The sequence below is a fragment of the Scyliorhinus canicula genome, chromosome 26 (assembly GCF_902713615.1).
Source record: "Scyliorhinus canicula chromosome 26, sScyCan1.1, whole genome shotgun sequence".
NCBI classification, from domain to species: Eukaryota; Metazoa; Chordata; class Chondrichthyes; order Carcharhiniformes; family Scyliorhinidae; genus Scyliorhinus; species Scyliorhinus canicula.
Window position 1 is genome coordinate 20,272,161 of NC_052171.1, and position 131,163 is coordinate 20,403,323.

A 131,163-nucleotide genomic window follows, 5' to 3' on the forward strand; every position below is an offset into this window, starting at 1 on the left:
AGGCGTAACATAGAACAGTACAGCACAGAACAGGCCCTTCGGCCCTCGATGTTGTGCCGAGCAATGATCACCCTACTCAAACCCACGTATCCACCCTATACCCGTAACCCAACAACCCCTCCTTAACCTTACTTTTTAGGACACTACGGGCAATTTAGCATGGCCAATCCACCTAACCCGCACATCTTTGGACTGTGAGAGGAAACCGGAGCACCCGGAGGAAACCCACGCACACACGGGGAGGACGTGCAGACTCCGCACAGACAGTGACCCAGCCGGGAACCGAACCTGGGACCCTGGAGCTGTGAAGCATTTATGCTAACCACAATGCTACCATGTTGCCCTTAAATCTTTACCCAGAGAGTGGGTGGCATGTGCAATGGTGACAGAGCTGAACAGCAAAGATGCGTTTAGGGAAGAGGCCGATAATCCTGAGTGAGGAACACTGACAGGGCGGAAAAAGGCCAACATGGACCAGAAGACATGGCAGCAGAGGTTGGGCCACGGACTTTGTTGAGAAGCTGTTTGCATCCATCCCAGACGAGGATTCATATCAGCTGATAATTGGGGGCGGTTCTAATAGCGTGTTGGATCCTCGGAGGGATAGGTCCAGCCCCAAGCGAATGGCCAGGTCGGCTAACTCCCGTATTGATTTTATTGTGGCGGGGTAGTTGGGGGGGGGTCTGGGGGGGGAAGAATATGCAGGGATACTGATTTCAGACCATGCACCATGTCATGTGGACATGACGTTCGAATCGGTGCGGGCCCAGAGACACGGGTGGAGGTTTAATTCACCGCTCCTGGTGGGATTGGCGATAATGAACTCTGTGGAGCTCACTCAGAACAGGGAGGAATTGAATGTGGTGGTCCGGGGGGAGGCCCACAGGGACAACGTTGAGAGGGAGGAGAGGCAGAGGTTGGTGAATGTTATTGTAGAGGTGGATGGGGTGTACTCGCTGGCCCCAACTAGGGAGCTGTTGGCTGAAAGCAAGGTGCAGGGGCAGTTTCACTGAACGACAATAGGGAAAGCGGTGGGTCATCTTCGATGCTCCAGAGAGGGTTCAGCATTTTATTATTATTATCTTTGTTTCATGGGTGCAGTTGCTGTGTGCATCCCGCACGGTGAGTGTAAGGACGAACAAGATTGGGGTATTTTAGGTTGCATTGGGAAACAAGGCAGGGATGCTTGATGTCCCCGTTAGTGTTTGCGTTGGCTATTGAGCTCCTGATGATGGCATTGTGGGCTTCAAGTGAAAGGGCATTGTGAGGGGAGGGAGGGAGCACAGGGTGTCACTTATGCAGGTGATTTATTGCTATACATTTCTTTTTTTTATAAATTTAGATTACCCAATTAATGTTTTCCAATTAAGGGGCAAACCGCCTACGCTGCACAACCTTCCGGGTCGTGGGGGTGGGACCCACGTAGACTCGGGGAGAATGTGCAAACTCCACACGGGCAGTGACCCAGAGCCGGGATCGGACCCGGGTCCTCGGTGCCGTGAGGCAGCAGTGCTAACCACTGCGCCACCGTGCTGCCCCTTTGCTATACGTTTCTAACCCGCTGGATTGCATGGAGAAAATAATAGACCGACTGGGGAAGTTGGGGGCATTTGCTGGGTATCAACTGGACATGGCAAAATGTGAGGTGTTTCCGATGAATGCTGGGCCGCAATGGAACCTGGCCAGTCAGGTAGAGGGAGGGGGGGTCAGAGGGGATTTGACAAGGTGGGACATCCTGCTGCTGTCCCTGGTGGGGAAGGAGGGTATAAACCATGAAGCTGGACGTTTTGCCGAGGTTTCTATTTGTTTTTCAGTCCCTTCCAATATTCCTTCCAAAGGTGTTTTCCCGGAGGATGGATAAATTAATCCCGGAGTTTGTTTGGGCAGGCAAGGTGCCCAGGATTCAGAGGAGAGAGGGCGGCAGGGTGACGTTCCCTGACCTGTTATTGGGCGGTGGGAACCACAGGTTTATACCAGGAGGGGTGGATGCGATGGGAGTTGGCACACGGAAGGGATCGAGCAGGTTAGGGACCTGTTCATAGAGGGGAGGTTTGCGAGGCGAGATGAATTGCAGGGGAAGTTTGAGCTGCAGGGCGCGGGATTCTGAGCCTTAATCTCTCGGCACGCGCTGTTGGATAAGTTGGCAACTTCAGATGGGCGGGGGGGGTGGGGACTGTTTGGGGTAATTTAGGGAAGAGAAAGGGGAAGATTGACACACTGGTTGAGAAGTGTTTATATCTGGTGGCAGTTTGTGTATATTATCGATCGTGCTGGGAATAAAGTGGATATATGTTTAACCTGCAGCAAGCCAGCGCAGAGCCTTCCTTACCTTCCGATCGCCAGTTTCAATGTGTTTGTAATCACTCCGTTCAAAACCAGGCCCAGAGACGCGGCTGTAAGTGGAAACACAACAATCACATGAGCTTTCAAACCAGAACAGAAAATCTGCTGAAGAGAATCACTGATCCGGCACTGCCTGGAGTTGAGGGAGTCCGGTACGGATGACGGATGTGCCTTCCAAAGAGAACAGCCACGCGGATGGGAACAGCTTCATCCTGGCCATGGATGCTGCTCTCGGTAACAGTGACCACGGGAGTATCATCGATTATTGTCAAAACACCATCTGGTTCACTCATGTCCTTCAGGGAAGGAAATCTGCCGCCCTTACCTGGTCTGACCCACAGCGATATGGTTGACTCTTCACCACCCCCTCTCTGAAATGGCCAAGCGGGGCACTCAGTTGTATGAAAACAAGCGATCCAAGGTCACCCCTTCCTGGCGTTAGTGTTGTAATTCGCCAGGTAAATAAGTCAAGCAAGGCACCACAGGAACTATCTTGGACCCTGGATCAATCTAGATGAACTGAAACTCCACTGGAGGCTGGAACTGAACCCAGGTCACTGGCGCTATGAGGCAGCAACGCCAACCACTGTGCCGCCCAATTGAACAGTTGCTGCTGGGGTCTGTTTCTCTCATCGTGACAGAATGTTGTCATTCCTTACAGGCCTGCCTAAGCAATCAGAATCGGCAGGAGGAGCAATCTCAACAGAGTTTACATGTAAACAGAGGACACTGCCCAGTGAGATATCGAGCTGACTTCTTAACCCTTCACCAGGCCAGGAGAGTGGAGCTGACAACAGTAGCTCAACTGCTGACCCATTTGTGCCGGGTGCTGTCCACACGACACGCTGGCGTCACTGGATCAACGTCAGGAGCAGGATCAATATTGATTTGCTGCTTCCCCCCCCCAGACCAAGCAGCACACTTGCTCATGTGCCTCAAAGCAGGCCAAATTCAGGTCATCGAGGCCAACATTCCTGCGAAGCACTGAGGAAGGGCTGCACAGTCGGAGGTGCGGCCTTTCGCACGGGAATGTTAAACGCAAGCCAGATAATCCCCCCTCCCAGATAAATCCCCCCCATCCCATCGCACTAATTCCAACCGGAGTCAGGGAGTCTTCCCCCCCCAGTCGCCATCTCTCTACCGACGCCGCTGAAAGCAAAGGGACTATTGGTTGATTGATTGCCGGGATCCTGCTGTGCACGCGGTGGCTGCGGCGATTGCCGACATTACACCGGTGAGAATCGACCATTGCTGGGAAGCGATTTGGCATGTTCCGGGCACGAGCGGTTTTATTTTTTTGTCTGTCGATGCGGATTCATTTGAATCGGGATATTCACTGAGTTGAAATTGGCATCGCTCACCTAAACAACCTTCCTTCACATCGTCGTTTTCTGTGCGATTCAGCACCTTCATCAGAAGTATCACCATCAATGGCGTCAGGAAGGAAATGGCCTGTTGAAGGAAGAACGGTAATGGTTATTCCCCGAATTAGAAAACAGGCAAGCTGGCTCTGCACCTTGTATCGATGGAGAAGCGACAGAGAGGGGTTTTGATGACAAATAGCCCCGTTCCTCCGCCCGCTCACTGCGCTCGAGAACTGTACGAGTGAAGCTCAATCTCACACAATCCAGCATCAGCTCTGCTGAGCCAGGCTGCCAGCTGGAGGGAGGCACCACACTCAGTTTCAGAGTCACTGTGTCTACCAGAGAGAACAATCTGCCCGACCCAACTTCCTCACTCTGTCCAGGTGGCTTGTTTGACTGAACTGATCTTCCGAAAAGCAAGGACAACCCGTTTCTTTTTTTTTTTAAACACACATTTTTGAAGGCATTTAATGGTTTGACAACAACAAAAGGTACAAATACAAATGTAAACATTATTCAGTGCGTAACACCCCGCACCCAACCAACAACCATACCCCGCCAACTTGTCCTGCACACACACTCCATAAGTCCCTCCATCTCTTCTTGCTGTTCCCGCTTAAACAAAACTAAACTAACTCCCCCTACCCCCATTCCCTAACCCCCCCCCCCCTTACTATATCTGCTAACAGTTTAGTTTTCCCCAAAGAAGTCGCTAAACGGCTGCCACCTCCGAACGAACCCTGACGCTGATCCTCTCAGGGCGAACTGAATTTTCCCCAGCCTGAGAAACCCGGCCAAGTCACTGACCCATTACCCCCCATTGCAGGGGTTCCGACTCCCTCCACGCCAATAAGATCCGTCTCCGGGCTACCAAGGAGGCAAAGGCCAAAACGCCAGCCTCTCTTGTCCCCTGGACTCCCGGCTTTTCCGACACTCCACAAATCGCCACCTCCGGGCTCGGTGCCACCCTCGTTTTTAGGACAACCCCTTTCTTTGTTCACTGGGCAACACAACACCGCTTTACTCAGCATGGTGAAGTGTTCACACTTACAAACATGTGCCAAGTCGGGACAGTATCCCTCTCGCTACGAGGGTTCTTGTACAGCCACATCTCCTCCGGATGAATAATTCGATGGAACGGAGTTAATGTCTCAGTGATCCTGTACAATACAAACAGCAGACAATTACAACGCATGTTCATTCAATACCTCAACACCATTTTCATCCCTTACTCCATCAGGCAACCTGTTCTGAAGAATACTGCATTGCAATCAATCTGGACTTATAACTTCAAAAGATACAGGAGCACAATTAGGCCATTCGGCCTATCGAGTCTGCTCCGTCATTCTATCATGACCGATGTGTTCCTCATCTGCTCCCTACAATCCTGCAGGCCAAGAGCTGGAATGTGAAATCAGCCGGAGCATCTCCTCCCTGGAACACATGAGCTCGGAGCGGGAGGAGGCAATTTAGCTTCCCGAGCCTAACACCCTCAATGTGATCATGGCTGATCCCATCCTGGCCTCAACTCCACCATCCTCCCCGTTCTCCATAACCCTTCAACCCATTACCAATAAAAAATCTGTCGAGGGCAGCACGGTGGCGCAGTGGTTAGCACTGCAGCCTCACGGCGCCGAGGACCCGGGTTCGATCCCGGCTCTGGGTCAGTGTCCGTGTTTGCACATTCTCCCCGTGTTTGCGTGGGATTCGCCCCCATAACCCAAAGATGTGCAGAGTAGATGGATTGGTCGCGCTAAATTGCCCTTTTGGAAATAATTAATTGGGTACTCTAAATTTATATATTTTTTAATCTGTCTAACTCCTCCTTAAATTTACTCACCGTCCCAGCATCCACCGCACTCTGGGGGAGCGAATTCCACAAATTCACAACCCTTTGGGAGCAGTTTCCCCTCCTGTTTTAAATTTGCTGCCTCTTATCCTCAGCCTGTGACCTCTCATTCTTGACTGCCCCACAAGAGGAAGCATCCGCTCCACGTCTACTTTATCCATACCTTTTAGCTGGCGTTCCCGAACTTGATAAATTATTGTTGGACAGCGAATATTGCGATGGTGAGGAAGTGGGCTTTGGAGGAGGGGTCGGTCTGGGGAAGGGTGGAGGCAGCATCGTGTCAGGGCACGGTTTTTAAAAAATATTTTTATTCTCCTCCTGTTTCGCATTTTCATCCAAATTTACACCCACCAACAAACAATCCGCAGTAACAAATACAATGTCAATCCCCTGGCCAACAATCCCCTCCTCTCAACAACCCTCAACATTTTAAATACAAATGTCAAAGAAAAGGTTTGAGGACTCCGCCATCTACCCCATACATAGTCACCAACAACGTACACAGTCCAACACCCCCCCCCCACCCACCCCATACATAGTCACCAACAACATACACAGTCCAACACCCCCCCCCACCCACCCCATACATAGTCACCAACAACATAGACAGTCCAACACCCCCACCCACCCCATACATAGTCACCAACAACATACACAGTCCAACACCCCCCCATCCACCCCATACATAGTCACCAACAACATACACAGTCCAACACCCCCCCATCCACCCCATACATAGTCACCAACAACATACACAGTCCAACACCACCCCACCCACCCCATACATAGTCACCAACAACATACACAGTCCAACACCCCCCCCACCCACCCCATACATAGTCACCAACAACATACACAGTCCAACACCCCCCCCATCCACCCCATACATAGTCACCAACAACATACACAGTCCAACACCCCCCCACCCACCACATACATAGTCACCAACAACATACACAGTCCAACACTCCCCCATCCACCCCATGCATAGTCACCAACAACATACACAGTCCAACACTCCCCCATCCACCCCATACATAGTCACCAACAACATACATAGACCAACACCCCCCCACCCACCCCAACGCCCCTTCCCCCAATGTTCAATGTCATCCAAATCTTGAAAAGTGCATAATAAACAAAGCCCGTGAATTGTAGAACTCTTCCATCCTTCCCCTCAACTCAAACTTCACCTTCTCGAGTGTTAAAAACTCCAACAGATCCCCCCACCACCCCAGGGCACAGGGTGGAGCGACTGACCTCCACCCCAACAGGACCTGCCTTCAGCCGATCAGCAAAGCGAAGGCTAAAACATCTGCCTCCGCACTCGCTTCCAATCCCGGTCGATCCGATATCCCGAACATGGCCTCCAGAGGACCCGGCTCAAGGCTCACGTGTACCACCTTCGAGATTACCCTGAACACCTCCCTCCAATACCTACAGCTTTGGGCTGATGAGTCTGAGGGCACTGCTGCTGGCGCCTTTGCGTTCTTGCCGGCCAGGTACTCTGTAAGCCCAGTGGTGGTGTGGGCTTTAAGGGTGTGGGGGCTGTGTCGCCAGCACTTTGGGCTGGATGGCATGTCGTTGTGACAATCACAGGTTTGTGCCGGCTGGGCTGGACGCGAGGTTTCGGGATTGGCGGTGGGCGGGAATTGAGTCCTTGAGACGCAAATTGGCGGAGCTGGCAGAGTTGGAGGAATTGTATAACCTGCCCAAGGGGAATGCCTTTAGGTACCAGCAGTTTTGGGATTTCTGGGATGAAGTCTGATCTGGTAGCCCTGTTTTTTTTATAGATCAGAAGTAAAGGCAGTTTTCTGTCTCCGGAGAATAGTTAAAAAAAGAGTTATAACATTTGAAAGCAGAGCAATCTTGTTTGAAGATAAGCTGAAACAACCCAGTTTAAGCAGCTATATTAAGACATAGAATTATAGAATCCCTGCAGTGCCCATCCCGTCTGCACCGACCCTCTGAAAGAGCAGCCTTACCTCGGTCCTTTGCCCTGCACTATCTCCGTAACCCCTCCTTACCGGCATATCTTTGGGCAGTGGGAGGAAACTGAAGCACCTGGAGGAAACCCGTACAGACACGGGGAGAAAGCGCAAACTCCAAAGACACTCCCTTAAGGTGGGATTTGAACGAGGGGACCTGGAGCTGTGAGGCAGGAGTGCTAACCACTGTGCCACCGTGCTGCCCCATTCAGCCAGAGTCTGCAGGGGTTCTAACTGGGACCCAAATCTGTTGTGCAGAGCAAGTATTGCTCTGTGCCCTGCTAGATTGAGAGCTGTATGTTTCTTGTTGTTTCATGGGGAATTGAGTAACAGTGTTAAGGGATAATTGCAAGCTGTCCTTTTCAGATGTGAAGTTAAAGCATTTAGTATTGTATTTATAATAAAGTTTGGTTTTAAAAATACCAAATCCCTATTCCTTCGTGCAATCACTCCTGGAGTGAGGGCAGTACGGTAGCATTGTGGATAGCACAATTGCTTCACAGCTCCAGGGTCCCAGGTTCGATTCCCGGCTGGGTCACTGTCTGTGCGGAGTCTGCACGTTCTCCCCATGTCTGCGTGGGTTTCCTCCGGGTGCTCCGATTTCCTCTCACAGTCCAAAGATGTGCAGGTTAGGTGAATTGGCCGTGATAAATTGCCCTTAGAGTCCAAAATTGCCCTTAGTGTTGGGTGGGGTTACTGAGTTATGGGGATAGGGTGGAGGTGTTGACCTTGGGTAGGTTGCTCTTTCCAAGAGCCGGTGCAGACTCGATGGGCCGAATGGCCTCCTTCTGTACTGTAAATTCTATGATAATCTATGAATCATTCTTTCCACACAGTCTTCCAAATAAACTAAAATAATGGGGTTTCGGACCTGTATCCTCACCGCTGTTGGGGTCTGGTCTGTATAATTCCTTGTTTGGCTCGGGGTTATTGAACTTAAAAGACGGTGAGTGTGTGAAATGTAATCGCGGGTGACTGGAGGTGGCTCTTGCAGTTGCAAAAATGTGTTTGTGTGTTGGAGCGATTACTCGGGATGGTTTGCAGAGGGAGACTAAAGCAAAACGTTTGGGTTTGGCGTTGAAGCTCCAGTTAACCTTGACTAAAGGGGTGAGGACGGATTAATGTGGAGCAGAGATCCCCGTGTATAACCCAGGCTGGTACTCCCCGCACAGCGCTAATGGAATGCTACACCTCCGGACAAGCCCTCGCTCTGACCCAATGTTAAACGGGGGACCCCATCCACGCTTTGCTGTCTGTGACAACTTGCTGTTTGAAAATAAGTCACGACACGTCATAGCAGCTTTGGGACATCCTGGGGCCATGCAAGGCGCTATTCAAATGCAGGACTTTCTCTGGTCCTGTGGCCACCAATGGGGTTCCGACCACACAAAGTGAGTTCACGCAACCTCCTCGCGGCCACAGGACGCCGGACGTTCTGATAGTGAGCTGACTTTCACATCCGCCTGCACTCCAACCCGAACATCCATCACCGTCAAAAAACTCTCAGGCTGCAGCTGCTTCCTCGCTTCTTCAAACCACAGGCGGGGCATTGCTGCCTCACGGCGCCGAGGTCCCGGGTTCGAGTCCTGGCCCCGGGTCACTGTCCGTGTGGAGTTTGAACATTCTCCCCGTGTCTGCGTGGGTTTCACCTCCCCCCCCCACACCCCAAAGATGTGCAGAGTTTTCGACGGTGACGGACGTTGGGAGTTGGAGCGCAGGCGGAGTCGGAAAGCTGAAACACTTACAGGAATATGGCAAACAGGAGGAATCTCAGTGCCACTTCGCAGATCACATTGACGATGGCATTCCTCCGCATGGTGACCCGAGTTTGATTCCCTCGGACCTTTCAGTGCCAATCTGTTTGAAAAGACAAGGCCAACGAGTTAGGACATGCTGATACGCAAACAGATCAGTCATTGACAGTCACGTGGGAGTACATGCTCTGTATCAGCCAAGCCAGATTGGGAAAGTGCAGGTTAGTGATTTATTTTTTAAAATATTTTCATTCAGATTTCAAAATAGTACAAAACAGAATAACACGCTGGCACGCACATAAAACCTCAAAAAAACAGCCCAACCCTCCCACAACCTAACGCCTCATCCCGTCCCTTCTCCCCCCTCCCTTAACAACTGAGGGTGACCAACTCGTTAAACAATACACGGCTGCCACCTCTGGTGGAACCCCTCAACTGCCCGCCTGACGGTCTACTTGACTTTCTCGAGGTGTAGGAACTCTGCCAGATCTCCCAGCGACACTGGGGCGCTGGGTGGCGAAGCAGAACTCCTCCCCACCCCCCGCTCCCCCAGCAGTACTCCCCCTATCCCGGGGAATCAGTGAGGCGAAGGCCAGGACTTAGGCGCCCCCCTCATGCGAGGGTCGCAGCTCCGGCCAGTCTGAGACACCCCAAATATGGGTGAGGGGAAAACCGGAACGTCCGACCTCACTCAGGGGAGCTTTCAAATGGGGAAGGCAGTGTGTCCCTCTGTCTTTATGAGATTCAGAGGAATCTGCTTTTAAATTCCAGGCAGTATGCGCGTGAAGTTGGTGCACCAACTCCGTCTCACGCAAGCTCCTGTGTGTAACCCACTACAGACAGTTACATGGGCAGGGTGGGTAGAGGGAGATATGGGCCAAATGCAGACAAGTGGGACTAACTCAGTGACAGAAACTGGGTGGCATGGACCAGCTGGGCCGAAGGGCCTGTTTCCTTGCTTTAAACATCGAAGCTGCAACCCAACTGGGAGATATCAAACCTTGAGGTTGGTGTCGTTTAAAGGTTTAGTTGGAGCTTGTTCGCCCTTCTCCACCCTGCGATCGTCCGTGTGCTGACGACCACGGGTCACCTCGTCACCAAGCCAGGTGGAGCTCTGCCAACCCGATGAGGAGTTGAGGGCAAACACACAGCTCACAGGACTGCCAAAGCTCCCGTTTCAAAAAGGCTGAAACCACCTCCAACGACAGCCAAATTATATTTTACACACCCTCAGTTAGGTTTCACACCCACAGGAACTCAGCTTCAGAAGGCCATTCAGCCCCTTCAGTTTGCTGATTTGTAACACGGCAGCACGGTGGTTAGCATAAATGCTTCACAGCTCCAGGGTCCCAGGTTCGATTCCCGGCTGGGTCACTGTTTGTGCGGAGTCTGCACGTCCTCCCCGTGTGTGCGTGGGTTTCCTCCGGGTGCTCCGGTTTCCTCCCACAGTCCAAAGATGTGCGGGTTAGGTGGATTGGCCATGATAAATTGCCCTTAGTGTCCTAAAAAATAAGGTTAATGGGGGGGTTGTTGGGTTAAGGGTATGGGGTGGATACGTGGGTTTGAGTAGGGTGATCATCACAACATCGAGGGCCGAAGGGCCTGTTCTGTGCTGTACTGTTCTATGTTCTATGTAACGCAGTTCCATCTGTCTGCTCTTGCGCCACCCTCCTCAACAGGCTATTTAGCACAGGGCTAAATCGCTGGCTTTGAAAGCAGACCAAGGCAGGCCAGCAGCACGGTTCGATTCCCGTAACAGCCTCCCTGAACAGGCGCCAGAATGTGGCGACTAGAGGCTTTTCACTGCAACTTCGTTTGAAGCCTACTTGTTACAATAAGCGATTTTCATTTCATTTCAAATAAGAATTTACTGAGAAAGCTCCCCCAGCCTTTGGGAGGACAAAGCACTTTCCCCTCCAAATGGCAGCTCTGTCGTGTCCAGGTTATGCCCTTCTGCCCTGGATACACCGCTCGCCCCCACCTCCACTGGAGATAGTTTCTGCTCCCTCCCCTGATTCTTTGATCAATTTGAACAGTCCTCACTGTGAAAACTGCTCGGTCGTTCTTTTAAACAGACTCACCAGCTGGAGTGCTGGAACCGCAAAGGAAACCTTGCAGGGAGGTGATGGATTCTGACAGCCCGTGGGCACACACAAATTCTACACCCCTTAATCTTTTATACTCAAGGCAAAGTCAAGCTCATCCGACCAAACCGAACAATTTAACCCTCTGTTCCCCGTGCGGTAGACTCTGGGGAGCTGAAGCTTTCAGAGTGAAGGTGGATGGGGCCTGTGGTTATTGCAGCACAGTGGTTAGCATTTCTGCCTCACAATGCCAGAGACCCGGGTTCGATTCCGGCCTCGGGTGACGGTCTGTGCAGAGTCTGCACTTTCTCTCCGTGGCTGCGTGGGTTTCCTCCGGATGCTCCGGCTTCCTCCCACAGTCTGAAGATGTGCAGGTTAGATGCTTTGGCCGCGCTAAATTTCCCCCTTGTGCCCCAAGGTTAGGTGGATTTACGAGGGTAGGGTGAGGAGGCAGGCCACAGTGAGGTGCGTTTTCAGAGGGTGGGTGCAGACCCGATGGGCCAAAAGGCCTCCTTCTGCACTGGGGGGGATTCCACGATCACGACAGGCATGTCAAACTAATCCCCCTTGTACATTTACCCAAGTGCGTGTCTGCAATGTTGATGGCAGTCGGTAATTTGGATCGCTCGCTGTGTAACGACACACCACAATCTGATCGGCAGGGAAAGGCCGCACTGCTTCTTCAGTCCTCGCTGTCACACAGCATGTTGTTTGAACGCGCTCGTTCAACGAGTTCATCCCAACTCCCTGTTCTTTTCCCGACTAGGGACTTTTCACAGTAACTTCATTGGACGCCTACTTGTGACAATAAGCGTTTTCCATTCATTTTCAATTCAATATGTTAATTCCTTTTTGAAACTGTTTTGTTTCTAATAATTGCAAGGGATGTGGGCATCGCTGGGCTGGGCCAGCAGTTGCTGCCCATCCCTAATTGCCTTCCAACTGAGTGTGTCCCTCAGTCATTTCAGAAGGGGAGGCAGTTAACAGTCAACCATGGGTTTTTTCCCCGGGTGGAACACACCATTACAAGGGGACATAAATTTAAGATAAATGGTGGAAGATATAGAGGGGATGTCAGAGGTAGGTTCTTTACCCAGAGAGTCGTGGGGGCATGGAATGCACTACCTGTGGAAGTAGTTGAGTCGGAAACGATAGGGACCTTCAAGCGGCTATTGGATAGGTACATGGATTAGGGTAGAATAATGGAGTGTAGGTTAACTTCTTAAGGGCAGCACGGTAGCATTGTGGATAGCACAATTGCTTCACAGCTCCAGGGTCCTGTGCGTGGGTTTCCTCCAGGCACTCCGGTTTCCTCCCACAGTCCAAAGATGTGCAGGTTGGGTGGATTGGCCATGAAAAATTGTCCAAAATTCTATGATTAACCTAGGACAAAAGTTTGGCGCAACATTGTGGGCCGAAGGGCCTGTTCTGTGCTGTATTTCTCTCTCTAACCACACATTGCTGTGGGTATGGAGTCACGTGGAGGCCAGCTTGGGTAAGGCAGCAGATTTCTTTCCCAAACCAGCTGGGCTTTTACAGCAATCGATGACAGTTGCCGTTGTCACCACTGCTGAGACGAGCTTTATATTCCAGATTTTCTTTCAATTTATCAATTGATTTTGTTCGTCAACCGCATTCAAATTCCACCAGGTGGCACAGTGGGATTTGAACCCAAATTCGCCAGATATCATGTATCCCAACGTGATACACCAAGCGACGTTTCCAGTGCTTCCCAGATGACAACAGCCCACTGACTGCCAACATTTCCCATTGCCCCTCTGGTTCAGTCACAAGGGCACAGAAAGAGGCCATTTGGTCCATCGAGTCAATGCCAGCTCTCAGCGGAGCTACCTACAGTCCCACTCCAAACCGCAACCAGAATTTCCTTTTGAAATCATTCATTGTGACACAGTGATTGGCACCACTGCCTCACAGCGCCAAAGACCCGGGTTCAATTCCCCGCTGGGTCACTGTCTGTGCGGAGTCTGCACGTTCTCCCCGTGTGTGCGTGGGTTTCCCCCGGGTGCTCAGGTTTCCTCCCACGGTCCAAAGATGTGCAGGTTCGGTGGATTGGCCGTGATCAATGCGCAGGGTGACAGGAATAGGGCAGGTGGAGCGCTCCTGGGTCGGAACAACATCTCGGTCAACCTCTTCTCCTTTTTGTTTCATAAATTTAGTGTACCCAATTCATTTTTTCCCAATGAAGGGGCAATTTAGCGTGGCCAATCCACCTAGCCTTCTCATCTTTGGGTTGTGGGGGCGGAACCCACGCAGACACGGGGAGAATGTGCAAACTCCACACGGACAGTGACCCAGAGCCGGGATCGAACCTGGGACCTCGGCGCCGCGAGGCACTGTGCCACCCTGCCAACCTCCTCCCCAGATAACCCAATCCATCACACCTCTCCCGAGCCTCCACCGGCTGGAAGGGGAAAGACCCCAGCTTCCCCACCCAACCCAACCCACCCCTGGGCACCTTTCCTGGTGTGACGTCCGTGGGTTTGGGGGGGGGGGGGCGCGGCGAGAAAGGGGAAGAGGGCCCGAATGGCCTCGTTGGCGGGGTTTTACGGGAGGACCGGGTTTTGGGGGGGGGGGGGTGGTCACAGAGACGGGGTGGGGGGGTCAGGAGAGCGAGAATCTGCAGTTGGATCCCCAGTCTGTACAGCAGGAGAGTGGGGGAAGGGTATTCAGCCCATTGAGCCCATGCTAGCCCTCCCCCCAGCTGGGGGCAGCTTTGTACAGGAGTGATGGAGGGGGTGGGGATGGGGGATGGGGGTGGGGGGGTTTAGAGGAAGGGGGACGCTGGGCAGTGCTGGGTTGTTGTTTGGGGGTGGGGGGTACACAAGGTGACATCCCCCCCAAAATGGGGGTAGTCCCTCCTTCCCCCCCCCCACCCCGGGTCTCCCGCTCCATCCCCCCCCCCGTTAACCGGGACCCCCAGCCGGCGGCAGCGGCATCCCCCTCCTCCCGCCGCCCTCCGCCTGCACTCACCGGCTCGCTCCCCCGGCAACCGCGACGTGGCAGCAAGAGCAGACCCGGCGCTCGGTCCTCCCGCCACAGCGCCACCCGCAGCTCGGGAGCGCCACTGCAGCCCTCAACCTCCAGCCAGCCTGGTCCTCCCTGTCTGTCCATGCACTGTCACCAACTTACCCCCCCCCCCCCAATCATACACACTCTTTGACTTCAACCACTCCTTACCCCGCCCCCCCAAAAACAAAACTGGAATTTCCCCCCCCAACTTTTCAAACACCCTTAAAAACCTAGCCCCTTTCATCTGTCGATGGGCCGAGTGGCCTGTTCCCTTCCCAGGCTCCTGGTTTTCTTGTGTGCTCCTCTCTCCCCCCCCCCCCCCCCCCCGCACATCACGCGGCTCGTTCCAATGTCGGATCTTGTCTCGGGACCTGGGCACGTCATCCCAACATCGCTCCAGCTTTCATTCGGCCACCACCTTCACCATCAACCCCCCCCCCCCCCCCAGACACTTGGCAGGAGGGTGGTCAAACGCAATTTCACACCGGGCCGCGCAATGCTCGGGGTGGGGGCGAATCGAAGAGAACACCTCGTCAAACGGGCGGATTTTAAGGGACGTCTTACAGGCCGAAGGGAAGACTTGGAGAGATCGGCGAATCGCCACAGTGCGGAAGAAGATATTCGACCCATCGAGTCTGCACCGACCCTCCGAAAGAGCGCCCAACCTGGGACTACTCCCCCACCCTATAACCTGTAACCCCCATCTTAGCCTGCACATCTCTGAATTGTGGGAGGAAGCCGGAGCACCCGGGGAGACGTGCAAAACTCGACGCAGACAGTTGACCCAAGCCGGAATTGAACCCGGGTCCCTGGCTCTGGGAGGCAGCAGTGCTAACCACCATGCCAGAGGGAATTACAGAACTGAGGCTCCAGGCAGCTGAAGACACAGCCACTATAATCGTTGAAAGGTTCAACACGTGGCAATTAACGTCACAAGGTGTGAACCGGATACAGTTCAGCTGGTGGAGTGCCATGGGGGCCATTGTCCCTCCTTCACCTGAATGTGTATCTGCAAAGTGAACAGACCCATTGCTTTCACAACTGTTCACAATCTGCGTCAATTGTGATGCTCGCCCTTAACATTTATACAATCGAAAATTTCAACACCAAGTCCTTATTTTGCGTGATTCTGTGACAATGATAATGATAAAAGTCATCTGTTTCCCTGGGTGGCCAGACAGGCTGAATGAGTGTGTCCAGCACTTTGTGGTGTTTTTTCCGATCTCAGGTATCCATACAGGATTTTAATTTCCTTCCTTGGCGTTGCTTCCTCCAGTCCTCACCCTGCAGTCTCCATTTCACAGTCCACTTCCCTGACACAACACATTGCTCTGTCACATTGCAGACCAGGTGACTTACGGTGCCACAGGTTCAGTGGGAGAGAGGAAAGAACCGGCGAGTAAAATGTCAGGAAAGGCTGGGCCAGTTTTAATGGAAACAAGTTGGGCAATGCACGGATCCGTGCTCAATACTCTGAACGGGTTTGGCTGGAGTTACCAATTGGCAATGGAGCAGCAATATAACGATTGTCCGCAGACAGATAAAATGTCCTTGAAGCCCATTGTAAAGGAGTTGTATCATTTACTGACCTCGCCCATCCTTTCCTCCTGTACATTTACTTTGCTGTGTGGACCACGTTTATCAGAAGGGTGCCGTGGGTGGCTATTAGAAAGCAGAGGAAGATAAACCAGAATGGGGGATTGCTCTCATGAAGAAAAGGCCACGTTTCATAAGAACCAGGAGCAGGAGTAGGCCATTTGGCCCCTCGAGCCTGCTCCACCATTCAATAAGCTATTGGCCGGTCTTTTTGTGGACTCAGCTCCACTTACCCGCCCGCTCACCGTAACCCATGATTCCTTTACTGTTCAAAAATCTGTCTGCCTTTGCCTTAAAAACATTTAACCAGGTAGCCTCAACTGCTTCACTGGGCAGGGACTTCACAAGATTCACAACCCTTTGGGTGAAGAAGTTCCTCCTAAACTCAGTCCTAAATCTACTTCCCCTTATTTTGAGGCTATGCCCCCTAGTTCTGCTTTCACCCGCCAGTGGAAACCTCCCTGCTTCTATCCTATTTATTCCCTTCATAATTTTATTTATTTCTATAAGATCCCCCTCTCATTCTTCTAAATTCCAATGAGTATGGCCCCAGTCTACTCAGTCTCTCCTCATTAGCTAATCCTCTCAACTCCGGAATCAACCTGGTGAATCTCCTCTGTACCCCCTCCAGGGCCAGTGCATCCTTTCTGAAGGAAGGAGACCGAAACTGTGCACAGTGCTCCAGGTGTCCAGTGCTTTAGGCCTCACGGTAGCATGGTGGTTAGCATCAATGCTTCACAGCTCCAGGGTCCCAGGTTCGATTCCTGGCTGGGTCACTGTCTGTGTGGAGTCTGCACGTCCTCCCCGTGTGTGCGTGGGTTTCCTCCGGGTGCTCCGGTTTCCTCCCACAGTCCAAAGATGTGCGGGTTAGGTGGATTGGCCATGCTAAATTGCCCATAGTGTAAGGTTAATGGGGGGGGATTGTTGGGTTACGGGTATACGGGTTACGTGGGTTTAAGTAGGGTGATCATTGCTCGGCACAACATCGAGGGCCGAAGGGCCTGTTCTGTGCTGTACTGTTCTATGTTCTATGTGTGGCCTCACCAGCACCCTGTACAGCTGCAACATAACCTCTCTGCTTTTAAACTCTATCCCTCTAGCAATGGAGGACAAAGTTCCATTTACCTTCCGAATTACCTGCTGCACCTGCAAACCAACTTTTTGCGATACATTCACAAGGACACCCAGGTCCCTCTGCACAGCAGCATGCTAAATTTTTTTACCGTTTAATAATCGTCCATTTTGCTGTTTTTCCTCCCAAAATGGATGACCTCACTTTTACCAACATTGAACTCCATCTGCCAGACCCTTTCCCACTCACTTAAACTATCTATAATCCCTCTGCAGGGTTCATTTGACGCATCCTCTGTAACGTTACACAGAATACAGTAACATTGGAGTTGTTGACCCATCAACCTCGATCAATTGGTCCCTCACAGCCCAACGGGATAATTAAATCACAGAAACAAGGTGCTCTGATTCCAAACGTTAGGTGGATTGGATATGCTAAATTGGGTAGGGTTACAAGGATAGGGTGGGGACTGGTCCTCGGTTAGGGATGCTCTTTCGGAGGGTCGGTGCAGCCACGATGGGCCGAATGGCCTCCTTCTGCACTGTCGGTTTTGCCACTCTGCTGCATGCCCTTGCTTGCCTTGGGTTTCCTGGTGTTGGTCTCCACTACCCCTTTGCACTCCACCCATTTTCTCTACTCCTCCCTTCACTGGCCAGGACCCAAACAGATCTAATGAACAAATCAATTATTGTTTGTCAACAGTGTAGCAATCCTCCCAACCTGCTCGTGGCTTCTGAGGAACTCCCTGAACACTATTTTGGGGTTTAACGTCAACCTTTCTTGAATCTCAACCCTGAATGCTTCTTTATGTTTCTCATCGAGAGACAGAGAGAGAGAGAGAAACAAATCAAAACTTCTGATCTTCCTTTCCATTTAATAAAAATAATAATCGCCTTTATCAGTGTCACAAGTAGGCTTACATTAACACTGCAATGAAGTTACTGGTCAGGTACACAGAGGGAGAATTCAGCATGTTTAAGTCACCCAACAAGCACGCCTTTCGGGACTTGTGGGAGGAAACCGGAGCACCCGGAAGAAACCCACGCAGACACGAGGAGAACGTGCAGACTCTGCACAGACAGTGACCCAAGCCGGGAATCGAACCCGAGACCCTAGCGCTGCAAAGCCACAGTGCTAACCACTGTGCTACCGTGCTGCACAAAGACATAAAGCGGCAGACTTGGTGCTGTCTGTTTCCTTATTGTGCCTTGGACACCAACGGCTGTGGCCGGTCGTGAGTCGCCACGCCATCAAGGTGGCTGATCTTAATTGGATCGATCAGGGTGATGGGGCCCTGACCGATGGATTGGGTATTCACCTGGGACCGCCTGGGACACCTGGGGATAAAAGGTGCTGCGCAGCCCACCACTCGCTCTCTCGACTGCCAACAACAACGGTGACCCTTCACCGGCCAAGAGGAAGACCATTCACGCCATCGACGGAAGGGCCAGTGCCAAGGAGACACGACCAGCAACAAACTTCCAACACTGCTGGACTGCAGACTCCAGATAAAGGCCCAGTACTTGCCTGTACACTGGAAGTTCATTTACGGTTTTTCTTGTATGTATCAGCTTACGGTTCAACTTGCATGTGTGTGATTGATTAACGTTAACGATTGTGTACTTGTGAATAAAGTATATTATTGTCCCGAACAACTTGTGGTCATTTGTCCATCGTATACGGGTTAAAGACACACTGTGGTTTCAGCAAGCTCCCTTGCACTTTCCACCTCTCTGGTCTTTGACTCTGAAGAGCCGGAATTAAATTCGCACCTCGAGGGTTTGACCATCAACAGGAAGAAGTCAGGATGAGGAAATTGATCAACCGCCGACCTTACCTGGCACTGACTCAAAGGCGTGCGAAAGCGAGTCAATCCCTGGCAAGAATTGAAGTGCTTGTTGAAGATGACAGAGGGGGGAAATCCTGGAGGGAGGCAGAAAGCTGTCACGGGGTGACTTGGCTTTGATGTTTCCAAAATGAAGGGAGTGAGAAACAAAGGGCAGGGCGGGGGGGGAAGCAAATGAGGAAGAAGCAAATTCTCCAGCTCAGGCCCTGCCCAGGGGCTGTCAGGTTTCCCCACGATGTCACAGAGGCAGGACACCATGATGTCAGTCCCAGCTCGTGTGTCTATCACAATGAGCAGGATCAGCAGGAAAGGGTTCGAGTAATGTGGGCTGGCTCTCTCTCTCACACACACAGCTAGGCTCTCTCTGTCACTCTCAGTGATCACAGAGTGCAACAACTAATCGTTCCTTTTTGAGAAGGGTGCATCTGGCTGCCAGCAGTGACACGCCAGCAGTCACTTTACTCCCCACCCCCCACACAACCCTCCCCACACACACCCACCCCACGTGCGACCCCACCCCCGTCACGATGCAGCTCATTCAGCCCACCCCCAGCCTGATAAGAGGGTGTAACATTCCACAGACCCCAGTCGACGTGCTCGCAGAATCCCCACCGTTCTGAAGGAGGCCATTCGGCCCATCGAGTCTGCACCGACCCTCCGAAAGAGGACCCTACCTCGGACCAATCACCTGTCCTCTCCCCGTAACCCCTCATGCCCGGGTCCATTTCGTGACCCTGAATACTTACGCCCAAAGCAAAAGTTTTTGGAATGAGCAAACAGGGTTAAATTCGGCTCTGAGCTCAGTCCACGGGCAAAACCAAATCCCTTTCAGTATCAGGGTTGAAGACGTTGTGAAACATGACGGCGGTACGAGCAGCACGGTGGCCAAGTGGTTAGCACTGCTGCCTCACGGCGCTGAGGACCCGGGTTCGATCTTGGCCCCAGGTCACCATCCGTGTACAGTTTGCACCTTCTCCCCGTTCCTGCGTGGGTCTCACCCCCACAACCCAAAGATGTGCAGGGTCGGTGACACTGGACAGATGGTAGATTACAGAAGCCACCCACATTATGTGCAATGGCGGTGAACAGGGCAGATGTGATTTCGGGCCATGTAGCCAAAGGGATGAACAAAATTGACGCACAGCAAAAGACCCAGTTGATCCATCAAGCTTTCCCCCACATCCTGATGATTGGACACCTCTCCTCTCGGGGGCACAGCTCCCCTGAACTCGGGGAGGGGGGGGGGACCCTCAGTTGAATATAAACCCCCCCCCCCCCCCCACCTGGAGCAGGTTGACCCCCTCGGGGAGTGGAAACTTATTGTGTATCGAATAACCGAAGTTATTGTTTACTCCCCGCAGGTTCAAGCGTGCAGATTGTACAATGTAGGACCTTCAATGAGGCAGAAGATCCCAATGATGCTTCACAGGAGTGACAGTATTGACGCTGGGCTGTGCGGAATGGAGCAATCTCAGATATATTGTATTGTAAGCACTTGATACAGTGAGATTTAAACGCCTGGAATAGCGTGTGTTTGACTGCTGCAGGAGTGTTTCCAAAAATGTTGAAAGTTCCCAGTTACGGGTTATTGTGTGACTGTTGATCAGCATTAATGGGGAATTAATAGTCATCTATGTTCTGATGTGATGTTTTTTTTATAAATTTAGAGTACCCAATTAAGGGCCCATTTAGCATGGCCAATCCCACCTGCCCTGCACATCTTTGGGTTGTGGGGGTGAGACCCACGCAGACACGGGGAGAATGTGCAAACTCCACACGGGCAATGACCCAGAGCCGGGATCGAACCTGGGACCTCGGCGCCATGAGGCAGCAGTGCTAACCCACTGTGCCACCGTGTTGCCCCTGGTGTGATGTTAAAGATCTTTTAACACTGTGTTAGTAGTAAAGTTTGTTTAAATATACCATATTTAGGGCTGGTTTAGCACAGGGCTAAATCGCTGGCTTTGAAAGCAGACCAAGGCAGGCCAGTAGCATGGGTTCAATTCCCCTACCAACCTCCCCGAACAGGCGCTGGAATGTGGCGACGAGGGGCTTTTCACAGTAACTTCATTTGAAGCCTACTTGTGACAATAAGTGATTTTTTTCTTTTTTTTTGAAGAATAAAGGGATTAAGGGTTATGGTGTTCGGGCCGGAAAGTGGAGCTGAGTCCACAAAAGATCAGCCATGATCTAATTGAATGGCGGAGCAGGCTCGAGGGGCCAGATGGCCTACTCCTGCTCCTAGTTCTTATGTTCTTATGTTCTTATATCCGTTAGTGAAATCACTCCCTGAGTGAGGAACGCTTTCCACACAGTCTGACAAAATTAAAATAAAATATCGGAGTTTCGGTCCAGTGTTCTCGACACTGCTGGGGCCTGGTCCAGTAACAGAACCACATAGAGAGATGATCAAATGTTTGGAACGGTGATAGGTTTCAAAGAGCGTCCTGCGGAAGGACAGCTGGAGGTGTTGTGTGTGTGTGTGTGTGCGGAGGGGAGGTGGGGGTGTGGATTTTTGGAGCTCAGGGTCAAGGCTGTCGGCAGGGCAGGGGGATTAAAATAAGAGGTGCCCAGGAGACCAAATCTGGAGCAGGGCAGAAGCCTTGGAGGCTCGTGGTGCAAGAGGGTGATGCAGAAACAGGGAAGAGTGAGGTCTCGGAGGGTTTGAACACAAAGAGGGCAGGGTTACAATTGATGGGATGCTGTGTCCCCGAGCGCAGAGGAGATGGGTGTACCTCCAGTCCAGGCAGGTTGGTCAATGGAAGGCTGGCCACGAGTGAATTAGAACAGTCACGCCGAGAAGGAGACGATGGCAGGGGTGTTGGGTTTAGGCAGCAGCAACTGAGCTGAAACAGGGGCAGAGAGAGGTAACATTACAGAGGACGCGTCAAACATGGGGCCTTTCATTGCTCAGGTCAGCTGGTGGTCTTGGACTGAGAGAGGATGTCACGGCCCTTTGTCACTGCCGTAAGCATAACCTTGTTCGGAATTCTCTCTGTGGGAACAATGTGGTTGTTGTTTCCAGAGCCTTCAGCCTGTCACCATTTGTCAATTGGGTACATCGAGTCCCATCTCCCAAGGGCAGCACCAACAGATAGTGAGGGGGAATGGACAGCAGGGTTAAACAGGCCGGCTTCAGTTAGTTGGCCACTGTGAAGGTCTCCTTTCTGTTTGCGTCAGTGTGCTGTTTCATCTGGCTTCTGACAGTGAACATCTGTTAGGTTGAGGAGGCAGACCGATCGGAAAGGTGGGCTCCAGCAGTTCTATTCAGGATTATACAGAGGCTAAAGATTTTTCAAAAGTGCGAAAGTGTCAGTCAGGGAAGAGAAATACTTGGTGGCGGCACGGTGGCGCAGTGGTTAGCGCTGCGACCTCACGGCGCCCAGGACCCGGGTTCGATCCCAGCTCTGGGTCACAGTCCGTGTGGAGTTTGCACATTCTCACCGTGTCTGCGTGGGTTTCACCCCCCCCCCCCCCACAACCCAAAGAGGTACAGGGTGGGTGGATTGGCCAGGCTAAATTGCCCCCCCCCGAATTGGTAAAAAAAAAGAATTGGAAACTCTAAATTTATTTTTTATAAAGAAGAGAAATAGTTGGCCTCTCAAACACTGGAAAAGAAACAAATGCTTGTGTCTCAAGACATCTCCGATTGCTTTCTGAAGTGTAGCCGCTGCCGGAATGTCGGGAACACCGAGGGTAACTGGTGCACAGGAAGCTCCCACGACAGCAACGCGAGCCTGAGCAAGTCTGTGTTCCGGTGATGTTGCTTGAGGGGGTACAATGTGGGCAGAACACCAAGGAGAAATCCCCTGCCACCTTGGAACTAACGCAGTGGAATGATTTACAATCTATCCGGGAGAGGGGATGTGGGGCAGGAATCTCTGGGCCCCCAGCTGTGTTTGCAATATTCTGTATGTTAACAGCAAGACTTTATTCACTATCAGTAGCTGCATACATACATAATAATAATCTTTATTATTGTCACAAGTGGGCTTACATTAACACTGCAATGAGGTTATAAAGAACAAGAAGAACAAAGAAAAATTACAGCACAGGAACAGGCCCTTCGGCCCTCCAAGCCTGCGCCGATCCAGATCCTCTATCTAAAACCGTCGCCTATTTTCTCAGGATCTGTATCCCTCTGCTCCCTGCCCATTCATGTATCTGTCTGGATACATCTTAAATGATGCTATCGTGCCCGCCTCTACCACCTCCGCCGGCAATGCGTTCCAGGCAGCCACCACCCTCTGCGTAAAGAACTTTCCACGTATATCTCACTGAAACGTTTCCCCTCTCACCTTGAACTCGTGACCCCCAGTAATTGAGCCCCCACTCTGGGAAAAAGCTTCTTGCTATCCACCCTGACTATTCTGTGCTGTATTTCTCTATGATATGATACCTCTCATGATTTTGTAGACCTCAATGAGGTCCCCCCTCAACCTCCGTCTTTCTAATGAAAATTATCCTGACCTACTCAACCTCTCTTCATAGCTAGCGCCCTCCATACCAGGCAATGTGGTTACTGTTACTGTGTCAATCCCCTAGTTGCCACATTTCGGCGCCTGTTCGGGTACACAGAGGGAGCATTCAGAATGTCCAATGTCCCCAACAGCACGTCTTTCGGGATTTGTGGGAGGAAACTGGAGCCCCCGGAGGAAACTCGGGTCATGTACCTTCTGACATTACTGTGTGGGCAGTACTCTGCACACATTAACCCTGTATACACCAGACCCCTCCGCCATCAACCCGGCGAGAAGATTCTGGTAACCACAGCGGCAGCTGCAAGGACGAGGGAGTTCCAAGACACGTGTTGAAGCTGAGCGGAGTCTCAGACCATCAGCTTACAGAAATGCCGCTGACCGTTTCTTCCGACAGCCCCCATGTTGTCCTGTGCAGGGCTGTACACCGGCCAGTTACTTCCCATTTGGCAACGGTCAAATTCAGATTGGTCAAAACGCATGCTGCGTGGAAACACCAAGGCTAAGAGGGGCGAATTAGTCTGAGGTCAGCTGCAGGAAAGCTCAGCAACAACACACCTGCGACCTCAATCCCACAGCGATTTGGGCTGAGCACCAACTACTGCGAGGCGGTAAACAATGTTTCTCGAGATGGTGTCTCACACATTGACGTTGCAATAGCAGAGCGCAGGGGCAGCACGGTGGCCTAGTGGTTAGCACAACCGCCTCACGGCGCTGAGGTCCCAGGTTCGATCCCGGCTCTGGGTCACTGTCCGTGTGGAGTTTGCACGTTCTCCCCGTGTCTGCGTGGGTTTCGCCCCCACAACCCAAAAATGTGCAGAGTAGGTGAATTGGCCACGCTAAATTGCCCCTTAATTGGAAAAAATAATTGGGTAATCTAAATTTATAAAAAAAAAAGTAAGAGCAGAGCGTTTATGTTGTACGTTTATAGTATTTTCAGAGATTCCTCAGCAGCAGCCTAGAACAGGGGCATTTTAAGAGAATGCTTGCGTGACGTCACCTCAGACGATGTCATAAGCGTAGGTAACTGGCCAGTGCGACATCACAGCCTTTATTCATCGCCCGCACAAAGTTCTTACTTTCTGTTCAACCTTCACAGCCTCCTGAAGTCAATCCTGTCAACACGACCAGGTTGAGACAGACAGATTTTTAACCAGTGAGGGAAGCGAGGGTGACGGGAATAAGGCGGGAAAGTAGAGTTGAGGATTATCACGTCAGATCAGCCGTGACCTCATTGAATGGCGGAGCAGACTCGATGGGCCGAATGGCCCTGCTTCTGCTTCCGCGTCATGTCCTGATGGTAGAGGCACCCATTTTGTTGCCGTGGCTTTGGGACCCCCTGGGAGTGTGAAAGGCTCACACACCATCTCTTGTGCAGCTTCGAAGATGAAGCTTGATTTCGATCTGGATTCTTGCAATGGAGTTCGCTCCTTGAATACCAGTTGTCCTACTTTAATGGGATCTGCTGTTCACGATTTGCGAATGTGAATAAATCCTGCGCAACGTTCCTCTGAGCTCCTCTGAAGGGTAAATGGTTTCAAATACTGAAACGTCTTATCCGCGAATTATCACGGAGCCTTGCAAGCCCAAGTCATTGATATATATCATGAAATCGGCCGGGGCAGGGGTGGGAGGGAAGCTGGTGGGTTTGCTAACCCGTGTATGTGCCATTGCACCCCCCCCCCCCCCCCCCCCCCCCCCCCGCCCAACCTGAAACACACTGGCAGGGGATTATAAAATCCATTCAAAATCTGCCTCTCTCTCCCCCCTCGTTACAGATACTGCCTGACCTGCGCAGAAGTTCCAACGTTTTCAGTCTGCATATCAGATTTTCCCCATCCACAGTATTTTGCTGGATTCAGCCAGTGAGTTCCATGGTCAATGCTGCCTGGAGGAGCCTTCATTAGCCAATTGAAGAATTCAAATCCATTGAACAGCGCAAAAGGGGGCCATTCGGTCCGTCAAGTCTGTGCTGACCCTCCGAAAGAGCGCCCTACCTCGGCCCACTCCCGTTGCCCTATCCCGCGTCACCCCACCTAACCTGTACATCTTGGACACTGAGGGCAATTTAGCGTGGCCAATCCACCTAACCCTGCTTCACCTTTGGACTGTGGGAGGAAACCGGAGCACCCGGAGGAAACCCACGCGGACACGGGGAGGACGTGATTGGACAAGTTACATCTAACCGATGCCTCAAGGGCGATTTACGAAAGTCCAGGAACACGTTGCGACCGGGACAAAACCGATGTTCGATCCTTGGCGACTCTCTCTGGCATTTAAGACAGTGCCTCACCCTGGACTGGCACTGAGGGTTTGACCGGGGCTATGTGCTCGAATCTCTGGAGTGGTGAACACACAGCTCTCTGACTCAGAGGCGGAGTGCTGACTGTGTGGAATTGGAGACGGGAAGAATTCTGTTCCCTCGCCTCTTGTCAGCAACCTCTGTCATAAAGGTGGTGTCGACCTGGATACCGAGGCCTGATGGAGGAGGCGCAAAGAACCCAAGGGTGTCACATCTGACAACATTATTGCAGCATTCCTTGAGGTGAAATCCATCTGCGAAAATCCCTCCAATGTCCTCATGAGAATGCGTGGGCGAGGAGTTCGAATGGATAAAATTAGCGCCACTGCTACAATGTCAAAGACTTGTTTATTTGCTGGAGTTGTATCTTTTAAACGGTTGACGAAGAGCAACGTTTTGTTTGCGACCACTGGTCAGATAAGGACCCAAGTGACAGTCAGGGATAAAAGCTGCAGATATTTAACGTTGATGATTTCGCCAAGCCCAATTCTGTCAGCACAGGGGGAGTGCAAAGTTGCAACTGAAGAGTTACTTCCAAAGCACTCAAGGACTCCACATCACTGCCGCCTCCCGAAAACATACTGAAACTATCCAATCCTCCAGCGATCGAGTGGAATAGGATGTTAGAAGCTTGCACCTCCAAAGGAAGACGACTGCTACTTTGAAACCAAGGACGGCCAACCAATCTTGGAGATTGTATCGGTAAGTCGGGAGAGTGCCGTTGATGACATTTATTTTGGGGGGGGTTGAGGGGAATGCCTGTAATGCTGACCTGTTACTGTGGCTGGTTTTTGCCCCGGGGGGGGGGGGGGGGGGGGGGGGGGGGGGGGTGGCAGGATTCCCAGGCTCTGACCTGCTATTGTACCCACAGTATATATATATATGGTTAGGTCCAGTTAAGTTTCTGGTCAATGGTAATCCCCAGGATGATGCTAGTGGCGGATTCGGTGATGGTAATGTCATTGAATGTCAAGGAGTGATATGCAGTTTGGCTTCTTTCGGTTTATTTGGACCACATGTTTCTTTCCGAGATTTGGGGTTCTTCGAGATTGGTAGCACACTTGTAATGAATCTTCTTTGGTGACCTTGAGGATATTTTTTATTAATTGATGGGGTGTGGGTGACGTTGGTTGGACCAGCATTTATTGCCCATCCCTAGTGGCCCTTCAGAAGGTGGTGGGTGAGCTGTGTTCTTGAACCCGCTGCAGTCCCTGAGATGTAGGTACACCCACCGTGCTGTTAGGGAGGGAGTTCCAGGATGTTGCCCCAGCGACAGTGAAGGACGACAGGGTGGCATGTCACCTGGAGGGGAACCTCCAGACGATGGTGTTATTGTCAAACAACATGTCGATTCCCAGCTGGGTCACTGTCTGTGTGGAGTCTGCACGTCCTCCCCCTGTGTGCGTGGGTTTCCTCCGGGTGCTCCGGTTTCCTCCCACAGTCCAAAGATGTGCGGGTTAGGTGGATTGGCCATGCTAAATTGCCCGTAGCGTCCTAATAAAAGTAAGGTTAAGGGAGGGGTTGTTAGGTTACGGGTATAGGGTGGATACGTGGGTTTGAGTAGGGTGATCATGGCTCGGCACAACATTGAGGGCCGAAGGCCCTGTTCTGTGCTGTACTGTTCTATGTTCTATGTTCTATGTGTCAGCATGGCATGACTGCACCCACGTTTAACTCCAGCCACACCTCAGTTATACCGGAGACATCTCCAGCAGAGTTTTCTCCTGCCGATCTCGAAGTTTCGCCCTCACATTTCTTGCATGACTCAATCTCTGGCATTTTCAAAATTGGGGACAAGTCTGGGGAACACAATTTGTACGCAGTTGATTCCGAAGCAATGGGCTCAAAATAAACAGAATTTAAATGAAAAAGTATTTTTATTGAGAAAAGTGTTTCATACGACACAATAAATACAACTGCAGACTCCTCAACCACACACATACTTCCCCCCCCCCCCCGTACCAACAAAGAAAAACAAGTGCAGCACGGTGGGGCAGTGGTTAGCACTGCTGCCTCACGGCACTGAGGTCCCAGATTCGATCCCGGCTCTGGGTCACTGTCCGTGTGGAGTTTGCACATTCTCCCCGTGTCTGCGTGGGTTTCGCCCCCACAACCCAAAGATGTGTAAGGTAGGTGGATTGGCCGCGCTAAATTGCCCCTTAATTGGAAAAAATTATTGGGTACTCTAAATTTATTAAAAAAGAACAACCGATGGGCAGCACGGTGGCACAGTGGTTAGCATTGCTGCCTACGGCGCTGAGGACCCGGGTTCGAATCCCGGCCCTGGGTCACTGGCTGTGTGGAGTTTGCACATTCTCCCCGTGTTTGCGTGGGTTTCACCCCCACAACCCAAAAGATGTGCAGGATAGGTGGATTGGCCACACTAAATTGCCCCTTAATTGGAAAAAATTGGGCACTCTAAATTTATTTTTAAAAAAAAAGAACAACCGAGGCAAAACCCAAAACAAAACCCGGAACCCGCCCGCCCACTTCCCGAATATCAGACGGTGGCTGGCTCCTTGAAACAGGAAAATGAGAGGCTGCCGTCTAGAGTAGAACCCTCATGCCGACCCCCTCATTGTGTACTTGACCTTTTCGAAGTGCGGGCAAGCCACCAATACAATCCCCAGAATGCCTTACACGGTGCTGAAGAAGGAGACCCAAAATCTCCCAGGTTTAGGGCAAGATGGGAACGTATGCGTGTGATTCGCAAGACCCCACTCGCACCAATCCTCCACTTCTGGAAAAAACCCACTCGTCGATGCCCTGGTCGGATGTGCCCGATGCACCGCCTTGAACTGTATCAAGCTGAGCCCAGCACACGAGCATCTTATCGGGCAATCTTATCTGAAGGCCAGCACTTTACCTCACTGCATTTTGACTGATTAAGTCAAGGCTGTGGATGGACAGAAGAGGCACATCACCTTGTCAGACAGCTTCACATTTGGATGTGTCAGATTTACACAGCGAGAGGAGCCAGGACTGACAAAGCCAGATCCCGGAAATCCACTGCAGTCAACGTGAACAAGTGCAAAGTTTGATGTGTGGAGTGAGCCAGTTGTTCAGACCTGCACGGGGTTCAGTTCAGTCACTGGTCACACTGCTGTACACAAAGTGAAATTCAAGGTCATCCCTTTGATAATCGGGGAGTTTCTCCCGGGCCCAGCCCACACTTGGACATGTTTTCAGCAGCTGAACTCACCGGCGAGGCTGGCTCCTCGGAGATCGGGCCGCCATTTCTAAAGAGTGCCCTGATCTCTGAGTGAGCTTGAAGGTCACCTAGACCCCCCACCACCAACAATGCAACGCCCCCTGAGGCACCCTCAATTACGACGCGAGAGTGAGGTTGGTAATCAAAAGGCTTTAATCTACAGAGAACTGAACAGCATCCGAGAGAAGTGTGCTCACCACATGGAGCCTTATCCTACATACCGTTTCCTGGGGGCGTAGCCAGAGGCGGAGTCCCCCAGGGTTCCAAGCCTCTTAAAGGGGCAAGGTATTAAAGGTCAGGTACCGTTTACAGCAGTTATTAATACCGTTCATCACCCCCCCCCCCCCCTCGTGAGTACACTCTGCTCTGGGGCCGCTGAGGACCCCATCTTTAGGGCCCTCACTTTCAGTCCCCCCCCCTCCTTCACCCCCACACCCTTCATACCCCCCTTTCATAGACACCTCCCCCCACCCCCCTCAGGCCCAGACCCTTAGTAGTTCTAACCTGGCACTGCAGGCATGCACTTGGGCAGTGCCTCTAACACTCTGGCAGCTCCTACCTGTCCCTCGCCACCCGGGAGCTCCAATGGTTTTCGAGACCCTCCCGGAGTGGACAACAGACCTGGTCTCCAGCTGTGGAGACTCGTGCGAAACGGAGCCCGGGACTTCGTGGGCACCGGAAGAGTTTCGAGGGGTTAATAATCTCTGGTTATGTATAAATAGAGTTGGCCAGTGAGGCACCGATTAATACAGAACGGCCATTAGGGAACGTCTGGAGCTGTAAATAATAGTTATTGTAAAATAGAGTAAGTTTTGTTTTGTTTTGAACGGCTGGGTGAGGACTCTTTGCTATCCTGACACACACACTGATCAGACCCGTGGAGCAGTAGTGGGCTATCTCCTCAGTGCTTGTTCTCTGCCACTGCCACACGTCTTGCAGGAATTTGCCACAGGCACATTGCAATGCCCGACTTGCAGTCTGCAGCCAGGAGGCTGAGTTCAGTGTTGGGTTTCCATCTCAGCACATCCCAAAGAGCCCAACGTCGCGTCCACAACCCAGGAGCAGGTGAGCCCCTCCAATTGGCCGACTCTGGCACAGCTCAGTCCACACAAGGCTTCTCCCGTCGAACCCCAACATCACCTCCCCCCAGTCCGCATCCCCTTCCATTCCTTCATCTCACTTTCCCTCTCAGGCTTTAGTTTGAACTATTCCATGGCGATGGGTTCCGTGTTCTTCCCACTCTCCGGGTACTGCCAACAAAAATAGTTTTCATGTGTAGCCAGTATTGTCAGGGAGGGAGCAAGGCACACAATTTGGACACAGTAAGATCTGAATCACAGCAATCGGGCAATCGGTTTTCGTTACCTTGGCTGAGAGATCAATATTGACCAGAACACTGGGAATAACATTGGATAAAAGCAAATTACTGCGGATGCTGGAATCTGAAACAAAAGAGAAAATGCTGGAATATCTCAGCAAGTCTGGCAGCATCTGTAGGGAGAGAAAACAGCTAACGTTTCGAGTCCGATGACTCTTTGACAAACTTTGTCAACTTTGACAAACTTTGTCAACTTTGACAAACTTTGTCAACTTTGACAAAGAGTCATCGGACTCTAAACGTTCGGTCTTTTCTCTCCCTACAGATGCTGCCAGGCGTGCTGAGATTTTCCAGCATTTTCTCTTTGGACTGGGAATAACACCCCTGCTTTCTTCAGAGAAGCGCCGAGGGATCTTTTTCCACCCACCTGAGAGATCTAACCTGGTTTAATGTCTTGACGGAAAGCCGTAGAAACTGTCTTGTGGTCATTTTCACGGGCAGGTTGGGGAACTGTGAAAACACAGGCCAGTTAACCGCAGTACAGGGTCGGCTCCACCATCCCCACAGCTGGAGGCTGGTTTTTCAGCAGGCGAGGGTTACCTTGCCGTGTCACTGGGATCGGACTGGAGGTATGATGAACCTATCACACTGGCTCTGATTTCTCCTGACCGCCACACTGCCACACACTCCCCCCTTCCAAGCTGTGAAAGCTTATTCGTGCCTATGGTGGCGAAGATCACATGAAGGCAGTTCAATGCCTCGGCCCAATTTGAGAATCGACATGAGGAGGCAAGTAGCTGAGAGTATCGAAGCGAGGGATTCTGGCTCAACTGGCTAACGGCAAGACTTGTTAAAGGGTTCACAGACTACCTTTGTATTAACTATGCAGTAGACAATGCTTTTGTGGTGATTGTGTATCAAAAAAAAAAAAAAAAAAAAAAAAAAAAAAGCTCTGTCCGTTGGATTGCTAAACTAACAACCTTTTTATTTTTCACTTGTTGGGAAGTTAGTCCAGTGGGAATGGAGGCTAGGGCAGTTGAATGTTCCTCCTGCAGAATGTGGGAGGAAAGGGTCACCTCTAGTATCCCTTCTGACTACATCTGCGGGAAGTGCACCCAACTCCAGCTCCTCGAGAGCCGCATTAGGGACCTGGAGCTGGAGCTGGATGAACTTCGGATCATTCGGGAGGCGGAGGAGGTTATTGAGAGGAGTTATAGGGAGGTAGTCACACCTCAGGTAAAAGAAGAAAGTAGATGGGTTACCGTCAGGGGAGGGAGAGGGAACCGGCAGGCAGTGCAGGGATCCCCTGTGGTCGTTCCCCTCTATAACAAGTATACCGTTTTGGATACTGTTGCGGGGGACGACTTACCAGGGGTAAGCAATAGGGCGCAGGTCTCTGGCACAGAGTCTGTCCCTGTTGCTCAGACGGGAAGGGAGAAGAGGAACAGAGCACTTGTCATTGGGGACTCCATAGTTAGAGGAACAGACAGGAGGTTCTGTGGGAACGAAAGAGACTCACGGTTGGTATGTTGCCTCCCAGGTGCCAGGGTTCGTGATGTCTCTGATCGTGTTTTTGGGATCCTTAAGGGGGAGGGGGAGCAGCCCCAAGTCGTGGTCCACATAGGTACCAACGACATAGGTAGGAAGAGAGATGGGGATTTGAGACAGACATTCAGGGAGCTAGGGTGGAAGCTGAGAGCTAGAACAAACAGAGTTGTTATCTCTGGGTTGTTACCCATGCCACGTGCTAGCGAAGTGAGAAATAAGGAGAGAGAGGAGTTGAACACGTGGCTACAGGGATGGTGCAGGAGGGAGGGTTTTGGTTTCCTGGATAATTGGGGCTCATTCTGGGGTAGGTGGGACCTCTACAAACAGGATGGTCTTCACCTGAACCAGAGGGGTACCAATATCCTGGGGGGGAGATTTGCTAGTGCTCTTCGGGGGGGTTTAAACTAATTCAGCAGGGGGATGGGAACCTAAATTGTAGTCCCTGTGTACAGGATGTTGAGAGTAGTGAGGTCAGGGATAGGGTTAAAAGTTCGAAAGAGGGCACCGGCAAGCAGGACGCTGGTTTGAAGTGTGTCTACTTCAACGCCAGGAGCATCCGGAATAAGGTGGGTGAGCTTGCAGCATGGGTTGGTACCTGGGATCTCGATGTTGTGGCGATTTCGGAGACATGGGTAGAGCAGGGACAGGAATGGTTGTTGCAGGTTCCAGGATTTAGATGTTTCTGTAAGAACAGAGAAGATGGTAAAAGAGGAGGGGGTGTGGCATTGTTAATCAAGGAAAGTATTACGGCGGTAGAAAGGACGCTTGAGGACTCGTCTACTGAGGCAGTACGGGCCGAGGTTAGGAACAGTAGAGGAGAGGTCACCCTGTTGGGAGTTGTCTATAGACCTCCGAATAGTCCCAGAGATGTCGAGGAAAGGATTGCAAAGATGATTCTTGACAGGAGCGAGAGTAACAGGGTAGTTGTTATGGGGGACTTTAACTTTCCAAATATTGACTGGAAATACTATAGTTCGAGTACTATAGATGGGTCAGTTTTTGTGCAGTGTGTGCAGGAGGGTTTTCTGACACAGTATGTAGACAGACCAACAAGGGGCGAGGCCACATTGGATTTGGTACTGGGTAATGAACCCGGCCAGGTGTTAGATTTAGATGTAGGTGAGCACTTTGGTGATAGTGATCACAACTCGGTTATGTTTACTTTAGCAATGGGCAGGGATAGGTATATACCGCAAGGCAAGAATTATAGCTGGGGGAAAGGCAATTATGATGCTATTCGGCAAGATTTAGGAGGTATAGGATGGGGAAGGAAACTGCAGGGGATGGGTACAATCGAAATGTGGAGCTTTTTCAAGGAACAGCTACTGCGTGTCCTTGATAAGTATGTACCTGTCAGGCAGGGAGGAAGTTGTCGAGCAAGGGAGCCGTGGTTTACTAAGGAAGTTGAAGCACTTGTCAAGAGGAAGAAGAAGGCTTATGTTAGGATGAGACATGAAGGCTCAGTTAGGGCACTTGAGAGTTACAAGTTAGCCAGGAAGGACCTAAAGGGAGAGTTAAGAAGAGCAAGGAGAGGACACGAAAAGTCGTTGGCGGATAGGATCAAGGAAAACCCTAAGGCTTTCTATAGGTATATCAGGAACAAAAGAATGACTCGAGTAAGATTAGGGCCAATCAAGGATAGTAGTGGAAAGTTGTGTGTGGAATCAGAGGAGATAGGGGAAGCATTAAATGGATATTTTTCGTCAGTGTTTACACTGGAGAAAGACAATGTTGTCGAGGAGAACACTCAGGTTCAGTCGACCAGGCTAGATGGAATTGAGGTTCAAAAGGAGGAGGTGTGAGCAATTTTAGAAAATGTCAAAATAGATAAGTCCCCTGGGCCAGATGGGATTTATCCTAGGATTCTCTGGGAAGCCAGGGAGGAGATTGCAGAGCCTTTGTCCTTGATATTTATGTCGTCTTTGTCGACAGGAATAGTGCCGGAAGACTGGAGGATAGCAAATGTTGTCCCCTTGTTCAAGAAGGGGAGTAGAGACAACCCTGGTAATTATAGACCTGTGAGCCTTACTTCGGTTGTGGGTAAAATGTTGGAAAAGGTTATAAGAGATAGGGTTTATAATCATCTTGAAAAGAACAAGTTGATTAGCGATACTCAACACGGTTTTGTGAAGGGTAGGTCATGTCTCACAAACCTTATTGAGTTTTTTGAGAAGGTGACCAAACAGGTGGATCAGGGTAAAGCTGTTGATGTGGTGTATATGGATTTCAGTAAGGCGTTTGATAAGGTTCCCCACGGTAGGCTTTTGCAGAAAATAAGGAAGTATGGAATTGAAGGTGATTTAGCGGTTTGGATCAGTAATTGGCTAGCTGAAAGAAGACAGAGGGTGGTGGTTGATGGCAAATGTTCATCCTGGAGTTCAGTTACTAGTGGTGTACCGCAAGGATCTGTTTTGGGGCCACTGCTGTTTGTAATTTTTATAAATGACCTGGAAGAGGGTGTAGAAGGATGGGTTAGTAAATTTGCAGATGACACGAAGGTCGGTGGAGTTGTGGATAGTGCTGAAGGATGTTATAGGATACAGAGGGACATAGATAAGCTGCAGAGCTGGGCAGAGAGGTGGCAGATGGAGTTTAATGCGGAAAAGTGTGAGGTGGTTCACTTTGGAAGGAGTAACAGGAATGCAGAGTACTGGGCTAATGGCAAGATTCTTGGTAGTGTAGATGAACAGAGAGATCTCGGCATCCAGGTACATAAATCCCTGAAAGTTGCCACCCAGGTTAATAGGGCTGTTAAGAAGGCATATGGTGTGCTAGCCTTTATAAGCAGGGGGATTGAGTTTCGGAACCACAGGGTCATGCTGCAGCTGTACATAACTCTGGTGCGGCCACACCTGGAGTACTGCGTGCAGTTCTGGTCACCACATTATAGGAAGGATGTGGAAGCTTTGGAAAGGGTTCAGAGGAGATTTACTAGGATGTTGCCTGGTATGGAGGGAAGGTCTTACGAGGAAAGGCTCAGGGAATTGAGGTTGTTTTCGTTAGAGAGGAGAAGGCTGAGAGGTGACTTAATAGAGACATATAAGATAGTCAGAGGGTTAGATAGGGTGGACAGTGAGAGTCTTTTTCCTCGGATGGTGATGACCAACACGAGGGGACATAGCTTTAAATTGAGGGGTGAGAGATATAGGACAGATGTCAGAGGCAGTTTCTTTACTCAGAGAGTAGTAGGGGTGTGGAACGCCCTGCCTGCAACAGTAGTAGACTCGCCAACTTTAAGGGCATTTAAGTGGTCACTGGATAGACATATGGATGAAAATGGAATAGTGTAGGTCAGATAGGCTTCAGATGGTTTCACAGGTCGGCGCAACATCGAGGGCCGAAGGGCCCGTACTGCGCTGTAGTGTTCTATGTTCTATGTTCAGTGTAGATGCAATACAACTGAGCAAGCACTAGAGGGAGCACGGGAGAGCTATAAATACAGAGGGACACTGGTTGGGTGGATTGGCCATGAAAAATTGTCCAAAATTCTATGATTAACCTAGGACAAAAGTTCGGCGCAACATCGTGGGCCGAAGGGCCTGTTCTGTGCTGTATTTCTCTATACTCTATACTTCACAGAAGGGGGATTTGGCAGTAGGACAGGCAAGCAGCATTGAGGTAGCGGTCAGTTGAGCTCTGAAGACAGAACAAATTCACAATAAAGCATCTTCTCCAACTTTGAGACTACTAGCTTTATTAAGACACAAGAAACAACACAGCTTTGATCAAGTATTTGGCCATTGAAATTTGGTAATTTTGCCACCATTCTAGACCCTTTGTTTGGTGGAATTTGTTGCATCCAAGATTCATTTCACAAATGGCAAATAAGACCTTCACAGAACTATCAACATCCTGGGGGTTACCAATGATCAGAAACTGAACTGGACTCATCCATATTAATACTGTGGCTACCAGAGCTGGTCAGAGGCTGGGAGTCCTGCAGTGAATAACTCGCCTTGAGACCCCCCAAAGCCTGTCCACCATCTACAAGGCACAAGTCAGGAGTGTGATGGAATACTCTCCACTTGCCTGGATGAGTGCAGCTCCAACAACACTCAAGAAGCTCAACACCATCCAGGACAAAGCAGCCCCGCTTGATTGCTCCCCCTTCCACAAACATTCACTCCCTCCACCACCGACGCACAGTGGCAGCCGTGTGTACCATCCACAAGATGGGAAAATCATTGCCCACGATATCTGCACTGGCCTTTCCCTCACTGAAGATAAGATGTCTTGGGCTGGATTCTCCGGTCGCCCACGGCAAAATCGTGATCGGCGATTGGCCGGAGAATCAACGTTTCCGCCCAAATCGGGGGCAGCGCCGCTTTCGCAATACTCTAGGCGCACTCCGCGCCACGCATCGACGGCCTCAGCACATTTCCTGAGGCCCGCCCCCCCACGACGCTCCGCCCCTGACCAGCCGAGTCCCCGACCTCGTCGGTCGCGTGTGGCCCCAGCCAGTCAGGAACGCGGCTTGGCGGCTTTGGACTCAGTCCAGCACCGCCACAGTTGGGGGGGAGGGCCAATCCACGGGCAGTGGGGGGGGGGGGGGGGACGGACATTATTCAGGGCTGGGGGCACTGTAAGGGGTGGTACGGGTGCGCGAGATGGGCACTATTTCACAGGCCAGTTCCACGAGCGGCTGCAGCAATAGAGCACAATGCGGCCACGGACCCACCAATTCTCCGGGGTGCTCTACGCGGCCGGCATGCTCGTCCCCAGCAAAATGGGGAACCTGTGGCCGATGTGTGCCATTTGTTTCTGCCGTAAAATGCTGCCATTTCCAAGCCGGCGTGGAGCCGGCGCCCCACAATTGGAGAATACAGCCCCTTGTCTCAGAACTGTGGACTGCTGCCGGGTTCCGCATTGATGAAGCCCCACGACTGCATACGTTGCCCGAGTAAGAGGACGATCGAGTCACAGTTGGATTGGGTTTGGTGTGCCAAGAATTGGGTCTCATGTTACTCGCCGGCAGGAAGCTGCAGAGAATCCCGGCCCCGGGTTACTGTCCATGTGGGTGAGCTTGCACATTCTCCCCGTGTTTGCGTGGGTTTCGCCCCCAACAACCCAAAGATGTGCAGGGTAGGTGGATTGGCCACCCTAAATTGCCCCTTCATTGGAAAAAAAAGAATTGGTACTCTGAATGTATTCATTGAAAAAAAGAAAGCAGGGCAGCACGGTGACGCAGTGGGTTAGCATTGCTGCCTCACGGTGCCGAGGTCCCAGGTTCGATCCCGGCTCTGGGTCACTGTCCGTGTGGACTTTGCACATTCTCCCCGTGTTTGCATGGGTTTCGCCCCCACAACCCAAAGATGTGCCGGGCAGGTGGATTGGCCACGCTAAATTGCCCCTTAATTGGAAAAAATGAATTGGGTACTCTAAATTTATTTTTAAAAAGCTGTGGAGATATTTGGGAGGAGCTGGTTTCACACGCTCCACCTTCTTGGTTTACCGTTATAACTTCTGCAAGAAGGGGCAGCACGGTGGCCTAGTGGTTAGCACAACCGCCTCACGGCGCTGAGCTCCCAGGTTCGATCCCGGCTCTGGGTCACTGTCCGTGTGGACTTTGCACATTCTCCCCGTGTTTGCATGGGTTTCACCCCCACAACCCAAAGATGTGCACGGTAGATGGATTGGCCACGCTAAATTGCCCCTTAATTGGAAAAAATGAATTGGGTACTCTAAATTTATTTTTAAAAAGCTGTGGAGATATTTGGGAGGAGCTGGTTTCACACGAGGCACCTTCTTGGTTTACCGTGATAACTTCTGCAAGAGGGAACTTCCCTTACATAGAACACAATGCCGTAAATAAACCAGGGTGTGAAATGTTCGCTGTTTTGCATCGTGTGGAACAAACACCAGCTTCACCACTCTGCCAAAGGAGGACCAGCTGGATGTTTATTGCTCAACCTGCTTTAAAATGTGGCGGTGGACACATTAGTGACCAGCTCTCAAACCTTATTGTGGCTTGAGAAATCACGCTCGTTAATTTGATGCATTACTCAGCTTTGGCTGTCAGGCATGTTCTTGACATTGTTTGGGTCACACCCATAAATCTTGGCACCTGACGTGAGTGTGTCCTTTGCAGAGTGTTTAAAACCAGGTGCCTGTCAGGGAACACAAGAAGATCCGAGTGAGAGAGTGATCAAGCTGCAAGATGATACCAGCCACCTTCAAGCTCTGCGCAGCAATATCTTACCAGCATTTCCGAACTCTAACAGGTAATTATACCGGCTGAATTAAACGGTGATGAGCTGTTAAAACTCTTCCTCTGCGCCCCGGTTCCCTGTCCGTGTGGGTTGCACATTCTCCCCGTGTCTGCGTGTCTCCCAAAAGGATGTGCAGGGTTAGATGGATTGGCAACGCTAAATTGCCCCCTAATTGGGGAAAAAAGAATTGGGTACTCGAAACTCTTCTGCTGTGATCTGTGGACAAGTGTGGAGGCAAATGCAGATTGTTTTTTTTTTAATTTAGAGTACCCAATTCAGTTTTTTCCAATTAAGGGGCAATTTAGCGTGGCCAATTCACCTACCCTGCACATCTTTGGGTTGTGGGGGTGAAACCCACGTAAACACGGGGAGAATGTGCAAACTCCACACAGACAGTGACCCAGAGCCGGGATCGAACCTGGGACCTCGGCGCCGTGAGGCACAGGGCTAACCCACTGCGCCACCGTGCTGCCCCAAATGCAGATTGTTGATGAACTGGCTTTTGCATTTCAAAGGTCGAGGATCTCAAAAACGAAAGGGTTTTGACGCCATTAAAGGGGCTGGCGATTTTAAAAAAAATTTAGAATACCCAATTATTATTTTGTTTCCAATTAAGGGGTGATTTAGCATGACTGTTTTAATAAAAATATATGGCCAATCCACCTACCCTGCACATCTTTGTGTTGTGGGGGTGAAACTCGCGCAGAGACGGGGAGAATGTGCAAACTCCACATGGACAGTGACCCAGAGCCGGGATTCGAACCCTGGCCCATTCCTCACCGCATTCCCAGTGCTACCCACTGCGCCACCGTGCTGCCCTGGCTGCTGCTTTTAATAATAAGAAATCGGAAGAAGGTTTACATTGGCTTCCTTGCATAAGCTGTTGTTACTTTTCAATTAATTCGGGGATGGGTTGGAATCGATAAACATTCGGAGGGTCTGTGCAGACCAGATGGGCTGAATGGCCTCCGTCTGCATGGTCGGGATTCTATAATGTGCGCAGTTCACCAATCCCATCCCCCCCTCATTATTTCAGAGGAAGTCCCACCGGGTGACTAAGTTTCTTGGCCTGCTGTGTATCTGAGAGTGAAGCAGCAGCAGTTTGGGGGAGACCGAGGTTGTCCCCTACGTTCCTGGAACTGTGCCCTCATGAGCGGTGACTGGGGATACCACAGTGTTGGCACTTTCAGAGTGGCAGGACTTTTGATTGAAGGTTCTGTGCTGAAAACATGACCATCTTTCTTCTTTTGGTCTTTTTCAGGTTTGAGGCATTCTGCAGTGGCGGCTCTCGGACACAAACTTTATCAGGTCAGACTGCAGCACCAAGCGCCCAGCTCCTGGGTGAACCAGGTCCGCAGGAGGAGCTCCTTAATCAGTGAGTACAGATGTTTGGAGAACTCAGTTTTCACTCGTGTTTTACCGTTTTCGTGTTTTAAATATTCACTAAAGAAGAAATCGATAAACTTGTTGAAATACCGAAAGAAATAAACTTTGCAGAATGCACAAGTATATCAATATAGACAAGTGTTGCATTTTATTGGAAACTATTGGGAGGCAATCTGCTCCTTTTGGGTAGTAAGAGGGACAGACGATCAAAGGGATGTAGGGGAATCGATAAACAAAGTAAAAACGCAGATTAGGTTTGAAAAAACCCCCCCTCCCCAAAGATCCAGGCTGCACTTTTCAAAGAGACAGAATTGAAAAGCAGAGTTCAGTTAAACTTGTCGGAATCTTAGCTAAGCTACACTTGCAGTACTACAGTTCTAGTCTCCGTCTTAAAACAAAGCAGGGGCTTTTCACAGTAACTTCATTGAAGCCGACTTGTGACAATAAGCGATTATTATTATTATTATTATTAAAGCAAGCAGAGGAACTGGAGAAGGTATTAAAGAGGAATTAGGAAAGGCTGATACGAGAACTGAGAGGTGATATCTAACAGGGAAGATTGAACAAGCCATATAGGAGCCGAATTAGACCATTCGGCCCATCGAGTCTTCTCCGCCATTCGATCTTGGCTGATATTTTCTCATCCCCATTCTCCTGCCTTCTCCCCATAACCCCTGATCCCCTTATTAATCAAGAACCTATCTATCTCTGTCTTAAAGACACTGTGATTTGGCCTCCACAGCCTTCTGCGGCAAAGAGTTCCACAGATTCACCAGCCTCTGGCTGAAGAAATCTCCTCACCTCTGTTTTAAAGGATCGTCCCTTTACTCTAAGATTATGTCCTCTGGTTCTAGTTTTTCCTCCAAGTGGGAACATCCTCTCCACATCCACTCTATCCAGGCCTCGCAGTATCCTGTAAGTTTCAGTAAGATGCCCCCTCATCCTTCTAAACTCCATTGAGCACAGATCCAGAGTCCTCAGCCGTTCCTCATACAACAAGTTCTTCATTCCAGGGATCATTCTGGCTGATTTCTCCAGCAAGGAGAGGACATGAAGGGTGATCTAAAAGATTATTGAAGGGGAGGACGTTCCCACCTGCAGGGGAGACCAAAATCACAGACCATAACTGTCATTTGGTCATCAATAAATCTGACAAAGGATTTTGGAGAAACATTGAGTTTGCACCGAGGGTGGTGAGAATATGGATCGCACGAGCAGGTGAATCGTGCAGATGCATTTCAGGGGGAGACTGGATAAACGCAGGGAGAAAGAAATAGAAGGTTAGGGTGATAAAGAGTTTAATGAAGAGGTAGAAGGTGCCTGTGGACCATCGACACCATCAGGTCTGGGCTGGATGGCTGGCCTCCATTCTATCCATTCCATGTCAATAATCAGGATGGCCACATGATAACTTAGCCAAGGGGAGAGATTTCTGTTATCATCCACAATGAGAGTTTTCAAAAGACTATTGGATACACACTCAAAAAGAAGAGGAATTGTCGATCAGTGGGAAAAGAGGTGGGGAGTGAGCTGAATCAGATGGATCTTGGACAGGGTCAGCACTGGTGCAATTGGCCTAATGGTCTCCTCCCAGGCTGCAGGGTCTTCATGTCAAATTGCACTCCCGTCCCATCCATTCATCAATTAGGTTGAGCTCATTAGAGTTAGTTGGATTTGTGCCCTGAACACACAAAGGAAGACTTGTCAGTTTGGAAATCCTCAGAGCTGTGCTTCCTCGGACAACAGATGTGGAAAAGTCTCAGTTGGTGGAATTGAGGTATTTGCTGCCTCAGCAACACATCAGACACTAGGGTTCTGCACTGTTGTTGACCGTGGGGAGTGTCAGATGCTGTGGAACGGAACACCAACTTATCAAACTGTTCTCTTTTGGACAAGGATTCTCAAAGTCCGTTTTGCATCATTTTATTTTGCTTCCATCTCTCCCCCTTCCCCCATTCCAAAACCAGGTTGTCGGCTTGAAGAGAAGCCATACTCCGAGGCAGAAATGGCCTACGTTGAACAGGGTGAAGAAGCCCTTCATAAATCCATCTCCATCCTTCAAGATGCAAGTGGATGGAAGACAGAGATCGAGACGGTAAGTACTGCTGTCACGTTTCTATTCCGCCAACACCTTGCCTCTCAGGAAGGAGTCGGCCAAAGCAAGCGGCAGAGATGTAGCTCAGCGAAATTAAAGTGCAAAAAGTCACCACCAATCAAGACCCCAGGTTTGCAATGGAAAGAGTAATGTGACGTGATGCCAAAACAGTCGAGCTTCCAACGTCTGGGTTTTCAAAACTAAATTTAACTTGTTCGGTGAGCATAAGACAGAGTATCGACGCGAATGAAGAGGCTATCTTCACTCTATCGCACCCTGATTTGTGTCAGTCCTGTTTGAAAGTAGAATGTGATGTTGACGGGGTGCGATGAAGAGAGCTGGGAGGCCCACGTAAAGCATAAACTCCAGCACAGACCCAGCTCACTGGCCTTATTCCATGCTGTAAATTTAACGTAATTCACTGGTCTTCAATATGTCCACATACTTCTGGGGCATTGGTGAGGCCACACCTGGATTGTGTGCAGTTCTGGTGTCCTTATCTGAGGAAGGATGTTCTTGCTTGGGAGTGAGTGCAGTGAAGGTTTACCCGGCTGATTCCTGGGATGGCGGGACGGTCATATGAGGAGAGACTAAGTCGGTTAGGATTATATTAATTGGAGTTAGGGCAGCACGGTGGCGCAGTGAGTAGCACTGCTGCCTCACGGCGCCGAGGTCCCAGGTTCGATCCCGGCTCTGGGTCACTGTCCGTGTGGAGTTTGCACATTCTCCCCGTGTTTGCGTGGGTTTCGCCCCCACAACTCAAAAAGGTGCAAGCTAGGTGGATTGGCCACTCTAAATTGCCCCTTAATTGGAAAAATGATTGGGTACACTAAATTTATTAAAAAAAAAAAAAAATATTAATTGGAGTTTAGAAGAGTGAGTGGGGATCTCATAGAAACTTAGAAAATTCTAACAGGACTGGAGAGGATAGATTCAGAAAGAATGTTCCCGATGATGGGGGAGCCCAGAACTAGGGGTCATATTTTGAGGTTAAGGGGGCAAACCTTTTTGGACTGAGGTGAGGAGCAATTTCTTCACCCAGGGAGTGGTGAATCTGTGGAATTCACTCCCACAGAAAGTAGTTGAGGCCAAAACATTGTGTAATTTCAGGAAGGAATTAGATACAGATCTTGGGGCTAAGGGAGCAAGGGATATGGGGGGAAGGCAGGATCAGGGTATTGAACTTGATGATCAGCCATGATCACAATGAATGGCGCAGCAGGCTCGAAGGGCTGAATGGCCTCCTCCTACTTCTATTTTCGATGTTAATGGTGTGGGGGGAGGGGGGGTGGTCTTGTGGTTCAATCGACAGTATTCCCACTTCTAAGTCAGAAGCTCCAGGTTAACATATGGTGGCACAGTGGTTAGCACCGTTGCCTCATGGCACCGAGAACCCAGGTTCGATCCTGGCCAGATGCGGCATGGTGGCACAGTGGTTAGCACTGCTGCCTCATGGCGCTGAGGACTCGGGTCCGTGTGGAGTTTGCACATTCTCCCCGTGTCTGTGCGGGTTTAGCCCACACAACCCAAAGCTGTGCATAGTAGGTGGATTGGCCACGCTAAATTGCCCCTTAATTGGGGAAAAAGAAAACTGGGTATTCTTAATTCATTTTTTTTTTTTTAAGTGCCACTCCAGCACGAGTTGGGTTCATGAGTAGTTTCAAACAGGTTGATAATCAGCCTGCTGATACTTCTGACACTTGTTGACTATTCTCCCAGGGGAAAGGGGTGTGTGAAGATACCAAACAAACACTCTGGTATACGGTTGCCTCCTGTAACCCTCTGAACCATCGACGCAGCAAACCCAGATGTCAGGAGCTATAACCGTCAGATGACTGGCGTCCAAAATTGCACAGTCTGTGTGATGTGATTGAGCACAAACGATGTACGTGGGAACAAGCCACCATGGAGCAAACCCTTCCCTCACAATTCCAGTTGGACGGTCAGGGCGTAAATTTCCTTTGGAACCGTGTCATCCAAAAGCTTCTGGAAGCTGAAACAACTGAGGGCTTTCAAGATTAGTGTTGGGTAAGGTCAGGATAGGGAACAAAGGCAGGCAACTAGAGTGGGGGAAGCAAACCATGACCTGATTAAATGGGGGAGCAGGCTCGAGGGGCTGAACGGCCCTTTCTTGTTTGTTAACTGAGCCAAGGGGTTAACATGTTGCATTTTTGACAGACCAATGGCGATAAGGTGGTCAGCAAGATGCTTCCCGATATTGGCAAAGTCTTCAAGCTTGAGGTCGTGATGGACAAGCCGTCAGATCTACTCTACAGCGAACTGTATGACAAAATCGAACAAATGGGAGAGTGGAACCCAAACGTTAAAGAAGTGAAGGTAAGAGATACCCCAGAACCAGCTGAGAGATAAATAGACCCTCCCATGGCTCAATAGTCCAGGGGGATACAGTTAACCCCACAACCGCTTGCAAAGTGGAGGCGAGGTACAACCCTGGTGCTCGGATCAATGGATCTGATTCAGGGCTTGAGCATAGGAATCCAGGCCGACACTCCGGTGCAGCGCTGAGGGACTGCTGCCCTGACGGAGCTGCCGTCTCTCAGAGGGGATGTTACATCTGCCGGCTGGCCGGGGTGTAAAATATTGTGTGGGCTCCACTTCGAAGAAAAATTCACATTGTTAAACTCAATAAACATTCGCGCAAAAAAAAGCGTACTATTGTCATTATCGCATTGCCCTTTTGCGTGATCTTGCTGTGCAGGAATTGGCTACTGCGTGTCCTAGATTACAACAGTGACTGCACTTCCAAAGGTGCCCCAGCTGTGGCGAAGGGCTTTGAGGTGTCTGTTGGTTGTGAAATGCATGATGAGTGTGTCAGTTATTTCTGACAATTGCGACTCGCAAATTTGCACGAGTAAAGATCAAGTCACAAGCCCCCAGTGGAACTACAAGTGGACTTTATCTCCAGGTCATGGTTGGACAAACTATGTACTATCCATGGGTTAAAATGAAGCACGGTTGAAATGGGGGGAACTGGAGGAACGCCTGCACACCAGGCACATTTTGGGGAGTGGAGTAACCAGACCCATGTCCTTCAGGGAAAATTCCCATCCTTCCCTGGTCGGACCACAAGAGTGGCAATGGTTCAAAAAGCAGGGCCAATAGAGGTGGACAATGAAAGCTAGCCTTACCACCAATGAAGGCACGCAGAATTATTGTTTTTTTAAAACTGGCTTTGCCAGTTTTCATTTAACGTTTTGCCCTCCTCTTGTTCCACCTTGCCCATCCCATAATAGGGCAACTGGTTGGCGACACGCTGGGACATGGGACTATTGGGTTTTGAAAACTTCCAGCGAGTGGCTTACCCGAACTCAGTTAGCACTGTTGCTTCACAGCGCCAGGGTCCCGGGTTTGATTCCTGGCTTGGGTCACTGTCTCTGGGGTGTCTGCACGTTCTCCCCGGGTCTGCGTGGGTTTCCTCCGGGGGCTCCGGTTTCCTCCAAGTCCCGAAAGACGTGCTTAGGTGAATTGGACATTCTGAATTCTCCCTCTGTTTACCCGAACAGGCGCTGGTGTGTGGCGACTAGGGGCTTTTCACAGTAACTTCATTGCAGTGTTAATGTAAGCCTGCTTGTGACAATAATAGAGATTATTATTAATCAAAGAAAACCCAATTTTATTATCCCTTCAAAGCTGATTGCTGTAACGCTGGGGTCTGGCTGCAGGGTCATGGAGTGAACTCTCCCGTAGTTAGAAGACCTTCAGAAAGAAGAAAAGAGCGAGGTTAAGGAGAGATTTAATAAAGGCGTTCAGAATTCTCTTTGGCTTCCTGGGTGGTGGTCAGGAGGGGAGACACAGGCAGCAAGGTCACAAATTGACATCATTTTGGCACAATAAGGGGGGAGCGAGGTGGGGGAAGATGAGAATTTATTTAACATATCGTCCCACAATGCTGCAATTTCCCGCCCCCGGTCTTTGAACCGGACTGGAACCCGAGTTTCATTCCACCCTCTCCCGCCCCTCCTTTGTCGTTGACTGAAATTTTCAGATCCTGAAGAAGATCAACAACGAGACGATGATCACCCACGAGATTTCTGCCGACACTGCGGGCAACATCGTCAGCCCCAGGGACTTTGTGAGCGTGCGCTGCTCCAGGAGGAGGGGCTCGACCTGCTTCCTCGCTGGGATGTCTACCCACTCCGACATGATGCCCAAGCAGAACGGTTTCATCAGGTAACACGCCAGCTGGCTGACCCCAGGAGATGGCAACAGGTCGTGGCTAAATTAAACAGACATTAAAAATTGTACATGCAGATAATTTACACGTCTGGATATTGTCGTCCGCTTCTTGTTTCTGCTCCTTGCAGACTGGTCGCTGTTACCAGGTTAGTGCCTGGTTGCCCGTCCAGTTCAGCTCCGAAGATCAGCTCCCACTCCCAACAATGTCTCCGCTTAAAACAAAATCTGTTTTCCAACCCCTCCTGGCATCGCCCCAGACCCACCTCGTGTCTCTCGAATATTCTCCAGCCCAGCAGCTCTGCACTCCCCCAAACACAGTTCTACACATCCATCCCACCTGATTTCCATCTTCTACCCATGTGTTGGCTCTGCCTTCGGCTGCCTTAGACCCTGAGCACTGGAATCCTATCCCGACAGCTCTCCGCCTCTCCTCACTCCACTTGAGACACTGCTCAACGCCCCCCTCAACTTAACATGTACAGCACAGTCAGAGGCCTATCAGCCCATCGTGCCTGTACCGGCCATTAAACGCCTGTCGACTTTCACCCCATTTTCCAGCACTTGGTTTGTCTCCTTGTAGGCTATGGCCTTGCAAGAGCTCGTCCAAATTTTTCTTCCAATGTTCTGAGGGTTCCCACCTCTACCACCCTCTCAGGCAATGAGTTCCAGATTCCCACCACCCTCTTAGTGAAAATGTTTTTCCTGATATTCTTCCAATCTCCTCTCCCTTGCCTTGAGTCTATGCCCCCTGGTTGTTGACCCCTCTACCAAGGGGAAAGTTTTTTGACCATTAACCCTATCTATGCTATATCTACCCTATGGATAAATCATCTGCCTGAACATATTATAATGTGGCTTTGAAAACGCTCCTGCCAGCGCTGTGACAGGTTTCACTATGTTAAAGTCGCTATCACAATGCTTCCCATCGGTCTTCGGGTAATTTAAATGGTGATCAGGGGACATAGTTGGGCCCCCGCAACGCAGGGGGAAAGCTCTGGACAAATCCTTGGCCTCAATAATAAGGCAACTGGGGACAGGGACATGCCGAGTGCGATCCGTTGCCACATTCCCTTGCCGGGAGATCTGATTTCCGTCCAGGTTTGCGACTTTACAAGATCCAGTTAAAATGTACTGACCTACCTTGTTCGACTTGCAGAGCTGAGAACGGGCCCACTTGCATCGTCCTTCGCCCCTCTGCTGACGACCCAAGCAAGACCAAGTTCACATGGCTCCTGAGCATCGATCTGAAGGTAAGCCAGCTGGAGATGGCAGCTTAACAGTTCTGGGGGTCGACTGCAGTCCCCATATGCAGAACTTGGAGAGGTCAAAGAATTGAATAGTGGGTGAAAGCCAGAGATATATAGTCGGCCGATGGAAACAATACTATTTTCAGCAAGGCTCCATAATTAGTCAAGGTAGCCTGTTCTTAACCATAGATTTGAGCCAGGGAAGTGGGATGCAAATCTTCGGAGATGGGAGGGGAAAGGAATGAGGACACTGAAAGATTTATTTCTTGGGGGGTCGTTTTGCGGGATTGAAGGAGCGCGGAGCAAAGTATGAGCTGGGAGCAGGGGGAAATATTTAGATACATACAGGTTTGAGACTTTGCCAGAAAGGAGATACAGAACTTCCCAGTAGAGACGGCTTCCACATTGCTGCTGGAGGAGGTGGTGGCGACAGGGGGACTGCAGAAGGGGTAGTTTACGGGGCTATTTTGGAGGAGGAGAAGGCGCCGCTAGAAGGGGAGGAAGATTGGGAGAGGATAAGGAGGATGGGTTCTGGTGTGAGGTGCTCCGGAGGGTGAATGCCTCCACCTCGTGTGCGAGGTTGGGGCTGATACAGCTGAAGGTGGTGTATAGAACACACCTTATATGGGCGAGGATGAGCCGGCTGGAATTCTTAACACTTGTAAAGGTCAAATTAGAACTGAGGGGAAGGATGGAGGGCTTCGACAATTCATGGGCGTTATTCATTATGCACTTTCGAGAATTGGATCACATCGAACATTGTGGGGGTTGGGGGGGGAGGGAGACTGTATGTGTTAATGGTGATTATGGGTGATTCCTGATTCCTCTTTGTCATTTGTTTATGTTAACATGAGGGCCTAATGTTTGGGGTTTGGTGGGAAGATAGGATCGTTCTTATTGATATGGGGATTGACATTACATTCGTCACTGATTATTGTTGGGTGTAAATTTGGGAGAAGATGTGAAAAGGGGGAATAAAAAATATTTTTTAAAAAGGTAGCCTGTTCTTGGACTATAGAATAGAATTCCCAGAGTGCAGGAGGCCATTTGGCCCATCGAGTCTGCACCGCCCCGCTGAAAGAGCCCCACAACCCAGTAACCCCACCTAACCTTTTTGGACACTAAGGGCAATTTATCACGGCCAATCCACCTATCATGGACATCTTTGGGCTGTGGGAGGAAACCGGAGCACCCGGAGGAAACTCACGCAGACACGGGGAGAACGTGCAAACTCCGCACAGACAGTCACCCTAGTATAGTATGCAAAAACCTGCCACCCTTTATTCCTGTAGGTCTGCAGAGGGGAATGCTTTTGCTGCGTTATCTGATTGATTAAACCATGTACTCTTCCCACTGTCTTAGGGTTGGCTGCCCAAATCTCTGATCGACCAGCTTCTTTCCCAAAGCCAAGCCAACTTTGCTCAACACCTGCGTCGTCACCTGGACTCCAGCGCCGCTGCACCCAGTTGCTGAACTGATCCGCGCTGACCAGTGGCGGAGGACCTCTGTTCAACATCCCCACTTCGCCAGAGACGTTTTAAAAACAAATCAAAATATCACCCAGCCTCCAAAACAAAACAAACCCTCCTGTGACCACTGTGAATGCTCCCCTTGATGGAGAGAAAGGAACCTCCGTCAGACACTTTAAACATTCACGGGAACCAGTGAGTGATCCAAGGCAGTATTCAGAATAATTGTGTGCATTAGTTCTGTACTTAAGGGAAAGACTTTGCCTTCTGTGTCGTCCCGTCCCATCCCCCGGTCACAGGTAAAAACAGGCTAGAGACTGAAAGTCTCCCGTCCTCGCCCCCCCTCCATTTGCTCCAGACATCAGCTCCATGTGGATTGAGCTCACGGATATTTAACATTTAACAGACACCAACTTGCTGGGGAGTTTAATCCTGGCAAAGACTTGCTGCATGATCATCAAAACATTGTCAGAAAATTGATTCTGGTGGGATTGAAAACCACAATAAAAGGCGGAAGGGTCCACTTTTTGACCTAGGCCATCTCTTTGTGTAAGAATTGCCTCAAATCTAAAAACACGGAGGCCTCATCACTCTCGTTCAGCAGGTTTAAGGCCCGATACAGACAGGTCTTTGAGACAGGCCTCATTTACAGGGCAGTCGAAGGCCATTCAGCCCATCGAGTCCGCACCAGCTCTTGGAAAGAGCACCCTACTTAAGACCACACCACCACCCTGTTCCCGTAACTCCAGCTAACCTTTTTTGGACACTAAGGGTAATTTATCATGGCCCATCCACCTAACCTGCACATCTTTGGACTGTGGGAGGAAACCGGAGCACCCGGAGGAAACCCACGCAGACACGGGGAGAACGTGCAGACTCCGCACAGACAGTGACCCAAGTCGGGACCCTGGAGCTGTGAAGCAACCGAGCTGACCACTGTGCTACCCTGCTGCCCACATCAACTGCTGTCTGTGAGAACCCAAAGACAAACTCCTGAGCTTAGCGGCTGGGGGTGGGGAGGGGTGCGTTTCAAATTATTCTGCCGCTTCAATAACAAAGTGCTGTGAAAACTCAGCAGGTCTGGCAGCGTCTGTGGAGAGAGATGGTGTTCAGGTTTCCAGTCCTGAGAGACTCCTGGGAGCTCTGAAGAAGTCGCATTGGGCTGGAAACATGAACGCCGGTTCTCTCCCTCCACACAGACCCGCCGAATTTCTCCAGCGCCTGCTTTTCATTTCAGATCTTTAGCGTCCGCAGAATTTTGCTTTTATTTCAGTGTTTCCTTTGCCCTTGATCTTCCTGCGCCCAGATTTACCTGGACCCGTTCTCAGGTCCCAGGGCAATGCAGGGCCAGGAGGAGGAGGTGGTGGTGGTGCAGGATTAAAGGTGCTGTCGGTTCGCAGCTCCTTCTCAAGCCCCCTGCAGCTGGTCCAAAAACTCAAACCACAAGCTGACTGTGAGACGGAGAGCAGGTGTCAGCTCCCCTTGATCTTCCAGCTGCCTCCCCCTTTCCATGGCTCCTTCCATTCTCAATGCACCGCCATGTCACGCAGGCTACCCGGTCAGTACACACCACCTGCCTGCCACTTGGTTAGTTCCAGCTCGGATAGCTTCCCTATTGCTTCTTCAGAAGACCAGATGCCTATTATCACAGAGAGAAGGAGCAGAGCCCGGTCAATGGAGTTGAGCCATTCGGCCCAACAGCTCTGTGCCTGCACACAAGCCTCCTCCCACATTGCACCCAATCAATGGTGGAAGGTCCATTCCGATCTTGTACAGTACGTGAGATATGAAGATTTACCAACAAATTACTTGCAGCTAAGAAACTGATGGGGTACCTTGTCAGAGACGGTTCCTCTGACAGCAGTGAGGTGCTGACCATCCAGGCTTTGCACTATTGTGTATATATTATATATATATATATTACAGATTGTGTATTTAAATGCACGTAATTATTAGACTATTTATTGATCTGATAAATGTTTTTAGTAAGGAGTACACTACAAAGAAAGTGCACCTTCATTTGTATTTATTGCATATTTTAAATAAATTTAATGGAAATCCTTCTTCAAACTGAGCTGGTTATGATGTTTTATGGTTGGTACTCTAGCCTTCCCTCTCAGCCCCCGTCACAGTCTCCCGTTCTATTCAGTAGCTCAGGTTTGGCCCTCCTCCAACGTCCGTGAGTCTGACCTCACCCAAGCCGCACTCTCACTTTCAGCCAATACTGAGTTGGACTGACGGTTACTTTCCAAAGCTTTGTTTCAAAGCCTTTTTCTCCCCCGTGCTCCCAAATGAAATCAGGAGTTATTCCGGGATATTTGGTGGGAGTTTGCATCAAGCCCAACACTAATAGCGACAATTTACTCCTTGGAAAATATGCAAGGCATCCCATGTCCTTGGAGCAAGACCACACTACAGGCTAAAAGTACGAGTCTGATTTACGTACATATAAAACGCACAAATAGGAAGACACAATGCTGCTACAATCCATGGGTCCAAGCACCCTCACTGGTCCCAAGTGTCATATTCGAACACTACCAAACAGTTCCCCTGCCCCTTTGCACCATCTCCTTTCTCAACTCCAGTCGATTGATCCGTTCACCAATCTTTCACTTGCAAAACAACATGAAAGAATGAGCTGGCAGAAATAACGTGGACGAGAGAATTTTGGGGAACAGGGAAAAGGAAGTGGGAGAAGGCACGAGTGTTGACAGTCACCGAAGAAATGGTCGCCTCCCGAAGGGCAGGGTTAAATTGTATGTAAATGCACAGAGTACAGTGAACAAACCTGGGGAACTAGAAGCAGAAATTGCTCGAGGGGGATACGACATAGTAGCATGGTCAGAAACATGACTGAAGTCGGAACAGGACTGGATACTTAACAATCTGGGTTATCAGGTTTGAAGTAGGAACGGGGCAGGGAAAAAGGGAGGAGGTGTCACTATCTTGGTCAGAGATCATGGAATTTACAGTGCACGAGGCCATTCGGCCCATCAAGTCTGCACCAGCCCTTACAAGGAGCACCCTACTGAAGCCCATGTATCTACCTTATCCCTGTAACCCCCACTTAACATTTTTCTGGACAGTAAGGGGCAATTTAGCACGGCCAAGCCACCTAACCTGCACATCTTTAGACTGTGGGAGGAAACCTACGTATCATAGCTCTTGAACGAGATGCAGTTCCTGAATTATAAGAACTAGGAGCAGGAGTCGGCTATCTGGCCCCTCGAGCCTGCTCCGCCATTCAATTAGATCATGGCTGATCTTTTGTGGACTCAGCTCCACTTTCCGGCCCGAACACCATAACCCTTAATCCCTTTATTCTTCAAAAAACTATCTATCTTTACCTTAAAAACATGTAATGAAGGAGCCTCAACTGCTTCACTGGGCAAGGAATTCCATAGATTCACAACCGTTTGGGTGAAGAAGTTCCTCCTAAACTCAGTCCTAAATCTACTTCCCCTTATTTTGAGGCTATGTTAGAATTAGAATCTATTTGGTTCGAGGTGAGAAATCGGAAGGGAGCAGTGACCTTATTTGGTATTTACTGTAGACCTCCAAATAGTGGGAAGTAGCAGAGAGCATTTTCTTTCCCCCAATTAAGGGGCAATTTAGCGTGGCCAATCCACCTACCTGCACATCTTTTTTGGGTTGTGGGGGTGAGACCCACGCAGACACGGGGAGAATTTGCAAACTCCACACGGACAGTGACTCGGGTCCAGGATGGACCCTGGGTCCTTGGCGCCGTGAGGCCGCAGTAGGATTGTGATAGTTGAGGATTTCAATTCCCCCAAGGTAGACTGGGAGTGTGGGGTATGGAAGGGGAGAAATTCTGGCAGTGCGTGCAGGAGAACTTCCTGGAACATACATTTCCTGACCTGCCAGGGAGGAATCTGTCCCAGGAAATGAGGGGAAGTATCAATTACAATATAATACGGTTCACTATGAAGTTGAGAAAGGATGGGCGGCAAGTTGGCGTAGTGGTTAACACTGCTGCCTCACGGCACCGAGGACCCGGGTTTGATCCCAGCCCTGGGTCACTGTCCATGTGGAGTTTGCCCATTCTCCCCATGACTGCGTGGGTCTCACCCCCACAACCGAAAGATGCGCATACTAGGTGGATTGGCCACGCTAAATTGCCCCTTAATTGGGCGGCAGAGTAGCACGGTGGTTAGCACTGTTGCTTCTCAGCGCCAGGGATCAGGGTTCGATTCCTGGCTTGGGTCACTTTTGCACAGAGTCTGCACGTTCTCCCCGTGTCTGCGTGGGTTTCCTCCTGGGGCTCCGGTTTCCTCCCATGAATCCTGAAAGACATGCTTGTTAGGTGAATTGGACATTCTGAATTCTCTCTCGGTGTACCCGAACAGGCGCCGGAATGTGGCGACCAGGGGATTTTCACAGTAACTTCATTGCAATGTTAATGTCAGCTTACTTGTGACAATAATAAAGAATCGGGTACACTCAATTATAAAAAAAAGAAAAAGGATTAATATAAATCAGGGATTAAGATCCCAGACTGGAAAAGTGCAAATTTTAGGAGTCTAAAAGTTGAACTGGAGCAGGTTGATTGGAAACACATTTTAGTGGATAAAACGGTGGATGAAAAATGGGAGACTTTCAAAGGAGAGCTTATTAGGGTGGATGCTGGATACGTACCCATGAGAAATAAATACAGGGTATCCAGAGCTGGAGTACCCTGGATGATGAAGGATATTGGTGATAAAAGAGGCATATGGCACATGCTGGAATAATAACAGCAATAGGAATCAGGAAGAGTAACTCAAATGCAGGAGAGAGGCTAAGGCTGGAATAAGGAAGGCTAAGAGAAAGCACGAGGAAAGGATTGCAGGCTGTGCTAAAAGAAATAGCAAATAATTCTTCAAGTATGTTAATGGTGAATGATTAGCGAAGGATAGAGTGGGGCCCATAAGGGACAAGCAGGATAAGCGGCTCACTGATGCGGAGGGTATGGCAGTGGTACTAAATGAGTACTTTGCTTCTCTCTTTACCAATTTAGAAGATTGGTGATAACGGCCTAGTTGAAAATGTGGGTGTTGGATAAAGATTGGGTGTTAAAAAGGCTGGCAGCGCTCCAGGGTGAGAGGTCACCAGGCCCCGATGGGATGCACCCTAGATTGCTGAGAGGGGTAAGGGAGCACACTGCGGAGCCGTTGACAGAAATTATCCAGGCCTCTCTGAACACAGGATTAGTCCCGGGGGACTTGAGGATTGCAAATGTGTCGCCGTTGTTTAAGAAAGGGGCAAACGATAACCCAGGAAACTGCAGACCTGTCAGCTTGACAGCAATAGAGGGGAAATTGAAGGAGGCCATAAGGGATAAGATAAACATACACTTCGAGAAAAATAACCTAATACTAGGCAGTCAACATGGTTTTGTCAGGGGCAGTGAGTAGCACTGTGGTTAGCACTGCAGGCTACGGCGCTGAGGACGTGGGTTCGAATCCCAGCCATGGGCCACTGTCTGTGGCCACATTCTCCCCGTGTCTGCGTGGGTTTCACTCCCACTTCCCAAAGATGTGCGGGTTAGGTGGATTGGCCACTCTGGAATGGCTGGTTTAGCACACTGGGCTAAATCGCTGGCTTTTAATGCAGACCCAGGCAGGCCAGCAGCACGGTTCAATTCCCGTACCAGCCTCCCCAAACAGGCACCGGAATGTGGCGACTAGGGGCTTTTCACAGTAACTTCATTGAAGCCTACTCGTGACAATAAGCGATTTTCATTTCATTTCGTTTTCATTGCCCCTCAATTGGAAAAAAAATTATTGAGTACTCTAAATTTATTTTTAAAAAGATCAATACGAAAATCATCACGAAGTGGACTTGAAACCTCTACGTGAGATATAAATACCAGAGAGAAACAGGAGGTTGACCCTGAGCAGACAGTGAAAGCAGTAACTTGTCAATCTCATATGGCGACTCTCAGATTGAAGGCACACAACATTGATCACGGGTTTGAGAAACAAACATCTATTCCAGCTTTTATTACAGGGTAATGATATCAAAATACAAGACTTTGTTCCGCCTGCCCCCATTTGGTCTTTGTCAGGCCGTGTTCCTATGATTGTGAAACCTGCCATTCCTGTGCAATCACCCAGTCACGCCCGCAACCCACGCAGCGCAACACAACGTTCTTACAGCGCTTTGGAACCCAATGTTGCGCGGCCTCTCGCAATCACTTCAGCCCGTTAGTTCCGATGCAGAATTGAGTGGAAGTTCACGGTGCTCCCGGCGCCGCTTTCACCAGCGGTTAAGTAAAGTGGTCGATGTTGGAAGCAGTAGCCTCGGCCAGGTCTGCGAGTCAAGGCACAGAGAAGCAAGAGGCCCATTCAACGCCGAGAGAACGCCAATGTTACTTATCCCATGTTGAAGGGGAAATATATCATTCAACGAGGCAGCGATTACGTGTCACCAGGCAATTGAGACTGGGTTGCTGGTGGGTGGGGGGGTGCGCGATGAGCACGTGTACAAGATCTGACCTTGGCAATTGTGCACCGTATGACTGACATGTGCACGGAGATGGCTGGTAGTAATAATATCAGGTTGGCTCACCTGACCACAGTCCATTGAAATTGTTCTGAAATGGCTGTATTGTTGTATGAGCCCCTTCGCAGCAGTTTGTGGTTCAAGTATTACTTCGATTCAGCTCAGCTGCCCACAGTTCCTCAGCAACTTCTCCAGCCCCCGGGTTTCTCTCAGTTGAGGGGAGCTTACGGCTCCCATGGTGGGCTGCGCCTCCCGTCCACCTCCCCTTCGGCGTGGTAAAGTACGTCTGCTAGTGTGTGCTCCACCACAGCATACCAGCCCATGTCACTTATCTGCACGTGAAGCAAAGACAGACAGAAGGGTTAATGAACGCAAGTTCCTCAAGGCTCCTCAAACGCAGGACGGAGGCTCCGCTGGCTACGCGTCTGGCGCTGTTTCAGGGAACTGATTTTGACGCTCCTGAAAAGGAGTTGGAAGCTGAAACATCGAACATGGAACATAACCACCACAGTGCCGAAGGAGGCCATTTGGCCCACCCAGCCTGCACCGACCCTTCAAAAGAGCACCTCGTCGAGACTCATGCCCCCACCCTATCCCTGTAACCGAGTTACCACACCTAATCTTTGGATACTAAGGGGCAATTTAACGCGGTCAATCCACCTAATCTGCACACCGTTGGACTGTGGGAGGAAACCGGAGCACCCGGAGGAAACCCACGCAGAAACGGGGAGAAGGTGCAAACTCCACACAATCAGCCGAGGTCGGAATCGAACCCGGGTCCCTGGTGCAGTGAGGAAACCATGCAAGAGGGTACAGGAGACTCAGCTCAGTCTCTGAGAGGCAGCACACAGCTGAATGACCCTCCGTGATCCTGGTCAACAGGATAAAATAACATGAATTCACACAGTGCCTTGCACCATCTCCGGGATTCCCAAAGCACAACATAAACATGTTACTTTTCAAGTGCATGTCACTGTTGCAACATGGCAGCCCATTTGCACAGCAAAAAGTTCCCCGGGGTGGGGGTGGGGGTGGGGTGAAAATATTGGACGGGGCACTGGAAGGATTCCCCTGCCCTTCAAATCACAGGATCGTTCTAATGTCGAACTTGGGAGAAGATGTTGGGAGCATTGGGTTCGCCGTCAGCCAGAATCAATCTTAGAATTGAAGAAATAAAAACGATTGTTGAGGCTGGAAATGCAAATCCCCCCCCCCCCCCCCACCCCCTCCAATCTGCTGCAGGTTCCAAGTTCAGCGTTTTCGCAGAGAAGAGGCAGGCTCCGGCAGCTGAGGTGTGCGGCATCCCATCCCTCACTTCCCCAATCCCAGCATTCGTCCCTCTTATTTTAAAAACCCGGAGCGCGAGCAGCGACACTTGAATCACTTACTGGTTTGAACGGAAGGTCTTTTGGAGGATACTTGAAATTTGGCCCAAAGTTGATCGACACCTGCAGAGATCAGACCCCAAAAGTCAATGGTTTGCGTCACTTTGAGAAGATTCCCAGCGAACTGCCCGCTACACGTCACAGCGTTGAACTCAGCCCCTCGGTCCAACACAAGCATTCAATCACAGGCAGACTCAACCAAAACCTCCACCTAAATCTCCTTTCCGACATCCAAATTGAACAAATGAATCCAATTTAAATTCTCTGGCCGTGAAACACAAACCGAACCCCGTGAGGCAGCAGTGCTAACCACTGCGCCGCTCTTCCAGCCTGCCCTGCCAACTCTGGAAAAATGTGCTGGGCCCACCTACAACAACAATTCTTTATTCTGGTTTTTTTTTGCCCTTTCTTTCTCTATCACCCCCCCACCCCCCCCCCCCCCCCCTTCCTTTATTGAATGAGTGAAATAGCAGAACACTCCTTCTCTTGCGTCCGAGTATGCGGAAATAAACTAACCCTCTGAGTTTACCCAGTCTTGAGATTACTGCGCTGCTGTCAATAGAAATTGGGTCAAATGTGTGTCCCTTTGAAAAACAGTCCACCACTTATAAAGGGAGAAGAGTAAAATGAAAACACGTTTCATTTACCATATGGGTGCTTCGACGAGAATAGAAGGCTATATAAATTAATCCACCTCCTGTCCATAATACTACAAACACAGAATGGGAGCAATAGCTCATCGAGCTTCTACAGCTGTACTTACTGTGCAGTTCTTGTACAAAGAGATTGCAGGGTGGTACACACCAGCATACACATCTTCATAGGCAGTCCCCTCACTATCGCCATTCTTATAAAATATCATCTGGCCAAGAGGAGAAAAACATCTGAGTGATGTAGCCAGCCAGAATCTGTCAGAACTGGACATAAACAATGATTCACTCTGATCCCGATCTATTAGATAGAGACATAGAACAGTACAGCACAGAACAGGCCCTTCGGCCCTCGATGTTGTGCCGAACAATGATCACCCTACTTAAACCCACGTAACCCGTATACCCATAACCCTTGCACTACGGGCAATTTAGCATGGCCAATCCACCTAACCCGCACATCTTTGGACTGTGGGAGGAAACCGGAGCACCCGGAGGAAACCCACGCACACACGGGGAGGACGTGCAGACTCCACACAGACAGTGACCCAGCCGAGAATCGAACCTGGGACCCTGGAGCTGTGAAGCATTGATGCTAACCACCATGCTACCGTGAGGCTACTATTCTCCTTCAAAATAATGGGATATCTTGTGCGGAAGAGACAGCGCTGATTGAAGTCCTGCCCCATTGACAGACCCGCTTGACAGTACAGTCCCACGCTGTGGTGCTTATACTTATTATACACTCAAGCTCTGGAATGGGATTTGAACCTCCGAATTTCTGATCCGAAGTCACTGGTGGGCCAGCCTGAAGCAAGTCCGGCTGAGGCATTACACCGGGCTCCAGCTACCATTGTGGTGCATTCACCCGTGTACTGGGTGTGGACAGGGTCACACCGAGTCGGCATCAGCCTCCTCGTCGCCACTCTGGCCCCCAGAGGACAGGTAGTCGGCAGACACTGCGCAGTATCGCACGGGGAACACAGCAGGGACCGCGCCCCAGCACCCGCCTGACGGGGTTTGGATGAAATGGAACCGCGGGGCTGATGGCAGACAGACAATCGTCTGACTGGGAATCCTACCTTGCTGCCTGCTGCTGGTTTGAGATTCTTCTCAGCCTTGTCCACAAAGTCTTTCTCCTCAAAGTACAAGTAACTCTTGAATTTGATCAGAGCCTGTCCCGGAGAGAAAACACTGACGTTAACGACACATCACACAAACGCAACCACTTTTCCCTCTTTCGGTAGTTTTCCACCCCCAGGGGCGTGCTGCTAGAATTTAAGAAGCTCTTCCCAACGGCTGGACAGTCAGAAGGTGACCACTTACACGGATATCAACACTGTTTTGCGCTCCCTGTTCCCGTACCAGCCTCCCCGGACAGGCGCCGGAATGTGGCGACTAGGGGCTTTTCACAGTAGCTTCATTTGAAGCCTACTCGTGACAATAACTGATTTTCATTTCATAGAGGTTTAAAAATGAGCATCCTGACTTGGTGGACATACTCCAGCGGTTGCATTGGGGTGTACACCAGGAGACATGGTAGACAATTTACAAACAGGACGTTCCCACAATCAGCAATGTGGCGGCGATCAGATCATCTTCCTTTTTCATGCTGTCGGGTGAAGGATTGATGTTGGTCCTGAAGGAAACACCCCCCCCCCCTTCAAAATGGCACCGTGGCATCCTTTCTGCCCAAAGTGGAGCCTTGGTGCGGCTCTCCCTCTCGCCAAAGCTCGATCTGATGCTCAGGCCTCTGGACTGGGGCTTGAGCCACGGCCTTCTGGCCCAGCTGCGTTACCGGTGAGCTGCAGCTGGTATCGACCCTCCCGACAGCCACCATTAGACCCGCCGGGAGGCAATTCACTTGCTCGGCTTCTGGGGCGGCGCAATGGCCATTTGGGAGCAACAAGGAGCCGGAACGGAGGAGAGTACACGGTGCAGGCAAAATAGACCTGGGCGCAACCATGTTGGTCGACACGTGTGACGACGTGGTGGCCTCGTGTCCAGCTGAGGCTCAGACGACCTCCCCCCCCCGTGAGCTCCAATTCGTTCGATGTTGACAATCAAAGGGGGCTCTTTGACTCTGGCCGTCCCACCACAACGGAATCAAATGACGTCACAGTTAAATTACCCCGAAACGCGCAACTTTCAGGAACACGTCAATGTTACCAGAGGTGCCTTTGTGAGGCTGACATTTTGATGCGTCTGCAATAACCCACTGTGTTAATACCTTGTCTTTGTAGGTGTCTGGCAGCGCCCGGGCAGCCTCTGTGTCCTCAGGCAGGTAGAGGTAAAAGCCCAGGATGTCCCCTTGGCCGTAGCCTTTGGCAAAATGTTTGCCTATCGACTGGTGGAACTTGGTCCCCTTCTTGCTGCGCCACGAGTAACTAAACTTGTCGTAGCCCAGAGGGGCCTGGAGGTTGCCTGGAGGGAGCCAAGTTTGAAGAGGTTACGACCCGGATCTCTGAACTCTGTCTGCTAACCCCCCTGGTATATTTTGCGTTAGCATCGAGACCCAACATCACGCTTTCTGATCACTTCAAAAACTGCGCAACTGTCCTCTCAGCCCGCTCAGCTCTGACGGAGTCAAGTGGGAGGGGGAGTATGGCGTTGAAATGGACAGTCAGCCGCGATCATGTTGAGTGCTGGTGAAGGCTCGAAGGGCCGAATGGCCTCCTCCTGCTTCTATTTTCTGTGGATCTATGTGACAGGACCAAGCTTCCGTATTAAGCATTCACCCCATCATTTAGGAAGTGTACAAAATAAAAAAGCTGCAGTGCCTGTCGCAGATCAGCGTCTCGTGGCTTCAGTGAACAAAACCCATTCCGAATCCAAGTATAGGGCGCATTTAAATATTATTTAGGAAACTTTGAGGGACTTCAAAGGGACAAGTTTGGATGTCCAACTGCAGTTGACAGAGAGAACAGTGCACTCAGAGGCATGGTGGCACAGTGGTTAGCACTGCTGCCCCACAGCTCCAGGGACCGGGGTTCAATTACAGCTTTGGGTCACTGTCTGTGCGGAGTCTGCACGTCCTCCCCGTGTGCGCGTGGGTTTCCTCCGGGTTCTCCGGTTTCCTCCCACAGTCCAAAGACGTGCAGGTTAGGTGGATTGACCATGATAAATGGCCCGAGTGTCCAAAAAAGGTTGGGTGGGGTTACTGGGATAGGGTGGAGGCGTGGGCTTAAGTCGGGTGCTCTTTCCAAGGGCCGTGCAGACGTGATGGGCCGAATGGCCTCCTTCTGCACTGTAAGTTCCGTGAAATCAGACGGCCGACACCACTGTGTCAGCTAATGAATTGTTGGCTGGCGTCACTGACAGATCGTACAGCAAACAGAGTCTACTTAAACGGTCTCCACCACCGACATCAAACAGTACACATGATCGAAACGACAGCAAAGTCTCCCATGTCGCACCAGTGAAGAGCTGAAAGTTCTGTGCCCATCCAACTGAGTGCTATTTCAGGCACTCAAGCATTAACTACATATTTTTGTGCTTTGTTTGCGTCCGCAGTTAGTTGGCACCTGTCGGTAAATCCACGGCAGGACTTGCTTTCTCTCTCACACAAACATATTAAATTGACGGAACAGCAAAACCCAGTGCCTGCCCCACTCTCAATGCCCAGAGCATCATGCCTGGTCTGTGTCGGCAACCCCCACCCTTTAAAAAAACAAAATGACATGTTTTTGTTGCTGCAAACTAGACCCTCACCTCAGCCCGTTTATTCCAAGTGAAGCCCTGCCAAAGGTCAAACCCGACCAGAGACCGAGCAGGCAATGTGAAGCCCCTTACTCCAAACCCTGGTGTAAGCTCTGTGTCGTACTGTACCTAAAGGCTGCGACCAGCCCAGCCTCGCAGCCGTCTCCGCAGGCATTTCATCCACTGTGATCTCGAAGTACCAGCCTCCTTTCCGGATCCCGTGAGACGCTCGCACCATGGAGTAACCTTTCTCGCCCGTCACTGTCAGCCGGTCGTCAGAGATCTTCAGCTGGGGGGCTGGAAAAGTCGCACAGCCGATAAAACACCGGGTTTCACGGACATTTGTCAACATTGAGGACTTGCACTAAGTGCTCGGCAATGTGGGAAATCACATTCAATTACATGCTCGCGCAAGTCACAACATTTACTGTCTACTGCCGCGAGTATCTGGTTTCTGCAACACTGGAAACCACAGTTTTTTTTTATATATAATTTTTATTGGAATTTTTTACAGAAAATATAAAACATAACGACAAACAATGAAATGCAACACAATAACCCATAATAACTGTGACACCCCCAGACCGTATCGGTGCATGTATCACATCCCCTCACCCCCCCAACCCTAATGAACAACAAAAGAACTTAAAAAATATTAAAATTAAATAAACAAACATAGTCATTGTCGCCCCCCCCCCCCCCCCCCCCCCGGGTTGCTGCTGCTGCTGTCCCCGTACCCTATCGTTGAGCCAGAAAGTCGAGAAAAGGCTGCCACCGCCTAAAGAACCCTTGTACCGACCCTCTCAGGGCGAATTTGACCTTCTCTAGCTTAATGAAACCCGCCATGTCATTGATCCAGGTCTCCACGCTTGGGGGCCTCGCATCCTTCCATTGTAGCAAGATCCTTCGCCGGGCTACTAGGGACGCAAAGGCCAGCACACCGGCCTCTTTCGCCTCCTGCACTCCCGGCTCCACCCCAACCCCAAAAATCGCGAGTCCCCATCCTGGCTTGACCCTGGATCCCACCACCCTTGACACCGTCATCGCCACCCCCTTCCAGAACTCCTCCAGTGCCGGGCATGCCCAGAACATATGGGCATGGTTCGCTGGACTCCCCGAGCACCTGACACACCTGTCCTCACCCCCAAAGAACCTACTCATCCTCGTCCCAGTCATGTGGGCCCGGTGCAGCACCTTGAATTGGATGAGGCTAAGCCGCGCACACAGGGAGGAAGAATTAACCATCTCCAGGGCATCAGCCCATGTCCCGTCTTCGATCTGTTCCCCCAGTTCCCCCTCCCACTTCGTTTTCAGCTCCTCTACTGACGCCTCCTCCGCCTCCTGCATAACCTTGTAGATATCAGATATCTTCCCCTCTCCGACCCAGACCCCCGAAAGCACCCTGTCGCTCACCCCCCTCGCGGGAAGCGAAGGGAATCCCTCCACCTGCCGCCTAGCAAATGCCTTTACCTGCAGATACCTGAACATGTTCCCCGGGGGGAGCCCAAATTTCTCCTCCAACTCCCCCAGGCTCGCAAACCTCCCATCAATAAACAGGTCCCTCAGCTGTCTGATGCCCGCTCTGTGCCAACCCTGAAATCCCCCATCAATGTTCCCCGGGACAAACCTATGGTTCCCCCTTAACGGAGCCTTCATCGAGCCCCCCACTTCTCCCCTATGTCGCCTCCACTGCCCCCAAATCTTGAGGGTAGCCGCCACCACCGGACTCGTGGTATACCTCGTAGGAGGGAACGGCCACGGTGCCGTTACCAGGGCCCCCAGGCTTGTATCGCCACAGGACGCCCTCTCCATCCGTTTCCATGCTGCCCCCTCCCCCTCCATTACCCACTTGCGCACCATCGACACATTGGCCGCCCAATAATACCCCGAGAGATTGGGTAACGCCAGCCCCCCACCATCTCTACCCCGCTCCAAGAAGACCCTCTTCACCCTCGGGGTCCCATGCGCCCAAACAAAGCTCATGATGCTGCTAGTCACCCTTCTAAAAAAGGCCCTAGGGATAAAGATGGGCAAACACTGAAAAAGGAACAAGAACCTCGGGAGAACCGTCATTTTGACGGACTGCACTCTACCCGCCAACGATAGCGGCACCATGTCCCACCTTTTAAATTCCTCTTCCATCTGCTCCACCAGCCTGGTAAAATTAAGCTTATGGAGAGTCCCCCAACTCCTGGCCACCTGCACCCCCATGGAAACCACAGTTGAGTAACCATCGTAAAGGAACAATACCCTCTCCCATACGTACGCACCTCGATCATGCAGAGCCAGAAGAACCTTTTCATACAAGCACGCCCGGTAGAGATCCCCAGGGATGGGTTTACCAGCCCAGCAGTCCAGCTCCAGTTTCTCTGGGTCCGGAGCATGGGGATCTGGTTCAGCCAGAATGTATCGATAACCGTCCTTGTTGAACGGGTGTTCCAGGGGATAGCCGTGTGGAGGCAAACGTTGAGCAGCGAATAGCGGGTCACTGCAGAGGGCGGGGAGGGGGTGGGGGGGGGGGGGGGGGGGGGGGGGGGAGAAACACAGATTTAGGCTTGCACAAAACCACATCATTTCTCTTGGGATCTTCCTCAGCCACAGACTACTCACTGGACACGACGCAGCTGGCATCATCTTTGGGTTAAACCCTAATTTCTCCCGTCTCGTTTTTGCCACCTCAGCCCTCGGGAAACAAGAGTCAGATTTACGGAGGACCATAGTGTGCGTAATCCGGTACGGCTGTGGTGGAAACTTTCCACCGTTTTAACATCAGTTGCCAGTCACTAAAGGCTCTACACAATCGTGTCACGTTGTTCCACACAATTAGCCATTGGCAACCTTAACACCAGCAAACAACTCCACACCCAACAGTGTCCATTTCTGCATTCCATTCCTTCCAAGAAGCTAACACTGCAAGAGCGTCCCTCGATCGCATGCCAACGCCATCAACATTGGCCACATGGCACTCAACATGTGGCGGGTCCATCACGCTCCCCCACCATCCCCTCAAAGACACACTTGTGTCTATCTGTCGCCCTTCAGGATCCCAGGAGACCCTGCAGTGTTTGACGGCCCGTGCAGCATTTTTATTGAAGTGCAGTCCATGTGGATATTCAACTGCGTTACCGTCGCTGAATTCCCCCCTCTGGAGGGCAGCACGGTGGCGCAGTGGGTTAGCCCTGCTGTCTCACGGCACCGAGGTCCCAGGTTCGATCCCTGGGTCACTGTCCGTGTGGAGTTTGCACATTCTCCCCGTGTCTGCGTGGGTCTCACCCCCACAACCCAAAGACGTGCAGGGTAGGTGGATTGGCCATGCTATATTGTCCCTTAATTGGAGAAATTGAATTGGGTACTCTAAATTTATTTTTAAAACAATGAATTCCCTCCTCTGTCAACATCCTGGGAGTTATTACTGAGCAGAAGCTAAACTGGACCCAGCCATGTAAATACTGTGGCTACAAGAGCAGGTCAGAGGTTGAGAATTCTGCGGAGGATTACACCTCCTCTTCCCTGACACTCACCACTCCGACTTGAAAATATACCACTGTCACTGGGTCAAAATCCTGGAAAAGCTGTTGTCAAAATCCTGTCACTCCCTCCCTAACAGCACTGTGGGTGTACCTACATCTCATGGACTGCAGCGGTTCAAGAAGACTGCTCACCACCACCTTCTCAATTAGGGATGGGCGGGGAACGCTGGCCAGCGACGCTCACAAATTAATGAATAACAAGCCACGGGAAAGTCGGACTGAAATGAAAAGAAATGAAAATCGCTTATTGTCACGAGTAGGCGTCAATGAAGTTACTGTGAAAAGCCCCTAGTCGCCACATTCCGGCGCCTGTTCGGGGAGGCCGGTACAGGAATTGAACCGTGCTGCTGGCCTGCCTGGGTCTGCTTTCAAAGTCAGCGGTTTAGCCCAGTGTGCTAAACCAGCCTCTTGAGGGTGTAGTTTGAGTTCAACTGCTCATCAAAAACCACAGCAAACATCCAGTATTAATAACTGACCCCTCCAGGAACGAGGGAGGTTTCGGTGTACAGGTTGCACTTTGGAATTCACAGGAAGCTCGCTCACAAAAACCACACTGCCCTGTCCAACACTGAACCAAGCTGGGCACAGGAGGAGAGCAGAATAGAAGCCCACAATCTAATGCACGAGAGTACACTCTGGTGTTTGAATGCTGTTCCCCTACCCCACAGCCAGCCAAGGGCCCGGGACTGGCTTCCCCCGCCCCCAGTCATTCCCAAAGAGCCTTACCTTCGGGTTCTCTTGGCAGTCCCTCCTGAAGTGCCATCCTGTTTCCGTTTGGCTCCTCTTCCTTTCCCGCTCCCTCCGACATTGCCACCTTGGGAAAGAAAAGGCTGAAGATTGTGATCCGGGACGGAACTGCCTGCTCCTGAACACGCGGAGCGGAGTGGCTGCTGGGGGGGGGGGGGGGGGGGATAGCGCAGAAGGGCCACAGCTTCGTGTGCGCGGGGAACAGAGCAGCCTTTCTTTTCCTACTCGACATGCCTGGGACACGGGTGAGGGAGGGGAGGGGGGCAACAAGGACTCAGTACAGGACAAAGAAAAGGAAGCATTGCTGACAACATCAACACCAATCTGAGCACAGCGCTGCTGGATAACTCACTGCGCTGTCCTTCAAGGCTGCTACTGCCAGAATCTCACACAGAACAAGCGAATAAATTGGATGCTTGCTCAAAGCTTATTCCCGTCAGTACTATGTGTTTTCAAGATGAAACCGCAATAAAAATCAAAGTGTCTTCTGCCTGACTGTTCACTGTGGATGGCAAATCAGGGAACGCGCAGGTTCCATGTCAGATGAGACTTGACGTACAGGATTAATAACGTCTGTCAACATCTAGTCAATCCCCCTGCGCCACTGGGTTCAATTCCGACAAATTCATTCTCTTACTCAAAAAACATGGTCATGCTTTCAATACAGTTTTACGCTCCCTGCCGGACTGTGCCTATTAACGTTCATCATTTCCCATCCATTAGGTTGTTAGCAATGTCGAACCTTGCATCTTAAAATGGTTACTGGAACACGCAGTGAATGGGACGAGTATGCAGATGACAGACAGGTTAATTCCACCGCTAACCATACTTCACGTCAACCATTTATGCCAACGCCAAGTCCTAGAAATTATAAACATGACTCAGGGTGTCAACCTCCTCCCTGATGGATTAACGCATTCACGAATCTCTTCCAATTTAGTACAAGGAGAAGGGCGACTAAACCACTTCATCGTTGGTGGATTAACATGAAAAAGAATGCAGTCCCAGGGCCTGACCTGGCACTGTATAACTCGGTTACACCAAGAGTGTATTCAATCAAATAGCTTCTCTGTGGTGCTGTGGAGTTTCTGAGGGAACCGGCTGGGTATCAGGGCTTGATGGAGCCCAAGTGATTTCTGTCCACTATATAATTATTACACTCGTCATTGCAACCATTTGGCTCTGCAGCTCTGTAGTCACAGAACCGCTGAGGTTTGACTTCAACTCGTGTAACTGGTTACCTCTCTAAACAGTCATGGTCAGAGAAACACACACACAGAAGGGTGGCTTTTAAGCGTCAAGACCACATTGTCCACCTCCAGGTCCCAGCCTCTGACGAGGCAAGTTGACACGCAGGGATTGACAGCAAGAGGAGGTTGCTGCCTCTTCAGCCAGCCGTTCCCACTTTCATCGAGTTCCAGCAGTGGAGGCGCCAAGGCACGGGCAGCTTTACTATTCCTTTGGCATGCGTGCTAAATTCTGTCAGTAACTGTGCGTGAAGCAGGTCAGGGTGCAATGGTTTACCCGAGGCTGGGAATTCTTGAACCTCCAGCTCTATTCTGCATTTCCACTGCTGGCAATTCGAAGCGATTCGGCAGCTTTTCTCGAGGGGAAGCGCAAACGCGCAGCAGGTTGCACAGAAAACAGAACCTTTGAGGGCTTGGGAAGCGAATGCGTAACACCCACTACACTTGGCAGCACCTGAACTTTCCTCAATCACTCACTTCGCACAGTCAAGCTCCATCGCGTACAATCATTTTTAAATCTGTCGACATCTATTCAACGTGTACATCTGCAACGCTGACATCTCTCTCCGCCCATCATTCCTCTGCTTGAATACGCTTCCACAACAGGCCGACAGCTCACCCAGTCAGGTCGCTCGTCAACCGCTTCAACTCAGCAGGTAGGCACGCAGATTGCCCTGTATCATCCACACAAAGGGATGCTCACCCTCTGCTGTGCATCAACTGTTCAATTACCCAGTTCGAACAAGCATCAAGAGATACAAAGCAGAGAACCAGAGCAGTAGGCTAAATTTATCCAGCATCCTTACAGTCGGAAGATTGGGAACTTCACAAGAAAGGCATTCAGCTACAAAGAAATAAAGGGGTGTTGAGCCAAAGATGAGGACACTGTGCGGGACGATTAAACTGCGTTGGATCAATGGGCTTTACACATGGTCTTCAGGGAGGAGAGGGACATGGTGAAGTGGAATGCAGGGAAGAAATTCCAGAACTCCGGATGACGCAGCCTCCCAGGGTAGACAGAGACAAGGAGAGGGGTTGTGGGGCAGCACGGTAGCACAGTCGTTAGCACAGTTGCTTCACAGCTCCAGAGTCCCAGGTTCGATTCTAGTCTCAGGTCACTGTCTGTGCGGAGTCTGGACGTTCTCCCCGTGTCTGTGTGGGTTTCCTCCGGGTGCTCCAGTTTCCTCACACAGTCCAAAGATGTGCAGGTTAGGTGGATTGGCCATGATCAATTACCCTTAGATTAGGTGGGGTTGCTGCATTACGGGGCTAGGGTGGCAGTGTGGGCTGAAGTGGGGTGCTCTTTCTAAGAGCCGGTGCAGATTCGATGGGCCGAATGGCCTCCTTCTGCATCATAAATTCTCTGATTCTTCGACAGGAGAAGATTAGCGAAAAGGAAGAGGCACTGACGGGATTTAAACATGCGGATGAGATTTTTAAACTTGGTGTTGAGGGAACTCGGAGTGAATGCAGGCCCGCAAAGACAATTGTGATGGATGAATGACAGCAGCTTTTTTGGACGCACTGAAGCCAAGAGTGGGCGGAGGATTGCGAGGAAGTTATTGCAGCAACAGGGTTTAGAGCCTGATGGGAGTTGATGGAACGGATGAGCTAAATAGGGACAGAGGTGAGCAGATCTTATCATGGATTTGGGGATAACAATCCACTTAGGGCGGAACTGGTTTCCGTTTGAGACAACTACCAGTGAGGAAGATGGAGTCAAAGTCACAGGAATGGACTGGAGGCAAAGATGATGGCTTTTGATTTCAGCAATGTGTTTAAAAAATTTTTTTTTTTTTTTTATACAAGAGTACCCAATTATTTTTTATTCCAATTAAGGGGCAATTTAGTGTGGCCAATCCACCTAACTTGCCCATCGTTGGGTTGTGGGGGCGAGACCCACGCAGACACGGGGAGAATGTGCTAACTCCACAAAGACAGTGACCCGGGGCCAGGATCAAACCTGGGACCTGAGCGCCACAGTCCCAGTGCTAACCACTGCGCCACATGTTTAACCGAAGGCTACTGCGGCTTGACCAAAACATGTCAGACAAGCAGTTCAACAACACGAGTAGCGTTGACCTTCCCACGGCTGCAGATGATATTGTCAAGGGAGCAGGAAAAGGAGCTAAGAACAGACCCCTGTGAGGGTATTAGAGGCAACAGTGCAAAAACCATTCAGGTTTACCAGTCAGGCCAGCATTGGGACAGTCTGGCTGAATTGGACAAGAATGGAGACGCTTTGACAAAGTCATCCAGACTTGAAACATTAGATTCCTTCTCTCTACACAGACGCCGTCAGACCTGCTGCGATTGTCCAGCATTCGTATTTGTTTCATCTTTATCAGTGTCACAAGTTGGCTTACATTAACACTGCAATGAAGTTACTGTGAAAATCCCCTAGTCACCACATTCCGGCGCCTGTTCAGGTACACGGAGGGAGAATTCAGAATGTCCAATTCACCAACAGCACGTCTTTCAGGACTTGGGCTGGTAAATCGCTGGCTTTTAAAGCAGACCAAGCAGGCCAGCAGCACGGTTCGATTCCCGTACCAGCCTCCCCGGACAGGCGCCAGAATGTGGCGACTAGGGGCTTTTCACAGTAACTTCATTGAAGCCTACTCGTGACAATAAGCGATTTTCATTCCATTTTTTTTTCATTGTGAGAGGAAGCCGGAGCACCCGGAGGAAACCCACTGTTCTGTCACTGTTTTGGAGGGGGGGGGGGGGGGGGGGGAGGGGGGGAACCCACACAGACACGGGTACAATGTGCAGACTCCGCAGAGACAGCGACCTGAGCCGGGAATCGAACCCGGGACCCTGGAGCTGTGAAGCAACAGTGCTAACCACTGTGCTACCGTGCCGCCCAACATTGCAGCATCCGCAGTAATTTGCTTTTGTTTGAGTGTGGAGAGGTGTTAAGAGAAGGATGGTGTTGGCCAACTGCATAAAAAGCTGGGCGGCGAGGTGGCGCAGTGGTTAGCACTGCTGCCTCATGGCGCCGAGGACCCGGGTCATTATCTGTGTGGAGTTTGCACATTCTCCCCGTGTCTGCGTGGGTCTCGCCCCCACAACCCAAAGATGTGTAGGGTAGGTGGATTGGCCGCGCTAAATTGGGAAAAGTTAATTGGGTACTCTAAATTTGAAAGAAAAAGCTGAGACGGTCAAGGAGAGAACGGCGTTTGTTACTTTGGCTCGGGTAGTTTCAGTGCTGTGGCAAAGGTGGAACGAGATTGGAGAGATTCAAACAGGATATGGGAGGTGACTTTGAAAAGGCAAGCGTGGAACGATAGTCTTAAAGAACAGGCAGGTTGAGGGAGTTTGCTTCGAGAGGCGGTCACGACTGGCTTTGAAAGGGAGTGGGGCAGGGCCTGAAGAGAAGAAACAATTCGCAAATCAGCTGTGATGGGGAGAGGGGAGAGGGGGGGTTAGACTGTCTCCAGTTCAGTGGATTCAGGGAACAGGACAATGAGCTGAGACAGAAGGTGAGGGGGAGATTGCAGAGAAGCAAGACACAGGCATGGCCTTGGGAAGAGGATTGTTGGAACAGGGATTCGGGAGGGGGAAGGAGCATTCTTCTAGGGCTGAAAGTTAAACCAGGTGAGTATTGGAAATTCATTTCAAGAAAATAAGCAGGATGATGCCAACAGCCTCTGGTCTGTTCTTCGAGATGACTTGGGAGAACGTGTCCAAGTTCCCCCCCCCCCACAAAACAGTGACAGAAGGAAATGAGGTTGGAAAGGGGTAGAGAATGCAGATGTCGAAATGTCAAAGGAAGTGGCCACGCATCCAAGAGAACGGATGACAAAAGTGAGGGGACATGACTGAAAACACCAACACGAAAGAGAGCATCCTATCTGGCTGCATCACAGCCTGGTATGGCAACTGCTCGGCCCAGGACCGCAAGGAACTTCAGAGAGTCGTGAATACCGCCCAGTCCATCACACAAACCTGCCTCCCATCCATTGATTCCATCTACACCTCCCGCTGCCGGGAGCATAAAGCGGGCAGCATAATCAAGGATCCCTCCCACCCGGCTTACTCACTTTTCCAACTTCTTCCATCGGGCAGGAGATACAGAAGTCTGAGAACACGCACAAACAGATTCAAAAACAGCTTCTTCCCCGCTGTTACCAGACTCCTAAATGACCCTCTTACGGACTGACCTCATTAACACTACACCCTGTCTGCTTCATCCGATGCCAATGCTTATGTAGTTACATTGTATATATTGTGTTGCCCTATTATGTATTTTCTTGTATTTTCTTGAATTCTGTTTAATTCCCTTTTCTCCCCATGTACTGAATGATCTGTTGAGCTGCTTGCAGAAAAATACTTTTCACTGTACCTCGGTACACGTGACAATAAACAAATCCAATCCAACAAAAGTGAAAATGCAGACAGCAGGTTCAGGAGGACAGTGAATCGTGGCATGGGTTGGGGGGCTTGGGGCGGGGAGGGGGAGAATAGCAGCGATATACAATCCACTTCAAGCCGTGCACAGTTCAGTTTAAGGATAAAATTCCAAACACAAATATCAACTCTCACAGAATGCAATCGACTCTTTACTCCGAGGACCTCCTCACTTGCCACTGCCAGTATGAAAGAAGCGCATTGGGAATAAGGGATGTTTGAAGAGTCACTTCAGACTTCACAATGGGGGAGCTCGCAGACTGGGGGTTAAATTCTCCACCCCACGGGGGGTGTTATTCCAGTGCTGGCTTCCTCAGACAGATAGACACCTGCAGTCGGCAGCGATACTTAAACACTGCACAATCAGGCTGAGAATGAATTGTTGCTTCAATTTAATCCACTAGTTTTATTCACACTAAATTCAGCTCACTTGGCTAATTTAGCCATAAATTATTGACTGCTTCGAAAAAAGCGTTCAGGTGTTCCGTGCTGCACTGGAAATATATTTACAATCCAGCTTCTCCACTCTTGATGGGAGTATCCATTAATTACCCAGCAGTTACGCTCCTCCCTCCTTGATAAATGCAGACAGGCACCGAAACAGCCAGGGAGACATCTGAACTTCACACCAGCTTTCACATGGATTTAACTACCTCATCGCTCTTCGTATTAAGCACAATTTTACACGTGTCGATGTAGAAGACAGAACAAATATTCCACACAGGAGAGGTTGACAGAAACATGCTTGTGTATTCACCCAGAGCGCGTCTTACATGGACACATACTGTACATATTACCCTGTGCAGCAACAACATGACTATAGACGCACTAAATTGGACCTCCGCCTGTGGAAGATCAGCCCCAAATTGACGAAGTGAGGGTGCTTTCAAAAACGCCTAGCAAGTTACAAAAAGACTCCGTCGGTTTGCGTTAAACCCAGAAGATTGGGTGTGGATCAAATCGAAACAAGTGTAGCCTGGGTCTGATGCAGGGCTCCCTCACGCGCAATCGACTATCTCCACCCACCGGCCTGACGTCCCCAGCTTCCAACCCAGAACATCAGGAGCTCGAGATGGTGGACAAGGCCGTCTCAGTTTACAAGTCGTTTCAGACCAGGCGTCATCGCCAATTTAGCTCGGACTCCACAGCGCAAACCCTCAAGTTCGTCGTCAGACCGGCCAGACGGTCGCTGTCTAACCTCAGCCACTTTGGCAAATGCCCGGGGGCAGGATGAATATCTGAGACGTGACACTGAACACCCCACCACCCCCCCCACTCCCACCCCACCCCACCACCCCCCCAGGCAGTTCCAGCGGACATTGTTAACTCACCTTGCGTGGAGTCACGGGCCCGACCCCCAGTCCCGTCACTGCATGCCGCACCACTGTGACGCCCTGCAAACACAAAGGGTGAAGCCACCATTCTCACTTGCGAGCCTGTTGTGTTCATTTACCAGCAGCAGCAGCAGCAGCATCAGCAGCAGCAGCAGCACCCAGCCAATGCCCAACAATACCCAGGGACTAGCCGGCTTGACACGGGGACTGCTTCCCTCGCGCACGAGACTGGCATTTCAACATGGGCTCCGCGTGGGGGGGGGGGGGGGGGGGGGGAATAGCAAGAGCTCCACCAAAGGGTCACAACGATGGTGGGGGAGGGGAGGGAAGGTTGGGGGGGAGGGAGGGGGGGGGCTTTAAATACTGAGCCGGGGTCAGGGACGATAACCTTGCTGCGGCCGAGATGTGCCCCTGCTTTCTGAAGGCCGTTGATGCCCAGTGTCGGTGGTCACACTGCCCCCCCCCTCGTGCCCAGGCCAACCTGGGGGGGGGGGGGGGGGGGGGGGGGGGGGGACGTTTTGCAGCTCCATAACCCACTTAACCACATAACGGACAGAGAAAGAAGCAACTGTTCCCGGGGAAGGGATGAAGCAGAAATAATAATTAAAGGGGCAACTGGAGCGCACTCAACCGAGAGGTGGTGGGGGGGGGGGGGGGGGGGGGGGGGGGGGGGGGAATGTTGCACACAGAAGTGGACAGAGGAAATTCCAATGCATTTAAAGATGGCACATGCGCCAGAATTGGGTCCAGTTCGTGCTGACTCACCTGCGCCAGGCTGCGCATTGAAGCTGTCCTGTGACCCCCAACATCACAGCCAATCCAACCTCCCCTCCCCGTGACAACAACTGGGTGCAACTGATATTTTTAGCAGCTCTCGAGGAGGCGGCTTTCAGAAGGCTCACTACCTGAAGCTCAAGACAGCAGAGGCAAGAACATCTCCCACACCACCGACACCCACTCCAAAAAAAACTGGATCGTCTGATTTGAACTGCGCAGTTCTCCGTGGAGCGCTGCAGCGCCAGGCTTGAGCACGACCTTCAGGTCCGATTTAAAACCTTTCTGGCCACAGACCTCCGCCCAATTCAAGCAGCTGAACGTGGCTCGTTTCACAAATCAGGTGCGAGTGCTTCATGCAGCTTTTAACGGTAGGCTCGTGCCTGTTCTTGCCTTCATGCAAAACCGAAACAAACATTTTTTTCCCCTCCACTGCACATTCTGCCCAGTTCAGATCAGAGGAAATAAATCAGCGAAGGTGTTTTGGGGGAAAACAGAAATACACTGCAAATCGCTAAACATCAAGCGTTTTAAGCCAGGTACAAATACTTAAGTTTCAGCACTTCTCATGACACAAACTTTCACCTGCAACTGAAGATCCACCTGGAAGAGAGGTCAAAGCATGCATTTGTATAGCCTGTGGACAATGAACTCTCATGCATTAGCTCCTTTTGATAACGAAGCTCAATTTTCCACATTTATCAACGTCCCACAAGCAGAATGCTACTATGCCGGTGGCTGGAACTGCCGAGCGCCCCCACAAAAACTCCCACCTTGACCTCTTGGGCAGGCAGGTAGTTACCTCAAACAACCCCCCCCCCCCCCCCCCCCACCTCTTTTAATCACTCGACTGCTCCATCAACGACCAAGGCTGGCTGCATTGTAACATCTATGGGCCAGAAGAGACGCAAAGATATCTCCATTTCAGCAATAAATACAACAGCAGCAACTATTCTCTCAACTATTCTTTCACTTCAGTGTCGACCCAAAGCACTTCAAAGACTCAATGTCACCCGGAAACTGGACCTTTACAAGTAGCCGGTGTAACCTCGACGGAAAAGCTACAGGTAACTTTGGACTGCAGCAGCCGGGATTGCTGTTGCACTCTGACATCCAGGACAATCCAAGACGTGGAATGGACCTTGGTCCTTTCCCTATTTCATAAGTTTTCTTGGAAACAGCAACCAGGGAGTAACCTATTCCCACAGGAGCGAGGCACAGTAGTAAAGTGGTGTTCCCCAGGTTTCCATGTATTGAGACTGAACTGGAGGGTGGGGAACTTGTGCTGTTGCCCTGGAACGAAAGGCAAGGCAGCGGGCTGGCTGGGACTCACCCTGGAGTGAGAGTCGACTGTGAACTTCCAAAAAGAAGTCTTCTTTGGAACAAAAAAAAATGCAGGAAAACCACCTGATCGTACAGCGAGTGAATTAGCGAGGGACTTGGCAGACGACACACACTGGCTGGCTTCTCTAACCTTCTGCGCACAGAGAGGTAGTGCTCTGACCAACATTCATCTCGCAGGTTGCCCTGGATCCCTGACATAGCACATCCCGTAGGGAATGACCGTTCCAGGAGCTCCACCTTCTCAGAGGGCCTGAAGACTCAAACAGTGACCATCGCGCCCAATCCTGCCAGATTGAGGGCGTTTTAATCCACATATATGCAAAAGTGTCATTCGGGCATTAAGCGCACCTACCACGTGCTATCAATACCTTTTTGAAACAGTGGGCTTTTTCTTTCAAAACAATTTTTAGGTTAGCTTTTCCCAATGTCCCATCAGCTGAACAGATTCCTTGCGGGTATGGGACAAGCACTCACAGCTAGTTGGGAGATTCAATAATCAAAACAGCAAACTTGCCAATATATAGGGGTCCATCTGATAGGTGGCTTCTATCGAAAATAATAAGTCGAAAAAGATGGCTTGCCCTTCAAATGAGCAGACATAAGATGGCTGCCAATTACTGCACTGTCTGCTTAACTGTATTTTATTAACAGATGTATTTTTAAAACAGTCACGCGTATTAATTGAGAGTTTAGTTTAAGATTGGTCACAGTCTAACAAGCATAACAAAGCCGAAAGATACATTGACACCAATGATCCACTGGGAACTCAAATCGAGGCCAGCTCAGTGCTGAAGTCATCAACCTACCATTGAGGTTGCTACCCGGGGTCAAGGAGCCACCTTGCTTCTGGGTGTCGTATGCCGGTCCAATGTTAGACAGATCCTGCGAGAGAGAGTTTCAAACAGCAAGCCAGTTTCAGTACAGCAGCACACATCGCTTCAATAGTTAACAGTGTCCGACTGTGCTGCCATAAACACAATGGGACGGGCTGAACGTCCTCCTTTGGAATTGTAACATTCGACAGCAGGCCTCAGAGCTCTCTGATAAACTCTTTTCAGGCAGGTCAAGATGTCACATGACCTACGTTAAAGCCCAAGGCAAAAGGCGGATTCAGAGTTTTATAGTGTTTCTTTTACATTTTGGTACCCAATTCATTAAAAAAATTTAGAGTACCCAATTCATTTTTTCCAATTAAGGGGCAATTTGGCGTGGCCAATCCACCTAACCTGCACATCTTTGGGTTGTGGGGGCGAAACCCACGCAGACACGGGGAGAATGTTTGTGGAAGGTCTTGGGGGAGCGATCGCACGAGGAGGGGTGGGAGGCAAGTGCGCAAGGTGGGGAGGGGGATGTCCGGAGAGCTGTTTAGTATTTCTGAGCTGGAGGCACCATGCTCGAGTGTAGTGAGAGCCGACATTTGTGTTGGAGGGCCCAATGATGAGGTGCTGAATGCACAGGGTGGTTTTGCTGATAAACCTGTGGGGGACCCCAAGGAAGCTTACACTTGGGAAGATAAGGATAGTGTTAAACTAGAAAGAGTGCAGGAGAGAGTTACGAGGATGCTACCGGGACTTGATGGTCTGAGTTATAAGGAGAGGCTGGATAGACTGGGACTTTTTTCCCTGGACCGCAGGAGGCTGAGGGGCGATCTTATAGAGATCGATAAAATAATGAGGAGCATCGATAAGGTAGATAGTCAACATCTTTTCCCAAAGGTAGAGGAGTCTAGAATTAGAGGGCAGAGGTTTAAGGTGAGAGGGGGAGAGATACAAAAGTGGGCAGAGGGGAAATTTCTTCACACAGAGGGTGGTGAGGATCTGGAACGGGCTGCCAGAGGCAGTGGTAGAGGCGGGTACAATTTTGTCCGGTAAAAAGCAGTTAGACAGTTACATGGGCAGGGTGGGCATGGGGGGATATGGGCCTAATGTGGGCAAGTGGGTCTAGCTCAGTGATAGAAACTGGACAGCATGGACCAGCTGGGCCGAAGGGCCTGTTTCCCTACTGGAAACATCTATGACTCTGAGATAGCAGAAACAGAGAATTCCTCAGAGCTGTGACACTATGGCTTGGTCCCAGGAAACTTTCCAGAAGCCAAAGAATTTCTCCCAGGGAGCAGGGAGGGGGATAAGGAACAAGTGGGGGATAATTTGAAAGTTTCAATCGAACGCATGCGCGACTGTTATCCCGTCTGCTGTCCGATCGAAAGTGGAAGAGGAGCGATCACCTTACGACAGACGGCTCTTTACTTTGTTGTCATAAAAGTGAAATGCTGGAGATGCGAAATAAAGACAGAAACCGCTGGAAAATCGAGGCCGCTCTGGCAGCACCTGCGGGAGAGTAACAAGGTTAACGCTTCAGAGCTGCTTCTCTCTCCTGCTGCAGGACCTGCTGAGTTTTCCCAGCTTTTTCCATGCTTACTTCACAATGTTGGCTTCCTGTGCAGCAAAACCCTAAACACTGGAATATTGCAGCTTTGTTCTTTCAGAGAATAATGGCGATTTTTCATTTCTCTATTAATGGTCATCGTCTCTTCAGTGATCGTAGTCAGTGCTAGCTCGTGGGCCAGTGGGGCAATGGGTACGTGTTTATACATGGCCAGAATAGTGTTGGACGACGTTCTTTTGATGGGGGTGTGGAAACTGGGAGGCTGGCTCGGACAACACTAATAATAATAATCTTTATTAGTGTCACAAGTCGGCTTACATTAACACTGCAATGAAGTTGCTGTGAAAAGCCCCTAGTCGCCACATTCCGGCGCCTGTTCGGGTACATGGAGGGAGAATTCAGAATGTCCAGTTCACCTAACAGCACGTCTTCCAGGACTTGTGGGAGGAAACCGGAGCACCCGGAGGAAACCCACGCAGACACGGGGAGAATGTGCAGACTCCGCACCGACAGTGACCCAAGCCGGGAATCGAACCTGGGACCCTGGCGCTATGAAGCAACATCAAGACTGGAGGGAAACAAGCACAGGGGTGAGGGTTTTCCAGCAGCGAGTAAGCTGAGGCAGTGCAGGGTCGGGCAACATTGCAGAGACAGTCTCAGAGAGGGTAGAGAGAGTCGGAAACTCGTTTCCTGGTCAATTCGGACAGTCAGGTAGCAAAATGGTCCGAATCAGCCTGTTAACAGGGACCAGGGAGGGGGTTAGAATTGGTCAACAGGGAATGAAATCCAAATGTACAAGGAATGCTCCTTCAGGCAACTGCTCGCAGACAAAATATTTCCCGGGCGGCATGGTGGCACAGTGGTTAGCACTACGGCCTCGTGGCGCGGAGGATCCGGGTTCGATCCCGGCCTGGGGCGACACGGTGGTGCAGTGGTTAGCACTGCTGCCTCACGGCACTGAGGACCCGGGTTCGATCCCGGCTCTGGGTCACTGTCCGTGTGGAGTTTGCACATTCTCCCTGTGTCTGCGTCGGTTTCGCCCCACAACCCAAAGATGTGCAGGGTCGGTGGGTTGGCCACGGAAATTGCCCCTTAATTGGAAAAAATGAATTGGGTATTCTAAGTTTTATTTTTAAAAAGGTACATTTCCACAATTACTGCTGCATTGCCTTCTTGGTGCATCCACCATTCTTTATCATAGAATTTACAGTGCAAAAGGAGGGCATTTAGCCAATCGAGTCAGTACCGGCCGATGGAAAGAGCACCCTACTTAAGCCCACACCTCTACCCTATTCCCGTAACCCCACCTCACCTCTTTGGACACGAAGGGCAATTGATCATGGCCGATCCACCTCACTTGCACATCTTTGGACTTGTGGGAGGAAACCGGAGGAAACCCACGCACACACGAGGAGAACGTGTAGACTCCGCTGGGAATCGAACATGGGACCCTGGAGCTGTGAAGCAACAGTGCTAACCCACTATGCCAGCGTGCCACCCCTCCAATAACCTTTATGTTTAATATTCCAATATCTTGTGACATAGAAAAGAATCAACATCATTGTTCCAGCAGCTCACCAACATTCAGGTGTCCCTCTGTCAGCTAGACTTCGGAACTGCACTAGTTTGAAAACCTGCAGGGGAACTAAAATATTCTCCCTTTAGCTCGTTGGTGCCCCTCTGCAAATACCTGGTGGACAATGGAAGGGACTGTTCTTGCAGCACAGATCTCTAAGCTGAAGGATACAACAACATAGGAGATACTTATCTATCAATCAACTTAAAAAATACACAAAGCACCTGTTGAAGATAAAATGTGAGATCCTTTAAGAGTTTGAATATTAACAGTCTGTTCAGCTCTTCGTTAAAAAACTTTGCAGATGTTTGAAGCAATCGTTTAATGTTGCAGGTTATTGTGACAAACTTAAGAGCCAATTAAAACCTCTCACCCACTGCCCGCTAAGGTGCCCAACACTGAACGGTACCTCTGTATTGCACAGTCTACCAGAGACAGGAGTCCGAGAAGAACATGCGCTCCTCGGAACTACACCGTCATTCAATGAGATCATCGTCCAACTTAATTGCATTAATTCCACCTTTCCATCCCATCGCCGCATCCCTCAACATGCCGTAAAGCACCGAAAATCGCCTAACGTGTGAGCGCCCACAAGCCTCTGTGGCAGAGAATTACAAAGATTCCCAACTCGGCTTGAAGAAACCCTCCCTCATCTCAGAGCGACATGGCCAAACCCTTATCCTGAAACGACATGGCCAAACCCTTACCCTTATCAGTCCCAATCCCTTCCCAGCTCGTGCAAGCGGGAGCATTCACTCTGTCAAAGCCGCTGAGGAATTTCAGACGTTTCAATCGGATCGTCTCTCCCGAACGGTACAGGCCCCATTCTAATCAATCTCTCCTCGCAAGACCACCCCCTTATTCCTCAAAACAATCGTCAGCGTTGACGGCTCCCCCCCGTTTTCCTGACCTGGAGCAGGAACCTTACCTGGTCCAGCAGCCCAAACTTGGGATACTCTTCCTGTGGGTCCTTGCTGCCAGGGTCCGGGTTCTCCTTCACCAGGAACACATCGCGCTCTTTGGTCTGAAATTTCAGGCACACCCAAAATTGGTTACGTGTTCCACAGCTCATAATAATCTTCACCAGTGCCACAAGCAGGCTAACATTAACACTGCAGCCAAGTTGCTCATCCCCAATGTAAAGAAAACTGAGGGGTGAACAATCAAAACAAAAGCTGTCTGTACCTCGGCACAGCACCCGCCTTCAGACATGCCCACGGTCGCTGAGATACACTGGTTGCTCGTGTGGTTCGTCACCCCAGATGGTAAGAGCTCAGGCGATGACAAAGCGGTCTTTGAAGGCTACGCCAATCATTGCCACGCGTTTCAACGGTTGGCACGAGAGAGAGAGAGGAATCTGCATTGAGATGCATGTTGTGCATCCTTCACCCCAACATTGGCAGCTGCGTTTTCAACATCTGTAAATTTCCCCAACAGATGTCTCCTCCCTGTGGATGTTCCTGCCCCTGACCAAGTTTCTTGTCACCCTTCCCCCATGTCTCCTCCTGATTCAGGGTCATTTTTAAAACTTTATTTTGCCCGATTCTGCTGCGGCGGAGTACCAATGTTTCGCTGCCTGAAAGCAGCTGGATGGTTTCACACTATTGCTTCTGCGGGAACCTGCAGAAATGTAGATTTCTGGCTATCGAGAACCAAGGCATGATGGGATACTTGGCCTTAATTGTGGTGCACTGAAAATACTGCTGCGAGGGCAAGAATAGGTCGGAGGGTCCCCTCTCCTGTGCTTTGTCGTGTCACTTCCTTATCAAGATCCACTCATTTCCTCACACTGTCACACACCCATAGGCATGCACTGATACATTGTCGATACAGCTGGAGTGCATCCTGGCAGTGTCAGGAGTCCCGATTTGAAGTTAAATAAGATCTTGTAGGATTTTAAGCCGAGTAAGGTTTTTTTAAGCGCCAAGATTCAAAGTCACCTTGTTTACTCCGGTGTTTAAATATCCCAGGAGGACTCTTGTACCCCGGGTTGGTTCTATGGGTGGGAAGGGCCGCGATGCAGACGTGACGGAGGCCTCTGATTGTGTGTATACGTTGTGCATAGTTTTCGCCTCCTTATTTATAAAGGATGTAAATGCGTCAGTGATTCAGGTGAGGTTCGCTCATCTGACATGCGGCATGGGTTGGACCTTCCGGGAATGCATCCATTGAGAGGTGATTTGATTGAAATGCAGAACCCCGAGGCAACTTGACAGAGCGGATGCCGAAAGGACGTCATCCCCGGTGGGGAGACTCGAACTGAGGGGACACGGTTTAAAAATAAAGGGTCTCCCATTTAAGATGGGAGATTTTTTTTTCTGAGGGTTCAGAGTTGGCGGAATCCCCTTCTCCAGGCAGGGATGGAGGCAGCGGCACCCAATCATTTTAAAGGCAGAGGGGGGGGAGAGAATCTTGATTAACAAGGTAGGCAAAGCGTTTCAATCAGGCGGGGCGGGCAGGAATGTGGCATTGAGGCCTCAATCAGATCAGTCGTCATCTTATTGTCATGTGCGAGTACCTTTAAGAAATGGGCGTTTATTATCGAATAGCTGTAGTGATGTCAGAGAGTGGGTGGAGCTGGGCTGCCTGTTTTTCACTTTCGTTTTTGAACAGGCAGCTACATAGAACATAGAACAGTACAGCACAGAACAGGCCCTTCGGCCCTCGATGGTGTGCCGAGCATGATCACCCTACTCAAACCCACGTATCCACCCTATACCCATAACCCAACAACCCCCCCTTAACCTTACTCTTTAAGACACTACGGGCAATTTAGCATGGCCAATCCACCTAACCCGCACATCTTTGGACTGTGGGAGGAAACCGGAGCACCCGGAGGAAACCCACGCACACACGGGGAGGACGTGCAGACTCCACACAGACAGTGACCCAGCCGGGAATCGAACCTGGGACCCTGGAGCTGTGAAGCATTTATGCTAACCACCATGCTACCGTGCTGCCCCCCCCCCCCCCCCCCCCCCCCCCCCCCCCCCCCAACAGTGTGTTTTAATTTCGTTTTGAGAACTGGATAGCTGCAGGCAAAGCAAAGAGCTGTGTAAGGATCTCTCTGCAAACTAAAGACTGTCTCCAGATCAATTTGAGGATTTCAAAGTGATAACTGCTCTCAGTAGTGAATTTAAACCTGATCTGTGTTAAAAAGGGTCTTTTGTTTAATGGATGTTGTCGGGAAAGGTCATGGGTTACTTAGAGTACTCAATTCTTTCGGAGGGGTGAGTATTTTAGTTGATGGTTGCTAAGATGGTTACTGTGTGTTTAAAAATGTTCATGGGATTCATACAATAAACATTGTTTTTGTTTAAAAATACTTTCAGCTTTCTATTGCACCACACCTGTGGACCCCAGAACCACACTCTCTTAAAAGTTGTGGGTCAGGTGAACTCCAGGTGAACTTCTGGGGTTCTCGAACCCCTGGCCCATAACTGAATTAATTGAGGCATACAAGATGATCAGAGGATTAGATAGGGTGGACAGTGAGAGCCTTTTTCCTCGGATGGTGATGTCTAGCATGAGGGGACATAGCTTTAAATTGAGGAGAGATAGATATAGGACAGATGTCAGAGGTAGGTTCTTTATTCAGAGAGTATTAAGGGCGTGGAATGCCCTGCCTGCAACAGTAGTGGATTCGCCAACATTAAGGGCATTCAAATGGTCATTGGACAGACATATGGACGATAAGGGAATAGTGTAGATGGGCTTTAGAGTGGTTTCACAGGTCGGAGCCACATCGAGGGCCAAAGGGCCTGTACTGCGCCGTAATGTTCTATGAACAGCAGAGGAAGCTGGAGGGACCAAATGGGCGACTGCTGCTCCGAATCTGCACATCCTTTTCTGCACAAAGCGAGCGGGAATCGGCATGGAACAACCCCGCCCCCCCTCCAACTCATTCAGTCCCGCTCTAATCGGAGGGGTGGGCTCTGCGACGGGCAAGGAGCTGTGCCCAGGTCACTGCGCAGGTGGCGAGTGTGAACCGAGTCGTCACCTTCTCGCTCAATATTCTTGCCACACCGGCCGCTCTCCAATCGAGGTGGGACCGGGATGCAGGGAAACACTGCTTTTCTCCAGGCCGCTCGCCACCAATCTCACTGCACCGCTGACTGGAAGCGGCATTTGCATCCCGGGACTCCAGGAGGCTGGCAGCACTGCTGAGGCGGGTGGAGAGGGTCACACAAAGCTCGTCTCCATGCAAGTTCAATACTCTCTTCAAGCCAGTCTGAAGAGCTTGACCCTTCACAATCAATGAAGCATTTACAGAACACGTGTTTTCAGGTAGGAAACGCACCAGCCGACACAGCACATTCTCACGAATGGCAGGCCACCAGGAAGACTCCCCTCCTCTTCTTCAATATAGTGCCAATGTTGGAGAGCAACCGAGAGTGCCTCGGGGGATCCTTCACACAGAGAGGAGAGGGAGCCTCAGCTCGCAGTGCAGCACCGGAACATCAGTCTGGAGGTTTATCTTGCGGGATGTGAGCCCATCAGCCTCCGTTTGGTATACCTTGCTGACAAGTACCTCAGGCCATCACATCATGGCAGGCAGCTGCCCTCTGCGGAGCTTTTAAGGGCAAATCTGCCCTGCTGGGCAACAGCCCAGGAAACAACATATCATCATTCCAAGTTCAGAAATATTGCTTCATGTTTATCGCAGGACAGGTCAATTCCCTGGCATGCGGGGGAAAAGGACAGCCTTTCGGTACAATGTTCCTCTTTGCCGATACATAAACGGCGGCAGCAACTTTCACTCGGTTCCCGGGGGAACACACTCACCATCGTCTTCACAATGTTGTTTGGCCAAGTGATTTTGCTGGGTCGCTGCCGTGTGGTCAAACATTCCCAGTATTTGTCAATGAAAGGGATGATGTCCTGCAGAAAAATAACAGGGCGGAGGTCAAGAACACGGGGTCAAATTGAAGCCTTGCGTCGCTCACCAGGCAACAGCTAAGAAACAAAAACAAACAACGGGCAGCACATTTCAAGACCCAGGCACATTGGTGGACTGAGAACATGGCTGGCAATCCAGCCCATCTCTCCTTCCCCACATCAGACAGTGCCCCACACTCTCTGCAGGGTCAGGAGACGGTCAATAAAGCTCCAGCCTCACGTGGCCAGAAAGAGCAGCTGAGGTTTTTTATTCTTTCAAGGCAGCACTGACTCGGCCAACATTCCTCGCCCATCCTTAACTATCCTGTCACACTCGGCCATTTCAGAGAGGGCCAGTTAAGAGTCAACCACGTTGCTGTGGGTCTGGAGTCACATGTAGGCCAGACCGGGTAAGGACGGCAGATTTCCCTTCCCTGAAGCATGGGTTTTGAGGACAATCGATCGATGATAGTTTTGTAGATGGTACACACGGCTGCTACTGTGCGTCGGTGGTGGAGGGATTAAAGTGTTTAACATGGTGGATGGGCTGCTCATCAAGGAGGCTGCTTCCCATGCTCCTTTTCTGAAAGCAAAACGTTTGTCAATGAGGCGTTGCATGGGCTGCACGCTTGGGGTGAGCCACAAGCAAAGGTTTCCCGACAGGGCACTTGGGTCACGGAAAGAGAAGGCCATTCAGCCCCTCAGATTGTATATTGGGGGTGAACTGGCTGCAGACATTTGGGCTGAAACCATTGGCCATTGTTACCTTATCCTTTGAAAACATGGTTTTGGGGTGTTCGTCTTGCGTCCTCGAGCGCCAGGTCAGATTTGCAAGGCCCGTCAGGCACATTTCCTTCAAATCTGCAGGGAAAGAAACAAGCTTGCGGTTTTACGGCGCACAAGAGTTCTCAAATCACTGCCCACCAATCAAGCCCTTCTGAAGTGCCGTCGCTGTTCTAATGCGGCAGCCGATTTGCGCACAGCAAGATCCCGCAGGCTGCAATGTGACCGAGACCAGGTAAACAGCTTCAGCCCATGGTAGTTTAGGGATAAACATTGGTCAGGGCACCCAGGGGAAACTCCCCTTGCTCTCCTTCCAAGTGGGATCGTTCCCGTCCGCCCAACTGGGCCCTCGGCGAGCCCAACACTCTCTCAGTCCGCCAGGTGTGAATGGAGAGCCAGGATGGAGGAGGGGTGGCTGTTAATCTGCAGAGCTGGTCACCGTCAACTGCTGTGTGGGGGGGTGGGGGGGGGGGGTTTTACTTTGTGAAGTTAACGTGTTTTAACGGTTAAAATGTTAAAAATTTGTTAAAAAAATAAGCAGCGAGAGTTGACGTGACAGGTCGATGCCATTCATTCCGCAGATCCCGGCTTGCCTCTTCCCTCATGCCACTGGAACTGCTCAAGTATTGTCCTGTGCCTTTCCGTTTTGATTTCAGATTCCTGGTGTCCGCAGTTTACATAGAACATAGAACAGTACAGCACAGAACAGGCCCTTCGGCCCTCGATGTTGTGCCGAGCAATGATCACCCTACTCAAACCCACGTATCCACCCTATACCCGTAACCCAATAACCCCCCCCCCTTAACCTTACTTTTTTTAGGACACTACGGGCAATTTAGCATGGCCAGGGAAGGCAGTACAATGCTCCTCCTGCAGAATGTTTGAGGTGAGGGACGCCGTCAGTGTCCCTGCTGATTTCATCTGTGGGAAGTGCACCCAACTCCAGCTCCTCAAAAACCGTGTTAGGGACCTGGAGCTTGAGCTGGATGAACTTCGGATCATTCGGGAGGCAGAGGGGGTCAGGAGACTGGAGATTGATGGGTAACTGTAAGAGGGACTGGGAAGAAGCAGTCAGTGCAGGGACCCCCTGCGGTCGTTCCCCTGAGTAACAAGTATACCGTTTTGGATACTTGTGGGGGGGGGGACTTACCAGGGGTAAGCCATGGGGTACGGGCCTCTGGCACGGAGTCTGTCCCTGTTGCTCAGAAGGGAAGGGGGGAAAGGAGTAGAACACTAGTAATTGGGGACTCAATAGTCAGGGGCACAGATAGGAGATTTTGTGGGAGCGAGAGACTCACGTTTGGTATGTTGCCTCCCAGGTGCAAGGGTAAGTGATGTCTCGGATCGTGTTTTCCAGGTCCTTAAGGGGGAGGGGGAGCAGCCCCAAGTCGTAGTCCACATTGGCACTAACGACATAGGTAGGAAAGGGGACAAGGATGTCAGGCAGGCCTTTAGGGAGCTAGGATGGAAGCTCAGAGCGAGAACAAACAGAGTTGTTATCTCTGGGTTGTTGCCCGTGCCACGTGATAGTGAGATGAGAAATAGGGAGAGAGAGCAATTAAACACGTGGCTACAGGGATGGTGCAGGCGGGAGGGATTCAGATTTCTGGATAACTGGGGCTCTTTCTGGGGAAGGTGGGACCTCTATAGACAGGATGGTCTACATCTGAACCTGAGGGGCACCAATATCCTGGGGGGGAGATTTGTTAGTGCTCTTTGGGGGGGTTTAAACTAATTCAGCAGGGGCATGGGAACCTGGATTGTAGTTTTGGGGTACGGGAGATTGAGAGTATAGAGGTCAGGAGCACAGATTTGACTTCGCAAGAGGGTGCCAGTGTTCAGGTAGGTGGTTTGAAGTGTGTCTACTTCAATGCCAGGAGTATACGAAATAAGGTAGGGGAACTGGCAGCATGGGTTGGTACCTGGGACTTCGATGTTGTGGCCATTTCAGAGACATGGATAGAGCAGGGACAGGAATGGTTGTTGCAGGTTCCGGGGTTTAGATGTTTTAGTAAGCTCAGAGAAGGGGGCAAAAGAGGGGGAGGTGTGGCGCTGCTAGTCAAGGACAGTATTACGGTGGCGGAAAGGATGTTAGATGGGGACTCTTCTTCTGAGGTAGTATGGGCTGAGGTTAGAAACAGGAAAGGAGAGGTCACCCTGTTGGGAGTTTTCTATAGGCCACCTAATAGTTCTAGGGATGTAGAGGAAAGGATGGCGAAGATGATTCTGGAAAAGAGCGAAAGTAACAGGGTAGTTGTTATGGGAGACTTTAACTTTCCAAATATTGACTGGAAAAGATATAGTTCGAGTACATTAGATGGGTCATTCTTTGTACAATGTGGACAGGAGGGTTTCCTGACACAATATGTTGACAGGCCAACAAGAGGCGAGGCCACATTGGATTTGGTTTTGGGTAATGAACCAGGCCAGGTGTTAGATCTGGAGGTAGGTGAGCACTTTGGAAACAGTGACCACAATTCGGTGACCTTTACGTTAGTGATGGAAAGGGATAAGTATACCCAGCAGGGCAAGAGTTATAGCTGGGGGAAGGGCAATTATGATGCCATTAGACATGACTTAGGATGTGTTGGTTGGAGAAGTAGGCTGCAAGGGTTGGGCACACTGGATATGTGGAGCTTGTTCAAGGAACAGCTATTGCATGTTCTTGATAAGTACGTACCAGTCAGGCAGGGAGGAAGGGGCCGAGCGAGGGAACCATGGTTTACCAAAGAAGTGGAATCTCTTGTTAAGAGGAAGAAGGAGGCCAATGTGAAGATGAGGCGTGAAGTTTCAGTTGGGGCACTTGATAGTTACAAGGAAGCGAGGAAGGATCTAAAGAGAGAGCTGAGACGAGCAAGGAGGGGACATGAGAAGTCTTTGGCAGGTAGGATCAAGGAAAACCCAAAAGCTTTCTATAGGTATGTCAGGAATAAAAGAATGACTAGGGTAAGAGTAGGGCCAGTCAAGGACAGTGGTGGGAAGTTGTGTGTGGAGGCTGAGGAGATAAGCGAGATACTAAATGAATACTTTTCGTCAGTATTCACTCAAGAAAAAGGTAATATTGTGGAGGAGAATGCTGAGACCCAGGCTATTAGAATAGATGGCATTGAGGTGCGTAGGGAAGAAGTGTTGGCAATTCTGGACAAGGTGAAAATAGATAAGTCCCCGGGGCCGGATGGGATTTATCCTAGGATTCTCTGGGAAGCCAGGGAAGAGATTGCTGAGCCTTTGGCTTTGATTTTTAGGTCATCATTGGCTACAGGAATAGTGCCAGAGGACTGGAGGATAGCAAATGTGGTCCCTTTGTTCAAGAAGGGGAGTAGAGATAACCCCGGTAACTATAGGCCGGTGAGCCTAACGTCTGTGGTGGGTAAGGTCTTGGAGAGGATTATAAAAGATACGATTTATAATCATCTAGATAGGAATAATATGATTAGGGATAGTCAGCATGGTTTTGTGAAGGGTAGGTCATGCCTCACAAACCTTATCGAGTTCTTTGAGAAGGTGACTGAACAGGTAGACGAGGGTAGAGCAGTTGATGTGGTGTATATGGATTTCAGTAAAGCATTTGATAAGGTTCCCCACGGTCGGCTATTGCAGAAAATACGGAGGCTGGGGATTGAGGGTGATTTAGAGATGTGGATCAGAAATTGGCTAGTTGAAAGAAGACAGAGAGTGGTAATTGATGGGAAATGTTCAGAATGGAGTTCAGTTACGAGTGGCGTACCACAAGGATCTGTTCTGGGGCCGTTGCTGTTTGTCATTTTTATAAATGACCTAGAGGAGGGCGCAGAAGGATGGGTGAGTAAATTTGCAGACGACACTAAAGTCGGTGGAGTTGTAGACAGTGCGGAAGGATATTGCAGGTTACAGAGTGACATAGATAAGCTGCAGAGCTGGGCTGAGAGGTGGCAAATGGAGTTTAATGTGGAGAAGTGTGAGGTGATTCACTTTGGAAAGAATAACAGGAATGCGGAATATTTGGCTAATGGTAAAATTCTTGGTAGTGTGGATGAGCAGAGGGATCTCGGTGTCCATGTACATAGATCCCTGAAAGTTGCCACCCAGGTTGATAGGGTTGTGAAGAAGGCCTATGGTGTGTTGGCCTTTATTGGTAGAGGGATTGAGTTCTGGAGCCATGAGGTCATGTTGCAGTTGTACAAAACTCTAGTACGGCCGCATTTGGAGTATTGCGTACAGTTCTGGTCGCCTCATTATAGGAAGGACGTGGAAGCCTTGGAACGGGTGCAGAGGAGATTTACCAGGATGTTGCCTGGTATGGAGGGAAAATCTTATGAGGAAAGGCTGATGGACTTGAGGTTGTTTTCGTTAGAGAGAAGAAGGTTAAGAGGTGACTTAATAGAGGCATACAAAATGATAAGAGGGTTAGATAGGGTGGACAGCGAGAGCCTTCTCCCGCGGATGGAGGTGGCTAGCACGAGGGGACATAGCCTTAAATTGAGGGGTAATAGATATAGGACAGAGGTCAGAGGTGGGTTTTTTTACGCAAAGAGTGGTGAGGCCGTGGAATGCCCTACCTGCAACAGTAGTGAACTCGCCAACATTGAGGGCATTTAAAAGTTTATTGGATAAGCATATGGATGATAAGGGCATAGTGTAGGTTAGATGGCCTTTAGTTTTTTTTCCATGTCGGTGCAACATCGAGGGCCGAAGGGCCTGTACTGCGCTGTATCGTTCTATGTTCTATGTTCTAATCCACCTAACCCGCACATCTTTGGACTGTGGGAGGAAACCGGAGCACCCGGAGAAAACCCACGCACACACGGGGAGGACGTGCAGACTCCGCACAGACAGTGACCCAGCCGGGAATCGAACCTGGGACCCTGGAGCTGTGAAGCATTTATGCTAACCACTATGCCACCGTGCTGCCCCCATAGTTTGTTTTTGCTTTGACAGTATTGCTGTTTGTATCACCGGCCGGTTCCTGCCTCAGCTCATGCACCCACACCTGACCAGACAGGTCCCTGCTGTGAGCTACTGCTGGGATCAGTCCCAGTTATCCCTCCAAACTTGCAACATAGTGACACGGAGAATAGGAAGAGGAGGTCTGATCTGCCATTCAGCATAATAGTGGCTGCTCCTCTATCTCCACACACCCGCTTGTTGCCTTTCAAGTCTGCAAATCTATTTCCTTCTTCAATACATTCGGGGACTTGGCCTCCACAGCTTTGTGTGGTAGAGAATTCCAGAGCTACACCACCCTCCGAGTGAAGACGTTCCTTCTCACCACTGTCCCAAATGGCCGACCCCGTAGCCGGGGTCTCATAGATCATAGAATTTACAATGCAGAAGGAGGGCATTCGGCCCATCGAGTCTGCACCGGCTCTTGGAAAGAGCACTCTACCCAAGGTCAACACCTCCACCCTATCCCCATAACCCCACCCAACACTAAGGGCAATTTTGGACGCTAAGGGCAATTTATCATGGCCAATCCACCCTAACCTGCACATCTTTGGACTGTGGGAGGAAACCGGAGCACCCGGAGGAAACCCACGCAGACACGGGGAGGATGTGCAGACTCCGCACAGACAGTGACCCAAGCCGGGAATCGAACCTGGGACCCTGGAGCTGTGAAGCATCTGTGCTATCCACAATGCTAGCGTGCTGCCCATCTCTGATCCCTTGTTTGAGATTCCCCCCTTTCCCAGCCAGAGGAAGCAACATCCCTGCACCCAGCCTGCACGGTACCTTCGGAATTTTATTCGTTTCAATGAGATCCCTCTCCTTCTTCTAAATTCCACTGAAGACAGGCCCAGTCGACCCAACATCTCCTGGTCCGACAAACCCGGGAATCGATCCGGTGAACCTTCGCTGCACTCACTCTCTGGCAAGTATGTCCTTTCTTAGATAAGGAGCACACTGCACTCCAAAAATAAAACAAGACTCTCCGAAGCTAAAAGGGCGAGCGCACGAGGAGCGGTTGCATTCCTCGCAGGGTGGAACGTTCAGAGACCTAACTGTGGAAGATTGAGGCAAGAAAAGACAACTGTTTGAAAAGAACAGGGTCGTCCGTACCTCAAGATGCGAGCTGGGACAATTGGGGTGTCGTCAGGGAGCACAGCTTTGCACAAAGGGGAGTGGAAACTCTCCTCCGCAAAAACCTGTGGATGCTCAGGATCAATTGATAAATTTCCGGAGCAAGGATTGGAAAGTCTTTATTTTTCGGCAGGGTTATTACGGGTTACAGAACCAAGGCGGCAAGATGGAGCGACATCCCAGACTAGTTCTGAGTTGAACAAACACTGGAACGGGCTCAGGTCGCTGAAGGGTCTTATATTCATTTACAGGCCTCACGGTAGCATGGTGGTTAGCATCAATGCTTCACAGCTCCAGGGTCCCAGGTTCGATTCCCGGCTGGGTCACTGTCTGTGTGGAGTCTGCACGTCCTCCCCGTGTGTGCGTGGGTTTCCTCCGGGTGCTCCGGTTTCCTCCCACAGTCCAAAGATGTGCGGGTTAGGTGGATTGGCCATGCTAAATTGCCCGTATTGTAAGGTTAATGGGGGGATTGTTGGGTTACGGGTTACGTGGGTTTAAGTAGGGTGATCATTGCTCGGCACAACATCGAGGGCCGAAGGGCCTGTTCTGTGCTGTACTGTTCTATGAGATCTATGAGGTTCACCCTGGAGGAGGACAGGGTCAGGTTTCATTCCGTGTGCTCTGCTGCATCAATGCAACACGGCCGGGTACAACCGTCCCAGAGAGCTCCCCAGAGAGCAGTTCCGGGATATCGTTTCAGCAAACACAATCGATCATCGCCATTAGCCTTCACGGTTCAAAGTCATCAACTCTAATCACAATGTTTTCCACACAGGGGATTAACCTCACGGACAACCAAAGACAGGGTGCTTTGCGTGCTGGGCGACCTTACTTGCTTGTTTTCGGAGGAAGTAGGTGTTTCCACTGTGGTGACACATGTTGCAGTGAAATATGTAGTTGGTCATGAAGGGAAGGCAAGACCTACAAGCAAGAAAACCAGCGATCAGAACTGGACACAACTCGCAAATTCACCCCCCCCCCCCCCCCCCCCCCCCCCCCCCCCCCCCCCGCCCCCCATAAATACTTCTAAATTATCTATCCATGCAAGTTCAGTGAGCACAGGTGGAAAACACCAGAGGGTGCGGGAGGCACAGTGGTTAGCACTTTAACTCCGGGTCATGAAATGAAAACCTGGATGAAAAAGTGACTATCAGAAACGGTGCCGGTGAAACTCCCCGATCGTCATTCAGAAAACAAACTCACCAGGTGCACTCCCGTCCTTCGCAGGCGATCTGCAATCCTTACCCATGACTGGGTGACTCCGGGTCCACAGTCGTGTGCTTCAGTCCTCACTGCCTACTGAAATGGCCCAGCAAGCCCCTCAGTTACATTGAAGATAGCAGCTCACTGCCGGCTTCTCAAGGGCAATCGGGGGTGGGGTATAATCGCTGGCCTTGCCAGTGACGCTCACGCACGCACGCACCCCCAACCCCCAAATTGAATTTAATCCAAACTCCAAGTCCCCAGAGTAATCTCGTTAGCCTCTGACACCCCTGGTGACGGGGACAGTGGCTGTGTGTGTGCGTGTGCGTGCGTGTTGGGGGGGGGACAGTAATGTCAGAGTGTGGGTGGAGCTGAGCTCTGGCTCTGCTTTTTAGCTTCACTTTCAAGGAAAGCTTGGGTGTGTCTGTGTTTTTTCGGTTTTGTTTTCAGTGTTGGAGCTGAAGCCAGACAAAGCAGGTGTACTGCTGATCTCTCTGCCATGAAAAGACTATCTCTTGATCATTTGGTGAATTCAGAATTATAAATGTTCTCAGTAGTAAATCTGATGTGCTTCTGTTAAAAGATTTTTCTTGTCTTCTGGATGTTGTTTGGGAAGTTATTAAGAATTACTTAGTGTTGTATTCTTTGGGGGTTGTATTTGAATTGGTGGTTGCTAAGATGTTCACTGTACGTTTTAGAAAGGTTAACTTGAGTTCAGAGCACTTCCGGTGTGGACCATGGAGTAAGTGGTCACACACAAGGCAGCTCCTGCCCAAGGTTACAGAAACAAGCTCTTTTTTAATCAATACGGGGTGGAACTTTGATGAAAAGATGTAGGTGAATGTTGGAGGAGTACTTTCCCCCAGGAAGGGTATGTCTCTTGGTTACCAGACCCAGCAGAAACAGTGAAAGATTTGGCTGGAGCTGCAGCAAAGACAAAAGCCTCTTCCAGCATGCAGGCGGGGGAGGGCGAGCTTAAAGGCTTCAAGCTGACTTCAGGGCATTTATTAAAGTTGAATTCTAGCAGCAGAGGGGACAACTGTGAAAAGGTCAGCCAAGGCCATTGACGAAGCGGTGACGAGACTTCCGGTGGCAGCCATGGAGGAGTAGGTCACGTATTCGGCAGCTTCCGTCTGGAACGGACTCTCGGACCTTTTTCAGGAGTTTCCACAGACTTTTTGGGGCAGATTGGTGAAGCGAACACTGCCAAAGGATTCCCTCTCTGTTGTATGGATAGCTGGACCAGGAGTGGCTGGGTGAAGCGTTTAAGTCCCAGCAGACAAGCGTGCGGAGCGGGCGCCGAGGCACGGCATGGCTGCCGGTATAGACCAGGGTGCATGGACACAGTGGGCACAGGAGCAACAGGAGTTCCTTAGGGGCTGCTTGCTGATCTTAAAAAGGACATGCTGGCCCCGATGAAGGCATCAATAGACCAAATGATCGCAACTCAGGCGACACAAGAGAAAGCCATTAAGGAGATGGAGAAAATGCTATCCGACCATGAGGACGAGTTGGTCATATTGGCCCTTAAGGTGGAGGCGCAGGATGACCTCCACAAGAGGTGGCAGGAGAGGCTGGAGGACCTAGAAAACAGGTCCAGGAGACAGAACTTGAGAATTATGGGCCTCCCCGAAGGTGTGGAGGGGTCGGATGCGGGAGCATTTGTGTCCAAGATGCTGGAGACGCTGATAGGGGGTATTCCCTTGACCCCTGGAGCTGGATGGGGCGCACAGAGCCCCCGCAAGCAAGCCCAAGGCGAATGAACGGCCGAGGGCCATGGTGGTGAGATTTCATCGCTTCTCGGACAAGGAAATTGTCTTGCGGTGGGCAAAAAAGAACAGAGCAGCAGGTGGGACAACAGCGTGATACTCATCTACCAGGACCTGGGTGCGGAGCTGGCCAAGAGGCGTGCTGGATTCAACCAGGTGAAGGCGGCCCTCTTCAGCAAGGGCGTGAAATTTGGGATGCTACACCCAGCGAGGCTATGGGTCACGTACAAGGAACGGCATCACTATTTTGAGGTGCCGGACGAGGCGTGGTCATTCGTCATACAAGAAAAGCTGGACTCGAATTAAAGGACGGTTAAGCTTTGGTGGAATGCGGCGGTGGGGCTGGGTAACACGGTACCGTTTCTAATATAAGATTGTATGCAATGTTGGGTGCGTGTAAGGGCTGAGGTGGTGGCTGGAGTGTTTTCGGCAAAGTTGAGATACAGAGGGGGGAGGGGGCCCTATACTGAGTGCGAATTTTCAGGAAGTTGGAGCCTTGATTCAACAAGTGTCTCCTCACGGGGCAATGTTAGTGTCTTCTGTTTATTTTTTGTTTCGTATTACTATTTACTCACTGGGGCTGGAGAGGTAGTTTAATTGGTTTATTCACGTGACAATGAGGCGACAGTCTGATCGGCGCCAGGGGCGGGAACTGCAGGATCAGCTGACTCTCGGGAGCGTAGTGGGGGGTGAGCAAGTGCCCAGCTGGTGCTGGGCAGGGGGGCGTGGCCTTGGGTCCTGGGGCTGTTGGACCGGGAAGGAGGGGGGGGGGGATGCTGCTTTACTGACAGAGGAGGTATCAATTTCGGTGTACCAATTTTGGGGCGGGGACGGCGGCTCCCTGTGGGGGGCGCTCGAGTAAGCGAAGGATGCGGGCTCGAGGTTGGCCAAGAAAGGGCGATGGCTAGTTGGCGGGGAAGGGGATTTAGCCTTCCATCCCGCTGATCACGTGGAGTGTGAGGGGTTTGAATGGGCCAGTCAAAAGAGCGCGCGTGTTCGTGCATCTAAAGGGGTTAAAGGCAGACGTAGAAATGCTTCAGGAGACACATTTAAAGCTCTGTAGATCACGAGACAGGGATGGGTAGGCCAGATGCTCCATTCAGGGCTGGATTCGAAGAGCAGGGGTGTAGCAATTCTGATCCGTAAGGGTGTGGCATTCGAGGCTGGGAGAACTGTGGCAGATAAGGGGGTCAGGTATATAACGGTGAGTGGAAAGTGGGAGGGGGTGCGGGTGGTGTTTGTGAACTTCTATGCTCCGAATTGGGATGATGTGGAATTTAGGAGACGCATGCTAGGCAAAATCCTGGACTTAGAGTCACACCACCTGATCATGGGGGGAGAATTTAACACGGTCATTGTCCCTGAGCTGGACCGGTCAAAGTCCAGGACAGGGAAGCGACCAGCAGTGGCTAGAGTTCTCTTTTTTCTCCCACGTTCATACGGTTTATTCCCGCACAGGCTTCTTTGTCTTGAGCAGGGCGTTAATCCCAAAGGTGGCGGGGACAGAATACTCAGCAATCACGGTCTCGGACAATGCCCCGCACTGGGTGGACCTGCGGCTTGGTGGGGAGAGAGGGCAGCACCCACTCTGGAGACTGGATGTGGGGCTGCTGACGGACGAAGGGGTTTGCGGGCGGATTAGCAGGAACATCCAAGATTACCTGGAAACAAACGATACGGGTGAGGTAGCAGCGGCAACGGTCTGGGAGGCTCTGAAGGCAGTTGTCAGACGGGAACTCATCTCAATTCGATCCCATAGGGAAAAGAGAGAAAGAGCGGAGAGGGAGAGACTGGTGGAGGAGATACTCCGAGTGGACAGGAGATACGCGGAGGCCCCCGAGGCAGGGCTACTGAGGGAGCGGCGGAGTCTGAACTGCTGACCACAGGGAAAGCGGTAGCACAGCTGAGGAAGGCAAGGGGGGCAGTCTATGAGGACGGGGAGAAGGCGAGTAGCATGCTGGCACACCAACTGCGAAAGAGGGAGGCGGCCAGGGAAATCAGGGGAGTAAAGAATAAGGAGGGTAACACAGTCTTGGATCCGGCAGGGGTGAACGGAGTCTTTAAGGAATTCTATAGTAAACTATACGAGTCGGAGTCCCCGACGGGAGCGGAAGGGATGAGGCAATTTTTGCACCAGTTGACGTTTCCAAAGGTGGAAGAGGACCTGATGGAGAGGCTGGGGGCCCCGATTGAATTGGAGGAGATTGTCAAGGGTACAGAGGGCATGCAATCGGGTAAAGCCCCGGGGCCGGACGGTTACCAGGTAGAATTCTATAAGAAATTTTCGGAAATGTTGAGCCCACTCCTGATGAGGACCTTCAATGAGGCTAGAGAGAAAGGAGCCCTCCCCCAACAATGTCACAGGCTTTGATCTCACTCATTCTTAAACGAGGGAAGGACCCGGAACATTGCGGGTCATACAGGCCAATTTCGCTTTTAAACATGGATGCCAAATTGCTAGCTAAGGTTCTGGCCACAAGAATTGAGGATTGCGTCCCACGGATGATTTGCTCCTGTACATTTCGGACCCTGTGGAGGGGATGGGGGCGGTTCTGCGGATCCTGATTGTTTTTCAGGGTACAAACTGAACATGGGAAAGAGCGAGTTGTTTGTGATCCAGGCCAAGGGGCAGGAGGAGAGACTGAAAGAGCTGCCGCTCAGGATGATAGAGAAAAGTTTTCGTTACCTGGGTATACAGGTGGCCAGGAAATGGGATGCCCTGCACAGGCTCAACCTGACCCGGTTGGTGGAGCAAATGGAAGGGGAATTTAAAAGGTGGGACATGCTCCCGCTGTCACTGGCAGGGAGGGTGCAGACCGTGAAAATGATGGTCCTCCCCAGATTTTTGTTTCTCTTTCAGTGCCTCCCCATCTTTATCCCGAAGGCCTTTGTTAAGCGGGTGAATAGGATCATTATGGGCTTTGTGTGGGCGAATAAGGCCCCGCGAGTAACCTCGCTGTTTGGTGGTGGTGGCGACACTGTGGATCTGGGGACAGTGGAGGTACAAGAGGGTGGAGGGAGCGTCGGTCTGGATTCCGATATGCAACAGTCTCAGATTTGTCTCGGGTAGGATGGATGGTGGGTTCCAGAGCTGGCAGAGGGCAGGCATCAGAAGGATGGGCGATCTGTTCACAGACGGACGCTTTCCCAGTTTGAAGGCACTCGAGGACAAATTTAATTTGCCGCCAGGAAACGCCTTTAAACATCTGCAAGTACGAGCCTTCCTGAAAAAACAGGTAGTGGCCTTTCCGACGTTGCCGCCACTGAGGATACAGGACAGGGTGGTCTCCGGCACCTGGGTGGGGGAGGGGAGGGTGTCGGCTTTCTACCAGGGACTACAGGAGGCGGAGGAAACCCCGGTGGAGGAGCTCAAGGGCAAGTGGGAGGAGGAGCTTGGTGAGGAGTTGGAAGCGGGTTTGTGGGCAGAGATCCTGGGCAGGGTTAATTCCTCTTCGTGTGCCAGGCTCAGTCTAATTCAATTCAAGGTGATCCACCGGGCACACATGACGGCAGCGAGAATGAGCAAGTTTTTTGGGGTAGAAGACAGTTGTATGAGGTGCAAGGGCAGCCCTGCAAACCATGTCCACATGTTTTGGGCATTAGAGTGTTCTGGCAAGGGTTCACGAGGGCAATGTCCAAGGTGCTTAACACACGGGTGGTGCCGAGTCCAGAGATAGAGATCTTTGGAGTGTCAGAAGACCCGGGGGGGTTCAGGGGGCGAAAGAGGCCGACGTCTTGGCCTTTGCCTCCGTAGTAGCCCGGAGACGGATTTTATTAATGTGGAGGGACTCGAAGCCCCCGAGTGTAGAGACTTGGGTTAACGACATGGCTGGGTTTCTCAGCCTCGAGAAAATAAAGTTTGCCGTAAGAGGGTCTACGCTAGGGTTCTCTCGGAGGTGGAAGGCGTTTGTCGACTTTCTCGGGGAAAATTAAAATGTCAGCAGCAATCCGGGGCGGGGGTGGTGAGTGCTTCATTGGGATGGTGTGGGAAGACTGGGTCGCGTGGGTTAATGTCTATTTAATTGTTATTATATATCCTCTTTTTGCACTATGTTAATGTTCACTCTAGTTTGTTTTGTTATCATGGTTACTATTGTTTTATTATGAAAAATTCTGCAAAACCTTAATAAAAATACTTTTAAAAAAAACTTGAGTTCATAGAATAAACATTGTTTTGCTTTAAAAATTACTTTCCTATTTCTGCTGTACCACACCTGTAGAGTGGGCCTGTGTGCTCCCCGTACCACAATCTATTAAAAGTTATGGGTCAGGGGAACGCCATGATACACTTTGGGGTTCTCTAAACCCTGGCCCATAACAGCAGGTTTAAAATGACTGCCCTGCTTTTCAATGATATTGCTCCGAGCAAAACACCATGAGAAAGTTTAACCAAACTCACCCCGTTACAAAGGGTCAGGCTGATTTTGGATGAGGTTTAATTTAACCCTGAAGTTCCAACATTCAGGGCAGATCAGTCATCATAGAACGGAATCACAGAATTTACAGTGCGGTAGGAGGCCATTCGGACCATCGAGTCTGCACCGACCCTCGGAAAGAGCACCCTACTTAAGCACATTCCTCATCCCTATCCCAGTAACCCCACCTAACCTTTGGGACACAAAGGGGAAATTTATCGTGGTCAATTCAGGTAACCCGCACATCATTGGCCTGGGGGAGGAAACCGGAGCACCCGATGGATGGCTCAGTGATTAGCACTGCTGCCTCACAGCAGCAGGGATCCGGGTTCAATTCCGACGTTACACAGATTGGTCACGATAAATTGCCCTTAGTGTCCAGAAATGTGCCGGTTAGGTGGGGTTATGGGGAGCGGGCGAAACGGGGGAGTGGGCCGAGGTACGGTGCTCTTTCAGAGGGTGGGTGCAGACTTGAGGGGCAGAATGGCCTCTTCGTGCCCCTCGAGCCTGCTCCATCATTCAATGAGATCATGGCTGATCTTTTGTGGACTCAGCTCCAATTTCCGGCCCGAACACCATAACCCTTAATCCCTTTATTCTTCAAAAAACTATCTATCTTTATCTTGAAAACATTCAATGAAGGAGCCTCAACTGCTTCACTGGGCAAGGAATTCCATAGATTCACAACCCTTCGGGTGAAGAAGTTCTCTAAACTCAGTCCTAAATCTACTTCCCCTTATTTTGAGGCTATGCCCCCTAGTTCTGCTTTCACCCGCCAGTAGAAACAACCTGCCCGCATCTATCCTATCTATTCCCTTCATAATTTTAAATGTTTCTATAAGATCCCCCCCGCATCCTTCCAAATTCCAACGAGTACAGTCCCAGTCGACTCAACCTCTCCTTGTAATCCAGCCCCTTCAGCTCTGGGATTAACCTAGTGAATCTCCTCTGCACACCCTCCAGCGCCAGTACGTCCTTTCTCAGGTAAGGAGACCAAAACTGAACACAATACTCCTGATGTGGCCTCACTAACACCTTATACAATTGCAGCATAACCTCCCTAGTCTTAAACTCCATCCCTCTAGCAATGAAGGACAAAATTCCATTCGCCTTCCTAATCACCTGTTGCACCTGTAAACCAACTTTTTGCGACTCATGCACTAGCACACCCAGGTCTCTCTGCACAGCAGCATGCTTTAATATTTTATCATTTAAATAATAATCCCGTTTGCTGTTATTCCCACCAAAATGGATAACCTCACATTTGTCAACATTATATTCCATCTGTATGTGTTCTCTAGGTCCATATTTGATATAAGAGTACCAGAATAAGCCATGTCAGCTTAAATCGAGGTGCTTGCTCAACTCCCTCTGAGTATATTCAATGGGATCCCACCCTGGTGGCCCACAGACCAGGCAAGTTGCAAATGACATACATACGTTGTGTCAAGTCCGAACGTGTCCGCCGAGAACCATTTGACACAGATCCCGCACTGCAGCTCCACTCCGCCGAGGTGCCGGACAGATTCCTCCTCCATCGCCCCTGCCTGCTGAGCATCCGTTGTTTCCGTGCTGTCGCCAGACGCCTCCTGGAAAAACAAGGGGCAATTTGAATATGGGACAGGGACACAAGAGGCAACAGCTCACCAATTGGGCTCGGGTGAGCAGCAAGCCAGAGACCCGAGCAACAGCAGGACAGTGTTATGGGCCAGGGTTTAGAAAACTGCAAAGTATACCATGGAGTTCACCTGACCTACAACTGTTTATTGATTTTGGTTATGATGAGCACAAGGGCCTGACTTTCGGGTGTTATTCAACAGAGGCCTGAAGCACTTGTAATCAAAGACAAGCTTTATTCTACGGATTTAGTTAACAGTTTTATAAACACACACAGTAAGCATTCTCGTCAACTACAAACATAAAAACCCCACACAGCAACAGTAATCTATGAATACCTTAATAAACTCCCCCCTTTAACTGTTCCAATTTAATAACAAGTTCCCATAAACCAGAAACCCCTTTTCAAAAGTGTGGCCCAATACACGGTACTCTTACAATATTTAAAAAAAAAATAAATTTAGATTACCCAATTATTTTTTCTATTAAGGGGCAATTTAGCGTGGCCAATCCACCTACTCTGCACATTTTTGGGTTGTGGGGGCGAAACCCACGCAGACACGGGGACATTGTGCAAACTCCACACGGACAGTGACCCAGAGCCGGGACTCTTACAATATTTAAGCCCTGGTATGGATACGCCCGTTTCCTTTCTGAAAACAGCTATCACTTTTAAATTACTTAATAGTCTGGAAACAGCTTTTTAAACTGAATATACAGTGACACTTCTTTAAACCTGTGCAATGCAGAACCAGGTCAAACTCAAAGCAAAAGTAAAACTCAGAGCCACAGCCCAGCTCCACCCACACAATGACAGCGCTGAAGCCATGTGATAAGACAAAAACATTTCTTAAAGGGCTACTCCCATGACAACAGCGACAATCCAGCACTCTGTCTCAAAAACATGAAGAACTGACCACCAACGGAGTTGAAGCAGACGCGACATTGGGCAACACATCTCACCAGTGCTGCTAACCGGAGAGAATCTCAAGGTTGGAGATTGTGTGCGTGTGTGAGAGAGAGGAGGGGGGGGGCTAAAAGGAAGAAGAGAACCTCAAGGATCAATCAGCAGGAGGTCGCTGACATCAATCTCTGACCAATCTGCTAAAGGAGGGGAATGCAGAGGATTAGCAGCAGACAAGAGTGAGAAATGACACGCTCGGCCTGTGAAAGGTGATCAAGATCAGAGATGCTCCCGGCAACAGGGGAAACAAGGACACATAAACCCCAGGTTTGATTCCTCAGACCATGCCAGGCTGCAAGGCTGCTGTCGATGAGAGACTTGGAGTTAACACCATAAAGCGAAGAATGACCAGATACGGCAGGAGTGCGAATAAACACCCATCCCTCAGGCAGCAGCCACAGCCTGTGACCCACACGGGACGGCACTCCGCAGAAACCTGTCCTTTTTGAAAAGGTGACGGGGAGAGGACACGGGGTGATCTGTGTGTATCGTCGCAGAGAGGGGAGGGCTGGATACAGAGAACTGGCATTAACTCGGCCAACAACCAGGTGGACTACCTCCGAAAGACAGGCTGCACTGGATATTTCAGCGTTCAATGTTGCACCCAATCTGCACCTCGCAAAGTTAGCAATGGCAATCAGGAGTGGCAACTACCAAGGTAAAATAGCAGGGCTGGAATAAATATTCACGGCTGTATTATACCAACAAAACCCAGGATCCTGCTACCTGTTTCTGTTTGCTATTCTCAGCCGAGCTGACTAGCTCAATGGCTATCGAGGGTGATCAGACACCCCATGGGTGCACCCCAATGGGGCAGCAGGGTAGCATGGTGGTTAGCATAAATGCTTCACAGCTCCAGGGTCCCAGGTTCGATTCCCGGCTGGGTCACTGTCTGTGTGGAGTCTGCACGTCCTCCCCGTGTGTGCGTGGGTTTCCTCCGGGTGCTCCGGTTTCCTCCCACAGTCCAAAGATGTGCGGGTTAGGTGGATTGGCCATGCTAAATTGCCCGTAGTGTCCTACAAAAAGTAAGGTTAAGGGGGGGTTGTTGGGTTACGGGTATAGGGTGGATACGTGGGTTTGAGTAGGGTGATCATGGCTCGGCACAACATTGAGGGCCGAAGGGCCTGTTCTGTGCTGTACTGTTCTATGTTCTAACTGTAGCAGAGGAGCTGGGAACCAGCCAGGACAAAGCAGACCCGTTTGACCCACCCACCACCTTCAACATTCACTCCCTCCACCACCGACGCACAGTGTGTACCATCTACAAGATGCAATGCGGCAATTTGCCAAGGCTCCTTCCGAACACGCAAACAACAAGGGAGACAAGGGCAGCAGCTACACGGGAACACCACCACCTACAAGTTGTCCTTTGAGTCTCACGCACACACAGAGAACCGACTGGGAAACCGTCCTTGTACCTGGGCCCAAATGCTGGAACTCTGTCCTGATCGGGGCTCAGACAGGAGCTTCACTAATCTAACCGTCTGCTCAAAGCAGTTTAGCCGCCAGTAACCAGGGAGGGTAATAAATTCTGGCCCTGCTGCCTATGTTCAGACAGGAGAAATGCCTTTAAAACCAGGAGTGCGGAGATTAAATCCCACTCGTCCCACCTCACCTGTACAAGAAACAACACTCATACTTACGATATCCTTCCCGACAGACGACTCTGTCTCCATCGCCATGTCGGCCATTGTATCACTGAAAAACAAAGAAACGTGTCTTTAGCGCACACCGCAGTGATCACAGAATCCCCATGTCTCTGTTGCAAATATGCTTTGTAAATCTTTACACAACTCTAATTCAGTGTGTGACAATCCATTTGGGATGCTACGCTTCAGGTCAGTGTGTGTGTGTGGAGTTGGCACATTCTCACCGGGTCTGTGTGGGCCTCACCCCCACACAACCCAACGATATGCAGGGTAGGTGGGTTGGCCACGCTACATTGCCCCTTCATTGGGGAAAAAGTGAATCAGGCACAGGATTGAGGGGCGCCTGCTCCCACTCTCGTTCCAGGGGCGCTGCCATGGCTGGAAGTCCAATGTGCGGTCTGCAGACCCGGCCACAGGCAGCATAGATGCTGCGTGACGGGTCAGGGAGACGAGGCGTTTGGAGGGTTTGGTCTCTCTCTCTCTCTCTCTGCATCTCAACATTGCCTCCGCGTGGTCTGCACACAATGTGCGCGATGCCTTTCTCAATGAGCTTTCTCCATCAGGCCCAGGACTGCCACAAGTTGGCAATCAGGATGCTTTGGGGGGGGGGGGGGGGGGGGGGCTGTTATCTGGGGAGTCTGCTACCATTGTTTTGATCATTTTGAGTAACCAATTCATTTTTTCCAATGAAGGGGCAATTTAGCGTGGCCAATCCACCTCCCCGGCACATCTTTGGGTTGTGGGGTAAGACCCACGCAAACACGGGGAGAATGTGCAAACTCCACACGGACAGTGACCCAGAGCCGGGATCGAACCCGGGACCTCAGCGCCGTGAGGCAGCAGGGCTAACCACTGTGCCACCGTGCTGTCCCAGGCCGGGATCGAACCCGGGACCTCAGCACCGTGACGCAGCAGGGCTAACCCACTGTGCCACCGTGCTGTCCCAGGCCGGGATCGAACCCGGGACCACAGCGCCGTGACGCAGCAGGGATAACCCACTGTGCCACCGTGCTGCCCCAGGCCGGGATCGAACCCGGGACCTCAGCACCGTGACGCAGCAGGGCTAACCCACTGTGCCACCGTGTCGCCCCAGGCCGGGATCGAACCCGGGACCTCAGCGCCGTGACGCAGCAGGGCTAACCCACTGTGCCACCGTGCTGCCCCAGGCCGGGATCGAACCCGGGACCTCAGCGCCGTGACGCAGCAGGGCTAACCACTGTGCTGCCCCAGGCCGGGATCGAACCCGGGGCCTCAGCGCCGTGATGCAGCAGGGCTAACCCACTGTGCCACCGTGCTGCCCGCAGGCTGCTACCATGACTAATTTCTCAGTTGTGTCAGAGGCCTGGGCGGATAGGATCCCAGCAGAGATGGTTCTCAGTCACTCCAAGCGCCAGGATGCCGGGCAAGTCAGTTTAGAGAGGGGAGCCCTGTTGGGGGCAGCGGGAGGAGGGGCAGCGGGAGGAGGGGCAGCGGGAGGAGGGGCAGCGGGAGGAGGGTCTCTCATCCCCCCTCCCTTCTCCCTTCCCCCTCCCTCACCCCTCCTTTCCACCCCCCTCCCTCACCCCCTTTCACCCCCCTCCCTCACCCCTTGTCACCCCCCCTCCCTCACCCCCTTTCACCCCCCTCCCTCACCCCCTTTCACCCCCTTCCCTCACCCCCTTCACCACCCCTTCCCTCACCCCCCTCCCACCCCCTCCCTCACCCCCCTTCCACCCCCCCTCCCTCACCCCCTTTCACCCCCCTCCCTCACCCCCTTTCACCCCCCTCCCTCACCCCCTTTCACCCCCCTCCCTCACCCCCTTTCACCCCCCTCCCTCACCCCCCTTCCACCCCCTCCCTCACCCCCCTCCACCCCCTCCCTCACCCCCCTCCACCCCTCCCTCACCCCCTCCCTCACCCCCTACCCCCCTCCCTCACCCCCTACCCCCCTCCCTCACCCCCTACCCCCCTCCCTCACCCCCTTTCACCCCCCTCCCTCACCCCCCTCCACCCCTCCCTCACCCACCCACCCCCCTTTCACCCCCTCCCTCACCCACCCCCCTTTCACCCCCTCCCTCACCCACCCACCCCCCCTTTCACACCCCCTCCCTCACCCACCCCCCCCCTTTCACCCCCCTCACCCACCCACCCCCCCCCCTTTCCCCCCCTCCCCCCCCACCCCCCACCCCCCCTTTCACCCCCTCCCTCACCCACCCACCCCCCCTTTCCACACCCCCTCCCTCACCCCCCCACCCCCCCTCCCTCACCCCCCCCCCCCCTCCCTCACCCCCCCTCCCTCACCCCCCCACCCCCCCCCACCCCCCCCCCCCCCCCTCACCCCCCACCCCCCCTCCCTCACCCCCCCACCCCCCTCCCTCACCCCCCCACCCCCCTCACCCCCCCACCCCCCTCCCTCACCCCCCTCCCTCACCCCCCCACCCCCCTCACCCCCCCACCCCCCTCACCCCCCTCCCTCACCCCCCCACCCCCTCCCTCACCCCCCCCACCCCCCCCCTCACCCCCCTCCCTCACCCCCCCACCCCCTCCCTCACCCCCCCCACCCCCCTCCCTCACCCCCCCCACCCCCCCCCCACCCCCCTCCCTCACCCCCCACCCCCCCCCCTCACCCCCCCCCCCACCCCCCCCCCTCCACCCCCCTCCCTCACCCCCCCACCCCCCTCCCTCACACCCCCCCCCCACCCCCCCCCTCCCTCCCCCCCCACCCCCCTCCCTCACCCCCCCCTCACCCCCCTCCCTCCCCCCTCCCTCACCCCCCCACCCCCCTCCCTCACCCCCCTCCCCACCCCCCTCCCTCACCCCCCCACCCCCTCCTCACCCCCCTTCACCCCCTCCTCACCCCCTTTCACCCCCCTCCCTCACCCCCCTTTCACCCCCCTCCCTCACCCCCCTTTCACCCCCCTCCCTCACCCCCCTTTCACCCCCCTCCCTCACCCCCCTTTCCCACCCCCCTCCCTCACCCCCCTTTCACCCCCCTCCCTCACCCCCCTTTCACCCCCTCCCTCACCCACCCTTTCACCCCCTCCCTCACCCCCCCTTTCACCCCCCTCCTCACCCACCCCCCTCCCCACCCACCCCCCTTTCAACCCCCCTCCCTCTCACCCCCCTCTCTCACCCCCCTCTACACCCCCCTCACACCCCCTCCCCCCGCCTGTTCCTCTCGGACTCTCTCCCGCCGCCGCCGCCATCTTGCTGCGCGCTCCCGATCTCGCGAGAACTCGGCGCCGCCGCGCGATCCCGCGGTGTCGGGGACGCGGAAGCTCCGCGCCCTCTCCACCCACAGTGAGAGCGGGAACACCCCCCCCCCCTCCCCTCCCCCCCCCGGATACCCCCCTCCCCAGGAATACCCCCGCCCCCGGGATACCCCCCCTCCCCCCCGGGGATACCCCCCTCCCCAGGATACCCCCCAAACTCCCCCTCCCCGGGGATACTCCACGGGAATACCCCCCTCCCCGGGGATACCCCCCTCCCCCGGGATACCCCCCTCCCTGGGATACTCCACGGGGATACCCCCCTCACCAAAGATACCACCCGGGATAACCCCCAAACCCCCCCTATCCTGTGGATACTCCCCGGGGATACCACCCTCCCCAGGTAATACCCCCCCCGGGATACCCCCCTCTCCCCGGGTTAACCCCCCTCCCCAAGGAATACCCCCCCCCGTGATACCCCACCTCCCCAGGAATTACCCCGGGATATCACCCCCAGGAATACCCCCCCCTCCCCAGGATACAACGCACCCCCCCGGTGATACCCCTCCTCCTCAGAATACCCCCTCCATCAGGATAACCCCCGCCCCCGGATACGCCCCATCCCCGGTGTATACTCCACGGGGAAATCCCCGCCCAGGAATACCCCCAACCTCCCCCCCAGGGATACACCCCTTCCCAGGATACCCCGCCAAACTCCCCTCCCCGGGGATACTCCAACGGAATACCCCCCTCACCCGGGGATACACGCCCTCCCCCGGGATACCCTCCTCCCTGGGGATACTCCACGGGAATACCCCCCTCCCCAAGATACCACCCGGGATACCCCCAAACCCCCCCTTCCCGGGGATACTCCACGGGGATACCCCCTCCCTGGGGATACACCCCTCCCCGGGGATACCCCCCCTTCCCTCCCCCGGGGAAACCTCCCTCCCACCACGGGATACCCCCCTCCCCAAGATACCACCCGGGGATACCCCAACAACCCCCTTCCGGGGATACTCCACGGGGATACCCCCTCCCCAGGAATACCCCCCTCCCCGGGGATCCCCCCTCCCCAGAATGCCCCCCTCCCCAGGAATACCCCCTCCCCAGAATGCCCCCCTCCCCAGGAATACCCTCTCCCCGGGGATACCCCCCTCCCCGGGATACCCCCTCCCCAGGAATACCCCCCTCCCCAGGAATACCCCCCTCCCCAGGAATACCCCCTCCCCGGGGATACTCCACGGGGATACCCCCCTCCCCTCCCGGATACCCCCTCCCCAGGAATACCCCCTCCACGGGGATACCCCCCTTCCCAGGAATACCCCCCTCCCCGGGGATACCCCCCCCGGATACCCCCTCCCCAGGAATACCCCCCTCCCCGGGGATACCCCCAAACCCCCCTCCCCGGGGCACCCCCCCATCTCATCCCACCCCACCCCCCAAACAAATCCTTTACACTTGCACAGTCCGATCCCAAGCAAACTGGACAGCTGGTGTGTCCTATTCAACTACTTTTCTTTCAGTACCATCTCTTCTGACCCGCCAACCCCCCCCCCCCCCCCCCCCACCCCCCCACCCCGCCCCAGCTCACACTCTTTCGATCCAACTAACACTGGGGTTCAGGAATAAGGAATCTCCCCCCCCACTGCACCCACCCACCTTCTGTTTCCTTCTCCCCTCCACACCCACTCAGTCAGAATTTCACATGAAGGGGGCGGCACGGTAGGACAGTGGCTAGCACAGTGGCTTCACAGCTCCAGGGTCCCGGGTTCGATTCCCGGCTGGGTCACTGTCTGTGCGGAGTCTGCGCATCCTCCCCGTGTCTGCGTGGGTTTCCTCCGGGTGCTCCGGTTTCCTCCCACAGTCTAAAGATGTGCAGGTTGGGTGGATTGGTCATTCTGAATTTTCCATCCGTGTACCCGAACAGGCGCCAGAGTGTGGGAACGAGGGGATTATCACGGTAACTTAATTGCAGTGTTAATGTAAACCTCATTGTGACAATAAAGATTATTTTTTGAAAATATTAAAATAATGTCTTTCCATTTTTCCTGGAATATTAAGGTCCCAACGCGCACTTTCTGAGACCTGAAACAAACATTCTGGTGGTGACATTCGACCTGGACCGGGAGGCCAAGCCGTGTCCTATCTCATGGCACCTCCATTGCAGTAACCCGCCACAATGTTCGGTGCCTGTCGGACTGAACGTCAGCCGGGGTTCAGAGCTGGCAGCAACAATAATATCTCGTGTTGATACAGAACTGAATTTCTGAAGCACTTGTCATAAATACTGAGCATCTGAAAGCACTGTGCACCCCCCCCGATGAAGGGCCATTGACGATTCAGTGGGACAAAATGTGCAAAGGAGCCATTATTCAACAGAGTTTGACACTGAGTCACATGAGGCGATATTAGAACAGCTGACTAAACAATAGCTCAAATAGGTGGTTTTAAGGAATGTATTGCAGAAGGAAAGAGATGTGGAGAATCAGAGGGGTTCATGGAACAAATCCCAGAGCTTTGGAAACAATGCAGTTGATACACAAACAAACAAACACACACGCAAACATACACACACACGCAAACATACACACATACGTAAACAAACACACACACACGCAAACAAACACCCACACATGCGTAAACAAACACACGCAAACATACATACGTAAACAAACACACATACGTAAACAAACACACGCAAACATACACACGTAAACAAACACACACACAAACACACACGTAAACAAACACACGCAAACACACATACGTAAACAAACATACGCAAACAAACACACACATACGCAAACAGACAAACATGCACAGACACAAACACGCAGGCACACAAACACATTCATCCACACACATAAATATGCACAAAACAGATGCACACACAACAAAGACACATACAAACACATTCAACCACTCACACAACTACATATACACATTCAAACATGCATATACAAACACAGACACATGCATGCACAAACACGCACACACAAGCACACACAAACACATGTAAACACACACACACACATATACGTTCTGATGAAAGGTCATTGACCGTAATGCTAACTGTTTCTCTCTCTGACCTGCTATTGCCAGCATTTCCTATTCTTGGTCTGGATTCTCCTTTCCCCCAGTCACGTGTTACTCGGCAGCACGCCGTTCGCTGACGGCTGGATTCTCTGTTCCCACCACCTGTCAAAATGATAGTTCCCATTGAGGTCACCCCACGCTGCCAGGAAACGCATGGGCGGAGCGGGGGGGGGGGGGGGGGGGGGGGGGCTGCCGGTGGGAGAAGGGAATCCCGAAGGCTGAAGAACTCCAGCCCTAACTTCAGATTTCCAGCACCAGCAGGACTTGGCTTTTGCAATGCTGGACAGGACCGGGTGCGAGTTGGTATGTGGAAATGTGAAAGAATGGGCAGTTCGGTGGTTAGAGCTGCTGCCTCGCAGCCAGCGCCGGCCCTAGGGTTGCTGGCGCCCCGGGCAAGCTGAACTTCAGCGCCCTTCGGGGAGGGGGGGGGCGAGGCGAGGGGGGGGCGGGGACGAGGGGGGCGGGGCGGGGCCGGCAGGAGGGGCGGACGGAGGGGGGGGGTGGCGGACGGGGGGGGCGGCGGACGGAGGGGGGGGGCGGCCCTGGGGGAGGGCGGCCACCTCGCATGCGCTGGTTGGCACCGGCCCAACTGCGCATGCGCGGGACCCAAGTCTCTGGCGCCCCCTAGCACATGGCGCCCCGGGCGACTGCCCGAGTTGCCGGTACCTTGGGCCGGCCCTGCTCGCAGCGCCAGGGATCAAATCCGGCCTCGGGTCACTGTCTGTGCGGAGTCTGCACGTTCTCCCGGTGTGTGCGTGGGTTTCCTCCCACACTGCAAAGATGTGCAGGGTAGGTGGATTGGCCGTGATAAATTGTCCCTTAGTGACCAGAAAAGGATAGGTGGGGGCGTGGGTCTGGGCATGGCTCTCTTTCAGGTGGTTGGTGTCGACTTGATGGGCCAAATGGCCTCCTTGTGCACTGTAGCGATTCTGTGATTCTGAATTGGGTGTGGCAATGATGATCTGAGGACAGACTCAACAAGGTGCTGGAAAAGGGGCCTTTCCAGCATGAGGCTCTGGTAATGAGCAGCTCAGCAGTACAGGCCATTATCCTGCTGCTTGACCAAATGGTTCTCGAGCACCAGCAGTTTTTTATGATTTAAATCTTCCCTCTCCCTGATCGTGGTGCCTGTTAACATGACAATTGTGTCAGGTCTGAATTTTCGGGCAGCACGGTGGCCTAGTGGTTAGCACAACCGCCTCACGGCGCTGAGGTCCCAGGTTCGATCCCGGCTCTGGGTCACTGTCCGTGTGGAGTTTGCACATTCTCCCCGTGTCTGCGTGGGTTTCACACAACCCAAAAATGTGCAGAGTAGGTGGATTGGCCACGCTAAATTGCTCCTTAATAGAAAAAATAATTGGGTAATCTAAATTTATTTAAAAAAAGGTCTGAATTTTCACTCTATTTCTGATGGAATCGCTGTTCCTGCTGTTCACCAGATGGTGGCAGCGGTTAACCTGGGTTTAAAGATAATGGTGCATTTTGATGGCAACTTTCGGAACGTCAGGGTGTCCCCAAAGTGCTTCACAGGCAGTGAAATGCTGTCTGAGGTACGGTCGATGTGTATTTGTGTATGTTTAGATGTTTTTGGTCTGTTCCTGTGCTTACATATGTAGGTGTGTGTGCCTGTATGTATGTGTTTGTGTATCTGCCCATGTATGTGTTTGTGTGTGTGCGTTTATGTGCATGCATTTGTATGTATGTGTCTGTTTAATGTGCAAGTGTCTGTGTGTCTGCGTATGTGTGTGTTTGTGTGTGCCCGTTTGTGCGCATGCATTTGTATGTATGTGTCTGTTTAATGTGCGTGTGTATCTGTGTGCTTGTGTGTGCATGTCTGTGTGTTTGCCTGTGTGTGTGTGTGAAAACACTGTACGAGGACATAAGTGGACCCACATCCTCACCACCCCAGCAAACACCCAGTCAGCTGGCAGCCCACATACAAACAGACCAAAATTAAGGGCATGGACTCCAACAATAACTGGCATTTGCACAGTGTCTTCGATATCATCAAACAGCATCTCACAGCACATTGCAAACACTAGCACTGCGCCTCAGAAGGAGATACTTGGGCGGGTGGCCAAAACTTTGATCCAACGTGCAGATTTTAATGAGAGTCTTAAAAGAGATGAACGGGATAAAGAGGCGGTGAGGTTTTGGGTCGGGAATTCCAGAGCCAAGGCCCCGCTCGAACTCAAACAGGAGGTCAGGGTTGTGAAGAGTTCTGCTCCAGCATCAGACGATCGGCAGTGAGGGGGGGTGGAGTTCGGAGCTCGGGAGCAAAACTTCCCAAGTGCGGAGTCTGCACGTTCTCCCCGTGTCTGCGTGGGTTTCCTCCGGGTGCTCCGGTTTCTTCCCACAAGTCCCGAAAGACGTGCTGTTAGGTGAATTGGACATTCTGAATTCTCCCTCTGTGTACCCGAACAGGCGCCGGAATGTGGCGACTAGGGGCTTTTCACAGTAACTTCATTGCGGTGTTAATGTCAGCCTACTTGTGACAATAAAGATTATTATATTCAAATGGCTGAAATATCTGCTCGGCAGTGTCGATTAATCACTGTGTGTGGAAAATAACTTGTCTAGTGGTTGTCCTAGAAATACAGACAGCTTGAACATTGAAGAGAGAGAGCTTCTTGGGGAGTATTGCTCAGAGGAAGTGTATTAGAATAAACATGCCTCAATATAAATGAGCAGACCGGATTGATTCACCGTAGCCCCTGATTGTGAGTGACAATGGCAGCAGAGGATGCAGGTATGAGCTTGGTGATTGACTGCTGTATAACAAGTGTACCGTCACTGATAAATTAAATTACGGAAATGGCAGGTGGGCGATGCGAAGTTGCAAGTTTTGACTGTCCACCCCAATTTTTTCTGACTCTGAACCTGGTCAGCAATGGAAAGCTGAAGCTGCCACATGGATCCGGGTTCCTTCCCTAGCCCGAAAGAAGCAAGGTGTGGAGTGAGCACTCTTGTCATCATCCACAAGTAAGCAGTCAGGTATTCTCAGAGTGGAAGGTCTGATGATTGGGATTAAGAAGGGCAATTGGACCTCTCCCTGTGTCTGCGTGGGTTTCGCCTCCACAACCCAAAGATGTGCAGGGTAGGTGGATTGAACACGCTAAATTGCCCCTTAATTGGAAAAAATTGGGTACTCTAAATTATTATTTTTTTAATGATCATGGCTGACATTCCAGCTCTAAACCGATCCCACTCCCACCCCCCTCCCCATATCCTTTGACCCCCCCCCCCCCCTCTCTCAGTGCTATATCTTTTTTTTTATAAATTTAGATTAGCCAATTATTTTTTCCAATTAAGGGGCAATTTAGCGTGGCCAATCCACCTACTCTGCACATTTTTGGGTTGTGGGGGCGAACCCACGCAGACACGGGGAGAACGTGCAAACTCTACACGGACAGAGACCCGGAGCAGGGATCGAACCTGGGACGTCAGCGCCGTGAGGCGGTTGTGCTAACCACTAGGCCACCGTGCTGCCCTGTCAGTGCGAAACAAACTGCTTCTTGAAAACATACAATGTTTGGTCCTCAATTGCTTGATGACACCTTTTGTGGATGAGCATGGACTGCTGAAGCAACATCACTTACCCACACATCAGTGACAACATTGACAGAAAGGCACTCCCTGTTAATGCAGTGGACTGGGTCTCTGAAACCCCCATGGTGGGGGGCAGCTCATCCCACTGCTGACTGGGGAAAGGGCGGGGCTGATCCCAGAATAATTCTGTAATGTCGCTGACCCCAGCTCCAACACAGAGAGTGGATAATTAAATGAAGTCTCCTGCTATTGAAGCTATTAGCAGCTAGTTTGCAATGCTGTTTTCAAAGGGAGGCGGTGATTCACTGATCTGAAGTCTCCCCCCTTCCCCTCCTCCTCCAGCCAGTGTCTGGGCTGGGACCTGCAATCCACTCTGCACAACTCACTGCCAGTTTCCCAAAGTCACACCGTTTCAATCTCTTGTCCAATGTGTGTGTGTGTGAAGCTGTGAATGTCACATCAGAGAGAAACGTTCAGAGGGAAAGGGGAAACCGGTTACCTGGGACTGGATTAGCCACTCGCTTGAATGAGGGGCTCCTTTTTGTTTTATTTCTCTGATGTGATCTGATCTGGGCAAAGGTGATGTGATCACAGCCCCAAGATGGGAGGGAGATTGAGGAAAGCCTGTGAATCTTCTCCCTCTCTCTCCAGCACTCTGGGCTCAGAGATCCTGAATAATCAGGATTGGGAACGGGAAGCCCCAGGTCAATATCACACCCCCCCCCCCCCCCCCCCAAATAAACATTTCCACAAACACTTCCAAACCACAGTGATTAAAGTCACACGCCTCTCATCTCACGCCCTGCTCTCTGCAACTTGGCTCGGAATTGTTCCCAGATCCAATCCTGGGGGGGGGGGGGTTATTTCTCTGTCCTGTCCCTCAATCTCCCTGGAGGATTCCTTATTGATCCCAGGCACTCCCAGATTGAATTCTTTCCCCTCCCAATGAGGCAGAACTTTGTTTTGTTGTCTGTTTACTGGGAGGGAAATATTTATTGGGGGGGGGGGGGGGTAAATACTGGGGAGTTTCTGTGATAAGGGATGTGTTGTATTCAGATTGGGACACCCAGCCTGAGCCTGTGGTGTGTGTATTGAGGTCTGTGCCTATCAGAGGCCACTGGGGAGGCGGAGAGATGAGAGGACAGTCAGTTGTGCTGGATATAAGGAGCAGCCTGTGTCACTGTCACAGCCCTGTGTCTTTGCCCACTGCTCTCAGCCTCTCCTCTCTCTCTCTGAATGATGTGTGGCTGGCTCTCAGCCAGGGCGCCTGCCCTGCTCACGGTGCTGCTCTGTGCCTCTGTCCGGGGGGTTCCGAGTTGGGAGAGGAGCCGGCCCGGGGAGCGCCCCCCAGCAGGAGCACAGGAGGATCCCAGCAGCCAGAGAGCCAGAGGCAGCCGGGGCCCTGGCTGGTACCCTGTCTACATGATCCAGCTATACCGGGCAGTGACAGGCAGAGGAGCCCGGGACATCTCTGACCCTGAGCAGGCAGCCATCCAGCAAGCGGATGAAGTGGTCAGTCTCCTAGCCAAAGGTAAGGCCAGTAGTCAGCTCGCTGGCTGCTAGCAATCTCCTTAAATACATCCCTGTGACACTGTGTGTGTGTTACCCCCCAAACCCTGCAGGGGTCCTGAGTTTGTTACAGGGAGGGGCAGGAGGTTTAGAGGGGAACATAGAATTTACAGTGCAGAAGGAGGCCATTCAGCCCATCGAGTCTGCCTCTTACTTCAGCCCACACCTCCACCCTACCCCTGTAACCCAGTGACCCCACCTAACACACACACAGTCTAAAGATGTGCGGGTTAGGTGGATTGGCCATGCTAAATTGCCCGTAGTGTCCTAATAAAAAAGTAAGGTTAAGGGGGGGTTGTTGGGTTACGGGTATAGGGTGGATACGTGGGTTTGAGTAGGGTGATCATGGCTCGGCACAACATTGAGGGCCGAAGGGCCTGTTCTGTGCTGTACTGTTCTATGTTCTATGTTCGAACCTTTGTGGATACTAAGGGGCAATTGATCATGGCCAATCCTCCCTAACCCGCTCATCTTTGGACTGTGGGAGGAAACCGGAGCACCCGGAGGAAACCCACGCACACACGGGGAGGATGTGCAGACTCCGCACAGTCACCCAAGGGTGGAATTGAACCCGGGTCCCTGGCGCGGTGAGGCAGTAGTGCTAACCACCGTGCTGCCCGTAAAGGATGTGAGGAAAAGCCTTTTCCCCAGAGGGTGGGGGGAGTCTGGAACTCATTGCCAGAAAGGCAGTATTTAGATGTTCGATTCCCGCCTGGGTCACTGTCTATGTGGAGTCTGCACGTCCTCCCCGTGTGTGCGTGGGTTTCCTCCGGGTGCTCCGGTTTCCTCCCACAGTCCAAAGATGTGCGGGTTAGGTGGATTGGCCATGCTAAATTGCCCGTAGTGTCCTAAAAAGGTTAAGGGGGAGTTGTTGGGTTACGGGTACAGGGTGGACACGTGGGTTTGAGTAGGGTGATCATTGCTCGGCACAACATCGAGGGCCGAAGGGCCTGTTCTGTGCTGTACTGTTCTATGATCTATGTGTGCTTGCGTTGCCGGGACAGACACGGCTATGGGCAGCGTGATGGTCTGCTCCGCTGCTGCAGCCTCTCCCCTACCTGCCTGACAGGCCGCATTGCTCTTTCAGTGGAATGTTTGCATCCGCTGAGTACCTGGATCGTGGGCAGCACCGGTAGAAATCTGGCGGGCACATGCCTCCAAATCATTTTCAAATCTGTCCCGAAACCCATTCAAAAGTGAGAGTGACACCAGAGGAACAAGAGAAGGCCATTCAGCCCCTTGAGACTGTTCAGCCATGATGTTGGATTCCACCACCCCCCCCCCTCCCGATACAGTCAATTATTTGCCAATCGCTTACCTTCTCATGACCTGTCCCATCATCCCTCGCCCTTCACATCTCCCATTCAGTTTACCCAACCCTGCCTGCACCTTTTTAAGCCCCGGAAAAATAAATTGAACCAACGCTGACGTGGAAGGTATGACTGATTTCCAGCCATTTTAGTTCTGATATCTTTCATCAGCTGATTGGCATTGGGTGAGGCAGCTTAAAGGAGCTCACCGTTTTCCTGTCCATCCGCTCAATTTCCACCTCCCTCCTTGTCTTCCTCCATCGCTGGTTCTTTAATATTGACCGTTCACCTGACCATCCACCTAGATGGGGAGGCCGGTCCTGGCGGAAGAATAGTAATAATATAATAATCGCTTATTGTCACGAGTAGGCTTCAAATGAAGTTACTGTGAAAAGCCCCTAGTCGCCACATTCGGGCGCCTGTTCGGGGAGGCCGTTACGGGAATTGAACCGTGCTGCTGGCCTTGTTCTGCATTGCAAGCCAGCTGTTTATCCCACTGTGCTAAACCAGCCCTGGGCCTGGGATGTAAATCCCTCCACCATGGCGCATGGGGGGTGGGGGGCAGTTCTGTTGTGGGCTAATTGCCTGGGATTGAGTGTGATAAGTAGTGGTTGACTGTCAACTTCTGTCATGAGATGGCAGGAAGTGACCGAGGTTGACCTTTTGAGACCATGAGGCGTAGGAGCACGGTAGCATGGTGGTTAGCATCAATGCTTCACAGCTCCAGGGTCCCAGGTTCGATTCCCGGCTGGGTACCTGTCTGTGTGGAGTCTGCACGTCCTCCCCGTGTGTGCGTGGGTTTCCTCCGGGTGCTCCGGTTTCCTCCCACAGTCCAAAGATGTGCGGGTTAGGTGGATTGGCCATGCTAAATTGCCCTTAGTGTAAGGCTAAGGGGGAGTTGTTGGGTTACGGGTATAGGGTGGATACGTGGGTTTGAGTAGGGTGATCATTGCTCGGCACAACATCGAGGGCCGAAGGGCCTGTTCTGTGCTGTACTGTTCTATGTTCTATGTTCTAAGTAGGCCATTCAGCCCATCGATCAGCTCCGCCATTCAATGAGATCATGACTGATCTGTTGAACCATCCCTCTGCCCATCCCACTTGTGGGTACTGGAGGATAAGGAGTTTCAGAGCTTCGATCACAAAGTCAGGATATGGGTCTAAGCATGACTAGTCTTCCAAAGGGCCAGCAGGGGCCGAAAGGGCAGAGTGGCCTCCTCCTGTGGTGTAGGTTTTGCTAACTCTCACACTCTCCCTCTATCAGGTTGGAATCACACTGGAGACAGTTGGATCATTGACTTCGACATTACCTCCATCGCTCACCGTGCCTGGGTGCAGTTTGCTGAGCTCAGGATCCAGCTGCCCCCGTTCTCCGCCTGTCGCAACACCACGGTTCTCATCAACCACAGCCACGGCTACAGATGCGGCGGCAACAGGACGTGCCAGGGCCGCGCGCCTCTCGGTTCCTTCACCGCCAACCCTTCCGCCGCTGGCTCGAAGTGGAAGGTATTCAACATCACTGGCCTCCTCAACAGCTGGCTGAGCCAGGAGTCCCCTCCGCACCAGGTGCCTGGGAGGCAGGGTCTCCGCCCACCTCTGTCCGCCGACTGCCGGGAGGGTGAGGGGCACCAGCAGCGCCTGCGGGAGAGGTTCGCCAAGCTGGCAGCGGGCAGCCGGAGGAAGCCCCCTCACGGCAGCGCGGAGCAAATCATGATGGTGGTGTTTTTCAGGAGGAACAAGACGGAGGCAGGAGGGATCTCCTCCACCCTCATGAGGACCGTGGCACGCTCCAAGTTCCAAGCGGCTGCCAGGGGTGGCGAGGATGGCAACAGCAGGAGACACAAACGAAACAGGAAGGAAAGACTGACTGTGGGCAACAGTACCGCAGGGGGCGACCACTCCCTGTGTCGACGGGTGGACATGGAGGTCAACTTTGACCAGATCGGCTGGGGAGGATGGGTCATCTATCCCAAAACCTTCAATGCCTACAGATGTGTGGGAGAATGCCCCTCTCCCTTGGACGAGACTTTCATGCCAACGAACCATGCCTACATGCAGGTGAGAAAGCAGAGGCTTCCCTGTCAGACAGTCTTACCCAGAGTTATTAGAAAGGAGGTCGATTTCAGGGGTATTTGCGATTGACCATGTGAACTGGACAGTGTCAAGTCAGGGCAGCAGCAGTGGTTAGCACTGCTTTCTCACGGCACCGAGGTCCCGGGTTCCATCCCGGCTCTGGGTCACTGTCCGTGTGGAGTTTGCACATTCGCCCCGTGTCTGCGTGGGTTTCGCCCCCACAACCCAAAGATGTGCAGGCGAGGTAGATTGGCTGGGCTAAATTGCCCCTTAATTAGAAATAATGAATTGGGTCCTCTAATTTAAAAAAAAGACAGTGTCAAGTCAGCTGACATTAACACATCCCTCCTCAGCTCACACACAAAAGGCTAATTAACCCTCCCGAAATATTCGGCTCGACCACTGTGAAAATGAAACTAATATCACCGGACGAACACTGCTCCAATGTTAGAAATAACTTATGATGTGGAGATGCCGGCGTTGGACTGGGGTGAGCACAGTAAGAAGTCTTACAACACCAGGTTAAAGTCCAACAGGTTTGATTCAAACACGAGCTTTCGGAGCGCAGCTCCTTCCTCAGGTGAATGGCGAGGTACCTCGCCATTCACCGGAGGAAGGAGCTGCGCTCCGAAAGCTCGTGTTTGAATCAAACCTGTTGGACTTTAACCTGGTGTTGTAAGACTTCTTACCGAAATAACTTAATAACTGGGAGACCATTCCTTGGATGGGCTCCGGAATGCGCTGCCCGCTAGTGGGGTGGAGGCAGGTTCAATCGAGGTGTTCAGGAGAGCATGCGATGATTCATTTGAATAGAAACTGGGGGCAGGGGTCTGGGGAAAAGACAGGTAAATGGCACGAAGTCATGATGCTCATTCAGAGCGCCACGGTGGGCCGCAAAGCCTCCTTCTGCACCGTAACAATTCCGTGTTTTGTTTGAAATGAAGGTTGAGAAGGATGATCTCAGCCTTCCCACATTCCCATGTCTCTTCACATTTTGGTGTTTCACATTAACATTTGCTGACAGAAGGGCAGCACGGTGGCCTAGTGGTTAGCACAACCGCCTCACGGCGCTGAAGTCCCAGGTTCGATCGCGGCTCTGGGTCACTGTCCGTGTGGAGTTTGCACATTCTCCCCGTGTCTGCGTGGGTTTCGCCCCCACAACCCAAAAATGTGCATGTTAGGTGGATTGGCCACGCTAAAATTGCCCCTTAATTAGAAAAAATAATTGGCTAATCTAAATTTATAAAAAAAAAACATTTGCTGACAGTTACATGATTCCTCCACTCTGTCCTCCAACCTCTGTTTCGGAATCTCACACACTCCCGCGGGCGTGCAGCCAACTTTGCAAAAAAAAAAAACTCGATTCCCGAAGCACCCAGGCCGAGATGACTGGAGGCTGGTAATGTGGACAGGATACCTCTCCCCACACAGCCCTGAGGATTGTAAACCTGCATTCGTCAGACTCCCCCCAGAGTGTCTCCCAAAGCCCTTCCCTCGCTCCTTCCTCTCGTCCTTCTGAGGAACCTTTCCAAAAGGTTCAGACACCTCACCTCCAACCCCTCACAGCTTCCGTTTCACTTTGCGGCGCACCTTGCCCCCGAATGCAATCATTTGTTGCTGGCCTGGAGATTGGCGTGTATTGGTAGCTTGAGGTCGAGGTGATCCCTCACCTTGATCACTGAATGTTCCTGTTCCTGAAGCACAGAGAGGCGAGTGAAGCTGACAGAAGGAGTCCTTCCCTGGACTGGGCTACATGTACCTCCAGCTCGCGTCTCTGTCCTCAGAGTGGCCGAGTCACCGAATTGTCCCAAACTGCTGCCAACGGTTCACCACCATCACCACCCTAGCTTGGGCAATAAGTGCTGGACTCTCCAGCAATGCCCTGATCCCATGAAAAATATTTTTTCAAATGTTCCTGACTGATATTGCTTCACTCATTGTCTGTCCAATGACTCCGAACCTTACCCCAGCTCCCAATGATGGTCAAGGATGGAGGAAGTCATCCAGCCCATGGTTTAGGTGTAAACATTCCCACCTGGGAGATTATTCCAAACTTTCGCCAATCTGCCAATGACCAGCTCCTCCTTCATCTCCAATTTGGAACCATTTCCCCAACAATTTAATTGCAGATCCACAAGTCATGCACACCAGATATATTTCTATAGGGGGCAGCACGGTAGCATTGTGGATAGCACAATCGCTTCACAGCTCCAGTGTCCCAGGTTGGATTCCCGGCTTGGGTCACTGTCTGTGCGGAGTCTGCACATCCTCCCCGTGTGTGCGTGGGTTTCCTCCGGGTGCTCCAGTTTCCTCCCACAGTCCAAAGATGTGCAGGTTAGGTGGCTTGGCCATGATAAATTGCCCTTAGTGTCCAAAATAGCCCTTGGTGTTGGGTGGGGTTACTGGGTTATGGGGATAGGGTTGAGGTGTTGACCTTGGGTAGGGTGCTCTTTCCAAGAGCCGGTGCAGACTCGATGGGCCAAATGGCCTCCTTCTGCACGGTAAATTCTATGATTTCTCACTCCGGGATCTGGCGCCCCTCACTCTGGCACAGGCCCGTAAGAAATTGGATCCATAATTCTATTTCTGGGATTAGGGAGCTGGAATCGGCTCCGTAGACCGTCTCGTCTACAGATGCCAATCTCAGAATCACAAATTAAGCCCGGGATCTATCTCAACATCATGCCCATCGTATTTCAGTTATTTTGTATTCATTCACAGGACGTGGGAGTCGCTGGCCAGGTCAGCAGATTTACCCCATCCCTTATTGCCCCTTGAGAAGGTGGTGGCGAGCCGCCGCCTTGACCCGCTAGTCCATGTTGTGTAGGTACACCCACAGTGCAGTTAGGGAGGGAGTTCAAGGACTTTGACCCAGCGACAGTGAAGGAAAGGCCGATATATTTCCAAGTCAGCTTCTGGTCTCTGCTGCTGCCTTCCTGGCCAATCTTAGACCCACCGCTGAAGCTCTTGTGCCCAAAGCCTTTCACATTCCTGAACTTGGCTGCCACCAACGCTCTGCCGTCTGCTTTTCCATTCTTCACCCGCCATCAATCTGCAACCTGGCCAAGACTGGTGCCCAGTCTCGCACAAAGCCCTGGTCTGCTCCTTGTCTGACATTGTCCCCCAACGCCATGCCCTACAATGTTCAACAGTCCAACGTGGCCCTACAATCTTTCCAAACACTCTGATCTTCACATTCCCTGCTCTTGTGCTTTCTCAGCACACCTCTGCCCCAACATCAGCCTTGTCTTCCTTCGATCTCTTCACTGGGACTTTTATTCCTGGGTTTTATTCCTGAGTCTCTTTCCCCGCCAATCCATACCCCTCTCTCTTTCTCTCCTCCTCCTTTCTCAAAACGCACCTCTTCAATCAAACTCCTACTCTCGCTGTCCCGTTCCCTCACTACTTTGTCAATTACACAACGCTGAAGAAGGGCTTTTGGTCCATCGCACCCGTGCTGGCCCTTTGAAAGAGATATACAGTGATGGTCACCTCCCCCACCCCTCTGACCTTTTCCCCCTATCGTTGCGACGTTTCCTTTTTTGAATGTTTTTTTTAATAAATTTAGATTACCCAATTATTTTTTCCAATGAAGGGGCAATTTAGCGTGGCCAATCCACCTACTCTGCACATTTTTGGGTTGTGGGGGCGAAACCCACGCAGACACGGGGAGAATATGCAAACTCCACACGGACAGTGACCCAGAGCCGGGATCGAACCTGGGACCTCAGCGCCGTGAGGCGGTTGTGCTAACCACTAGGCCACCGTGCTGCCCTCTTTTTCGAATGTTTATCCATTCCATTTGAAAGTCACAACTCATCTGATCCCACCACCTTTTCCAGGCCTGAACAACACAATGTGTACAAAAAAAGTAAAAAAAACTTTCCCCAACGTCCCTCTGGTCATTTTGCCAATGACCTTCAACCCTTCCTCTCCAGTTCCTTTTTTTAAAAATTAAGTGTGCCCAATTCTTTTTTTTCCACTTAAGGGGTAATTTAGCGTGGCCAATCCACCTACCCTGCACATCTTTGGGTTGTGGGGGCGAAACCCACGCAGACATGGGGAGAATGTGCAAACTCCACACGGACAGTGACCCGGGGCCAGGATCGAACCTGGGACCTCGGTGCTGAGCGGCAGCAGTGCTAACCACTGTGCCACCGTGCCACCCGAGCCTTGGTCATTCTGAATACCTCGAGTAAGTCTCCCACTGGAAGGAAGTGTCTTCACAGGGGTTTGAGCTGACTGTCCCATCGCTCGATGACAAGTGCTCCTTGCTCTTGGTGCCACAGTGACTTGTTCTGACCGCGCTCTCTCTCTTCTTTTTCAAATTGCAGAGTTTGCTGAAGTCCCTGCAGCCGGAACGTGTGCCCTGCACCTCGTGTGTGCCAGTAAGGATGAGCCCCTTATCCATGCTCTACTACAAGGACTGGGAGGTGGTTCTGAGTCACCACAAGGACATGATTGTGGAGGAGTGTGGCTGTCACTGATCGAAGCCCCAGAACGGAAGCACTCCTCGTTTGAAATGTCATGTAAAGTAAATAATTAAATGCAGTATATAGACTATAAAATGATATATTTTTATATAAATGTTGAATAAAGGTGGCATAAAACTGTATCGAGTGGAACAGTGCTCATCAATAAGTCATTCGATCCCGACCCCTGGGTCACTGTCCGCGTGGAGTTTGCACATTCTCCCCGTGTCTGCGTGGGTCTCACCCCCACAACCCAAAGATGTGCAGGATTGGCCACGCTAAATTGCCCCTTAATTGGAACAAAATAATTGGGTACTCTCAATTTATAAAAATCAGTAAGTCAGGATATGATCTGGAAAACTCACTCGCCTCAGTCACAAGGGAACGTTACACGTCGTCTGTTGACACATTTGTTGTGCCCATCAAATTGGCACCGAGAGATCTCTCATCGCCGATGGCTGCTCGGTGACATCACGGCGCAGAGTGCGAGCGAATCAGGTTGTGGGTTAGAGCAGTCCCAGCGCTCACAGTTAATGAGCGGGTTCCCCGTCTGCGGACTGGTGGGGAGGAAAGGGGCAGGAAGAGGCCAGCTGAACTTTCCCTCCAGGTGACAACATGCCAGAGCTGAAGCCTCCCAGGGCCGAACAGCCTGCTGCTGTCGACTAGCTGCACTGGCCCCCCCCCCCCCCCCCCGGAGAGCTCTGGGTAGGGGTTGGGGAGAGTTGATCGGTCAGGCTTGAGGAAATGAGGATGTGGAGCGAGTTGCCCTTCCCGCCAGTGACTGCGCCGCCGAGCCAACTCCGAACCCTGCCATTGCAATGTTCTCCCGGCGAGCTTCCCGTCTCCCACCCTCAGTCCCAGGCAGCAATTCCTGGGTCTTTACTCACCGGCTCGGCATCCCTTGCCCCCCCTGCAGGAAAAACGCATCAAGTTGAAAACTCTCATTGCAACAGTGCAAGGAATATACTGAACTGGTTGGAAAGTGGTTTATGAGACATTCCCTCAGGTTGTGAAAGGTTAAAATGCATGCATCTCTTTCTTTGCCCCTTCCCCTTCTCATTGACCTTTCTCCCTCTGATTCTCCCTCCGCCTCTCTTTGCCCCAAAGCCATGTCTTTAATCACCAAGACCTCATATACATTCCCTTTAAGAGCCTCCCTCAAACCCGTTCCAGCATCGACTCACAGGACCAAATGGCATCCATCTCGACTCCATCACCAAGCTATGTTGCTTGGGTCGATGTCCATTTTTCTTCCTGTGGCCTGGGGCTATTTTTACTGATAATAAAGAAGCCCTGTGCAAGTTTTAAATTATTCTTGGGGAGCTTTTCAGAAGCAGTGTCCCTCTGTAGGATCAGAAAGAGTTGGTTGAGGAGCTCCAGGTCGTTAATGTCCGTGTTTACAGGGTGCCCACTGAGGGGCAGGGAGTTAATGGGCGTGTTTACAGGGTGCCCACTGAGGGGCAGGGAGTTAATGGGCGTGTTTACAGGGTGCCCACTGAGGGGCAGGGAGTTAATGGGCGTGTTTACAGGGTGCCCACTGAGGGGCAGGGAGTTAATGTCCGTGTTTACAGGGTGCCCACTGAGGGGCAGGGAGTTAATGGGCGTGTTTACAGGGTGCCCACTGAGGGGCAGGGAGTTAATGGGCGAGCAGGCGGTGTCTGCTCCGACCACTTGCTCCAGGGGTCAGCAGTGATGGTCATGTGCCAGGGGTCGTGTCCTTTCCCCCCCCCTCCCTGGTCCATCTGCTTCTCCGGGGAGAACGTGTTTGTTTAGCTGGAACAACAGGAATTTGTTGGGAATCCCTGGAAAGGGACCGAATCAAATTCCTTGGAAAAAAGAAAAGCCGTAGGCGGCTATTCCCAGGAAGGCTATTCCCAGGCAGCACGGTAGCATGGTGGTTAGCATCAATGCTTCACAGCTCCAGGGTCCCAAGTTCGATTCCCGGCTGGGTCACTGTCTGTGCGGAGTCTGCACGTCCTCCCCGTGTGTGCGCGGGTTTCCTCCGGGTGCTCCGGTTTCCTCCCACAGTCCAAAGATGTGCGGGTTAGGTGGGTTGGCCATGCTAAATTGCCCGTAGTGTCCTAAAAAGTAAGGTTAAGGGGGGGTTGTTGGGTTACGGGTATAGGGTGGATACGTGGGTTTGAGTAGGGTGATCATTGCTCGGCACAACATCGAGGGCCGAAGGGCCTGTTCTGTGCTGTACTGTTCTATGTTCTAGGTGTCCGCTGTGGGAAAGGGCGTACACGTGTGTGTATGCCAAAACGCGGGATGCACATGCGCGTCGTTCCCCGTTCCCCGCACCATCTCAGAATGTCCCAAGCTTTTGCAGCTGAGTACTTTTTGACGACCCGTCACTGTTGGCAGGCAGAAGATGTGGCAGCTTCGTGTGTTGCACAGCAAGATCCCACAGCAGTAACCGTGATGGTGACCATGATCACGGCATGGTGCCAGTCAGGGGCTGCCCAAGGTGAGGGCAGGGCTGCTTTATCAATGCCCCGGTTCCTCTCTGGAGCTGACAGTGAGGAACGACGCCCTGCTGGACCGGAGTGGCTGAATGAGGAGAAGGTGTGGGGAGGTGTCAGCATTGAACAGTTAATGGCAGTGGAGAGGTTGCCATCATCGTAGTTGGACTTGTCATAGCTCCTCTCTCCCCCCCCCCCCGACTCCCCCAGCTTTGCTGTCAGGTCCAGCGCAGCGTCGGTACTGCGGGATTCCAGCTTTTGGGAATGACAGGGTTCACTCTACCGGAGCTCCCATTCCTCCCTGCACCTCTCGGCAGCACTGCCGCGTCAGTGTCAACGTCAGCCGTATCCAACTCCTCGACTGCCTGCCCAAAAGTCCCTCCTTGCCAGCGAATGGCAACGGAGGACCCGGGCCACTGTCCGTGTGGAGTCTGCGCGTTCTCCCCGTGTCTGCGTGGGTCTCCTCCGGATGCTCCGGTTTCCTCCCACACAGTCCAAAGATGTACAGGTTAGGTGGGGTTACAGGATCTGAGGATGGGGCGGGGGAGTGGGCCCAGGTTGGAGGGTCGGTACAGACTTGATGGCCCACACGGCCTCCTTTGGCACTGGAGGGGTTTTATGGTTTCTATAGCATTTCATCATATCACATCTGCCTGAGCACCGGACAGCCCAGCCATCTGTGTCAAAAGGCAGGGCAACACACTCCCCGATTCAAGTTAACTTGCATCAGACACCTCAGTGAGAACTAACAGCTGTGAGTGAGGGACAACTAAGGAGGGATCAGGAAGGGATCAGTGTGACTTTCTCTTTGTCTGTCTGTTGATCAGTATCCCGCGGAGAGGTAACGTTTCCATTCGCTGCTTGTGTCTGTGCCCCTGTACGCTGACCGCTTCAGGAACCCTGCATAATGACAGCAACGCAGGACCAACTCTGCTTTGCATCTGGGACTGTCTGAAATACACATCTGCCCCACAGAGAAATGGGGTTTGATGTTGGAGAGACAAGTTCAGCCATTAGCCCCTGAAAGGGGGGAACCTGGTCCTCAGGGGGTGTCACTCAGGTCGAGAGTGGGGGGAGGGGGGGTGATATGAGAGTTTTTTTTTAGATTAGAACAGTACAGCACACAACAGGCCCTTCGGCCCTCGATGTTGTGCCGAGCCATGATCACCCTACTCAAACCCACGTATCCACCCTATACCCGTAACCCAACACCCCCCCCCCCCCTTAACCTTACATTTTAGGACACTACGGGCAATTTAGCATGGCCAATCCACCTAACCCGCACATCTTTGGACTGTGGGAGGAAACCGGAGCACCCGGAGGAAACCCACGCACACACGGGGAGGACGTGCAGACTCCACACAGACAGTGACCCAGCCGGGAACTGAACCTGGGACCCTGGAGCTGTGAAGCATTTATGCTAACCACCATGCTACCGCGCTGCCCCAGTTGGAGGGTCGGCTTTGCTCTGCAACCCAACTGTCCTCAATCCAACTTCTCCCTCAGTGGCAAATTGTTACTGTTGAAGCCTCCATGAAGTGGCTTGGGAATGTGGTGCAACTTCAGCGGCAGAATTCGTCCGTCTGGATGTGTTTGCTGATGCATAGGTGTGCTGTTCTCTACAACTGCACGTGTGTGTGTGTGCCTACCTGTGAGACATCTGTATGTGGGACATGGGTGGCTACACGTGTCAGTGTGGGCCTGTGTATGTGCATTAGTGTGAGTGGTTGCATGGGCATGCCTGTGTGTGGTTGTGTGTCAGTGCAAATGTGTGTGACGGTTAGCGTTCCGATAAAACGTTTCCCTTTCCCGTTTCATACGTCCTGCCCACAGGCTGGTAACATGGCCGACTTCTTTCCTAAGAACCACAGAATTCCTGCAGTGCAGGAGGAGGCCATTCAGCCCATCGACCCTCTGAAAGAACACCCGACCACTTCCCCGCCCTATCCCTGTAATCCCGTCTAACCTGCGCATCTTTGGACTGCGGGAGGAAACCAGAGCGCCCAGAGGAAACCCACGCAGACACGGGGAGAACGTGCGGACCCCCCCGCACAGGCAGTGACACCCACTTGAGGCGGGATCACATTCCATCTGAAAGGTGGCCCCTCTGACAGCCGCAGCTCTCTCCCTCAGCGCTGTAGCGGAGTGACAGCAACATTTCACGCTCAAGCATCTTGAGTGGGATTTGGAGTCGACCCTCTGACGGAAGGGCTGGAATGTGACCCACTGTGCCCACCAACATCTCCTGTTACTGTGTTCAGCTGCCGTGAACTGTCTCACGTTGAGGGGGGGAGGCGGCAGATCGTACAATCCCAAACATTGCCTCCCGCATTCCTGCAACCTGGCAGCATTCATCAAATGGTGTGGAGACAGCTCCGACTTCATTTGGAGCTCTTCCCCAATTCCGGAAGGATTGGACGTCGACCCTTCAACTGCTTGCAACCAGGAGGCTGTGGAATTGAACCCTGAATCCGGACTGCAGCACGTGCTCAGTTTGACTCTTGTGCACAGCACTGAGGCTCCATTGGTCCATTGAGATCCTGTAGAAGATCTCAAAGTGTGAGTCAATAATGAGCATCCAAGTTCCCTCAATCAAAACATATTGGGGCCCTTTGTCTGATTTGCTGATTGCCCGCGCTCAGCGCAGGTAACCTGTGGTGTTTGAAACAAGTTGTTTCAAACAACTTGGCACCTGTTGTATGGCGGGAGAGGATACTTTCTAAATAAAAGCAAATTACTGCGGAGGCTGGAATCTGAAACCAAAAGAGGAAATGCTGGAAAATCTCAGCAGGTCTGGCAGCGTCGAGAAGGAGAGAAAAGAGCGAATGTTTCGCGTCCAGCTCTGAGAAAGGGTCATCTGGACTCGAAACGTTGGCTCTTCTCTCTCCGTACAGATGCTGCCAGACCTGCTGAGCTTTTCCAGCATTTTCTCGTTTGGTTTAAGGATACTTTCTAACCTTGATTGAAATGGAACAGGCATTTTCAAACATTTTATTATTCGACATAATTCAGTCCTCAACATGCGGACAGACACCAAGAGGTGAGAGTGTGCAAATACTGATCGCCTGGTCTCTTTCGTTGTGTTACTGTTACAAATGCACGTTGGAGTCACTTATTGTCTTCAGGGGGATATATAAATGCAATTTGTTGTTGCTCTGAATAAACCTCGTGTTCACTGTGGAAATTACCGCTCATTTGAGCTGTGGGGCTCTGAGTACCCACCTCCCCTTTACCCCCTTGTCGTCCCTTTCACCACCCTTTGAACCCTCCCATTCACTCACTCCCCTGCAACTTGCCCTTCCTCACTACCCCGTCGCATTGCCTTGCACCCTCTCCCTGTCATCTCTTTCATCAACTCCTCCCCCTCTCCCCATAATCCGGTATCAATCCCAAACTAATCCCACTTCCCACTCTCTCCCCATAGCCCTGAGTTAATCCCCAAACAAATTCCACTGCTTCAAATATTTATTCTGTTTTCCCCAGACGTTCGGCCTCTGTTTAATCCACCTCTCTTGTGTCAGCGAATGCCAGATAACCCTTCGCTCCACTCCTCGATGAAATGAAAAAATGAAATGAAAATCGCTTATTGTCACGAGTAGGCTTCAAATGAAGTTGCTGTGAAAAGCCCCTCGTCGCCACATTCCGGCGCCTGTCCGGGGAGGCTGGTACGGGAATCGAACCGTGCTGCTGGCCTGCCTCGGTCTGCTTTAAGAGCCAGTGATTTAGCCCAGTGTGCTAAACCAGCCCCTAATGGCCCCATGTCACGCACTCTCTGATTAGCCTGCCCCAGATCCCCCTGTCGAGACACTTGAGCAATCAAAAAATCTCTGCCCAAGCCTCCCCTTCCTTCACGTTATTTTTCCCGTCACTGGCACCTTGGGATGGAATAGGTCGGTGATTCTATGACGTTGGGGGAATTCCTCTATTTTTACATTGTGAAGCCTCACTGATGGACCAGCTCCGACTCTCTGCATCTGTCTGCTGACACTGGGGGGGTGGGGGGTGGGGGGACTCTGTGTACCCTTCAATCCCTGGCAGCATTGAACAGAATCTTGTTTTAAACTCTGCCACACATCACAAGCCCATTCCTCAATAGCAGCGACCAAAGCATTCGACCAAAGCCAGTCCAAGTATAAACATCCCTTTCAGCTCAGCTCCCAAGCCAGACACCTATTTATTTGTTCAGCCTAATGGAGATTAGCTCAATCCACATCAGCATCTGCAGGAGTATCTGCCACTTGCCCTCTGCATGTTTCCCGCCTTCCCGTCTGTTTTTGTTACAAGATCAGCAGCAACATTTTAAATCCTCGATGCGTGCCTTTGTCACCTCCAGCCTCGTCCATTCTCAGCTGGCCGGCACTCCCACCCTCCACAGACCTCAGCTCGTCCAAACCTCCCCTGATTCACACCAAATGTCTGTACAACCACCACCTCCTGAGCTCGCATACCTCCCAAAGCCTCAAAGTTGAAATGCTCCTGCCAGTAAAGAGTGAGAAAAGAGAAAACTCTGTGTTTCTACTGCACCTTCATAGAATACCTACAGTGCAGAAGGAGGCCATTCAGCCCATCGAGTCTGCACCAGCCCTTGGATAGAGAACCCTGCTTCAGCCCAGGCCTCCACCCTATCCCTGTAACCCTGCCTAACCTTTAGACGCTAAGGGGCAATTTAGCGTGGCCGGTCCGCCTAACCTGCACATCTTTGGGCTGTGGGAGGAACCCCACGCAGGCAGGCAGCTGCAGCCGGAATCGAACCCGGGTCCCTGGCGCTGTGAGGCAGCAGTGCTAACCACTGTGCCAACGTGCAGCCCTCAGGATGACCGTGGGCACCTTTGAGCTGCAGTTCATTTCTGCACGGCGAGCTCCCACAGACAGCAGTGTGATCGATCACAAGCAGACCACCTCGGAAAGATTGAGGGCTGAATATTGGTCCAGGAGATGCGTTCCTCTTCAAAATACTGGGAGGGAACTTTTGCATCCACCTGAATGAATGGGATCCCTCGGTTTAGCACCTCATTCAAGCCATGGGCACCTGCCAAGGTGCAGCACTTCATCCATGTGCTCAAGACCCCGGAGGCAGGACTTGAACCTACAACCTTGCAAGGGGATGAGACTGCGACCGGGTCACAGCTGTCACCCCAAAGTACCTGACCAGGGATGTGGGTGTCACTGAGAAATCCCCATTCATTCCCCATCACAGGGAATCACATCCAATTCTCGGTCTTACACCGTGAGCATGGAGCTCCAGAACTGCCCACTCATTCACATGGCAGTGATTGAAATTAAACTCCAGGTTCCTCGATTTGGGAAAGATCCAAGCTCATTACAGAGCAAGGGCGATGGCCATTCTGCCCATTGATAACGGGTTCAGAAAGAATGCTGCCACTCCCCTCACTCTGGTTTAGCTCACTGAGCTAAATCGCTGGCTTTTAAAGCAGACCAAGGCAGGCCAGCAGCACGGTTCGATTCCCGTACCAGCCTCCCTGGACAGGCGCCGGAATGTGGCGACTAGGGGCTTTTCACAGTAACTTCATTGAAGCCTACTCGTGACAATAAGCGATTTTCATTTTTTTTCATCCCACAGATGTTTGGCACAGGGTGTGGTTGGGGTGCGGAGTGCGCTGCCTGGAGGCAGGTTCCATCGAGACATTCAGGAGGGTGTGAGATGATTGCTTGAATATAGGCAATGAGCGGGGGTCGTGGGCAAAGGCAGGGGAAATGGCACAATGCCATCGTGCTGGTTGCTGGAAAGCTGGTGCAGACACGATGGCCTCCTGCACTGTAACAATTGTGTGGTATGGACATGTATCGCAGTTCGCTTTGAAAGTTCCTCTTGAATGTACTGCTTCTGCCTTTTCAGGCAGGCACAAGAATTCACTTTGTTTTCAAAAGATAAGTCGTTGCCAGCTGGCCTTTGCTCACTGACCCTCCCGTCAGTGAAAGCATTTTCTCCCCAGTCACTCGAATCAAGACCCTTGCATAATTCTGAGCTGGTCTTGTTAAACCTCCCCTCACCTGGGTGTCCTTTTCATTGCGAATAGCTTCCATTCTAACTCCACAGCAGGTAGCCCAAAGTGGGGATGATTGCAGGCTCCATTTCTGTCTACTGTGTGGAGATCTCCTGTCCTGGATTAACCGTTGTGACACATTGGATGGAGTTTCAGCAATTGACACCCAACAGCTCGTTCCCAGGAGAAAATGTAGTACGTGACAGATTCCATAACATGTCACTCGTTGGTTTGAAATATGTGTAGCTAACACAATAAGAACCACACTCCTGTCTGCTTCACCCGATGCCGGTGTCTAGGTATTGACATTGTGTACCTTATGTTGCCCTATTATGTATTTTCTTTTCTTTTCGCGTAGAACATAGAACATAGAACAGTACAGCACAGAACAGGCCCTTCGGCCCTCGATGTTGTGCCGAGCAATGATCACCCTACTCAAACCCACATATCCACCCTATACCCATAGACCCCCCCCCAACCTTACTTTTAGGACACTACGGGCAATTTAGCATGGCCAATCCACCTAACCCGCACATCTTTGGACTGTGGGAGGAAACCGGAGCACCCGGAGGAAACCCACGCACACACGGGGAGAACGTGCAGACTCCGCACAGTGACCCAGCCGGGAACTGAACCTGGGACCCTGGAGCTGTGAAGCATTTATGCTAACCACCATGCTACCGTGCTGCCACACGTGACAATAAACAAGATAATCAAACATACTTATGTTTGCACCGCACCTTTGAGATGTTGCCCGATAAAGTTAAGTATGACATGGAATAAGATCACATGAGGAGCATGTGAATGGGGAAGAGTGAGGGGGAGAGGCTGTGGGAAGGAGAGGATGTGTCATCCCATCAGCAAGATGATCCCGGGAATGGTGGGTCTGCCACATGACCAAAGATTGAGCAGGTCGGGTCTGTACTCCGTGGGATCAGAAGGATGAGAGGCGAGATGGTTGAAAGGTCAGATTGTAAGGGGGTCAGACAGGGCGAACGGTGAGGGGATGTTTCCATTCATGGGGGGTGGGGGGGTGGGGGGGGGGGGGGGGGATGGGGGGGGGGGGGGTGGGGGGGGGGGGGGGGGGGTGTAGGACCAGAGGGTACGGTCGCAGAATAAGCGGGTGCTCATTTCAGATGGATTTGAGGAATGATTTCTTCTCTCAAAGAGCGGTGAATCTTCGGAATTCTTTGCCCCGGGAAGACGTGGAGGCCGAGTCCTTGAACATTTTTCCAGGCTGAGATCGGCGGGTTTTTCATCAGTCGGGGAATTGAGGGTCACGGAGGGAAGGCACGAGAGTGGGCTTGCTGAGCGTTCGATCAGCCGTGGTCTTATCAAATGGCGGAACAGGCTTTTCACAGTAACTTCATTGCAGTGTCAATGTAAGCCTACTTGTGACACTAATAAAGATTATAAGATGATTATTATTAAATGGGTGTTGACAGACACATGTTGAGCTGAGCCCAACAGGATTTGCAAAACAGAACGTTGTTCAGAGTGAGTTATCAGTGCCGGGGAACGTCGTATGTTGTGTCTCAGATATCCAGTGTCAACATGGGGCACAGGGAGTGACAGTGAGAAGCAAAACAAAGCTCCCACGACTGTCATCTAACTTTCGGTTGGCACTGCTGTCAGCATCAATCTGCCATTCCTCCCATTTGCCTTCCTCAGGCTGATTTTACAGTCAGTCCCTGCCCGTGAGGATTCCTACACCCTAACCCCACACAGATCCCGAAAGGCAGCGGGTACAGGAAGCTTTCATGCCGTCAGTCTGTGCTGCATTTCAACGCAGATCTTTAAAAAAAAATTTAGAGTACCCAAATCATTTTTTCCAATTAAGGGGCAATTTAGTGTGGCCAATTCACCCACCATGCACATCTTTGGGTTGTGGGGGCGAAACCCACACAAACACGGGGAGAATGTGCAAACTCCACACGGACAGTGACCCAGAGCCGGGATCGAACCTGGGACCTCGGCGCCGTGAGGCCGCAGTGCTCAACGCAGATCTTAAAGTAAAGGGACGCTCCCCAACCGCACTGTTTTTCTTTGAAATAGTGGCAGGGTACCTACAGCGGAGGGAACAGAGAGTGCGCTGGACTCTGTGTCTCCCCAGCCGCCTGTTTCTCG

At 51.5% G+C, this 131,163-nt stretch overlaps 4 protein-coding genes across 9 annotated transcripts in view; 2 read left to right on the forward strand and 2 right to left on the reverse strand.

Moving 5' to 3' along the window:
* LOC119957453 (phospholipid phosphatase 4-like) overlaps positions 1-19,087 on the reverse strand; it is a 24,307-nt gene extending 5,220 nt beyond the window's left edge. The window contains exons 1-6 of one of the 4 annotated variants that reach the window (XM_038785531.1): positions 14,374-14,404; positions 11,962-12,177; positions 9,290-9,401; positions 4,759-4,867; positions 3,705-3,795; positions 2,330-2,393 (exon numbers count right to left, since the gene is read on the reverse strand). In XM_038785531.1, the coding sequence (XP_038641459.1) occupies positions 2,330-2,393; positions 3,705-3,795; positions 4,759-4,867; positions 9,290-9,360 (335 nt within the window). In that variant the 5' untranslated portion in view covers positions 9,361-9,401; positions 11,962-12,177; positions 14,374-14,404. Of the gene's footprint in view, positions 1-2,329; positions 2,394-3,704; positions 3,796-4,758; positions 4,868-9,289; positions 9,402-11,961; positions 12,472-14,373; positions 14,436-18,917 lie in introns of those variants that run through there. The other 3 variants (XM_038785532.1, XM_038785529.1, XM_038785530.1) reach the window with 3 other exon arrangements.
* Positions 19,088-37,931: 18,844 nt separating this feature from the next.
* Positions 37,932-49,118, forward strand: star (steroidogenic acute regulatory protein). Its single transcript, XM_038785649.1, has 7 exons — positions 37,932-38,004; positions 39,254-39,367; positions 41,346-41,473; positions 43,652-43,810; positions 45,480-45,664; positions 46,827-46,920; positions 48,280-49,118. Exons 1-7 carry the CDS (start codon positions 37,941-37,943, stop codon positions 48,388-48,390), a joined length of 855 nt encoding a protein of 284 aa, XP_038641577.1. The 5' UTR covers positions 37,932-37,940; the 3' UTR covers positions 48,391-49,118.
* Positions 49,119-54,353: 5,235 nt separating this feature from the next.
* On the reverse strand, positions 54,354-101,580 carry ash2l (ash2 like, histone lysine methyltransferase complex subunit). 3 transcript variants are annotated; one of them, XM_038785256.1, is made up of 17 exons: positions 101,304-101,580; positions 98,520-98,668; positions 90,525-90,613; positions 83,619-83,713; positions 82,760-82,855; positions 78,903-78,998; positions 74,820-74,895; positions 73,255-73,272; positions 71,893-71,955; positions 64,881-64,968; positions 62,895-63,112; positions 60,754-60,921; positions 59,156-59,349; positions 58,008-58,100; positions 57,039-57,137; positions 56,279-56,338; positions 54,354-55,222 (listed from the first exon to the last, which is right to left on the reverse strand). In XM_038785256.1, exons 1-17 carry the CDS (start codon positions 101,349-101,351, stop codon positions 55,115-55,117), a joined length of 1,758 nt encoding a protein of 585 aa, XP_038641184.1. In that variant the 5' UTR covers positions 101,352-101,580; the 3' UTR covers positions 54,354-55,114. The 3 variants fall into 3 exon arrangements, with proteins under 3 accessions (XP_038641184.1, XP_038641185.1, XP_038641186.1); XM_038785257.1 differs by lacking the exon at positions 73,255-73,272 and having other exon boundaries at positions 101,304-101,579; XM_038785258.1 differs by lacking the exons at positions 71,893-71,955; positions 73,255-73,272.
* A 10,804-nt stretch (positions 101,581-112,384) lies between these two features.
* LOC119957289 (nodal homolog) lies at positions 112,385-120,690 on the forward strand. Its single transcript, XM_038785124.1, has 3 exons — positions 112,385-112,676; positions 115,289-116,082; positions 120,432-120,690. Exons 1-3 carry the CDS (start codon positions 112,385-112,387, stop codon positions 120,582-120,584), a joined length of 1,239 nt encoding a protein of 412 aa, XP_038641052.1. The 3' UTR covers positions 120,585-120,690.
* Positions 120,691-131,163: the final 10,473 nt, after the last annotated feature.

Excerpts from the sequence above, each read along its gene's own strand:
- star (XM_038785649.1), top strand. The coding sequence starts at position 37,941 with ATGATACCAGCCACCTTCAAGCTCTGCGCAGCAATATCTTACCAGCAT. Across the intron at positions 39,368-41,345 it reads CAGGAGGAGCTCCTTAATCA|GTTGTCGGCTTGAAGAGAAG; the intron begins GTGAGTACAGAT and ends TTCCAAAACCAG. Across the intron at positions 41,474-43,651 it reads GGAAGACAGAGATCGAGACG|ACCAATGGCGATAAGGTGGT; the intron begins GTAAGTACTGCT and ends CATTTTTGACAG.
- ash2l (XM_038785256.1), bottom strand. The coding sequence starts at position 101,351 with ATGGCCGACATGGCGATGGAGACAGAGTCGTCTGTCGGGAAGGATATC. Across the intron at positions 90,614-98,519 it reads ACGTTCGGACTTGACACAAC|GTCTTGCCTTCCCTTCATGA; the intron begins GTATGTATGTCA and ends TCTTGCTTGTAG. Across the intron at positions 60,922-62,894 it reads TCTGGCTCTGCATGATCGAG|CCCCCCAGCTGAAGATCTCT; the intron begins GTGCGTACGTAT and ends CGACTTTTCCAG.
- LOC119957289 (XM_038785124.1), top strand. The coding sequence starts at position 112,385 with ATGTGTGGCTGGCTCTCAGCCAGGGCGCCTGCCCTGCTCACGGTGCTG. Across the intron at positions 112,677-115,288 it reads GGTCAGTCTCCTAGCCAAAG|GTTGGAATCACACTGGAGAC; the intron begins GTAAGGCCAGTA and ends TCCCTCTATCAG. Across the intron at positions 116,083-120,431 it reads CGAACCATGCCTACATGCAG|AGTTTGCTGAAGTCCCTGCA; the intron begins GTGAGAAAGCAG and ends TTCAAATTGCAG.